This window comes from Panthera leo, chromosome A1 (genome assembly GCF_018350215.1).
Source record: "Panthera leo isolate Ple1 chromosome A1, P.leo_Ple1_pat1.1, whole genome shotgun sequence".
Classification (NCBI taxonomy): Eukaryota; Metazoa; Chordata; class Mammalia; order Carnivora; family Felidae; genus Panthera; species Panthera leo.
The window spans coordinates 19,807,288-19,917,827 of NC_056679.1; the positions used below are offsets into that span (position 1 = coordinate 19,807,288).

Consider the following 110,540-nt stretch of genomic DNA (forward strand, 5'->3'; position numbering starts at 1 on the left):
CTAAGAAGAAGAGAGGCAGATTTGGGTAAGCTTTGAATGCTAGATGAATTGGTTTGGCTTTATTAAATTATCAAATTATGAAATATATATAATAGTACCTGAGGCATAGGAGGCACTCAAATCATAATTTCCTTTATCTATAAAAAGATTTTGCAAGGAATCAGGCAAGGAGAAGGAATATGAGTTAGAAATCTATTGCCATGCATTAGGCATGAAGGAATAGATTCATCACTTACTATGTGTCAGGCACAAATATATGCATTAGATACATTATCTTATTCAATACTCATAACCACCCTACAAAGTAGGTGTGACTTGACCGATGAAGAACTGAGACATTCTCCCCTACCCCACCCCAAATGAACTTGCCCAAGACCTTATGACTAGGAAATGGTAGAGAGGGAATTCAAACCCAGGTCTTCTGATTCCAACCTATGCTGTCATCAGTGAAGGTGGTGGCAGCAGAAGAAGGAAGGTCACGGGGGTGCCTGGGTGGCTCAGTGGGTTAAGCCTCTGACTCTTGATTTCAGCTCAGGTTTGTGAGTTTGAGCCCTACGTCGGGCTCTGCACTGACAGCGTGGAGCCTGCTTGGGATTCTCTCTCTGCCTCTCCCCTGCTCACTCTCTCTGTTCCTCTCTCAGAATAAATAATAAACAAACTTTAAAAAATTTTTAAAAAGGAGGAGCAGAGAGTCCAATAGCATTGTGGAACTGAAAGAATTTAGCAATTCGTCAGATATCATAGTGACAGAGCTAAAGACAGTTGCAGAATTTTTAGTCTGGATGGATTTTTTTAACAGGAGAAAACAGGAAACTTCTAGAAAAAATAGGGTAGTCCTTATGAGAAGCTGGTTTTAGAAGAATCAGAGAGTTTTGGCTTCATTCAAGAAATATTCATTCGGGGTGCCTGGGTGGCTCAGTCGGTTACGCGTCCGACTTCAGCTCAGGTCACGATCTCGCGGTCCGTGAGTTCGAGCCCCGCATCGGGCTCTGTGCTGACAGCTCAGAGCCTGGAGCCTGTTTCAGATTCTGTGTCTCCCTCTCTCTCTGCCCCTCCCCCGTTCATGCTCTGTCTCTCTCTGTCTCAAAAATAAAAATAAAAACAAAACAAAACAAAAAAAACGAAAAAAAAAAAGAAATATTCATTCAATTATATTTGTGTGGTAGACCTTGTTCTAGACCCTGGGGATCCGCCAGTAAATAAAACAGACTGACATCTCTGTCCCCACACTTTCCAGTGTGGAGAGATTAAAACAAAACAAAACAAATAAGTAAACTGAAGTTGATGTCAATGATAAGTGTTGTGGAATGAAAAAATGGGGAAGGGGGATTCAAGGTGGTCAGAAAAGTACTCACGGAGAAGTCATTCATGGAAAGACCTCAAGGAGGGTACAAGGGTCATGCAGGTGACTGGAAGTAAGCATTCCAGCCAGAGGAAACAATAAGAAGAGTGAACAAGGAAAAGAAGAGGAAGAGACGAGGTCAGGGTATCATCGGGTGGGATCTTACAGATCATAAGAGATTTGGCTTTATTCTGCATGAAATGGGATGCCATTGAGGGGCTTTGTGTACGATTGTGTCAGGATGTGACTTCCATTTTAAAGGCACCACTATGGCTGCTGTGTTCAGAAGAGTGAGGTGGGGTAAGGGTGGGGGGGTTAGGCCAGGCTGGAGCAAAGAGAAGTCACCAGACTCTGAATATATTTTGAACGTAGACCAGATTTGTTGATTGTTTGGATGTGAGAAGGAAATGTGTGCATTTAAGGAAGTTTTTTTTTTTTTTAAGTTTATTTTCTTGGGTGGAGGGGGGTAGGGGCAGAAGGAGAGGGACAATCCCAAGTAGGCTCCACACTCAGCATGGAGACAAATGCGGGGCCCCATTGCATGATTCTTGGATCATGATCTGAGCCAAAATCAAGAGTGGACACTAAGTGGCTGAGTCACCCAGACTCCCCTTAAGTAGAATTTTTGTATTTAAGTGGCGATTCCTAAAATATTTTTTTAGGTTTATTTATTCATTTCAAGAGAGACAGGGAGAGAGAGAATCCTAAGCAGGCTTCGCACTGCCAGCATGGAGCCTCATGTGGGCTTGAACTCATGAAATTTGAGATCATGAGTCTGATGCTCAACTGAATGAGCCCCCCAGGTGCCCCTTAAGTGGCAGTTTCTAATAGTCCTTGGAAATATGATGACTGGAGGACAAGCAAGGGGACAATGCTGGAGACAGAGGTTTGAGAAACTTTCACTGTAGTGCCAGTAAGATGACTTTTAAGAACGTGTCCGGATAGAGGATGTATGTGCCTGATGCAAAGGTACAGCTAAAGAACATAATGGAGGATATTGAATCTTGAGCCATGTGAAGGTTCAGGGTGTGGAAGAGGCACCAAGAGAGACATATAGGGGAACAGAATTGATGAATTCCAATTCACTAGATCTTGTACTTTGTGATTCAGTCTTTGAAAGGGAATGAATCAACATAGTACTATTGCTGCTATTTTTAGATGTCTACTAATGGTGATAGTACTAAAATCTATTTGTGATTAAAGCATTTGATCATTTGAATCATCACATAAATCATCTGACAGTCACAGAACTTTGATTTAGCAAATTGGAAGGGTAACTGGTATCCTTTTGTCTTTTTAGTTCCTGCTGAATTTGTACTTATGAAAAACACGGTCCATCCACCTGTGATGAGCTATTCTATTCTTCTCACGGGCACTAACCTCGTTCTTGTTTGGATTCAGTTGTTGTTGTTGTTGTTGTTGTTGTTGTTGTTGTTGTTTTATGTATAAAACACTAAGATTAATTTAATATTCACTTTTGGGCTTTTCAAGTCTTAATAGAAGTAAAACTTGTTTTCATTGGCTTTTCCTTTACAGGTTCAAAAGACTGAATTACAGTTAAAAATGAGTGTTATACAAACAAGGTGCTCTGTGTGCAAACAACAAATCCAAGATTTCACTGCAGAGCAGGGAGCCTCCTCTTTTACAGAAAGAAGCATTTAACTGTTCAGAATGTTCCACGTCTCCACTGATAGGCTCAAGGCTCACCGACCCCACGGAAGTGCAGTGTTGCACAAATGTTTTTAAGTTAGTAATGATCTGTCCTCAGTTGTATCTCACCAGCTATGATCACCACGGTGCAAACCCACCGTTATAATTTGGTCAGACCTCCTCTGCATCCCTTCACCAAATAAAGTGTCCACCTTACGCTCTTCCTTTTTGACGGCGCACACAAATTGTCTGAAACCTGGGTATGCTTCCTGCTCCCACTCCATCTTCTCTTAACTGCTTCATCTGAATGCATTTAATGACTGCGAGCAGGCTTACAACATGGCCGTCGTCATCAAGAAACATCTTCAGACACATAATGGATATCAGACGGAATATTTTTAAATGTAGAAGCCTCAGGTATTTAAGAACATATTTGTACATCCTCTTACCCACTCCAATTAATACAAAATGAAGGGCTTGAGTGAATTTGTAATAGCAGCAGCCAACATTGAGAGCTTACCATATGCCAAGCACTTCATATATTTTAACTTGTTTAACCCTTACAACAAAATTCTGTGAGGCAGGTATTAGTATGCCCGTTTTACAGGTGGGGCAACTGAGTCTTAGGCCACTTAACTGACATGGCTGTGGTCATTCAGCCAGAAATTCGATTTGAGCTCCAGCTGTGTGGCTCCACAGCCCACACAGAACCCCTAGACTCCTCTGCCTCTGTACTTCTTCACAACACGTCATTTACTTGTAATTGATGGGTCCCTTGGGTTTCTCAAGGGTGAGCGTGCCGTTGGCATTTCATGGTTGTTCAGTGCCAAACTTAGCAGGATGTTTCATATTCCTAGCTCCTGGCATTGAATGTCAGTAGTTCCCTGCTGCACATCTCCCTTCTGTCCCTGAGAAACCAAAAGTGCCCTTGTACATTTCCAAAAACTTCCCAGTTAACAGTCTCCACTTGAGAATTATCAACTGAATTTACAATGAAAATAAATAAATACATACATTCTCTCTCTCTCTCTCCCCCATCTATCTCATCACCACTTTTCTAAAAGTTTCATAAGTTTTTATAAGTTTGTAACTTTTAAAAACTTTTATAGCTTTAGAGGCACCTGGGTGGCTCAGTCAGTTGAGTGACCGACTTTAGCTTGGGTCACGATCTCAACGGTTCGTGAGATCGAGCCCCACGTTGGGCTTGCTGCTGTCAGTGCAGAGCCCGCTTTGGATCCTCTGCTCCCCTCTCTCTGCCCATCCCCCTCATGTTCTCCCTCTCCCTCTCTTGCTCTCTCTCTCTCAAAAATAAATAAGCATTAAAAAAAAACTTTCGTAACTTTAAAAATACACCAACACAAAGGATCAGGTTATGAAAATTAGGTGATTTTTACAGGGGTTTGCAATGCTCTCGTTATTCATGAGTAAACAATTTTGAGCCTGAAGGATCTTGGATAGTTTGACATTCATCATTAAGTGAGATAAACTCTACCGTTTACCCATTTGCCTGGCAAACTTTTTTTTTACAGTGCAAAGGTAAACTTGAGTTCGGCCTGGGCCAAATCTCAAAGTCATGCGTCTGAAAGTCATGATCGCCCCCCCACCCACCCATGTTTATTTTTGGCTATCAAACTTCAGACCATGAGGCAAATGCCTGTTGCCCTTTTATCAGAGCCAACACTTCCTCAAGGAGACTGTAACAAGTAAAAATATTGAGTAGAGTAAAAAAGAATGTTGGGGTTTTGTTATTTTCTGAGCTGTGCTCGTCCGCATTATGAGACTTTGCACAACTGGAGCTAAGTCTCCAAGGTCACCACACGATGCAACCACATTACAAGGCTGAAATGTGGACTTTCAACTCCATTTTTAAATGACTGCTTTCTTTCCTAAGGATGTTGTAACAAGGCTCTGAGCTAGGTAGGAGGAGGCATACATTTACTTAAAAAGGAAAAAGGGTCAATTATAAGATGTAGCCTAAAATAGATACATTTAGGAGCTCCCCCACCCTTTCTTGGTTCACTTACTAAGACAGCCCACCAGTTTTAAACAAAATATTTTATCATCTTAGGTATTGTCAACAACGAGATAACAGTGTTCGGTTTTGTTCTGACCCTCTTTCGCCTATTCCTATCTGTTTTGCAACATGCTGGCAGAGCTGGATCAACATAGTAAATGAGATACTTTGATGTCCCCGAGGGCTTAAAATTTAGGCCTTTTATTATTAGAACTGTTTAATGATGATGTAGAGGTTTAAAATAAGAATTTCCCTTTGACAGCTATGAAATGACAGACAAACCTACATACTGTGGTATAGCCAAGTGTTGAAATACATACTAAAATTCAGATAAAATGAAAGCAACTCACAAAAAATGTTTTAGTAGTTTCTTGAAACCTGGTTTATTGACATCGCCTTGAAATATGTTTATACCTGAGAAAATAAGGCAGGGCATACTTTAAAACACAGTTTATTCATAATGTGAGTATACATTTTTACTTCATTAAAAAAAAAAAAATCTAACATGCCAGCCATTTTTACTTAACTTTGGCCATTTCCTTGAGAGAGGGTTGGAGGTGGTTAAGAGGAACAGGGCATTGCTAGCACTTTCCAGGCCCTTTTTGTGAAGGAATATGGCCATCTTCAGTAACTAGAGTTCCTGGTGGCTTTGCTGCAATGGGAGTTTGCTCAGCTTGACCTGCGGAAGGGAGCAAACTATCAGATCTGAGCAGCTAATAGGTTTGAGAATTCTTTATGAAAGTGAAAATGGTACTCCTTAAAAGGAGTAAAAGGATTTTGTTGGATGCATTAGTGAGAAAAATGAAGGGCACTTGAACTTCATTTTTTTTTTTTATCTGTAAAGATCCAATGGATTAAAGAGAGATGTGCTTTCGACTTGAGTTCTTTTCAGAAGAGATAGGAAATATCTTTCCAATGTTGATATTGTTATGCCTAAACAAATTCTCCTTCACAGCTGAGATTGGCTTCCAGCAGTGAGAATATTGCCAATGGAGCGATAATGTTGCAGCACGAGCCATAGGCCAGAGCGGGACATGTGCTACCTTGGAGTTGGGGTGAGGGTTCCAGCATGGAACTGGAAGAGGTGCAATTAGGCTAGATGAAATAATTTTTTAAAAAGTTTATTTATTTATTTTGAGAGAGAGAGAGAGAGCACGCGTGGGAGTGTGAGTGGGGCAGGGGCAGAGAGGGGGGAGAGAATCACAGCTCTGTGCCGTCCATCTCACAAGCTGTGAGATCATGACCTGAGCTGAGGTCAAGAGTCAGACGCTTAACCAACTGAGCCACGCAGGCGCCCTGGATGAAATAATTTAAAGAAGAGAAAGACTTGCATACTACAGGCTAAACTATATGTGATGGGATAGATTCAAGCAAAGGGAAAAGTAAGCAAGAAAAAGGCAAAAGAAAAAACCATGTACATGCTCCCTGGCAGAACTATGGTAGTTAAAAACTGCAATTTGCAGATATATGTACGTATACACACGGACATATACATATATAAAGTTAGGTGCATAACTGAGTTAAGTATTTTGGTAATTACAGACGAAAAAAAGGCAAACTTTGTAATCAAGGGGCAGTTTGGGTTCAGATTTTATAAATTCGGCTACATTCATTTAATTATTCATTTCTCTATACTACAATGCTTTTATTTTCTTGGGTTGTACTTTGAAGAGGAACCTTGAACCAAATACATCTATTTACATCCACAATACATGTATTAACGTCAAAAGTCACAACACTGCTACATGAAAGACAAAGAGGCTAAGTCATATTCACAGGACAATCACGTGTTTAGGGTACAGAGCAGAGGAATCTGATCCACCTTTGAATTGTAGCCCCTCAGTCCCTGTTTGCGACACTTAAGAATCTCTCTGATGTCTCCTTTCCATGTGATTTCCCCTTACTGGAGTATTAGCGTCTCAGAGTTGTTGTAAAGATTGTGAAATAGAAGTATTTGTAAAGCACTAAGCATAATGACTCCTAGATGGACTTTTAAAAAGGCTAGATTCCCTTCCTTTTATTACACACACACACACACACACACACACACACACCTCTAACATTTAGTTCATTTTAAAGAAAGTTTTTAGGCAATGGTTTATGTGAACTTTTTTTTTTCCTACTCATTTCAAAACAATTTACATAGTAATAGTCCAGTATAACACAGTAATGGATTGTGCTTGAGCTTTTTGTGTTATCATGGGATTGACCAGTACATACATGATATTTCCTGTAGATGAGGCAGATGTTAACTTTAGGTATTTTTATATCTATGAAATTCTACTAATACTTTTCATGTTAAAAATGGTTAATTTTCTTATAAAATACATATTTTTCTTTTTTTTTTTTCTTCTTGTTGCTTCACAAAATGAAGTACCTCACATAAAACTTCTGGTATTGCCAGTCTAACGGCAGTGCTTATTACAAACTAGAAATTCTTACAACTGAAGTCAGAAACCCAGTGATTCCCACAGATACATCTTTTGAACGTCAAGGTCTTTACTTAACAATGAACATATGAATAATATGAATGGATATTTGTGGTAGATTTAATGGTTCAATAGATATTTTCTCAACCTATCACTAATTTGAACATGATTTAGTTATGATAAAAACTACTTTCTCTCTCTCTCTCTCTCTAAGTAGGCTCCATGCCCAATGTGGGGCTTGAACTCACACCCTGAGTTCAAGAGTCGCATTCTCTGTCTACCAACAGAGCCAGACAGGCGCCCCATGATATAAAGTTCTTTTAATGATAATTAAATACAATAAATATTTTCCAACTCAGAGAGAAAGTGTCATTTGCATTTCAGATTTTTGAGACTATTGACCATTGTCCAGAATGATGATCTGGTTACTCAAATGAATTTTTAAAAGTTGCCATACCAATATTTTAGTGCCAAATGGAAGTTTAGTAAAAATTTGTTTTTCTACTAAAACTTATTTTATTACCACACTAGATTCTTTACACGTATAAAAACACTTCTTTGTAATTACTACGGAAGAAATCTGGAGGCGTCACCGCTGGTTTCATTTTTTTCAGAGTAAGAGCTACCAATTTTTCAGCGTCTACTGGGGGCCAAGTGCATGCCAAGCACCGCACTTACCTTCTTCTTAATCTTGGCAACAGTCCTGCAGTGATAAAGACTCCTGGTTGCCCTCCCAACACACAGTGCAGCCACTATGCAGGTAAGAGGGGCCAAGTAACACAGCTGGCCAATCAGATCGACGAGGAAATTATTAAGTGGGGTGCCAGAAAATCTCTTTTCAAAGCAAGTCCAGATCAGCTGACATGCTTTCTTTTCTTCTTCCATTTCTTCTGCCAATGCAAACCTACAATATTTGAGGTGAAATAGCTAACTGCCAGGTAACAAGAATGCATTAAGATGGGCTGGACAAGAAAACAGAGAATGCCTCACGTTCTTAATGACGTTCTAAAACTTAGAGGGGACAAATGAGGCCCGCCTGGACTGTCTTCCACTGGTATATGTGATAAAAATAACCCTTGTTTTTCAGGTTTCTTATTTATGGATGAATGCACTTCTCAACCAATTCACCTGCAAAGAAAACATTGACCTTTCCGTGTCTGAGAGGAGGCAACCAAGCTGGTAGAAAATAGGATAATAATTGGATGCTCAGGCATCAGAATCATTAATGATCTGATTCAAAAGTGCTTTGAGAACTTTGGATTAAAAGTGCTGTATAGCATAGGAGAGATACAAACATGTCCCTTCATTTTAATAAATTTTTTACCTTGGACAAGTGTCTTTGACCCTAGTCCTCAGTTTACTTATCTTTAATACAAGAAAATTGTGCCCGATTATGTCTAAGACCCCTTAAAGACAGAACTATTAAAATGCTGTACATATTGGCCTATAAAAAAACAACAGCAACAATCTGGCCCTCAAAAGCATGATTCCAGGCAGTCTTATGAATGCTAGTGAGCTATTAGTGTGCACAATGCAAAACTGAACACCTAAGAGTCATGCTATCCCTAAGATTTAGAGGAATAGCCTAATCGAACAGGTAGCATTATACTCTGTACGGAGGTTTCACAGAAAAGTGCCGAATGGAGTCACTAAAGGAACATGGACTCCCATCTTGAATTTTGCTTTTCTAGACAGATTGTGCTTTTTTAGAAAGAAGGAACGAAAGTGCTCTACAAGTACAATACAGATAGAGTAAAAGCATTCTCATCCAACACCGGTACTGTTGGTGAATTGAAAAAGTACAGAAAAGGGGCACCTGGGTGGCTCAGTCGGTTGAGCATCCGACTTCGGCTCAGGTCGTGATTTCTCAGTCTCTGAGTTCGAGCCCCGCGTCGGGCTCTGTGCTGACAGCTCAGAGCCCGGAGCCTGCTTCTGATTCTGGGTCTCCCTCTCACTCTGCCCCTCTCCCGCTCACACTCTGTCTCTCTCTCAAAAATAAATAAACATTAAAAAAAAATTTTTAAAGAAAAAGCACAGAAAAGAAAAACAATGCTACATACCTTCAACTTTTAATTTTAACCTGAACTACATTTCATTTGTCAGTCTTTTGAAGTGCAAAATATTTGTAGATTTTTACGTTTTCTGGGCTTTTGTAGTTTCCTTGCTTGCATCCCGTTTGATAGCAATTTCTTCAGTGACTTGTTTACATTCCATTGGTTTATACAATATTGAATTAATTAACAGGATTATAACGACAAGTTCAACTGGTATACAGGGACTTGAGGGAAGAAGCCTGGAGCTTGCAAGGAGAGTGGAAGTTCACAATTATATTAAAGGGAATTCTACTACTTTTGAGTATATACCATACTGTGGGCATGTTTTAAAGAGGGAACAAGGAGCATCATTTAATCTGGCAAATTAAGTGGATGTCATGAGAGTTCCTATGTGCCCATCAGCAATGATAGATACTGCATGATAACAGGTTAAGATATTTTACTCACCGTTTTAGAACATGGGTCTGTGGAGACTAGTGAACTAAATATTAAAATGACATTCTCACTAATATCCTAGAAGCTCTCACCCCTTTATCCTTTCCATCTTCTTCCTAGGAGCAAATTCTTCCCTTGTAAGAGATTTTGTTGATGGGTCTCCCTGTCGTTTTCCTTTGTGCCCGAGTCTCCACCTTGGTTTCACGCCAGGTGTCCCGGTTCTTCATCTTCGCAGGGGGTGGAGCTCCGTCCCCAAGCACCAATTCCCACCGAGGGGTCAACGATAACTCCTTCCAGACTTTCCCGGAATTATGCCTCTGAAATCAGATCCAGGTTCTCGTGCTCTTCTGCTTTGTGACTTTGAACTATGTTCATTAATATTACTTGGTCTCCTGATTCCTTTTCTGAAAAAGTAATAACACTTAGCTGGCAGGTTTGTTAGAAGATTAAATGATCATGGGGAGCTCTAGCAGAGTGCCTGGCACAAGCAGGCAATGAAATGTTTGTTTTCTTCCCATTTCCTCGACGCCAGTAACATTTGGTCTTTACCTATTCGCATCACTCTCCTGACTCTAAGCTCTGACCACTTACAGGAATGTTGGTTGAATTTTTCCGAGCTTGATCACCTGCCTGTCAGAATCTTTGCCCACTGAGAGTCCAGATGATCTGCTTGCTTGTCCATACTGTTCCCTATTTTTTAAGGGTATTTTTTTTTTAAGTTTATTTATTTTGAGAGAGAGTGCGTATGAGAGTGCATGCACTGGAGGGGCAGAGAGACAGGGAGAGAAGAGAGAATCCCAAGGAGAGCGGAGCCTGGTGCAGGGCTTGAACTCAGGAACACTGGGATCATGACCTGAGTCGAAATCAAGAGTCCAATGCTTAACCGACTAAGCCATCCAGGCGCCCCATTCTATACGGTCCCCTATTAGCACTAAAGGGATTTCCCTGGAGCATTCAGCTTAGCCCTGGGTGTCACTGGTCAGAGTGGGTGGCCATCCGTTTCCCACAATTCGCTCAGCAAACATCCTTTCCGCCTCTGAATTTCTCTGTAATTCTTCTTCTGTCATTTGACATACACACGTTAAACCTTTAGTACTAGGTACTGGCGTGTTAGGCAGGGTTCTCCAGAGAAACAGAACCAAGAGAAACAGGAGAGAAAGAGACACAGAGACAGAGAGAGAGAGAGCATAAAAAATTGGCTCACGTAATTATGGAGGTAGAGGAGTCCTGAGACCAGCAGCTGGCACACTGGAGACCCCGGGGAGCTGATGGCATACTTCCAGTCCTCCACTCAGCAAGCTCAGGACCCAAGAAGAGTCCGTGTTTCGGTGCTGAGTCTGACCGAAGGTAGGAAAGGACCAAAGTCCCAGCTGGATGCAGTCAGGCAGGAGGAGTGCCCTTTTACTCATGGGAGGGTAAGTCTCTGTTCAGTCAGGTCTTCCATTGGCTGAAGGCTACCTACTCTAAGGAGGGCCACCTGCTATACTTAATCTAGCCATTCAGATGTTAACATTACTCAAAACATCCTCACGGACACACCCAGAATAACATTTGACCAAATTTCTGGGCACCCCGTGACCCAGTCAAGTTGACACAAAAAATTAACCATGGTACAAGGCACTGTGCTGGGCATTGTTCGTATTCTTGTCATTATTTCTGGTCTCAGAGAAGTCAGTACCCCTTCTTTCACATCCCAATGTTCCCACCTATGCTCTTGACCCTGTCTTTCCTGACCCTGAGACCCACCACACCTCTTTCACACCTTCAGTTTTCCTCTGCTCTTTTTTGTCTTTTTTAAAATAATTTTTTAATGTTTACAATTGAGAGAGAGAGAGAGCACGAGTGGAGGATGGGCAAAGAGATGGAGACAGAATCTGAAGCAGGCTCCAGTTCTGAGCCTGATGCGGGGCTTGAACCACAAGCTGTGAGATCATGACTTGACCTGAAGCCGGACGCTTAACCCACTGAGCCACCCAGGCATCCCTTTTTTCTGTCTTTTTTAACAAATGTTTGGGTGCCTGGGTGACTCAGTCGGTTAAGCGTCTGACTCTTGATTTCAGCTCAGGTCATGATCTTGCAAGTTTCGTGGGTTTGAGCCCCACATCAGCTCTGTGCTAATGGCTGACAGCACAGAGCCTGCTTGGGATTCTCCCTTTCTCCCTCGCTCCTTGCCCCTTCCCCGCTCATGCTCTCTCTGTCTCTCTCAAGATAAATCAACCTAAGTAAATGTGTATTTATTTATTTTGAGAGAGTGTGGGGGAGGGGCAGAAACAGAGGGAGAGAGGGAGAATCCCAAGCACGTTCCTTGCTGTTAGCGCAGAGCCCAACGTGGCACTCAGGGCTCAATTTCACGAACTTTGAAATCATGACCTGAGCCAAAATCAAGAGATGCTCAACGGACTGAGCCATCCAGGCGCCCCTCCTCTGCTTTTTACCTAAAAACATGTTTGGGTTTTTCCTTTATCTTAAAATAAAGGTTCTCTTTGGTCCTTTGAGCTACCTACCACCCCATCTCCTTTTTTTAGTGCAAAAAGAGTTTATATTTTCTGCCTTCTATTGACTGAAATCCCTAGTGATCTAATTTACCCTATTTCTCCTGTGTCCATATTCCTCTAACAAGACCCTTATAAAAGTCAACAATGGCTTTCTCAAACCTGACAGTTTTTGTTCAGCCTCTACTTTATTTGATATTTCAGTAACTTTTGAAAATGCAGTCTCCTTTCTGAAATTCTCTTTCCTTTGGCCAAATTGGTACCTGGTCGTCCATCTTTTTTCCTGCTAAGCGTTTGCTTCTCTTTCTTGGCCTGTCCTCTTAGGTAAATGCTCCTCATAGCACTTTTTAACTTCTTTTTTTGGCATTTATCAAATTCCACTCCCTGTTTTAATTATTTCCATAGTACAGGTTTAAAAGGGAAACACCTAGGGGCGCCTGGATGGTTCAGGTGGTTAAGCAACCGATTCTTGGTTTCTGCTCAGGTCATGATCTCACGGTTCATGGTTTGTGGGTTCAAGCCCCACATCAGGTTTTGTACTGGCAGTGCAGGGCCTGCTTGGGATTCTGTCTCTCCCCTTCTCTCTCTGCCCCTCCCCTGCTCATGCATTGTCTCAAAATCAATAAACTTAAAAAATAAATAAAAGGGTAACATCTAGTCCTACCACTCCTTATTCCTCTTCCCTGCTTTTTCTGCAGAGCATTTATAAATATATGATGTAATCTATAATTTACGTATATATTGTTTCTCTTTCTCCTTCCCCACCACGAGGGCAGGGATTTGGGACTATTTGTTCACTAATGTATCTCAAAAATCCAGAGCAGTAGGTAGTGTTCAAATAATAGCTGTTGAAATATTACAAAGATTTAGGTATAGGGCTGTTTAATGCATCATTATTTATAAAAGTAAAACATCTGGACATAAACAAAATATCTACTAATAAGAGGAAAGTAAGTCATGATATAGCCATGGCATGGGATAGTCTACATTTATTAAAAGTCATATTTAAAAATGATTGCATGAAAAATGCTCACATTATATTAAGTAGAAAAAAAGCAAGACAGGAAGCATATTAAAAAGCATATTAAAGCATATTAAAAAGACCCCAATTTAATATATAAAGGAGATATATACTAAAATGTTATCAGTGGCTCTGTCCAGGTAGTGAGATTAAAGTGATTTTTATTTTTCTATTATTTTCGTATTTGGTACATTTTTGACACATTCTTTTAAATGAAATGTGAAGATAGAAAATTGTAAAGCTTTGAAGAAAAAAGTGCTTTTTCATTCAGTTGCTATATTCTATTCTTCTAACTGGTCTGAACTCACTTCAATTAGAGATACAATTTGCACTTATCTTTTGGCACTGATTGTATTTTGCCTACTATTATATATCTTTATGTCTTCTATTAGGCTCTATACTTTCTAAAGTCAGAGAGCATGTCTTATTTATAATTTTCAATGCCTACAACACCTGTCTACATTCAATAACTGAAAGAAAAGATATTTAAAATGTTTTAAAAGCTGGGAATAATACATAGTGTTAGTTGCTTAGGGAAACCATTAAATTATGTAATTTTTAAATATTGCTCTGATGTACTTCGTGACTGCCTTCAAAACACTAAGGTTTAAAGCTATAATAGGACAAGCATTTTAAGGGTTTGGCCTACCTCTCTGTTGCTTTTATTTACATACATATTTTTTAGTTGTTGGTACATTACATGAAAACTTTTGATTCTGGAGTAAATTTGGGCATGCCCATAGACTTCAGGGGCTGACACATTAAGTTAGTTAGGCTAGGTTGGTAAAACAAAGAAAGAATGTTACAAATGGATCCAAAACACATGGCTCAAACACAAGTTTATTTCTTGCTCTTAAGGGTGGGTGTTCTTCCTTGGCAGGCAGGTTTTCTCCACACATTTAGAGTCACAGTGCCTTCCATTTTATGCCTTCCCAGGTTGTACGTGGCCACTGGATGCCAGCTGTATTTACTAATCTCTGACTCTGGTACTTAGGTTGTAAGTTCAGTGAAGTCATAGAATTGCCAGATTCAGCAAAATAAAAATACAGGACACCAGTTAAATATGAATTTCAGATAGACAACACATAATTTTTTCCTATATGTTCCAGATAACATTTGTAATTACATGTTCCATGTAATTTGTAATAATATGTCAAATTACTAAATTTGTAATATCACTAAACAGTTATGCATTATCTGAAATTCTGAGTTAATTGTGAGTCCTGGATTTTATCTGGCAACTCTATGAGGGTAGGGATTAGGTCTATCTCATTTAGCACTGAATCCCCAGAATCTAAAACAGTACCTATTGACCTGAAGACAAGTGAGTGTCTCAATAATATTTCATGAATAATTGAACCTATGTCAGCAAAGAATACTTATCAGAATACTGCTATTAATAAGAATATAATTATCAGCAAATCATTATTAATTACACTTGTTATGAATAACAATACTTATTAAGCATCAGCAAAGAAAACTAACCAGCAGATAAGACTTTAATATGTATTAGCATTTCAAACCACAAATGTTTTCCTCAACTTCAGTAAAGTAAATGGATAAACTCTGGCTTCCCCTAGAGATCGGCTCAGCTCTCTCTCTCCTTTCTTTCAGGTCTCTGCTCAAATGTCATTTTCTTAATGAGGTCTTTTCTGCTCTCCATATCTAAAACCACAACACTCCTCCCTCTGCATCACTCTTTTCCTTTCCTGCTTTATTCCTCCTCCTTAGCACATGGAGTACACTTGGCATAGGGTTACTCATTGACCTTGTTTATTGCCTACCTCTCCCACTAGAATGTAAACTTCATAAGGACAGGCATTTTCCTGTGCTTTATTCACTGCTAAATTCCCAGCTCCTGCACACACTAGAGAGGTATTTGTTGAACAAATGACTGAGAAAACACCATTGGTTATTATTGGAATCTATAGTTATAGTTTGGTGATATTCACTTTACAGGACACAAGATGGATTGAATGTCAAAATAGATGATTCTGCCTGCATCCACTCAGTTCACCAAGTTCTGTCAATTCCAGCACCTCAATGTCTTTTGGACCCTCTCCTTTCTTTCCTGGTGCCACTTCCCCAGGAGTAGTGAGGCAGAAATTGCCTCACCGGTCTCCTTGCCATGGTCTTTCCGTTCTAATCATTCCTTTCCAACTGTTTACTGAAGTCATCTTTCTAAAATGAGAATGTGATTATATCACTCCCTTCCCCCCAAACTTGGTTTCCCTATCACCCAAAGATAAAATTCAAAAGTTCCTAGTTGGACATGAAACCCTCTCAGAGGGTTAATACGTATTAGCATTTCAAACCACAAATGTTTTCCTCAACTTCAGTAAAGTAAATGGATAAACTCTGGCTTCCCCTAGAGATCGCCTCAGCTCTGTCTCTCCTTTCTTTCAGGTCTGGCCTCAATTCCACCACACGTCCACACACATGTCCCATTCCCATATGATTTCTATCTGAGTGCATATCACTTCCTTTGTGAGATCAGCTGCTCTATCCCCAGTGCTCACAGAGCTCTTTGTGTATTCTAACGATGCTTATTTTAAGAGCTACCAGCACTAAATGGTATCTTCCCGATTCTAAAATGTACATTTCTTTCTACTTTAACATCTCTAAAATTGGAAGCCAACTTGCAATAATGGCATCTTACAATGCTGTCACCAGAAGGCAGTTGTGATGTAGCTGTACATGTGCAAAATTCATGGTTATTCCTGGTGGCAGGCCTAGGCAATTGCAAACCCTAGACATTTCAGTCAACCAACCATTTAGAGAGAGGATATAAATCCTGATTGTGGTCTGAAAACTTTTTCACTGACATCTTCTAGTTGGATCAAGAAAGCATGAGTATCAAAACTTGTAGAATAAAAGCCTATGGTTTGGAAGAAAATACTGAAGACAATAGTGGAGTATTCTTTTATAACATGTTCCATTGTTAAAGCTCCTGGTTGGTAGAATTCCAAATATTGTGGAAAAATTCTAATCGATAAAAAAGCCATTGTGTCATAGTTTAATTAGCACCTTTTTCTTTCAGTGTTCCAAAAATAATGGCATTTCTTAGAACCCATGGCGTCTCAGAATTGGTGAAATATGGTATGTAACCTTGCATTTTCAAACCAATCCTCTTAAGACAGGTCTTATTATCATGCTTGGTGTTTGCTGACTTATCATAATAGTGCAGTCTCATTATGCTGGTCTGTCTTCTGTCTTTCCATTAGATTACAAACTCTATGACCTACCATAGTGCCTGTCACATAGTAGGGATGCAATTAACATTAATTGAAAGAATTACAGCAATGGTCATGCTCTTTAGCTGGAGAAACTGCTCCACTGTGATTCTAATTCTCAATTTGGTTGTGTCTATTTCCAGGACTGATCTTGAATCCTCTGAGCCATCAACTGTTACTGTGAAATACTGCTTGTTGGAAAGGTTTAATTTCCTCTTCAGAAGTAGTCCCTTAGTAGCATTTTTTTCCCTTGAGGATTGATTAGGATGACCAAAATTAAATCTCTTTATATATGTAATATCCAAATACATTCTGCTGTCTAGTTTCACATCTCAATTTTTATGCTTATTACTTCTTGGTTTTGCGTGTGTGTGTGTGTGTGTGTGTGTGTGTTTTCTTTTCTTTTTTAATGTTCTCAACCTGTCAACATCATTGACTACTGTGATCTCAAAGAGTAAAGCAGAGAGCTGAGAAAATGGTAAGACAGCCAAAACAAACTTTGTTAGGTTACATATGAGGAACATTGGGTTCATCTGATTACTCTGTTCAGATGGCACATCCAGATACCGTAAGCCAAGTCCTTGGCACATAATTATTTTTAAACTGTGTTATCCTGCTTAATTGGTTTAAAATAATTTAGCAGGGTGCTGGTTGGCTCCTACAAATGAATCTAATTCATCAGTTCTTAATTGTTAAAATAGCCCTATTTCGACAATTTAGGCTATTGTTGAAGCCAGAGTCGCCACTCCTTCAGAGGCTTTCATATAATTTATTCATTCCCTTTTAAATTGGAGCCCTAGCATTAGGCAGCATTCCTTTAAAAAACAACAACAAAGGGCAAATTTTCTCCCACATACCTCTTCTGACCAATGTCCTCCCAGAGAAACCTTCCCTAATCCCCGAGACTGCAACAGCACAGGATTTAGCGCACATACTCCCAACTCATTCTCCCTCTAGCATTGCAAGAGCTCACCGTTTTTTCACTGGAGTCTGATGAAATAGTTGGCTTACATTTAGGGGCCATGTTTTAGATAAATAAGCCTGCATAAAACCAGAATTGTTCTAGAATCACAGAGATTGGAAATCTCTGGTACTATTTAGTTTTCTTTTTATTTTTTGTCAAACATGGTTGAATTCCTGCAATTTAAATAAGCATATGCTACGAATCCACGGTTATCTATACTAGTGTCACATTTATAGTTTTTTTCCCCCTTTACTTTGCAGATTTATTTAAGAACTTCTTTTAAGAAATGTAATAACTCTAAGGGTATGTGAATTTTTAAAGTTACTTAGTGTGTACTACTAGCTGTAGACATATACATTATTTTTATACTTGAAGCATATAGTTCTTAATCAGCATTATTTATAAGATTCACCTAAAGAGCTTTATAAAAAATGAGATGACCAGGGCCCATCCCAATTCTACTGAATCACCTGCCTCTGGGTATGGGGATTTGGTGCATTTTTAACTCTGTGGGCAATGCTGATGTGCATTTCCTGGCCCCAAACCGACTGCTTTAAGCCATCATCAACCAATAGCTTAATTGTCAACCAGAGTCACTAAGAATAAACTTGGCCTATTTCACAATTCTGTCTAGGGACCACTCGTCAATGCTTCCTGGTTTCTGATTGCCTCTTGATTTGCTGCCTATATATGTCCTGATTTCTTTCTTGTTCTGCCTCTGGCCTTGCCTTCCAGCACTTCTGGGCTTCTGAACTGGAAACCTGGTCTTTGATCTCAGAAGCCATCATACGCACAGGTTCTGGTTCTATGCTCTAGGTTGGCTCTTTGGACTTGGCTCTCCTGATCTTTGCATCTAACACTGTCTCTACCATACATCTCCATTTATGACAATCTGCCAACTCCACTGAGTCAGGGAAGAAAGAGCCATGATGTCTCCATAGGAAATGATTTCAAATAATTATAACAGGGAAAGTCATTATTAATGCATGCTCATGTACTTCAGTAGTTGAGTTTGATTTCCTTCAAACACTGCTTTGTCCTTAGTACCCCAACTAAGAATTGTAATTTATATGGAAAAAAAAAATCCTTAGTCTGGAATAAAGGCCCTCTACTGTCTAGATCTGACCTACCTTTCTGGATCTTAATACTATTCTTCACATACTAGTGCTCCAGCTCAGCTGAACTACACTGTTCCCCAGGAAGCCCCTGGCACTGCTGTTAGCTTCCTTTCTTCGCTACATTTTCAATGTCGAAAAGGACTTTTTCATCAGCAGCTGCCTCTTGCTTTACCCACATAGTCAAATCCTACCAATTCTTTGAAGCAGTGTTTCTCAAACCTGAGTAATGCAAAGGAAATTCCTGTCATTCTAGAGAATACATATTAGGATAGGCAGGAGTCCATGGACCAGCTTGAAAAGCACTGGTAAACAGAAGGCCAATTCTATGAAAATCTTTCATTTGCAAATTATCACTTTGAAAGAAAAATGTTGTCTTTACAACTGGTGTAACAATTTGTATATTGTCATTAAAATGAAAACACACATTTTAAAGTCTCAAAGAACTCTTGATTTTTTATCTCCAGATCTAGGATCTCAGAGAAACGTGGCTTTAAGGAACATCTTAAATATACTGGCCCTGGAAAATGTTCATCACCCAAGGGTAATACATTTTTCTCTTTTCTGAATTATTTAGCATCTAATCACTCTGCCTTGTAGTAGCTAATAATATGTATGTAGTATTTTTCTAAAAAAAACCATAAGCTCTTTGAAGGCAGGGTCCACATTTTAATCATTTTAAAACTCCACTGGTCCTCAGCAAATATTGGATGTAAGACCTGTATTCCATCTTATTTTGTAGTCCAAATCTCTTAAAAATCTCTCTTCTGTCGTACATACTCACAGAACAGCGTATGACTGAAACAGCCCTACTATAAATTCATAAGAAGTTCAGAGGTTGTCCTAAGTATTAGGAAAAAGTCCAAGTTATGAAACTCAAGATTTTAAAAAAGTGCTACAAAACCGGTCTCTTTTGTGTTGAGACTGATAGGAACAATTTCATTAAATGATCAGCAGGCAAATAAGAATTTCAGGATAAAAAATAAAATCGAAATGTAAGGCTGGCAGGAGAGGCCCTAAAGACATCTACATAGTCTTTATAAGGGTTGTGTGCCTCTAACACACAGGCACGGTCTTCAGTTTTTCAACTAGTATATTTGAGTGAACAGTGTTCCTCGGACATTTAAGAAAAGGATTCAGTACTTCGGGCAGGGTGAATAGGGGTTTCGTTTAACCAAGAACGACTTCCCGCATACATTATTCGGAACCAGTCTTAGACACAGCATGCAGTGAAAGGGAAGAGCACTGGCAGGATTATGAGGAACCCACTCTGTCACCTAGGCAAGCTGAAATCAGTTTTTCCATTTAAAAAGGAGTTCTTGGTCTACGGTTTTCTAAGGTCCCTTTTAACTCTGAAATTGACGTTCTTTGGTCCTAAGAAAACTCGGCTTGACAGGTTATTTGGTAGAATCGTCCCCCCCCCCCCCCCCCGAGAATAAAAAGCGCAACAAACTGTTTATCGATATTTGAGTCTTTCCCCATGTCCTTTAAAGGGCTGAGTTAGGAAAACAGAAGGTTAATCCTCTTTTTGTTGGGTCCTCCACCGAGGGCTCCTGGTGTGCTCCGGGTCCAGCCCTCACCCTAGGTCGCTCCCCAAGGCCGAGCGAGACTGCGGGCGAAGCTGGCCTCTCATCCCCACTCCCCGCCGGGAGCGGTGGGACTGGCGGAGATTAGTCCCAGGTCATAAACAACCTCTCACTTCCCCTCCCCCGCCCCGGGCCCGCCCGCGCAGGGGCCGGCCCTCCCAGGCCTAAGGAACCTCCTCCGGCGACCGCAGGCCCCGGAGCTCTCCTCGGAGGGAAGACCGCGCGGGCCGGCCCCCTTCTAAGCGGGTATTTGATTACTTTAGTCATCCCCTCCTCACTCGCCCTCGGGGGAAGGGGTTTGATACAGCGACCTCGCAAGGGGAGGTGAGGCCAGCCTCCATTTCCCTTCCTCCGACCCCTATCACCTCCAACAGCCAAGGAGAGGCCAGCGGCACTGACGCGCAGACTCACATCCGCGGCCGCCCCGCGCGCGCCGCCGCGGCCCCCTCCCCCACGCCACGGTCTTTCCGCGGTCGGTCCCCGCCCCTTCCCGGAGCCCGCCTCCGCGTCTGCTGGCCCGCCTGCTCGTCCCTTGCGCTCGCTCTCGCGCGCACCCGATGCCCCGCCTCCGCGCGTGCTCAGTAACTGTTCCCGGAGCCGGCCTACAAGCTTCCCCCGCCCCTGAGCTGTTTGAATATGCTAATGAGGAGCTTGGGATTAGCCAATAGGATAACGGGGCGGTGCGTCACGTGGCTCGAGGACGTGTCAAGGGGCGGAGCCTCTGCAGACCCTGCCCGAGTTAAAACCGGAGTGTGAGAGAGAAAAGCGCTTCAGTAGCGAGAGGGGCTGAGAAAGTGGTGACACCGCCGGGGTGCGGAGGGAGTCCCTGAAACTTCTCCCAACAGCCCCAGGGCCAATCTCCCCTCAGCCCACTCCCCTCTTCGCCAGCTCCCAGGTCCCCACTCCCTGCACCGGGGGTGGGGTGGGGAGCCAGGCCCGTCTCCCGCTGGGACACACACAGGGGCCGGGAGCGGGGACGGGACCCCCGAGGCGGGGGGGACGGACCGACCGACCGACAGACAGACGGCCGGGCGCCCGCCCCAGCGGGCAGGCAGGCAGGAGGAGGCGGAGGCGGGGGTACGACGGGGAGGACTGGGTCTGGGGAGTTTCCTCTCAACTATCGGGGGAGAAACTCCCCGCAGCCGGAGGAAAGACCCAGACGGTGTTTTCCTCCCGGGGGCCGCGCTCCCCCGCCCCGCGTAGCGGCGGTCGCCGCCGCCGCCACCGGCGCCTCCACCTCTACCATCTCCTCTTTCTCCACCTCGGGCCCCGGTGTCCCTGGCCAGCACTATGCCCATCTTACTGTTCCTGATAGACACGTCTGCCTCTATGAACCAGCGCAGCCATCTGGGCACCACCTACCTGGACACGGCCAAAGGCGCGGTAGAGACCTTCATGAAGGTACCGACTGACCGAGCCCGGGCGGCGACCCGGGCCCGGCGACCCACGGGCGGCAGGGGTGGGGGGGGAGGGTGGCCGGGGGCGGCGAGGCGGAGGTGTCGGGGACCTGACTGCGGGAGCTGCCGGGCTCGGGGACCCCCTCCCCCACCGCGCGGGCGGGCGGGCGGGCGGGCGCTGCGAGCCGGGCTCGGCCCAGGCCCGGGCTCCAGGCGGTGTGTGGGGGCCGATCTGTGTGTGGGGGGCGGCGTGGAGGGGTGGCCGCTGCGTGTGCGGTACTGTGGGGGGGGGGCGGCGGGGCCGCTCGGCGCCCCTTCGCATCGTAACCTCGCTTCTGTGCTTCCCTCTCGCCCGCCCTGTTCCTTCTCCTGTCCCCCACCCTCTCTCCCGCAGCTCCGTGCCCGGGACCCTGCCAGCAGAGGAGACAGGTATATGCTGGTCACTTTCGAAGAGCCGCCCTATGCTATCAAGGTAACAGCCCTCGCCCTCCCCCTTCCCTTCCCTGTTCCTTCCTCGCTCGCCCTCCCCGCCCCCCCATTCACCCTTCATTATGCTCCCCTCCCCCACCCGCTGTGCTCCAGGCGCTGAGGTCTTTTCCCCTGCGGGCTCCCACCCCCTCCCCCGCTCCGGAGCGTCCTGGCGCGGCGCGGAGTCGCTGGGCCACCGCCGTCCCCTCCCCAGCCCGGCCCGGCGGCGGCGGCGGCGGCGGCGGCGGCGGCGGCGCTGCGATCAACATGGCCGACATTTCCCCTCCGCGGCGTGAGCGGCAGCAATGAACTGTGGGGGATATTTATTCAAGTTAGCCCCAGTGACAGCCGGGCCCGGCCGCGCCGAGCCCGGGTTTGCATTAAAGGGGACTCGGCCCGGGGCTCGGCCGCGCTCGCCCTGGTTGGCGAGCGAGCCGGGTGGGGGGCTGCGGAGCTTGGTGTTCGGGTTCTTCCTCACAGGGCCGCGGGCCGGTGGGACAGCTGCAGGTTAACTTCCGAAGTCCTGCCCACTTCTGCTTTCCACCAGTACCTTTTGCATGCCCAAATCTTGGGTAGTAGGTTCGGGAGTAAATTCCCCAGGGAAGTTATAAAGTATTAAGGCTGTTAGCCACCAAAAGCTGTAGAGCAAGCAGGTTTATCCTTGGCCACCTTTGAAGAGAGTTTCCTTGGCGGTGATACGGTATTAACACGTTAATCTAACCATACTGTAAAGTGAAGCAAAGCAGCTCCTTGGCGAACGGCATATTGTAACGGCTGCCCATGTGTACATGGCTTTAAAGGATGAAAAAAAAAATTCTTACATTTTCTTTACAGGCCGGATGGAAGGAAAACCATGCAACGTTTATGAATGAACTGAAAAACCTTCAGGCTGAAGGACTTACGACTCTTGGCCAATCCCTAAGGACAGCTTTTGATTTATTAAATTTAAATAGATTAGTAACTGGCATAGACAACTATGGGCAGGTAGGTTGAATATTAAGGTGGAAAAACAGTTGATTTTTCTTTTTGTGGAGAAACACTGTCAAGTCCAAAACCTATATAACATGAAATACAAGTATGAAGCATTTCAGATTAAAGTACGATATGCACATAATACAAAAGTGAAACTGACCATATTTTACTGGCTTTAAAGCCCTCATTTTTTTTTTTTTTCTTAAAATATATTTGTATTCAGAATTAGAGTCTGAATTTTTGTGCTGTAGCATTGACATGAATTTGGTTTTAATCCCTTGAAGTTCACTCAGGTTATAAAAGGGGAAAACTTTCTGCCTCACCACGCTCAGTTTCTGTGATAGTGTACCCACAGGCAATTGTGCAACTCCTGCAGTGACTTCTGGACACTAGTTGACTAGTGGTTTTACTTTTTTTATTAGTAAAAACATCAGAGGAATTTTTGTTTTTGTCGGGGTTTAATTTAACCATATTTTATAGTTATTCTGAAAGGTAAGATTTTCATTGGAGTGCAGTAACTGAGTGCATTAACATTTTTCAGCTCTTGAAGCATCCACAGTAAGCATCTATGCAGGAAGAATTCTGAATTCGCTTCTGAATTAAATCATGGGTCCAGAGGCTGTTATTATTTTTGAACTCCATACTTTTGGAAAAGAGGCTTTTTGAATTTTCTTTATCTCTCCCCCCCCCCCCCCCCCCCCCAATATGATGGTTCACTATGAAATAAGGCAAAGTAGTCCATTGTAATTTTTGAGATTGCTGACCAGGAAAATTAAAGATACTGGTGAATGTGTAATGTTACACATAACAAAGGAATATTAGTTCCAAGTTTAATTTTTAAGTTGTAGTGCAGAAACATTATTGCCACAAATGATACATTTAGGAATACATTTTGTTCTTTTCTCAAGGTCTGTGAGCCACAATTTTCATGAGTTTGACAAATTTCAGGAAAATTTCCAGTGATTATAACTTTTGGTTGCTTTATATAGGAAGAAACAGAATTATTCCCTTGTTTTAGAAATGTTTATGCTTTGCTTAGTGGTACCTATTGGGCACCTAAACATTTTTGGAAAGGGCTGAATATAATCCTATAGCATTTAAGTATACATGATTCAGAGTCATTTTGTTCTAGTTCTACTGAATTGCACCTCCATTGTTTAATTCAGTAAATGCTTGTTTTCTTACCACATAAATCTTTAAGTTTTTCTACCCTGTTTTATTTTGCAATATTTGTAATTTAGGTAGGTTTGTCATGAACTTTTTCCGCCAAGAATCTGTAAAATAGATTTCTTACCCTTTTCTATTTCTTTGTTATATGTAGTGATATACAGGCCTATTGGTGAAGGTTTTGATCCAAGCTTCTTTGAGTTCAAAGACAAATTTGAAACTTGCCATTATTTGGTTACTCTTAATTTGGTTGTCCGGGTGTCAATGTATGGAAGAACTGTTTCCTATTTCTCTGCATCATATTTCATAAGGCATTTACACACATTTACCTCCTGCCACCTATTAAAAATATTTCTTAGGGTGCTTCTTTAGAGAAGCTGATTGTCTTGGAGAGGCTGAGGACATTTGCAATTTAAACTTGTATTTTCCTTTTCCCAGTTGCCATCTTCCACCAGAGAATGCTTAAGTTCTTATCTGTAAAGCGTTATGATGTTTGAGGTTGAAGGTGGTCCTGCTGGGCTGTTACCACTTTGACCAAGAGAAGAGCCTGGAGATTAGGATGCTTTTGCATGTTCGGATTTATTAATTCAAGAAGGGGGAGGGATAATGCTTCTCAGTTATTTTGATGAGTAAGCAAGGATGCATGGAGTAGTACTAGTGCTTATGTCCTGAATTGGCACATAAAAATGAGACTAGCATTAAAATAATTGAGGAAGCCATAATTTTCAAATGAAAATGAGTAAAGCACTTAATTAGAAGAAAACATCTTCCCAGAGATATTTCTCACCATAAGTCTTTATTTTGCTGATTTAAATATTACACATTTTCTGTTAAAGGATAGATTATCAAGAATTTTGGATGTCTCAAATACTTAACACTAAATATAGTTCATGTATTTTCTTTGTTAAGAGTACTTTGTGTTTGCCTGTTTTCTGTGGAATAGTTTTATTCTGTAACCTGTGTTTTTACATAAATACTTCCCCTTTCATACTCTACAAGCATCTGTAGGACCCACAGTACTAAATACTTGTATATAATTTTAGTACGTGAAAGGAAATGAGATAACATGAGCTAGATGAGAGGGACAGAGCATATTTTTAGAGAGCATCTAAAAACATTTATGTACATTTCTGAATGACTTTCTTAAATACCTAAATGTGGATGTGTATGTATATATATTAGATACCCCCATAGCTACTCCCCCCCCCCCCACATACATGTACATATGTGATTTTCAATAACTAATCCCAAGGATATTTTCAATGTCTGTATTGCTTTTGTTAAGTTAGTAAGTATATCTACAAATAAATCGTCTTTGAGATGTTAGTAATTAGGATACTAACAGACTTTGTAGGGTGTAAGTAAGGTTAAAGTAGCTGAGAAAAAAAAACACATCTTGGTGATTGTTTTCTTCAAGCACTTTGGATATCCCAGTAAAAACTTCCTTGCGTATAGAAGTCCGTATAAATATTTAATTTTGAAAATCTGTACCATTTGCTGATATTTCTGCAATCATGGAACAAAGTATAGCTTCTTTCTAGTCTTTTCCTTGGATATTATAGCAACACTTAAATTGCTTATCATTGCAGCTAACTGTGACACACGTGTTTTTTACATGTATTCACCAGAGTTTCAAATAATGCTGATCTTTTGAGAACCACCGAAAATCTGATGAAGAGAATCCTTGAGCAGTACCTAAAAGCAGATACAATATGTGTTTAATTTTTTAAAGGATTTTCAATGCCAAGTTTTACCTCATTTGAAAAATAGTAACTTTTTAGACAAGATCAAATTGAATGAATCTTAGGGAGAAGAATTTTAACCAGTTTTTTCTTCATCATAAATATTTGTGAACTTAGCAAATTCAGGTAGAGTTCTAATACTACTTTTTTCCTTTTACCCAGGCAGTATCTATTTAGTACTAAGGTAGTACAAAATACAGGCTTTTCTTGTAATGTAGGTGAAGTAATGAAAACTTGATTCCCATTTGGGTTTTTTGTTTCCCTTAGGCTGTCAAGAAATATATTACCAGTAGTTTTATATTTATTGACCTGTAGACATTTTTTTCAAAAGAAAGTAGATTTTTATACTGGAACGTGCTTCTGTGCTGAGTATGAACTGGAAAGAGTGGTGAATGGTATTTTGTAAAATTTTTAAGTCCATGAACTTTTTTCTTTTTTTCCTAATTTTTAAATTGTGGTAAAAAAAAAAAAAAAAAGAAAACCCACATAATATCAAATTTACCATCTTAACCGTTGTTTGTTTGCTTGTTCGTTTATTTAAGTAATCTCTATAACCGTGTGGGGCTTGAACTCAACCCAGAAATCAAGAGTCCCCTGGTCTTCCTGCTGAGCCAGCCAGGTGCCTGCTGTCTTAATCATTTTTAGGTGTACAATTTGGTAGTATTAAGTATATTCACACTGTTTTGCAACCAGTCTCCAGAACTTTTTCATCTTTCATAACTGAAACTTTATACCAGTTGAACATAACTTATTTTTTCCTCCCTCCAGTCCCTGACAACCACAATTCTAATTTCTATCTCTATTTGAATACTCTAGAGATGCCTTATATAAATGGAATCATACAGTGTTAGTCATTTTGTGACTGGCTTATTTCACTTAGCATAATGTCTTCACCATTCATCGCTGTGGTAGCTTATTTCAAGATTTTATACTCCTTCTTAGGACCGAATAATAATTCATTGTATGTATATATCACGTTTTGCATATCCATTCACCCATGATGGACTTTTGGGTTTCCACCTCTTGGCTATTTTGAATAATGCTGCTATGAACAAGGTGTGCAAATGTCTCTCTGAGATCCTGCTTTCAATTCTTTTGAATATATACCCTGAAGTGGAATTGCTGGATCCTGTAATTTTATTAAATTTTTGAAAAACTCCTCTATTTTCCATAGTGGTTGCAATTGTTTTATATTCCCACTAACAGGGCACAAGAATTGCAATTTCTCCACATGCTTGTCAACACTATTTTCTGTTTTTCTGATTTTGGCCATCATAATAGATACAAGTGATATCTTACTGGTTTATTTGCATTTGCCCAATTATTTATATTGAGCATCTGTTCATATGCTGGTTGGTCATTTGTATATTGGTTTTGGAGAAATGTCTGTTTAAGTTCTTTGCTTATTTTTTAATTAAGTTATTTGGTTTTTGTTGTTGTCGTTGAGTTGTGGGAGTTCTTTAAATATTTTGGATATTAACCCCTTACCAGATACATGATTTGCAAGTTTTTCTCCCATTTCATGGGTTTCCTTTTCACTCTTGATTGTGTCCTTTGATGACAGAAGTTTTAATTATTGATGGAGTCCAGTTTAATTTTTCTTTTGTTGCCTATGCTTTTGGTATCCTCTCCAAGAAATCATTGCCAAACCCAATGTCTCTGAAGCTTTCCCCCTATATTTTCTTTTAGGAGTTTTAGTTTTAGGTCTTGCATTCAAGTTTTTAATCCATTTTGACTTAATTTTTGTATATGGTGTATGGTAAGGGTCCAACTTCATTCTTCTGCCTGTGGACATCTGGTGTTCCTAGCACCGTTTGTTTGAAGAGACTCTCCTTTCCCCCATTGAAAGGCTTTTGGCCAGTCCTTGAATTTCTTATAAACCTCTTAAACTTATCTTCAATAATTTTTATTGGCTCATAGTTCTTACTGATGGATAGGGGACTCTACAGTCAAATTTGCTTAAAAGTTTTTTCTCTCCATCTTTTTTAACTGGATAAAAGAAGCACAATGGCCAGGAATGTGAAAATTGGAATCCCAGTCCTGACCTTGATATTGAATTACTGTGTAACATGCTTTACCACCCTGTGCCTCTGCTTCTTCATATTCCAGATTACTAATAATGAAGCCATTGTACTGTTATTATAGAAATGATTAGAGGTTTAAATGGGATGGTATATTAAAAATGTACTTTCAAACTTGTCAAGTGCCAAGGAGACACAAAGCTTTTTTTCCCTCAATAGGTTAGTTTGTTTACCTCTAGTTTTCTGTTATTTTTTGACCTTAAATTTGAAATTTTGGTTATAAAAATGTGGTGATTTTTAAAGCAGAATTTTATTACATGCTTTGAAATCTAACAGCCTATTAAATATGTATTTTTTTTTCCCCTTGGGCTTTGTATTGCTTCCTGAGAAAGCAGTGTGGAAAGTAAATACTATCACTTGGCCGAATTGTCTTAATGGCAGTGATAAATATGACGAAGCATAGGGATGGTTTGTAAGGTTCAGATAAGTCAGAAAGTCATTCTTTTTTGTAGGAATACAAGTTAGAGAAGAAGGGACCTTTACATAGAACAAAAGCACATGTTGTAGGATTCTCTCAAATGGGAGCTCCCCCTAGTGCGTTTAAGATGAGATTTACACAAGTTTGTTTTGCAAGGGACCTTTGAGGAACACCTCTGTCGTATATCAAGGGATATTTTAATAAGGTTTGAGCTTAAAGTAGCATGAAGTGGGTATGATTTATTTCCTATTGAGTATTAGTTTTAAAGGTGGTAATTTAAATGAAAAATTTTAAGACCTAGATTTTATTTTCTTTGAAAACACTTACTGTCACTTTTCTTCATAATATGCTCTAAATCTGTTTTCTGAAGGATCAAAAAATTGCTTTGTCATGATCTTTCAAAAGAAAATGAAAAAGGATATCCAAAGGACATTATTGCATTCTTAATTAGAAATTACTGTGTAATTCTTACTGTGTAAGAAATTATAAGTATAAAAAGCAAAAAATAATAGGTTTTACTTCTTCAAAGAGAATTTTATTTTCCCTTCATGCAAGGGAATGTCAATAATTACATATTAAATTATGTACAACTGAAAATTAAAAGGCTGGGAACAAATGTAATATTTGAATGAAAGAATTCTACTTTTCAAGTATTTTAAGTTGATTTAAGGTCATTTGTGGTCAGGAGTAAGGAAAGAACTGTTTAGACACGTTCATGTCATAGGTTTCTACAAAGAGATTGTGCAATATTTTATAACTTGAAATTTCTTTAAATATTTAAAATAACCCTTAGCCAATATAACCCTTCACTCAAGTTTCTAACGTATATGTAAAATCATCTTGGTGGTCTTTTTTCATTTGCTTCAGCAGTGCCCATATGTTACTAGCCCTGTGTTCTTTCATTTAAAAAAAAGTATTGCCCTTATGCAGACTTAATTTTTATTTAGCAGTGTTATTAATTTTCTTAATTTAAACATGGTCCCAGACCATAGACAAAATACTAAAGTTTTTTGTTTCTGTTTTAGTTTGTCAGAAGAAGCAGATTCTTTTTCCCCCAACTTTTTTATTGAGGTACAACTTAAATACACAAATCTTAAGTGTGAAGCTTAGTGAATTTTTATATACGTTCTTGAGAACAAGATTGAACTTTTGTATCTCCTGACAGAAATTTTCATTGGACTTTATGTATCATTATGACTTTTGTTTTATGGGACTTTAGAATTGCAAGTGCTGTTAGAAGTTTAGTCCATCTTCCTCATTCTATACATGAAGAAAGTAAAGCCCAGAAAAGTTTAGAAGGCTGATTTCTTTACACTTATGAAATATTTTAAAAGATTAAAAATGGTTATGGAACAGTTATACAGATTTTTTTATTAGCAACTTGTATGTTATTAAAGAACAAATTTTATTTACAAGTGTAACCAATAGATATAAGTCCCTTTTTAGGGGTATGTCTGTGGTTCTCTACTGGAATATGCTTTCTTTCAATTCCTCTGGTGAAAACCAGGCAATTCATTTTGCCAGTTTGTTACATTTAGCCTTTCTTGTAACACTATGAAAATACTGTTATCTGCAGTTGGAGTTCCTCCCCACTCCCTTGGAAAAAAGTTAATATGAACGTTGGGGGCCCTGGGGTGGCTCAGTTGATTAAGCGTCCTACTTTCTGGTCATGATCTTGCGATTCATGGGTTCGAGTCCCGTGTCGGGCTCTGTGCTGACAGCTCAGAACCTGGAGCCTGCTTCAGATTCTGTTTCCCTCTCTATCTGCCCCTTCCCTGCTCACACTGGGGAGGGGGCAGAGAGGGAGAGGGAGTGAGACAGAGACAGAGAGAGAGAGAGAGAGAGAGAGAGAGAATATGAATATGAGACAGAATCCCAAGCAGGCTCCTCACTGTCAGTGTGGATTCGCTATGGAGCTCTTTGTGGGGCTCAGATTCCCAAACTGTGAGATCACGACCTGAGTGAGCCAAAATCAAGAGTTGGATGCTTAGCCTACCAAGCCACCTAGGCGCCCAGATATAAGATAATTTTGAAAACCTCTTAGCATCGTCTTTTAAGATTTAGAAAACTCTGATTGGTTCTATCTGTTCCCACTCCATCCGTGAGTTCAGGCCAGTCATGTAACCTCTCAGCCTCAGTTTCCTCATTAGGAAGATGAGGTGAAAGGATCTATGCTGCAGGATTGTGGTGAAGATTAAGTGCTATGGAATGTAATTTATTGTAACACTTACTCTCATTTTTATGAATTTCCTTTTATTTGCATTTTAAAAACTGGAATTGTGGGCACATGGTATGTTATACAGCTTTTTTCAGTATAAGCAGTGTGGTACAGAAAGAACCGCTTCATTAGAACTGGTCGTGCCTGGCTCTGCCACTTACTAGCTTAGGCTGTATTGACAAGTCCCCTTAGCCTCACTGAACTTCAAATCACTTATCCACCAAATGGTGAAAATAGCATAATTCTGGGGAATTTTTGTAAGAACTAGAAATATTAATCATTTAGCAAAGTGCCTGTTTGGCACATGGTAGGAACTCAGATGACGATGATTAACTGTCGTGCCCAATGTTATGTTAAACACTTAACAGGGCAAAGCTTTGTAATCCGAAACCTTTGACAGAAGTTCCATAACCCAACATCTATCCATCATAAACATCCTAAGAAGCTGGAATTAGCTAGCCAGTATTTCCAGCTAATGTAAAATTTTGTGCCATAAGGAACAAACATGATGGTTTTGGCTTTAAATTGAAGCTCCAAAAATATTTTCCCCTTGGTGTTGAAAAGTTTTTTCTCCAAAATCTCTTTCTTGTTCAAAAACAGTTTGATAACTTGTTTAATTTAATAAAGCAAACATGTTTTCCGATTTTCAGAGAAAGAAGGTTTTAATTTTTTGAGGAAACTTAGATCTGAGTCCATTTCTAGGGCTTTGTAAATAGTATATTTTAGAATACGAGTTGGTGTTGGTTGGGATGGGGTGGAGGGAGGATGTTCTTGTACAGAAGAAAGGTCAAATGTGAAATGTTATGATCCCTTTTATTATTTGTAATGTAGATTTATGTGGGAAAAATAGGATAAGCCTAGGAAGGATTTTTTTCTATATGATAATAGTTCTTTTTTAGAGCATACGTGATCTAAAATCCGATGATTGGTATATTGAGGTATAGTTGCACATAAGAAAATATTTTAACATAAGAATCTTACAATTAAGAGGATTATTTGTAACCAAGGGAAAATTTATATCAGGCTAGTGATGTCTTATCAAGATTTATTCTTGTTCCTATGCACTCTTGCTTTTTTAATCTGTTGCTTAAAAGGATATGGCATTTTAACATTTTCCATTTTTTGCTTTTGCCTAGATAAGCTGAGGGACTCATAGTAAAGGTCCTCAGAAGGATTATATTGTCTGACAAACTGTTACAGTGATGAAAACAGTTCTGAGTATGTGAGAAAAAGTAATTGTAGCATTAGCTATTAGTAATGTACTTTGAAACTCCTCAATGGCAGTATTGATGCTGGCATGTTAAAGGAAACCTCGTTAGATATTAGGAAACATCAACAAAGTCTTCTGGTTATTTTCGAGTTTGAACACTGGAAGCATACCAACAATTATTCTGAAAGGATTAAAAACAATAGTTTTTTTTTGTTTTGTTTTGTTTTTTTTAATGTGTATTCATTTTTGAGAGAGAGAACAGAGCGTGAACTGGGGAGGAGGGGCAGACAGAGAGGGAGACAGAATTCAAAGCAGGCTCCAGGCTTTGAGCTGTCAGCACAGAGCCCAACGCAGGGCTTGAACTCCCTGACCTCGAGATCATGACCTGAGCTGAGGTCGCATGCTTCACCGATTGAGCCACCCAGGCGCCCCAACAATAGATTATTTTTAATCCCCGGAATTGAAGATGATTCTGTGTTCTGTGAAAGGTTAGGCTGCAAACCTCAGTAAGTGATGTTACAAAGGCTCCATCTACAAGATGATGACAGCATTCAGTCCTTTTGGATTATTGAGAGTAAGCAAAATGATGTCTTTGTGGCCTCTGATAATGCCTGAGTTGTGGTAATTCCTGGTCATTTATGTACTTTGGCAGGTAAAAGCTAATGTAAAATTTTGAATTTTTGTTGTACAGTTTTAGTTGTCAATCCATTTCTCAAAGCAGTAAGTTAGAAAAACCAAGAAATTGCATTCAGAAAATTGGGCCTAAATCAGATAATAGAGCAAAAAGTCTTTATATGTTGGAGTGCCTGGTGGCTCACTTGATTAAGTGTCAACTCAGGTCATGATCTTGTGGGTTCGTGGGTTCGAGCCCCGTGTTGGGCTTTGTGCTGACAGCTCAGAGCCTGGAGCCTGCTTCAGATTCTGTTGTCTCCTCTCTCTCCCCTTCGCCCACTAACGTGCACATGTGCTCTTTCTCTCTCCCTCTCAAAAAATGAATAAATATTAAAAAAAATTTTAAAAGGTCTTTATATGTAAATTTTATTGTTAATCCAGAAGGGACAATGTCTAATCTCAAACAACATTATATTGAATGTAACTCTTAATGTAATAAAAAAAAGAGTCATTCTTAGAGCTTCCATTTTAATGAGCTTAGAGCAACTATCAAAAACGTGTGACAACTATCCAGTCATTCATATGACCTCTGCTTTTTCATGAGGTTCATTTCTAAGGTAAAACCTTTGTGGATTTGTATGTATAGTTAGAAGGGCTTATATACTTTTCTTGGCGAAAGGCCCAAGTATTATGTGGTTAGTTTCTCACTTCCTAAACATGTCACCTATTTTGAAAATTTTAAATCTATAAACACTTGGGAAGGGACTTAGTACTAAGCATCAGTAAATGTTTGAGTCAGAGCCTAGGGAGTACAGAGTACAAATACCTTTTGTAATGGATTTGGAGAAATTTTAATAGTTCCTTCTAAAAAACCTTCTGAAATTGGGTTACCATCAATTCTTTCCTAAAAAGTGAAAATTCATGTTTTTTTTTTTTTTTTTTACAAAGCAGAGCCCCTTAAAACTAATCTCGAATTATGATTTATCCAATTAAATTATTTTCAGTTGGCCTTCAGCTATAGCACATGGGAAAAAATAGACTGTCAATTTTTCCAAGTGCTTATCATGAATTTTTTTTGCTTTATTAAATTTAATGCTTTATTGCTAACTTTACTGACATGAAACATTTATTAGGCAGTTCCTTCTCATTTTCAGTTGTAGTCATGAAGATACTTACATAGAATCCTGTGGTTGAATTCCATCTTCTGTGTAGGAGAGCTGATGTGTGTGTGAATGATTTTTTTGTGAACATATGTGTAGATGTTTAGGAAAAAATAGCTCTTAATAGTTAAAGACATGATTTAACCAGACTTTTGCAAAGGTAATATCTATACATTTGGTGGTAATCAACACCTCAAGGAGATGATTAGTCTGGATAGTATAGGTAGGTCTGTGTGATTTATTGATGTCAAACTAATTTTCAGCATTATTGCTATATATAACTTCATCTGTCTTTGAAAATAGGTTTTCATCCTGGCTTTTTTTTTTTTTTTTTTCTTTTTCTGCAATGTTTGCAACATGTTTACTATTACATTCTTTGCTGGAATTTTTTCCCAAATTAATATTACCTAGTCCATTTAATATAACGAGCATATTAGGTTTTTTTTTTATCTAGAATGTTAGTATTTTTTTTTAAGTTTATTTATTTTGAGAATGAGAACAAGCAGGGTGAGGGTCAGAGAGAGGGAGGGAGAGGGAATCCCAAGCAGCACATGAGCTCATCCATGCTCAGCACAGAGCCCGACGCAGGGCTTGCTCATGACTGTGAGATCATGACCTGACCCAATGTCAAGAGTTGGACACTTAACCTACTGAACCACACAGGTACCCCCCAATTTTTTTTTTTTTTTTTACTGCTATTACTGTTTAAATATTACCAAAACCAGTTATTTATTTGTAGAATAATCTTATTTAAATTTTAGATTCCAGTTCAAATGTAAAACTCAAATTCTGTGAAGTTATTAAGTATTTAATATTTTAGACCTATTGAATTTATATTCCTGGTTTTTGATGCAGTATTTCTTAGCCCTGTATGTTATGGAGTTTCCTTAACATTTTTGTCCTAAAGTCAAACTGTTCTTCAGTTCTTACAGTATTTCTTTTTTTCCCCCGTGTTTGTTTATTTTTGAGAAAAAGAGAGCATGATGGGGGAGAGGCAGAGAGAGAATCCCAAGCAGGCTCTGCTGTCAGTGCAGAGCCGACCTGGGGCTCAATCCCGTGAACCGTGAGATCACCGACTGAGCCACCTAGGCGCTCCTATAGTATTTCTTACATGATTGCTGTTTGGTTTATTAATTGAATCAGATTCTAGGATATTGCTCTTGGTCGTTATATTAAAATAAATATATGGGATTCCCCTGGCCTTTTCTTAAGTCTTATTCCATCTGTTTTTAATGATGCTAATATTTTTAACATAAGGAATTGTATGGTTAGGTAAAGGAACTGTATTTGTACACAACTGTATAATAGAATTACTTGAAACTAAAAGAATATATATTTTAATGTGGAATTTTAATTGTTTAATTTTGATGTTTTTCTGTAGTTATAGACCTTAATTTATTCTAAGATGCTAGGTTTTCATACACTAGCAGATTTTTAAAGGTTTATTTTTAGATACTAAGCACATTTTAATTTTGACTACTTGTTTTGAATGTGTAATAAATGCACATGGTTAAAAAGTTCAAGCATTATAGAAAGTTACACAGTTGCTCACTTCCATTGTTCAGAGGCAGCCAGGGTTAATCAGTTTGTAATGTATCTTTCAGAGATCTTTTATTTTTTTTTTAATCTTTTAAAAAATTTATAATTTTTAGAGAGAGTGGGGGAAGTGCAGGGGTGGGGAGAAGAGAGAGAGAGAGAGAGAGAGAGGGAGAGGGAGAGAATCTTAAGCAGGCTCCATGGTCAGCGTGGAACCTGATGTGGGGCTCTATTCCATGACCCTGGGATCATGACCTGAGCTGAAATCAAGAGTGGGACACTCAACCAACTGAGCCACCCAGGCTCCCCTTTCAGAGATCTTTTCTATATATTCAGAGGTGCTATTTTTTTTTTATAAGCACTAATTTCCTAAGATGAATATTTTAGAGTTTTTTTTTTTTTTTATCAAAAGACTCATTTTTGCCATACCACTTGAGATCATAACTATAAAAGTAATAATCTTAAATTCTAAAACAAACATAAAACTTGTAATTCTGGCCTTGGAATATTGATTTAAATATAAGGCTGTCAGGCCTTTATTGACTTAAATAATTAATATATTTTGTTTGGAATGTTTAATTAACCAGTTGTGATTCATTCCTGTAATACAACGAACCTCCCACCCTTTAAAAGAAGCAAAACTGTATTAACGACAGTGAATTATTGAATAGAAGATATAATTAGCACATCAAAACTGTGATTTCATAGATCTTATTGATATAGATTGAGGCAAAAATAAAATAACTGACTTCAAGGGAAATATTGAGTACATAAATATTAGTACAGGTAATAAGCAGATATTGACAAAATTCTGGTTGTGGTATGCAGTTGCCTGAAGTTGAGCAATACTGAACTAAATGTTATATATACTAGTTGACTTGTATTTGCAAAGTATGTATTAAAAGTTGCTTTTCTCATTTCTATGTAGTTGTAATTGTGTTTATTATCAGTATTATGACAAGTCTTTGGAAGTGAATTGCATCCTAAGATATTTTTCTTTTAGAAATAAGTTTAAAGGAGATGAATATTATGAAGTAGATGACATCTATATCTAACACAGAACAATAATATTAATATTTCTTGTTTTATATTTTCTCTATAGAATCTGAATTTTGACAGATTATATAGGGAGTGTCAGCATTTCTAAATGAGAATGAAGTAGTTGGTCATATTTTAGAGGAACATATATTGTTACCTCTTTTTTAGATATGGTAGTAGAGGAAAATAGGATTGATAATGCCAGCTTTATGTTCTTATGTAGATTTTACAAAGATGTAAATAGGGGACCTAAACATCTAGTTTAGCAACTTAACCGTTAAAAAATTTTTAATAGCTGTCCTACTGAGTACTTGTCCAGTGGCATATGCATGAGAACCATTACTGATGCAGTACTTACTTCTCACGGCGATTCTTTCCTCCTTTTGACATAGTTGCTGTTGTTGCTATTACTTAACTTGAAAAGGAAGTTTTAGGTTGAAAAAGCACAGTCTGTTTCTGGAAGTTTCTGATTTTCTTGCTAGGGAATACGCTTTTAGCCTATATGTGTAAGACATTATACATCCTAACATCTCTTTGGTTGATTTCTTTTGACTGTACCTTTCTGGGCATATGGCAAAATAACTAGACAATAGTAGGTGTAAGTAGCTGAAAATGCCATCACTGGAGAGCTGGTGGGCTGACATTTGGTGCACATTTTCTCTTCAGTAGCCCCTTTAATCCATGGGAAAAGTAGCTTTGCCATGGCTGTCCTTATGAGGTTGTTCCAAGGACTGATAACATGGAGCATGGTGCACAGGGAGAAAATGAGTCCTTTGGTACCATAGCAGAGATAGCCAATGAAAGTTTTACTGAATACTCAGGGGTGCCTTGCTTTTGCTTTGGAAGATAATAGTTAAGACTTACTTAAGAGTACAGTAAAATTCCTGTATCTCTTCCAGCCCCCCCCCCCACTACATTTTAAATTTATTGGGTAAAATTAAAAATTCTGATTCTGAGAACTGGGTTAGTTTGTATTTGAGGGAAATATAGCCTTTTATATTTTCAAAAAAAATTTTTTGGAAAATTTTCAAAAACTTTTTTGCAAAAATGGGTTCTAGTGGGTAAGATTACTTTTTTATTATTTTTTTCATTTATTTATTTCTGAGGGACAGAGTGAGACAGAGTGTGAGTGGAGGAGGGGCAGAGAGAGGAGACACAGAATCTGAAGTAGGCTCCGGGCTCTGAGCAAGCATTCAGCACAGAGCCCGATGCGGGGCTTGAACCCACGAACTGTGAGCTCATGACCCGAGCCGAAGTTGGACACTTTAACTGACTGAGCCACCCAGGTGCCCCAAGATTACTTAATTTAATTCTTTAAATTTTCTTATTGAGATTTTATGCCTTAATTTCATTGTTTTGGCTAACCCCATGGTAATATTAAATTATTGCAAGAACTTAACATTTGCATTTTATGTTATCTTTAGCAGAATTTTTACCTGAGGTTTTTGACCAGTAGTAAAATCAGTTGTTGTTTTTTTTTTTAAATAAATTTTCTAAATGAGAAGATTTCCATTAGTAAATAGGTAGAATATTATACCTTGCACTCTATCCTTTAGGGACATATTTAGATTTCTTTGCACCAAGAAGTACAGCTCTGAGAGAACCATCTGATTTTAATTCTGCTAATGGCAAGAGTCCCTCTACTGGTTGCCTTTGATGTAGCAGAGCCTAATATTACTATTTTTTTTTGGAGATCTTGTAACTAAGATAAAAGCTATTTATAACTTTATGACCAAGGTGAATTTTGTGGTCTATTCTAATATGGACTGTCCCCAAATTGAGTGACTTCATAAACATACAAGGAATAAAAACGTAAAGATTTGGGAATTACTGAACTGCATTGGCTTGGCAACAGATAGTTAATGACATTATAAGTCACAACTTTTGACCTTGAAATGTTAAATTATTTTTTGTAACACATGAAAATTGTCTCATGATACTGGTAGACAACCAGAAATGTGCTTTAATTTACTGGGTAAAAATGTGTGAGAAAGATGCCAGTTATTTCCCGTGCTTCTGCCAAGCATAAATGCACTTGCACAGGCGGGGGAGGAGCAGTGTAAACTGTAGAGAAGAAAACTGTCTTGGAGCAACATCATCTGATCATTTGTTGCAGGTGATTTAGAAATTTATGCTTAAATAAATTTATTCTAACATTTATATTTCTATATAGAGGTAGGGATAATTTGTTCCTGAAGAAATAAAAACTGTCCTCTTGTATGTATGTGCAGTAAGTCATTGTTATTCTAATTTTTATCATGACTAATCCTATTGTCTTTTTTCTTGTGATTCTTGAAGGGATCTTAGCCATGTTAGGGTTAAATAATTAAATAATTATTTTATTAAATTATTAAATAATTTATTTTATTAAATAAATAATTAGCCATGTTAGGGTTAAATAATTAAATAGGTGAAATGAAGATGGTCATATTTTTCTTTACTTTTTTCTACCTTTGATCTTTATCTCAATTTTCCAAAATTTAAAGTCATTAAAGATCTTAATATTGTTTTACCTTGCTTTTGTACCTATGCTCTCTGAAAGTTGGTTGACATTCGTTTTCAAAAGTAAACATTCCATTTTGTTTACATTGTATTTTGTTGCAGTGTGTTTTTGTTGGGGAGAGGTATATTGATTTATATATAGACAATTTAGGGGTACCAGGGTGGCTCAGTCGGTTGAGTGTCTGACTCTTGGTTTTGGCTCAGGTCATGATCCCAGGGTTGTGGGATCAGGCTCTGTGCTAAGTGTGGAGACTACTTGTGATTCTCTCTTTTCTCTCTTAATTACCCTCTGCTCCTGTCCCCGGATTATGGTCTCTTGTTGTCTCTCTCTCTCTAAAAAAAAAAAAAATTTTTTTTTTGTGGGTGAGAAATCACAAAGCAACAGGAAACCAAGTAAAGGAATAGCTCCACTGTAGTTAATTTTGCTGTAGATAGAATATATTAAATAAAACCAAACTGATTGTAACACTATTAATTATTCTGTGAACATGGCACAGTCTAGGTTCGTGTAGAACTGTATGCAAGAGGATTTAGTTGCTACCAACAGGACTTTTAGATGCTGTGGAAAGACCATGATATTTAGAACTGGAATAAGGTTCTGGCTTTGCTAGTTACCAGCTGGGTAACTTTGGATTATATTATTTAATCTTGTGAATATTTTACTGTACCATGTTTTTAGGGTTAAATGAGATCGTATGACTTTTATTGTTATTATCAAGTACCTGATTATTAGTAATTTCAGGTATAGTCACTATGGAGAGTACTATGTGTATGACTCCAGTAAAGTTTCAACTAAAAGTTGGTTATCAAGGAAAGAGTCACTTATATTTTGATGTTTTAATTTAGCTTACATTTTAACTCAAAGGCTTTGCTGAATTTTAATACATTTTAACTTGATTTTTAGATATGATGGTCCTTAAAGTATGTACTGGTTTTTGGATGCATATCACCATTCGTAAAGTTCAATACGTCATAGATCATTGTTCTTTAATTACAAGTGTAACCGACTGGCCTCTGAAGAATAATTCTCAGTGTGCTTATACAGGAATAAAAATTGATGTCAGACTTTCATTCAGAAAATATAGAAGAAAATTTGAGTTAGGTGTAGAGGTGCTACAGAAGCACTGTTCCAATTATTTGGTCCACGTAGTTGTAGCTTAAGGGTAGAAGCAAGATAAAATAATTCTGAAGCTATCAGGATATCTTGGCCTTCTTTATCTCCCTTTGCCAATTTTTGATCTATCGTGGTATTTGTAGAGACCAGGAGAAGAGAGTTCTATGTACATAGGTACATTTATTATTGGTGAGATTGGATTATCAGGCACCTGACACGATGCTTGTCGTATGGCAGCCACTCAGTAAACATTTGAGGGACAAACATGAGTAAATGGAGAGTGGATGGCTAGACTGACACAGGACAGAGGCAGTGTACCCTTGTATCCTAGCAAATTCATGAGTTGTTAATGTGTTAAGCTAGGGAAGCACTCATTTATATTGAGATATAGGTAAAGTATCTATATCTTCTTTCAAAGCTTGTTGAAGTTTGAAAAATTCTCAGTGGTTCCATGAACTTGGGCAGGTTTGTATTAAACCTCAGTCAGTGAATCAATGAGTATTTTAAGTGCCCAGTGCTTAAATATTTTGTGCTCAGTGCTGAGGAAGAAATAATGACATGCTCCTTGACTTCAGTTTACTCAGAATCAGGAAGCAATGATGAACAATACAAGACAGTGTATTTTTAAAAAACTATAGTAAATACACATAACAATTTACCATCTTAACCGTTTTTAAGTGTGGAATTTAGTAGTGTTAAGTATTTTCACATTGTTGTGCAAGGTGTTGTATATTTAAATTAAAAATAATTGAGAAGGAGAGAGGTTAAATGCTGCAGGGAAGCCGTATTCAAAATGTACTCCGTGGGGACGCCTGGGTGGCTCAGTTGGTTAAGCATTTGACTCTTGATCTCAGCTCAGGCCTTGATCTCAGGGTTGTGAGTTCAAACCCTGTGTTAGGCTCCACATTGGGCATGGAGTGTACTTAAAAAAAAGAGACAAAATGTACTCCGTAACACCACTCCAAATCCAGTTTTATTTGAAGAAACATTCTATGTATCTATATTTTATTAAGTTTGAAAACTGCCACTATTAGAAGTTGGAGAGGGAGAACGATAAATTATTTAAGGGCAGGCTAATCAGGGAAGGCTTCATGGAAGAAGAGGACTTAAACTGGGCCTTAAAGAAAAATTCGGAATTGAGTGGGTTGTGGGCAGGGAAAAGGGAAGACATTCTACGAGAGGGAACCAGGTGAAGTTCAGCAGTGACAATGAACATGGGGGCTGTTTATAGATCTATGAGAAGACTTACATTATTAGAATTTATTATTTATGTTGGGGGTGAATGGTGTGACAGGTAGTATAGTGTAATGTTTCTCCAAATGTATTCCACTTACCATGAATGTTGTGGAGAAGGAAGGGAAGGTAAATTCATGTTTGTTTGTTTTTTTAATCCCCTGCAAGTCTTCTGTAACAGTTGGATGCTTCTATGCACTCGAAATCTTCTAAAAGTTATAGCCAACATATTTTAATTTGACCAGAGGTTGCTTTCCCCATTTGGAATCATTATTTCCTGGACATCTGTTTGAAAAATGTATATGCCACCTGCAAGTTGTATGACTTGATCAAGAAATTTAAACTGCCAAATCTCCCCTTCCCACTTTATGAAGATCAGTTAAAATCACAGTGTATGTGAAGTGTTTGTAAATACATTTAACAAATAGAGTATATGCTGTAATATGCTAGTGACTGAGAGCTATATAAGTGTAAGGGAAGTTTATTGAACTATAGAATATTACATGTATATAACCCTTCTACATCCTTGCTATTCCAAATATGGTTTGTGGACATTAGCATCTCCTACATTGCAGTCTTGTTAGAAATGTGGAACCTTAGGGGTGCCTGGTGCCGGTTAAGCGTCTGACTTCGGCTCGGATCATGATGCCTCGGTTGGAGTGTTGGAGCCCTGTGTTGGGCTCTGTGCTGACAGAACAGATTCTGCTTCAGATTCTTGTCTCTCTCTGCCCCTCCCGTGCTCACGCTCTGTCTCTCAAATATAAACAAACATTAGAAAAAAAAATGTGGAACCTACTGAACCAGACCTACTGAATTAGAACATGCATTTTATCAAGATCAAAGTGATTCATATACACATTAAAATTTGTCATATGCTGTTCTGCATCATATCCAGCAAAACTTCATTCCATCCTTTCTTGAATGTGTTAATGGCAGAGAATTTGATAATTTTCAAACACAAGGTTTACGTCTTTGAAATTCTAGCCTTTGGTCATAATTTTGTCTTAAATGTGCCTTAATATCTTAAATGAGAGCCATTTATATGTAAAAGATAAGTTTATGTTTTTCTGATTCCCTCATAGAATGTGTCCCTTAAAATTGATCATCATACTGAGTAATTTGGCCAGAGATTTGAGTGGAAGTTACCGAAGTTCTTTCACTTTATATATGGAGCATTTGAGAGTTTTGTGTCACTTGTCTTCCATTGCCTCTGTCACTGTTGTTTTTGTACCTTCTCTTGCCAAGCAATTTAAGTAACATCCTTCTTAATTTTTCATATTGGGCTATCATTAAATTTCACTAACCTTAGAGTAGCCCTTGTGTTCCCATGGAACCAGATTTTAGAGCTCTTCCATGCATATATCCAGTCACTTGGTTAGATGTTTTGCTTACAGGCATAAATTACATTGCATTGTTATCTTCATGTACTATGTTGCCTTTCTCTTTAACAAGTTTTTCAGAAAAATACTGTCTTTTAATTTTGAATATCTAAATAAGATTATTAGAATTGAGCTATAGAGTTCCTTTTAAAAAATTAAGTACTTTTAGTTATTTAAGTATAAATGCTCACTGTAAAAAATTAAAATGATAGAAAAATGTAGAAAGAAGTGAAAAGTCTAACTTTTCCTCTACCTAATCCCATTTCTTTAAGGTTAACTTCTGTTTAGTGCATGTTTCTTTCTGAATCTTTTTTTAGTGTACAAAAGGTATATACAGTATATAAAACTTAATAACAAGAAAAGTGGATTTATACAGTGTTCTAAGAATTGGCTTTTTACTCAGAAAAATTAAGCTGATGTCTAGACCTTAATATAATTAATGTGTTTTTGACTTTAGGGACGAAACCCTTTTTTTTTGGAGCCAGCAATAATTATTACAATTACTGATGGGAGCAAGCTGACTACTACCAGTGGAGTCCAGGATGAGGTAAGTTATATTCCTGTCAGCATAGATTATGCAATTACAGTTGAAAAATTATTATTTGTATATGTACTGTAGGGTATTGAACACCTTAAACAGGTTTGATTATTTGATGCGGTCTAGAGTCACTTGTCTCCTAGGACTTATCTACCTTCTCTGTTCATAGCAGTGATCTCCAGATTTTCTTGAATAGGAATTTCTGTGAAAAACTTTGAGCCTCCCCCCATTCTCCAGCTCCACGTGTATTTTTGAGTTTATGTGAGGGTGACAGTTTCAGTTCATACAGTAAATTTAGTGAAAATGAAGTCTTATTTTCAGGTTGAAAAAAAATAGGCACAGCACGCTAATAATTTCTTCCATATCTCAGTGGATTGTCATGTGCACTCTACTGTGGAGACTTCTAGACTAGACTAGAGCAAAGCCAAGAGGAGTTTAAGACTAGGAAAACTGAAGGTTTTTAGACACTTTTATTCAAGTCATGACTTAAAGCTAGCCTCACCTATTCTCTGCTAGCATTCTTTATGCAGAATTGGTTGCGTGTGGTATGATAGAGTGGCTACAATAGACTTATTTTAACTTTAAGCTGTTTTTACTGTAGTATTTGATACAGTTGACCCTTGAACTGTGTGGGCGTTCGGATTGTCGACTCCCTTGTAGTTAAAAATTTGTGTATAGCTTTTGACTGCCCCAAAACTTAACTATTCATAGTCTGCTGTTCATGGGAAGCTTTACCAATAACATAAACAGTCGATTAATCCATATTTTATATGTTATATGTGTTATACACTGTATTCTTAATAATAAAGTAAGCTAGAGAAAAGAAATGTTATTAGGAAAATCATAAGGAAGACAAAATACATTTATAGTGCTGTACTGTGTTTATTGAGAAAAATCTGTATACAAGTGGATGTTTGCAGTTCACATTTGTGTTCAAGGAGCAACTGTATTTGTTTTTCAGAATATATTGATATAGATGGGAGGTGTTTTAGACTACTTTTTTTTTTTACTGTTTGCATTTGCTTTAGAATCTTAATTCTTGTATTTACAAAGGGTTTAATTAAGTAGGAAGAGTATAGTTTTTAAGTTTAGTAATTTTTAGAAATACTTTCATTCGTGTGATGTTGTGGAATGTCACTTGGACACGGAGTCAGGATGCGTGCGTTCTGGTCTTTGTTCGGTTACTTTCTAGCAGTGAACTTTGTACCAGTTACCTAACTTCTCCAATACTCTTTCCTTGTCCATGAAATAAGTTGGCAATTCTTGCCTTACATCATAGTTTTGTTGGAAGACTGAAATGAAATAATATAGGTCAAAGTGCTTGCTAGGCTGTAAAGCAATGAGCGTAGTAGTGTTCTATCATGAAACAATGGAACCAGTAGAGTTGTCATTGCCTGATCTTGAGTTGTGTGGAAGAGAACCAGAATTGTTTTGTTTGAGCAGTTAATGTTAAAGGGAATTTAGGATATAATTCATAGAGATAGAGCTGAAAATTTTAGGCAGATTAAAATTCATATGAAATAATTTATAGTCTACATAATTAGTAGCATTGGAATGCTACATAGCTGAACCTAGTGGGTTTTTGGATTTTCTTGAACTAGGTTGACATGCATAGCCAATTATGTCCTGCCACTGTCAGGACCCAGATGGATATTAATTATATATATGAACAAGGAGTAGAAATGTTGCTTAACTTTAAATTTGAAACTTTGAAGTTGATTTTTCCCACTTTACTCTCCTTTTGAAAAATTTGAGAGGAAGATTTAGGTATCAATAATCAAATCAGAGGTATTATTAATAGAACCCATGGTAATTTCTTCAACTTTATTTTATATCAATTAAGTCTTCTGGTGGTTTGTTTGTTTCCTTCCTTAATGATTTTGATTTATAGTTGTGATGGCTGACAAAATATTTCTATTTTTTGTAAAATATTCCTACATGTAAGATTATTCATTCAGGATGCTCTGTCTTGCTGCCTTTGTAGAAATGTCCTTTGGGGTACAGTATATTTTGTTCCTATATAACTGGATTCGTCATGTTTATAATATTTGTTTTGGAGGACCTCCTTTAACTTTTAAACATATTTTGAAGTATAAATGGATATTAGAATTGCTCATCTTTCTTCCCAGGTTTTTGGGAGGGATATTGGAGAAATGGGACTGTGTGCTTACAGTAATCTAAAACTACCTGGCAAGTAAGATTGGGAAGATTTTCTTGTGGGCAAGCATCTTCCATTTTAGTTCTCTTGTAGCTTCTATGATAGTTAGCCTGGTACTGTGAACAGAGCTTATATTAAAAAATATTGATTATAGATACTATGGTATGAGTTTGGTAGTCCTCAAGATGAAAATTACTATTATTTATCAGAGGCAGAAGATTCGTTTGTTTTAAGGCAAAGGTTTATTTTGCTAATGTAGTTGGAACATAGGTCTGTGAGTTGTTTTGGTTTTCAAGGTTAGGAATGTTTTTGATCCTTTGCACATTTGGTTCTTAATGTCTCAACAAGACTCCTCTTGTGGGGCAGAGAGAATGTACCCCAGATGTGCATATAGTTGAAACGTAATTTTTGCTAAAATATTGGGAAATGTTGGTCTGTTCTAGCCCAAGTAATTAAATTATGTGTTTCATTTTAAGGAGTCTTTCAATTAATAAAAAGTATAAAGATGCTTTTTGTTTGCTTGTGTGTGTGTGTGAGCGCGCATGCACGTGTGCACATGCGTGCTACATGTGATCTATGTTGTCATAATTTCTACTAGACAATGAGAAACAGAATTTTGTCTTTTGTCTCTTCCTCTTCAGATCTCTGAACCTTTGCTTTTGGCAAAACTTGATTCTTTTTTAGATTTATTGAATGAGTGAATATATCAGTGATTTCTATGCTTGTGTATATATAATTTTTGATTGCCTGTGGCTGCTATTGATGTGACCTGTTACTATTTATGGAGTTGTGCGTCCCACCTGACTGATATCCTCTGCTCAAAAGAGTTATACTGTCTCACATGGGGTATTATATTTGATCTGCTGATGTTATTTTTCAGGAATAATGTGTTTCTGCTGCTTTAAAATCATCCTTATGGCGTATAAGACGACTTAGAGCTCGTGTAGTCTTTTTATTTTACAAATGAGGATATTGAGATCCAGGGAGACAAAGTGATTTGCTCAAGGTTATAACATTTTTTATTGCCAAAATCTGGATTAGAATTGATGTATAAATTCCAAAGACATCCCAGCCCCTCCAGACCAGTGCTTTTTTTCTGTTATGTCTCCTGCTTCTATATTTGATTTGTTTTTTTGTTTTGTCCTAAAATTTATCTTCTGTTTACCTGATTTCCTGTTTGTCTACTTGACCTTTCTATACAATTGTGATGTAGACATTATGTTCTTGTTCACTCAGTGCTCATTGAATGACTCTTATGACCAGGGCATTCATTTCTAGGCAATGAGGATACAAAAGATGAACAGGGTAGATTTCTGGTTCTTTTTTTTTTTTTTTAATTTTTTTTTTTTTTTTAACGTTTATTTATTTTTGAGACAGAGAGAGACAGAGCATGAATGGGGGAGGGTCAGAGAGAGGGAGACACAGAACCCGAAACAGGCTCCAGGCTCTGAGCTGTCAGCCCAGAGCCTGACGCGGGGCTTGAACTCACGGACCGCGAGATCATGACCTGAGCCGATGTCGGCTGCTTAACCGACTGAGCCACCCAGGCGCCCCGATTTCTGGTTCTTAAGTTTACAGTCTTATGGGGGGAGATTACTCATTAAATAGTTTTATTAAATAGAGATATATACTAAGTGGGAGCACTAAAGAGGGAGGGGAGTGTTAATATGACCTGTTTTGTGTATGTGTTAAATCCTGTGTACTGTGAATTTTTATCATCATTTAAATTTTCATTGAATTCAAGGGTCTTGTGGATGATTTAGTATTAGGATGGACTCTTAGCTTGTATCTGAAATTATTATAAAGAAGCCTGGTATAAAGTTGTTTTGAGCCTAGAAAATAGTTAATAGAAAAACTTGGTGTCATATTGTCTCTTGACCTGGCTAAGTTTGTTGAGGACAGAATGACCCAATTTCTTATAACTTATTTGTCAAAATCATATAGGGATACCATTTCCTCTGTGATAGTTCATCACTTAGCAGTGTGTTAGGAGTTAGGAGACTAACGGTTTTGTATTGCAGGCAAAAATCTTGAGCTGTATATGATCGTTTTACCTTATTTCATGACTTTAATTGTCTTTTGGCTTCATTTAATGAAAGTCCAGGTTATTGTCTGACGTGTCATGAGTGTGTTTCTAGTGTAGTACTTCTGAATAACTCTCTAGGACTTGGTGACTGTTGAGTTGGACAAGTATGTGTGTATTTTTTGCCTCCTTTTTTTTTTTCTTTTTAAGTGTAGCTATTTGATAAAATTGGTTCACGATATTTTCACTTTTGAGGAGTGAGTTAGATAGGATTTTGAATTCTGATACACAAGAAAACTGTATTGCTTAGCCTCGTGGTAGTATTCTTTGATGTTGATAAGTGTACGCACTAATGGCCAATTACAGTACCATTCATTATGTTTAGTACTGATGTATCAGGTGTTTTGGTAGAATCACAAAATCAGAATTATTGAAAAAATTTCGTTCTGTTTTTAATTTCCTGCAAAGATCCTCCCTAGCACTGTTTTGCAATGGAAAACTATTCTTACTATGATTCCAGGAACACATGGCTAACTATATTGCTCAATAAAGTAGCCAGAAGAAATCCTGCCAGTACCTTCTTGGCGATGAATGGCATTCCAGGGTAGTGTAGTAGTTATTTTTCTCTTCCTTGAAAGTGCTAATAGTAGTATTATCTTTCAAATATTGAGATTTCTATATGCTGAAGAATGTTTCTGCATCTCTTTATCAATGTTGTGATTGCCCTGGAGGCTAACGTTTTAGAGAAGATACTTGCAGTAAAAAATAAAATGTTGGCTTTTGACATTAAAAGTTTTGCCTTCTTGGGGCTACTGGGTGGCCCAGTTGGTTAAGCGTCCAACTTCGGCTCAGGTTGTGATCTCACAGTTCGTGAGTTTGAGCCTCGCGTTGGGCTCTGTGCTGACAGCTCAGAGCCTGGAGCCTGCTTCAGATTCTGTGTCTCCCTCTCTCTCTGCCCCTCCCCCGCTCATGCTCTGTCTCTCTGTCTCTCCGTCTCTCTCTCTGTCTCTCTCTCTCTCTCTTTCAAAAATAAATAAACATTAAAAAAAAAGTTTTGCCTTCTTATGACTTTCCCAGCTTTTTAAGACAAACTAGGACAACTACTTTTATAACTTCTTGGCAAATGTTCAGAAAGGGCTTCTGTAGAAAGAGAATGTCTGAGTAATCTCAGCTCTGTGTTGAAGTGGCTACAGATTAGGTAGGGTTTTATCTTTCAACTTGTCAGTTCTCAAAAGCTGATGCAGAAGTCCCCTCAGCCTTTGAGAGGTGGATTAGTGTTAGTGATTTTTCTGGATCATTCTTTGTAATGTAAATGTTTTTACCTTTTATAAGGATAATCTTTAGGATCTATAATTATGGTTTATTTAACTCTTTGTGATCTGTACTGATCAAGACAATCCAGAATTTTTTGAGTTTTTTCTTGTACCTGAAGTAATTCTGAAATCTCATCTCTCCTGCCATAAATGTTTTTATTTTAGTAAAGTCCCTAAAAATGTGTTAAAACTATTTAAAAAATTTTTTTAATGTTTATTTATTTTTGAGAGAGAGAGTGTGAGTCGGGTAGATGCAAAGAGAGAGGGAGACACAGAATCTGAAGCAGGCTCCAGGCACTGAGCTGTCAACACAGAGCCTAAAGCGGGGCTCAAACTCACGAACCGTGAGATCATGACCTGAGCTGAAGTTGGATGCTTAACGGACTGAGCCACCCAGGTGCCCTGTGTCAAAACTATTTTAATTATATCAGTCAAGACTTTTAATACATATTTAAAATAGTTGTTTTTTTCCCCAGTACACTTAGAATTTTGGAGCAACTTTTTCGTTCTTTTTTCTTTTTAAAAAAACCTCTAAGGAATCTTGAGGAATGTCATTGTAGTATCATGGAATGTACCCAAAGGATCTGTGTGTAAATGCATTTTTTTGAGTTTTCATTCATCCCTTAGCAGTGATGCCTGTTACTGATTTCTAGGGACTCAGTAATTTGTGTCTTAGTAGTTTGTGTTTAAATGTTCTAAACATATGTATAACATTACTGTATATGTTAGTCTCTATCAATTCAGCTTTCTAAGAACATTTAATAAGAATTTGTTGGATACGGATCATTTGTATTTTCTTTTTATACCCATATTTTTGGCCCTATTCTCTCAACTCCTGGATTTATTATTCCTAGTGTGCTATAGAAATGTATATACATCTGTAATTGAAAACTGAAAATATGTAAATGGTAATATGTATATATGTATATAATATATAAAATATTATATATACATTTATATACATATATAAACAAAATATATGTATATTGAAAATACGTAAATTATAATACAAATTTATAATTAAGAGAAGTTGGTGAAATGTTTCAATTCGATAACCTATAGTGAATTTCAGCAACACATTTACAGTACTCTTATTGAATATATCTTTTTTCAAGGGCACGTGGAAAGAAAAACCCTTTAAGGATGGATTGCCCCTAGCCAAACATTTCAATAGAATAATTTTTTTAAAATACTGGCTTATCACTCTTTAATGAAGCTGTATGGCTACAATAAGTAATCTATTATCTAGAATTCTGTGGTAAGATATATCAAAATAATTTTTATTCAGCAGGTGAGGCAGTTTCACCCTGCATTTTATTAGCCTGTCAGAACCAATAAGCAATCAGAGATGCCATACATGTAAGGAAAAATTTACTTAGAGATGTTTCTATTACCCTTCTGATTGTAGCTCTTCCATATATAGACTATAATGTTTAGAACGTTAGTTTTCAAATGGCTGCATCAAAATCACCTAGGGTATTTTATAAAATATTTATGGCTCAGCTCTAATTCTGAAAATTTTAGTTCAGTTGATCGTGACAGGAACCTGGGAATCTGTATTTTTGAAAATGTCCCAGTTGATTCTGATACACATATTTGAAAACCATAGTTTTAGAATACAATATAATTACAAATATGTATTTTAAACTATAAAAAACACATTTGAAAGTGAACAACTTTAACAAAGCACCTTCACCATTTTTGACTTACAATGCTAGCAAAATATTTTAAGATAAAAATTAATTGTTGACCTTTGGAATTGTTAAACTTGGGAATGGGCTTCCTGGGAATATGGACTAGGTCTTCTGTGAATATTTTTTACTGTGTTTGATATGATTTAGAATCGATTATTGGATAGCCCTGAAATACTAACATGTGTGCTGACCACAGTCTATAATTACTGCATTTATGGTATGCCGAGTTTGAGGAGGGCTTTTAGACCCTGAATATGAGATGAGGTAGGAGAGGAGAGGATAAGAAAAAAAGAGTAATTTATTCATATTATCTGTCATGTGCTTGCTATCACTGGCTTAAGGAGTTTTTATCCAAAGGACTGCATAGTATTCTGTTATCCTTATTGTGCTTTAATTCCTGGTTTGGATATTCATAGCTAGCATTATTTTTATATATATATATATATATATATATATATATATATATATATATATATATGTAAATATATATTTATTTTAATATGGATGGATATATATATATATATCCATCCATACACACACACACACACACACACACACACACACTCAGATGAGGGCAATTTATAAAGAATTGGTGATAGTTACACTTAATTTTTGCTTTCTAGAGAGTTCCTGCTAAAATACCCTTCTCTAATGAATTGTTCTGATTTTCAATTCTTAAAGTATATTTTAGATTAGTTCATCAGTATTTGTGTGTGTGTGTGTGTGGGGGGGGGGTATAGTAACTTTGCTTGTGTACAAGAATAGTGGCACACCATACATTTATATTTAGTACTACTATTTTCTAGGTATTGGGGACACAAAGATGAAATTAAGCAAGGCTCTTGCCTCCAGAAGACATATTTGAAGATAGGCAAGGAAATAAGCATTTGTAACACACTGAGATAAATCTCATGGCAGAAATAAAAGCTTTTGAGAGAGCATAAACAGGGGAACTAGGTTATGAGAGATGAGTAAGGAATTGAGCCATGATACTTCAAGAGGAGGGAATAGTGTGTGAAAGTATGAAGGCATGAAAACAGTATATGGAGAGACTTGAAATTATATGAGTGGAGTATAGAAAGCATAGGCAAGCGAAGTGGTTCCTTGAAATGTAGGTAGAGGCCAGAAGAACCCCCTAAGGAGACTAGACATCATTCTGTTAACATTTGTAGAGGAAGTATTGGAGGTGTTGAGCAGCAGTGGAGTCTCATGATCAGATTTGCATTTTAGTAAGCTTACTCTGCCTGCAGGGGTGAAAGAAGATAGGTTGAAGGATGGTAAACTGGGAAGAATTAGCAAACGACATGAAATAATCCAGGAGAAACATGGGGTGTGCTAAAACTAAGCCAGTGCTGGATAGAAGGGCAGAAATGTGAGTGAGAGATTTGATGGGTATGCTAACTAGGCAGGTCTTCAGAGATGGTAAAGTAGGAGAAAAAAAATCAGCCTTTGAAAGGGATTCTGAACCAGGGTCCATGCTTGGGCTTTAGAGGGTTCTGTGAATTGCCTGAAAACATACTAGACATTGTCCATTTGTGCAATTATCCACATTTTTCTGGGGGACAGAGGTCTGTAGCTTTAACCATATTCTCAAACAAGTAAAAAAAAAAAAAAAAAAAGACGGCCTAGTTGTATTTCAGAGTTTCCAACTTGAGATCTGTGTGGATGTTGTTAGTGTTAACTGAAATGGGGATATTGGATATATAGTAGAAAGGAATATCAAATAATTGTTTGATAAAATATCTTGAGGGTACCAATATTTTAAAGGAGTTACAAGCCAACTTTTAAAACAATAGTTCAAAGACTTTTTCTTGCCTTTTAACATTATGTCCTAAGAAAAGTATTTTGTATTTAAAAACAAAGAAATAAGCAGAATTTATCTCTAAATTTTGATAGAGTTTGTATTTTGAAGCAGATTAAATAAGTAAATCTTAAGTCATTTTATTACTTATTTATCAGGTCCTTAAGTTTTTAAATTTAAGTCATAGTGATATGAACATTTAAAATTGCTTATTTCAAGTAAGTGTGAACATTGAACTTGAGAATGCTGGGAGAACAGCATTGTGTGTGTGAGGACACCTTGTACTAGTGTGAAGTCCACTGAAGAGGATGCAAACCCAGTTTCTTTTCTGTTTATCAGTATGTGATTTAAGAATAGTTGTAGATTGGCTTTAACTGCACTAGTAGTTTTCTGCCAGTTAAACTCCGTGAAAGTGAGCCTGTTAGATGTATTTTATGCCTCTCTAAGTCAGATTACAGTTTGAGAGCATGAAAAAGTTGAGTATTGGTCTCAATACTGGTGAGGCACAATCCCATAAGCCATAGGCTGTTAGTTGTTTATAAATACCTTCATTATACTTATTTAGCTGTGTTCCACAAATAGTTATTTTATATAAACCTCCATTTTCAATTGTTCTTTTCAGACGTAATAAAATAGATATAAAATTTTTTAGATTTGTGTATTAGGAATAAACTATGCAGTGACTGGAACTATGGTCTTTACGTCAAGGCAAGGCTGCATTTTGATCTAGACAAGGCTGTTTGGTTTATTTTTCCCCACGCTCTGTCTTTTCAGGTTGAATTACTGATTTTTCCCCCTTTGTTTTGTTTGTTGTGGTTTTGATGTTTTTTTTCCTTTCAGCTAAAGGAGCAGCCCAGTGGTTTTCAAGAAGTGCCAAAGTGCACTGACTGTCTCATGATGACTGGTGCCTCAGGGAGGGTCATGATTCCTGGATACAGGATCGACCTGATCCTGGATGTCACTTCAAGCAGTCAGATCGTGGGGAAAAGCCTTGTCTAATGGCTAGCCTTCCTCAAAACTCTGATGCTAGTCATCTCGGAAGGCCTCAGAAAAAGCCTTAAAGGTGAGCAGAGTAGAGTGTAGTTCTCTCTGGGGGCTGTGACTATTGGTTGGAGAATATGATTCAACATAGAATGACAACCCTAACTTGACAAATCCAGGTTCAACTGGTAAATTAACTTTAGTTTATACATTTGTTGGTGATGATGATCAGACCCCAACTTTTGAGTTGTTAGAAACTAATAACCTCTTAACCTTAAGATCTGTGAGGGGAGGAGTTTGAGATTTCCTGGGCCCTTCAGAACCTTAGGTTAGTATCTGTTGTCTTCAATGTAAGTAGCCTACTATCATAGCTAAGGAACATTTTGGTTATAAAATCAGAAAAGTACAGATGGATTAAAAAAATTAGCTAGTGAGGTAATCTCTGAGTTTATATATTTATCATGTGTTAATTTGTATATCATGTATTGATCATGTGTATCAGGCAGTTGGGCTTCAGGATTCTGATGGACAAATTTGCATTTGATTTGTCTGTTATAATTAAGAAAAATTAACTACCTTTGAAGTAGTTTATGTAGTTCGTATTCTATTGCATTCAACTTGAAGAATATTAGGACTGTTGCATTATGTGAATAACATTTTTAGACTCAATAAAAAGATCTTTTAGAGATGCATTGAGCATTTTGTTTTGGAAAAAGTTTCGTTCTAGACTTCTTTCTCTGTGCTTTGAAGCACTTACAAAACCTAGTTGTCATATAATAACCTTGGTTGCCAAATTTTCAAGTAAACTCTAAAAATTTGTCCTAAGACTCAATAGGGTTTTTATCTATTTATTTATTTTGTTCTTGTTGTTGAGTTGCCTGTATTAGTAAAAATGAAAAAATAATATGGGCATGCACTATCCCCAATGTTTGTACATTTTTATGTTTAGATATTATAAACGTATAAATGTGTGTATATATATATATATATATATACATGTATATATACACACACCTTATATTAATATTAGAAAATATCTACAAAAATAGAAATTTTTAAAGATGAGATGAAAAAACTTATACAAAGGAAATTCTGATATTTTCTTCCCTCACATCATAATGTATACCAGGAGTTTGCAAACTTAAAGGGCCAGGTAGTAAACATTGTAGGCTTTTCAGCCCATATGATCTGTTAAAACTACTCAGTTCTGTTGCTGTAGGGCAGAAACAGCCATAGACAATATGTTAAACCAGTGAGTGTGGCTGTAGTCAATAAAATTTTATTTACCAAAACAAACATGGGCTGAATTTGGCTGGTGAGCCATAGTTTGCTGACCTCTGGAGTCTGTCTTTTTTTGTAGACCACTGAATTGCGTTATACTACTTTAGGTCCTTTTCACCATGAGTTTTAGAGTGTAGTTGATCTTGCTTAATGAGGTGAGCAGAAAATACTAGTGGTCAGAATGTATTGTTTAGTTGAACAAATACTTCTTGAAACCAGTGATATTCAGACAAAAGGTTGGGTGCTGGGAGTATGAGTTTGGTGACAGAGAGGTCAACAGGTCATGGTGTAAGAAGTGAAATGATTACAGCACAAGCTGCTGAGAAAGTGAGGGTGGCGCTGGGAAATGATGTCTGAGGTTGGACTTTGAAAGATTAATTCTAGTTTGTGAAGCAGATGAGTGTAAAAGCATAAAAGGAAGTAGATGAGCATAAGGCATAAAGAGAGGAAGAGAACCTTATACACCTCAGCACTGATAGTTGACAGAATGTTCAGGAAAGAAGCAGCAGGAAATGAGAGTGGACAGATGGCATGGCCCATTGTGTATGCCCTGCCAAGGAATGTAGACTGTCTTAGAGGTTGATGGTAATAGCCATTGAAGAGATTTTGGTATAGGAGAAAGTGATCAGATTTGGATTTTAGAAAGATAGTAGCAGTAGTATAGAATAAACAAGTTGTAGGTAATTTTGGCACCTTTTTTTTTTTTTTTTTAAACCTCCTTATAAAAGACAAAATTGTCTGTGGGTCGTTTTATGCTAGAAATAAAATAAAGGAACTTGGAATAATATTGAGCAATAAAAAGAAATGGAGTACTGACATGCTATATAACATGGACAAACTTCCAAAACATTATGCTAGATGCAAAAGACCACAGATTGTATGATTCCATTTTTATGGATCATCTATAAAGTAGATTAGTGGTTGCCTGGGGTGGGCTGGGGACTGACTGCAAATGGGGATGAAGGATCTTTCTGAGGTCTGGAAATGTTCTAAAACTGGATAGTAGTGATGGCAAACGATGCAAATTTACTAAAAGTAATTGGACACTTTTAAAATGGGTGAATTTTATGGTGGGTAATTATTTTTCAATAAAGTTGTTAAAATGTTAGACCTCACCATTGAAATTTGTTGGAATAAAACTTTGTGAAAGAATTATTTTCATATCATTGATTGCCAGGTAATAAGTGCTCTTTCCTCTGAACAGATACTGTTCTTAAATTTACTAGATTAAAAAAAAGAATTTTTTTTTTTAACTTAAAGGATATGCATTGTAAGTAACTATGTGGAAACTACCAACTAAATGATTCAGATTATTAACTAAATTTTATAGAATTCCCTTTGACTAATAATTTCTTAATTTTCCTTTCCTTATTAAATATCATATGAGGAGAACTATCTTAAATGCTTGTATTGGATAATAACATAAAAAGCTAGAAATAGGGGGCGCCTGGGTGGCTCAGTCGGTTAAGCGTCCGACTTCAGCTCGGGTCATGATCTCACTGCTTGTGGGTTTGAGCCTCGCATCGGGCTCTGTCCTGACAGCTTGGAGCCTGGAGCCTGCTTCGGATTCTATGTTTTCCTTTCTCTCTGCCCCTCCTCCCACATGCGCTCTGACTCTCTCTCTCAAAAATAAACAAACATTAAAAAATAAATAAAAAGCAAAAATAGCCTAAGGGAAATGTACTTGATTTTTTTTTTTTCAAGGAAATAATTGCTAAAGGAAGAACCTGAAGTATGGTGATTTTAATTTGTCATTTGTTTTTCATAATTTTAATAGTCATTGAAAACGAATGAAAAGAATGCAAAGCAATTGGAAAATGGTTAATTAAAATAATTTATTGAGGGCTTACTATGTGCTAGGCACTGTTTCTTAGAAACAGATTCTTACTATGTTACCTTCTTTTATTCCTGGCTGCCAAAATAATTTATATTGAATGTAATCATTAAGAAAATAATGTGTAAGACTTAATTTCGTTACTTTTCATTGTTTCAAGGTAATTTCATATCTCAATTCCCAATTCTGTGACAGTGAGGAAAATGAATGTTAGTAGAGCTGATTCTCAATTGAGAGGCATAGCTAGGACTAGTCTGTTGGGTTTTTTCTTTTTACTTCAGGTTTATTGCTCCTTACACTCTAGTGTGGGATTTAAAAAGAAAAAAAGCATACAGTACTGTATAAGGATAGACGTCTAAATCAATGGATAAATTGAGAGTTCAGAAATAAAACCCATACATTTGTGGTCAGTTGATTTTCAACAAGGAAGCCAAGAGTTTAGTGGGGAAAGAAGAATCTTTTCAACAAGTGGTACTAGACAACTAGATAGATATCCTTATGCAAGAGAGTGAAGTTGGACCCCTGCCTGACACCATATACAAAAATGAAATCAAAATATGTGGGCAGTGTAAATGTGACAGCTGAAACTCTTAGAAGAAAACATATAGCCTAACTCCTCATGACTTTGGATTAGGCAGCGGTTTTTTAGATATGATAATAGAAGCACATTCAAAGAAAAGGTAGAAAAGTTTAACTTCATCAAAATTAAAAACATTTGTGCTTCAAAGGATATTATCAAGAAAAGACCGTATAACAGGAGAAAATATTTGCAAATCATATATCTTCATAAGGGCCTAGTATCCAGCATATAAAAAGAACTGCTATAACACAAAAATAAAGACAGCCCAATTGAGAAATAGGCAATGGATTTGAAATATTTCTCTAAAGACATACAAATTGCCAATAAGTGCATGAAAACAATGTTTAGCATGATGAGTCATTGGGGAAATGCAAATCAAAACCATAATGGAATACCACTCTATGCCTATTATCATGGTTATAATAAAAAAAATGTATAGTAACAAATGTTGGTAAGAATGTAGAGAAGCTAGAACCCTCATACATTACTGGTGAGAATGTAAAATGATGCAGCTGCTACCTAAGGAAAATTAGTTGGCAGTTCCTCAAGAAGTTGAACATAGAGTTACCTTTTACCCCCAAACTCCATTTCTTGGTATGTACCCAAGAGAAATGAAAGTAAGTCCACATAAAATGTCTCAGTATCATTTATAATAGCTAAAAAGTAGAAACAATCCAGTGTTCATTAACTGATGAACAGATGAACAAAGTGTGGTATATACATACAATGGAATGCTGTTTAGCCTTAAAAGGGAATGAAATTCTGACATACTACAACATGGCCGAACCTTGAAAACATGCTAAGTAAAAAGCCAGATACAAAAGCCTAGTTACTACATGATTCCATTCCTATGAAATCCTCAGAATAGGCAATTCCATTGAAACAGAAATATATAGGGGTTGCCGGGGTTGAGGCTAAGAGTTGGTGCTAATGCACATGAGGTTTCTCTTTTGGGTGATGGATGTGTTCTGAAATTACGTAGTGGTGATGGTTGTATAATTCTGCCTCCCTGGGTCAGCCATTCTAAAAAAATGAAACAAAACAAAGGGAAAAACTTGTGTCTTTACCCTCATGTACCCTATTTCCCTTTCTAATGATTTTCTTAAATCTTGTTTCCTTTTGTAGCAAATTTAGGAATTATTTCTGATATCCCCTTGACTTTTCTACCTTCTTTTTTATTCTTTAATCTGTTACATTCTGACTTCTTCCATTCTTAGTAAGGTCAATAATGCTTTCTCATTTTCCAAATTCATTCATAGGTTTTTGAGTTTTCTCTTCCATGAGGTTTTGCCTGCATTATTGAACACTCTTTCTTAAAAGTGGCTTCTGGGTTTATATTTTCCTGGCTTTTATTTGGCTTTTGGTTCCATTTAATCATTGATCTTGCTTTATGCCTATCTGTCCCCTTGTTACTTAGATTTTTTTTTTTTTTTGCCTTTACACTTGACCTGTTCATTTCAGGCAATTTCATTTATTCCCACAGCTTCATCCATCAGTATATACAGATTTCCATCTCTAAACAGATTACCAAGATGTGTTTTTCTAGCCATTATCTTTTAACTTTCTTACTTTTAATTTTTGAGATGGTGTCAGTTTATAGACGTAACCCACAAAAACAAAAGCTCTTTAGGGTCCTCATTAATTTTTAACAATGCAAATGGTGTTACACTATAAACTGTTAGAGCACTGCTGCTCTCGGGGAGGGTGTGTATTTTATTGAGATATAATTGACATAAACATTAGTTTTGGATATACAACATAATGATTGAAATTTCAAGATCTACTCTCTTAGCAACTATTAAATATGCAATACAGTATTAACAGTAGTCACCATGCTGTATATGACAGCTCTCTGACTTCTTTATTTTATAATTGGAAGTTTGTACCTATTGTCCCCTTTCTCCCATGTTGCCGCCCCCAGACACCTTTATCTTTCTCATTGAGTTTTGATGCTAAGCACTTGGGCATTCTCCCTTTTCCTTTTGTTTCCTACCTTGGGATATCTATACTCCCTTTACCAGGTATAAAAGGCCCTTTATGATTTGATCCCAACTTTCCCCATGCTTTATTTGGTTTACATTGCATCTGAGTGCTTCACCAACACCAAAATGTTGTTCATTGAGTCCATCACACGATTTACCAGTACCTGTTCCATGATTCTGGGGTGCTTCCTATCTCTTCCTACCTCTCTCTTCCCAAAATGTACTCAGTATTTGTTGAGACACTGGGCAAATGCTACCTTCTGTAAAGCTTTTAGGCATTTAGTCACATTTTTTTCTGTGTACTTCTGGGGCTTAATTCTTATCACTCTTACCCCAGTTTATATTCATTGTGTTACTTGTAAGCTTCTATTGCCACTAGATTTTGTGGTGGCCTATCACACGTCTTTCAGTTTGGAAACTCCTATCTTTTAACTTATTTCTTTGATATATTTTTTTCCCATCTGTGTCTCTCTTCTGACTTCTGAATTTATCCATTACTGTTATCCTCATTATTCTTATTTATCTTTTCTGTCCTTCTTCCATCTTTGTTCTTTCTTGGAGTTTTCCTTAACTGGATTGGTAAAGGGCTTGGCTTGTGCTAAAGTTTGTATATTGTTTTATTGAGATGAAATTTGCATAATTCAGTGGCATTTAGTAAACCTTTCCTCGTTAATAAAACTCTCATACTGGGAAGAAATCTAAAGATGCTGTAACAGAGTGCATTGGTTCTTTAATCCTAAGCAGCAAATCCTGGGATAGTAGATTTCTTGCATATACCTTTTTCTCAACCAGATAATTTCAGTTTTGGTATCTTTGGCTGTTCAACTGTTCATGGAAATAATCAGAAAAATAATTGAGGGTTATAACTGTTGAAGGGTAAAACCTTAGGGAGAAAAAGGAAGTTGAAGGACTAAGTTTTGAGTCTTAGAACTATTCCTACATTTACTGGAAAGGAGGAAACTGAAATGAAACTTAAGGGCCTAATTCTAGTTATGTGGGTTTGTTGTTGTTGTTACTATTTGTTCTGAGGAAGAACTAAGGCTGTGTTATATTTGCGGAACGAAATTTAAGAAATACTCAGATTCACCAAAAAAAAATGTTAACATTTTATTTGAAGCTTTTTTTCATCCATATTATCTGAGCAAATCTGAGTAATTGGGATTAGAGTGGGACTTGATCCTGGAGGTGCCAGCTTTCTATTTATTAAATCACAAAGGCATTTATCATTAATTTGGTTTAGAACATGTGCTTCTCTGCCTTTAATACACATTTTGTGCCTCTCTGCATGTTCTGCAACAAAGCAAACAAACTGACAGGCATCTAGTTGAACCTTCAAGAATTCTGAAAATCTTCTGGCAAGTTTATTTTTTAGGGTATTGGTTCAGCTCCTGTAATTGGACAAAAGTAACAGTGGCTTTAAAAAGATGGAAAATTTTTTCTCTCACATAAAGACAGAAGTGGTTAGTGGTGTGGGAGGTAGGGTGGTTTTGCTCCAAACTGTGTCTAAGTCCTAAGTTCCTTCTACTTTTTTGTTTTGCCTCTGCTTTTATGTGTAGAGTTGGTAACTGGTTTAACAATGTACTCTACCTAGTTCAGTGCTACAAATGAATTTCACCCTGTGGGAAGGAGTAAAGAATATGGAGGGCAGGCAGCCACCTAATGTGAGCGTGACGTAAAACTTGTATGTAGCAGCTCCAAGCAAAGTCCATCAACCAGAACTTGACCATACTTAGTGAGGCAGAACAAAGCATGTAATCTCTGCTTGGGTGGCTATGTGTCTAGCTAAAATTTGGGGGTTTTGATTAGAAGGAAGAGAGATTAGATCTTAAGCAGTTAGCAGTTTCTGAAATAAGATGTATGTTAAAGAAATTAATTTTATTTTAAAAGCTTTGGAAACTACTTTCTAGTGTGACAGTTTGTTCTAGGTTTATCTTGTGCATTTTTGCTCCAGACCTGGAATCCTACATTAAAGATGTAACCTAATTCTCTCTTGTTTGAAGCTTTAGTTTCCTCAGCTTTTAAAACGGGGACAATAATAACTATATCTCATGGTTGTTGTAATAATTAAATGAGATAATAAGAGCTTAAGAAATTTTACTGTTTTTATTATTTTCTATTACAGTACAAAAAGGAGAGCTTCTATTTCTCGTAGAGGCCAGAGAAGACAGGGAAGGCGACGCTGATGCTGTCAGGAAAGACAGGGTCTTAGGGGGATATAGAAATATTTAGAAACTTATCAAGACAAGAGACTAACCAGTGGGTGTGATCTCCATTAGTTAAGACTGGAGCCTAAGATTTTGTTTTGACCTTTAAAAAAACAAAAGCCCTTTTTCCTCATAGCCTTTAGCATAATCTCTAGTTACAGGTAATGTGTGTTCCTTTTGTTTACCACAGTAACCCCAGTGCCTGGCACAGAGTAGCTACTCAGTTGATATTCATACCATGAATGATTTTTACAGCACTTATAAATACCGCAAAATTTAGCATTTGATTACATATGTATATTATTTTTCTGCAGTTACTTCATAAGTGTTGCCTTATTCTTAGCTCTGCCATAGCTTGGGAACGACTACTAATTGATCCAGTTTCTTTGAAATCAGGAACTTTCAATTCTCTGCAGATTTTTGCCACTTGCCCTTTTTTTTTTTTTTTTGTGCCACTGGATATTGTACTCTGTTTGTATTGGTTTATGTTTACTTTGTTGTTGTTTTTATTGTCCTTTTTGTTTAGCCATAATTTATATGCAGTATTAGTACTTTCAAGTATAAAACATGAGTTTTGACAGAAGTAAATAAACATTGTGTCAACAACACAGTTATGATGTAAAATATGTCTTATAACTCCAAAAACATTTTGTTGCGCCATGCCCCTTTGCAGTTAATTTCTGTCGTCATTTCCTGGAAACAACTGATCTGCTTTCTGTCACTGTATCTGACTGTCTATCTGTCTGTCTCCGTCTATCTATCTAGTTTTACCTTTTCTAGAATGTCACGTAAGTGGACTCATGAGTACATATAGTCTGTTGGGTCTTGCTTTCTTTCACTTAGCATAATGCTGTTGATGCATCCACACAGCTTCATGTGTCAGTGGTTTGTTCCTTTTTATTGTCGGGTAATAGTCCAGTGTCTAGCTATACTGCAGTTTGGTCATTCAGTCACTAGATAGAACATTTAGGTTTTCCCATTTATTTTGATCGTTATGAATAAAGTCACTGCGTACTTGGCGTGTAGGTCCTTCTGTGGACATAAGTTTTCATTTCTCTTAGGCATATACATAGGAGTGTAGCTGGTGGGTGATATGCTAAGTGTATATGGAGCTTTATAAGAAACTGCCAAACTGTTCACTGGGGTGGCTGTACCAGTTTTGCGTTCCTGCCAGGAATATACGGGAGTTCTAGTTGCTCTACATCCTTCCAACGCTTGAATTTTTTCAGTCTTTTAAATTTTAGGCAACACAGCGGGTGTGTAGTGGAATTTCATTTTCGTTTTAGTTTGCATTGCCTCAGGGCTGATGGTGTTGAACATCCTTTCGTATATTTATATGTCATCTGTATGTCTTCTTTGGTGAAGTGAGTGTTCATAACCTTTGCCAATTTTTTATTGGATTGTGTTGTTAGTACTGAATTTTAAGAATCTTTTACATATTCTCGATACATGTCCTTTATTGGATACATGTTTTCAAATATTTCTTATTAATCTATGTCTTGCCTTTTACAGTGTCTTTTGAAGAGCAAATGTTTTAAATTAATTTTTTCTTTTATAGTTTGTGCTTTCTGTATCCTGTTACAGAAATTTTTGTCTAGCCCAGTGTTACTAAGATTTTTCCCTATATTTTCTTCAAGGAGTTTTATGGTGTAAGCTCTTACTTTCAGAGTCATGATTCATTTAGAATTTTTATGTCTCATGGGAGGAAAGTATTGAGATTTCTTTTTTGACACATCATTAGCTAATTGTGTCAGTGCCATTCGTTAAAAGGATAATCCTTTCCCCATTGCATTGTTGTGGCATCTTTGTTGAAAATCAGTTGGCCACTTGTGTCTGTTTCTGAGCTTTCTATTCTATTTTGATTTTTGTGTCTGTCTCTTGCCAGTACAACACTGTCTAGTCTGTTGGTTTTTTTTTTTTTTTTAAATTTTTTTTCAACGTTTTTTATTTATTTTTGGGACAGAGAGAGACAGAGCATGAACGGGGGAGGGGCAGAGAGAGAGGGAGACACAGAATCGGAAACAGGCTCCAGGCTCCGAGCCATCAGCCCAGAGCCCGACGCGGGGCTCGAACTCACGGACCGCGAGATTGTGACCTGGCTGAAGTCGGACGCTTAACCGACTGCGCCATCCAGGCGCCCCTAGTCTGTTGGTTTTATAAGTCTACAGGTCAGTTAAAGTCTCCAGCTTTTTTTTTTCCCCCAAAATTGTTCTGTCTATTCTAGGTGTTTTGAATTTCCATATCATTTTAGAAGTAGCTTGATAATTTTTACAAGAAAGCCTACCACAGCTGTTTTTCAAGTAAGCTGTATGCCCAACGGAGGGCTTTAACTTAATGACCCCCAAATCAAGAGTCCCATGCTTGACTTCTGACTGAGCCAGCCAGCTGCCCCACCTGCTGTAGTTTTGATTGGAATTACATTGAATCTGTAAAGTTACTTTGGAAAAAGTCGACACCTCACATTATTAGTTATTCCAATCCATGGAGATGGTATATCTCTCAGAATTTTTAAGGCTGATTTTTCTCGGCAGTGTTTGTACTTTTCATATATGTAGTTTACATATATGTAATTTTTATATATTTTGATGCTATTGTTAATTGGTCTTTCTGCTTTCAATTTCTGATTGTTGCTAGCACGTAGAAATGCAGTTGATTTTTGTATTTTGACCTTGTAATCTCTGACTTTCCTAAATTCACATACCATGTAGTAGCTTTTTCTAGATTTTTTAGCATACAGAATCATGTTGTTTGTGAATATGGACAGTTTTACTTCTACTTTTTCCATATCTGATTGCTTTTTATTTCCTTTTCTTGCCTAAATGTACTGGTAGAAGCAGTGAGGATGGACATCTTTGCCTTGTTCCTTATCTTGGGAGATGGGGTGGGGAGTGAAACCTTTTACCATGTAAGTGTGATGTTAACTGTAGGTTTTTTGTATGTTCCTTTTATCAGATTGTGGAAGGTCTCTTTTGTTCCCAGTTTGCTGAGTTATTATTATTTTTTAATCATGAATGGGTATTGAATTTTGTCTGTTTTTAATGCATATGTTCAGATCATCATATGACTTTAAATTTTATAGTGAGTTATTAAAAAATATATTTTTAAAATTTTTTAATGTTTATTTATTTTTGAGAGAGAGAGAGAGGGACAGAACACAAGTTGGAAGAGGGGCAGACAGAGAGGGACACAGAATCTGAAGCAGGCTACAAGCTCTGAGCTGCCAGCACAGAGCCCGACGCGGGGCTTGAACTCACGAGCCATGAGATCATGACCTGAGCCGAAGTTGAACGCTTAACCGACTGAGCCACCCAGGTGCCCCTAAAAAAAAATTTTTTTTTTTTTACATTTATTTATTTTTGAGAGACAGACAGAGCACAAGTCGGGGAGGGGCAGAGAGAGAATGAGACACAGAACCCGAAGCAGGCTCCAGGCTCTGAGCTGTCAGCCCCGATGCGGGGCTGGAACTCACAAACCATGAGATCATGAGCTGAGCCGAAGACGCCCAAGACTGAGCCACCCAGGGGCCCCGTGAGTTATTAATTTTGACTGAGCCACCCAGGGGCCCCATGAGTTATTAATTTTTGCTGTAAACCAACATTGTTTATGTGTATGTATATATGTGTCTGAGTGTAACCTTGTTATATATTGTAAAGATTAGAAAGCTGATACACAGAAGTTGTGATGTAAGTAAGCAAACACAGGAACCCAGAAAGCAGCATTCTGAATTATTTGCTATAAAGTCAGAAAAACAGATTTTAGTAAGGTGACAGTATATGGCACAGTGTAAACATTAGATGGGAATCCAATAAATAACAAAGATATAGCAAAATGGGAGATTGTGGGTTTAAATCTTGTATTTTCCTAAACCTGCAGTAACTTGGACACATGTATCCATCTCTTTGTATCAAGGTTTCCTTACCCTCCTCCCACCTCCAAATGATAATTCCTTATTTCTTTGATTCTAAGAAACATTGTCTACCCATTCCCTACCCTCTTCAGCTTCTCTGAAATCAGGAGAAATGTGTTGGCTTTTTCAGCAGGGAGGTAACAAGTGATGGACTCGTATCTGGTCATGCCTACGTCAGTGCATGTTTTAGGCATAGGTGTGGGTCATTTAGGTCTCATTCAGGCTGAACTGTTTGCTTATTTGCTTTGCTAGCACCTCATGTCACGTGGAATTAAAAAAAAAAATTTAATGTTTATTTTTGAGAGAGACAGAGTATGAGTGGGGGAGGGGCAGAGAGAGAAGAAGGTACAGAATCTGAAGCAGGCTCCAGGCTCTGAGCTGTCAGCACCTAGGTGAATTTTTTATATTCTACTTAAAAGAGTTAAAATGTTTCAGTTTAACATGAACATTTGGCTAATATATTTACAGAAGGGCTACTAAAGGAAGGTAAGATTTCCTTCCCATTCTCATTTTCTTTTCACAAAGTCTTAATTTGCATTAAAAAATTAAATTTTTAAATGTTTATTTATTTTTGAGAGAGAGAGAGTACGCAGAGGAGGGGCAGAGAGAGAGAGGCAGACAGAGGATCCAAAGCAGGTTCGCACTGACTGCAGAGAGCCCGATGTGGGGCTCAAACTCACAAACCGTGAGATATCATGTCCTGAGCTGAAGTCAAATGCTTAACTGACTGAGCCACCCAGGTGCTCCAATTACTTGCATTTTTAATTGTGTTTATTCACATAAGTCCAGTTTTTTAAAAACTTTTACTGTGGAGCTTTCAAACATATATACAAATAAGGAAAATAAAATAATAAACATGAAGAACCCTTACCCAGCTTCAATTGTTACACACATTTTGTTGGTCTTGTTTTTATCTGTTCTGCTCCTACCCGCCCCCCATACACATTTTTGGTGGGAATATTTTAAAGCAAAGTCCAAACACTATCATTTCATTCATAAAAACTTCTGTATGTCTCCTTTAACATCTAAGGACAGCAAAATGTATCTGTCTGTATACATCAGCAGTGTTCCTTACTCCAAATGAAACTTAAGTATATTTTGACATTTTGTTAAATTTAAATTTAATCTTTTTTTTTTTTTTTTTTTAAGTAAACTCTAGCCCAATGTGGGGCTTGAACTCCTGGCCCTAAGATCAAGAGTCACATGGCTCTACCCACTGAGCCATCCAGGGGCCCTTAAATTTAATTTTAAGTTTTAAATAATTAAGTTAAATTACTTTTAATTAATTTATAGCTTACCAAAAATTATAAGGGGTCCAACCAATAATAGAGTCTAATATCTAGTCTATATCCCAGTCTCACAAATGTTGACAGTTATTTGAATCAGAATCCAAACACAGTTCATATATTACATCTGATTGTTACGTATTTTTTTTTTTTTTTTTTTTTTTTTTTTAATGTTTATTTTTGAGACAGAGAGAGACAGAGCATGAATGGGGGAGGGGCAGAGAGAGAGGGAGACACAGAATCAGAAGCAGGCTCCAGGCTCTGAGCCACCAGCCCAGAGCCTGACGCGGGGCTCGAACTCACGAACCGTGAGATCGTGACCTGAGCTGAAGTCGGACGCTCAACCGACTGAGCCACCCAGGCGCCCCTGATTGTTACGTATTTTTAATGAGAAGTTTCACAGAAGTTTAACAGAAATTTGGCTTCCTAATTCTTGCTTAAAAATTTTTAGAGAACTTATTGCCGTATGGTGAATTAACACTGAAGTGAGAAAAAACATGATACATGGAATAGGCATGCAGTAAATAGGTGAGGCAAAGAAAGGCAGTTAGAATTGCAGACTTCTGAAAGTAAAACTTTCCCTGATTATGAAGAACTGGTACTGAGAAATCAAACATTTGGCCAAAGTCAACTTTTTAAATTTTTTTTTTTTTTTTTTTTTTTTTTTTTTTTTTTAATTTTATTTTTGGGACAGAGAGAGACAGAGCATGAATGGGGGAGGGGCAGAGAGAGAGGGAGACACAGAATCGGAAACAGGCTCCAGGCTCCGAGCCATCAGCCCAGAGCCTGACGCGGGGCTCGAACTCACGGACAGCCCAGAGCCTGACGCGGAGCTCGAACTCACGGACTGTGAGATCGTGACCTGGCCGAAGTCGGACGCCTAACCGACTGCGCCACCCAGGCGCCCCCAAAGTCAACTTTTTAAAGAGAGGCATTGTATCATCTCGTAACTTATAATTGAAATGGAGATAATAATCAAATGGAAATGCAGATGAAACACTGGTAGTCTTTGAATTATACTCTTCAACTAAAGGTTAAACTAAAGGTTAAACTGAAGGTGCTAAACAGGCTATAAAAAATTACTGATGTTCTGCTTAATTTCTAAAAGCCAAAAGGGATTCAGAAGAACCTCTAGACCCAGTATGGAGAAGACACAGACTCAAACTGTATGATCCTGAAACTCAAATTTAGTGGTATTGGAAGAAGAAGGGGTCATGGAGCTGTATAGATAATTGTGTGCTGTTGGGGGAAATTTTTATACACATTTAATGTTAACTTTTGCGGAACCAAAGAAATACGTTAAATTGATGATAGGCCTTAGGATCATAAGTTATAAGTAGTAGGTGTGTTGGAGGACTGAATGAGATGATTTAAGCAGGAGATTTAATTGAAAATCTGGTACAGAGTTTAGCAAGTGATGAATTGTCAGGCTGTTAACTTCCTGTGTGACTCGGGGCAGTATTTGGTATGAACAAGAGGTCTTTAATTTTTTCTGCTTCTTGAAAAGTTTATTATTTTTAGGGGTACAGTCTGTTTCCAGAAGATAAGGATATACATAACTTAGTGTAGAAAGTGTTTTGAAAAGTTTTCATACTTGAAGTATTAGGTGTTCTCAGCTATAATGACCCTCATAATGATTCAGAAAGCTTTTACTATTTTTTAAAGTTTCTTTACCAACATGCTTTTAAATTAAACTTCTGACCTAATACTTTATAATTGATTATAGTTTTAATGTTGAATTCTTTATAATTTGAGAAAGTATTTAACAATTTTGAGTAGTTTTATGTTATTGTACATCTTTTAAGAAAAATATTCTTTTCTGGTTGTGTGTGTATTTGAAACTTAGTTTTGTAGTTTGACAAAATTATGCTTTATATATTAAGTACTCTGGTCATTTTGAGCATGTTAAATCATCACTTTAATAGCAGAGGTAGAGAAAGTGTCATGGCCTTAGGACATAACATATTGTATATTTTTTCATCTATAATTGTTTTTTATATCAGTCTCTTGCTTTTTTTTTGCTTTCATTAACTTGTTTCTTCCTCTCGTTCCTATTCCTTTTGCCATCAGTCACCCTGGTGCTTTTCTTAAACTATTACATTAGCTTCCTAATTTTTTATTTTTTTCAATCTGTCATACCATGGCAGTAATTATTCTAAAGCACACCACTTGAGTGCATTATTCTATTGTTCAAAATGTTTTATTGCTTTCTATCGTCTACTAGATTAGGACCCTTCACAGTTTAGCCAGTCGCCTTACTTATCCATACATCATTTATTCATTCAGCCATATTTATTGAGTTTCTTCTATGAACCAGACACTGTGCTAGGTTCTGAGGATCACATGATGAGTAAAAAACAAGCAGGAGCTCTGCCCTCCCCCCTGACCCCCCATTGGTCTAGTTGAGAAGACAAACATTAATAAAAATATCGCACAGATAAAAGTAAAATTGCAAGAATATATCCTGCAAAAAAGAGAAAAATGTGCCATAAGAGCTTACAATAAGGGCACACTAGTTCTAGTCAAGGAGGTCATGGAAAGTTAAGATCTGAAGAGGTGAGTAAGATTTACTACACAAAAAGTGGGAAAGGTGATCATATCAGGTGGGGGGACTGTACAAAGACTCTTTTCCCAAAGGGAATATGTTTTGAGAACAAGGCTAGAAAAGACTAATGTGACTTAGAGCGTTAAAGAAAAGGGATCATTGTATAAAATGGAAAAGAAGCTTGGGCTTGACCACATAAGGGGCTTTGAAGCAATGGCAAGTAATGTTATTACAGTATAAAAGCAATAGGAGGCCATCCAAGGGTTTTATTTGGAGGTACTCGGTGGAGGAGAGGAAGACAAATGGATGTTGGAAGACCATTTAGGCTTTGTTGCATCAGTTCTGCCAATAGCTTGGCCAAGGAACTTGGTGATGGTGGAAGAGATAGAAAGAAGCAGTCATTTTCAGAGGTAGTTAGAAGGTTAAATCAACCAAATTTGCTTACACATAGTACATTTGAAGATGTAAGGAAGAGGGAATTGACTCCTTGCAATATTGGAGAGATTATGGTACCATTCATTGAGCTAGGAAATGTTGAAAGAGTATCATTTTGGGTGGAGGAAAATCACGAGTTCAGTTTTGAACATGTTGAGTTTAAGGTACCTTTGACCCATTCAAGGGGAAGGTGGTTAAGTAGACAGAAGAATATTTGGTGCTCAGAAGAAAGATCTAGGCTGGGCATCTGAAAATGTTTAATATTATCAGAGTATAGATAGTAAACGAAGCTGTGGGTAGGTGGGTTGAGGGTTTAGAGTATAAATTGGCCAAGGCTTAAAACTAAGCCTTGAGGATCTGTTGCATTTAATGGTATTGGAGGTTTGGTCTGGGTTGTGGGTGAGGGAGGAAGATGGAAGAACAGCCAGAGGAGGAAAACCAGGAGAATATTCTAGCGTGAAAGGGAAGGGAAGAGTGTCTTTCTAAAGAGTTGTAAATAGTTTTTTGAATGCTGGTGGGGGGAAGCTAAATGTGAAAACTCTCCACTAGATTTAATGGCACCATTATCTATTTCCGTGTAACAAATCATCATACATTTTAGAGGCTTGAAACAACAGTTTATTATTCTCAAGATTCTGTGGGTTGACTTCATTCAGCTGGGTGCGTAACTGGGGCTGGAACATTGAAGATGGTGTTTTCCTAAGTCTGGGGCCTTGGTTCTCACTGTTGCCTGGGCACTTTGCTGCTTGTCCCTGTGGCTTCTATCTCCACGTGATGTCTCATTAGTCAGTGGTCTAGTTCAAGCTTCTTCATGTGGTGGCTGGCTCCCGAGAGGGTGATAGCGAAACTGTGAGGCCTGTTAAGACTTAGGACTGGCACGCTTTCCACACTTGTCATTTACCACAATGACCAAAAAAAAAAAAGAAAGAAAAAGATCATGGGTGACTTAGTGTGAGGATTGTTTTAGTGGACTGAAGAGACTAGGGAATGACTAGCAGTTGAAGAAAACGTTCTTTTCATTCCTTTATATTTCCTCTAAACTTGACCCAAAATCAGCTCTAATTTCCTGAATGCTTCTGGTTTCTTCCCCCACGTGCTCACTTTCCCTGAATGTTGTTCCTGTCTCCCCCATATTAAAACCTTACTCATTCTTAAAGGCTTTCTTAAAATCTTCAGTTTCTCTCCCTTGTACTTTACTCTTGGAGTGTGAGATCAAAAAATTTTGCAAGAAATGATACATGGTCACGGTCTTTGTATTTCTGAATAAGGCAAGAATTTGGTGGTTATATTCTGTGTAGGCCTCAGTGAAGTATGTCCATATGTAAATTCTCATTATGAGTATTGTACACTAAGTTAGGTGGAGTACTTCTTATGTCTTCAACATATGGAATGGTTGTTTCTCCATCCCCTGCTGTAGGTGCCACACAGGTTTTGCAGCTTTCTGTGTCCTTTCTGTGTGAGCACATACAAGGGTCATAGAGATTAAGTACATACATGGCAAGAGAATCATCTTTCTAGCCTTGGAGGTGAGACTCCTTGGCTCTGTGACCCACCACAAACATTACCATAGAGTCTGTGTTGTGTGTCTTCATCTCCATCCATAAGTGCGTTGCGGTGGGGGGAGTACAGGTCTTCCTATTGGCAGGACTCGGAGGTGCTCGGGTTCTCATTGCTGCCCTCACTCTGCCCCCCTTATTCTTGTGCTTTTCCTTAGGCTGTAGGACCTCATTGATTTCATTGGACAAGTACTATGATGGGGGGGTGGGGGACACAGAAAAGAATAAGATCCCTGACCCTGCCCTCTCTCAAACTGGTGAGATTGGTAAATAGGTTATTAAAACGTAAGGTGGGAAGTATTATTAAAGGACATATTATTTGAATTACTTCAGTAATAGGACCAGGCGGCAGAATATCCAAGTAAGTGCGAGGGGAAACCACCTAAGTGTTGGTACAGATTCGTCAGTCTTGGCTCTCGTCGTCGGCTCTGGTGTGGTCATCACCCAGGAGCCAGTTAGGCTGCGTGCCGGGAAGATCTGCTTGATTCCTGAATTAAAGATGTTTTAAAAATAAATTTTTTATCTTCTTCTACTGTTTGTTAACTTTTATTTTTTACATTCTGCACGTTTAAAGAATAAGTAGTAATGTGTAAGAATTCTGGTTATCTGAGGTTTTATAGTAGTTTTTCTTAAGGTGAGCCAGCTAAAATGTCTCAAATATTATTTAGCTTTGGTATAGTTCTTATTAAATCTTGACACAGTGCCATGCTTTAGTAGGTGCTCAGTGCGAAGTTAAGCTTTCGTCCATTCTTAGCACAGTCACAAATAATTAGGGTCTGAACTGTGATCAAACACAAAACAATTGAATAAAGGAGAAATTGTACTTTTATAACAAAGTTTGAGCAGGACTAATGAACTATCACCTACCTGATCTGCCTTTTACTTTTATTTTTTTAACTTTTTTTTTTTGGTGAGTTTATTTATTTGAGGCGAAGGGGTGGAGAGAGAGGGAACCTCAAGCAGGCTCCTCACAGTCAGCACGGAGCCCGACATGGGACTTGAACTCATGAACTGTGAGATCATGACCTGAGCTGAAGTCAAGAATTGGATGCCTAGCCGACTGAGCCACCCAGGTGCCCCTGCCCTTGACTTTTTATATCTATGGAGAAATAAATTTTGTTCTTTATAAATACGAAGTTCAGGAAAGATTCAGAGGTGAAAAGGCAGGCAAGGCAGGAAGATAGATCTCCAAAGGAAAGAGGGAAAATAGAGCAGTCTTCCTAAATTTAAGTTGGAGTTCTGTTTTCTTTTCTGTCAGCTACCAAGATAATTACAAAAATGTCTGTAATGGTGGTATCAGTGAAATGAGTCATTTAAAATAATATAGAAAACCTCAATTGTATACAAGTAAAAATAAAACTTTGTTAGTGTAAACAATAATTTTCTTTGTTAGTCCATCAGACTGAAATTTGCCAAGTATAATTTTATGAAGACCCTAATAAAGACCAATATCATGATTATGGAAAAATTATTGTATTGTTAAATTGAGCATGATTTATCCAGTTCTTAAAACTTGCAGTCCTTAGATGCTCTCAACTTGATTTTACAGCAGGGATTATTTGAGTATGTATTCTCCAAGCCGATTTCTCTTGACATGGAATTTTATATTACAACTTACCTCTACAGCAGGGATAGTAATAGTACCTACCGTGTTGTTTTGTTATAAATATTATATGAAAAGCCCATAGAATGGTGTTTGGCACATAGTAAGTGCTCAATATGCTAGCTATTAATTATTGTGTATTTTTATTGTTACTCTCATGTATTTGAGAATTGGGAGAGAACAGCAAAAGGGAGAGAATATATTGCTGTCTCTCTCCATTGGATAAAAGAGTAACTAGGGGAAAAGCATAGGACGCTTTATAAAAACAATAGAAATTGTTTATAAGATATACTGATTAGTGGCTTAAAATCACTAGATTTTTAAATGGATGGTTCAAAATTGTTTTCTAAAAGTACTTATTTTCATAATTAAAGTTTTTTTTCCATTTAATAAATTAGTTTTTTTTTAATATGGATATTTCAACACTTGATTTTTATTTTTTCCTATTCTGTGATAATGGGACTTATTTACTTATTCAATTTTTAATTTAAATTCTAGTTAGTTAGCATACAGTGCAATATTGGTTTCAGGAGAATTCAGTGATTCATCACTTACAACACCCAGTGCTCATTACAAGTGCCTTCCTTAATACTTATCTCACCCATCCCCCAGCCACCCCCTCTATCAACCCTCAGTTTGTTTTCTATCATTGTGCGCTTCTTATGGTTTGTTTCTCTCTCTCTCACCCCTCTTCTATGTTCATCTGTTTTGTTTCTTAAACTCCACATATGAGTGAAATCATATGGTATTTGACTTTTTCTGACTGATTAATATTGTTTACCATCATACACTCTAGCTCCATCCACGTCATTGCAAATGGCAAGATTTCATTCTTTTTGATGGCTAATATTCCATTGTATAGATATATATCACTCGATGACATTTGGGCTCTTTCCATAGTTTGGCTATTGTTGATAATGTCAACACTTGATTTTTAAAAATGTAGATTATGGTTTCAATAATTATTATTGATTATGATTCAGTAATGATGTGTTCTCTCTCAAAATAAAATCTTAAAAAATTTTTAAAAATTTAGTGAATGAAAGAACATTGTACTCAGTGTTAACTTTCTTCCCTCTTCCTCATCCCCACCCCATCAAGAATTTTGTCTGTTGCTTTTTAGTTCATTTTTATTTCTTTTGCTACATGCACATGTTAAACATATGTAAAAAAGGTGAAGTACTTGTTTAACAGTGCGTACATATGCTTTTCTATGTATGCCATTTTGCATCTTGCTTTCTTTTCATCTGATACTGTTTTGATTCACAAATAGACTCACACTTGTAGTGTCACCCCATGTAAGAACAAGATGGTATTTTGGAACAGCAGAGAAAAGATGTTCTTTTCAATAGCATGTCATTTGGATATCCATTGGAGAAAAAAAAAATCCACCTTCATTTCTACCTTATATAACAAACTCAATTCCAGGTGTATTTCAGGTTTCAATGTAAGTGGTAAAATAATAAAGCTTTTAGGAAATAGAAGAACATTTTCATGATCTTTGAGGGCACAACAAGTGCTAACTATGGAAGAAAAATAAGATATTAAGATATAACTTGATAAAAATAAGATCTTACAATAAATTTATAAAAAGCTACCACTAGAATAGTAAAAGAGGTCACAAAGTGGGAGAAGGTCTTTACAATATGTATATCTAACAAGGGACTCATTCAGAATATATTAATAATTTTTCAAATCAATAAAAAAAAGACAGGTAACTCAATTTTTAGAAAGTAGACAGAAGACATTAACAGGCACTTCACAAAAGAGCACCTTTGCTCCTAGGTATATACCAACAGAAATGCATACTTAATGTTTTTCATAAATACATGCTTTAATTTCATAGTTGTACTGTTTAGAAACAACCTAAATGCTTATCAACAAAAAAGTAGATAAATTCCAGTACATATTCTCTCTCTATCCCTCTTTCCTTCTGTTTCTCTCTCGGACTCACACACTATATGGCAGTGGGAATGAATGATCTACACTTCTGTGCAGCAGTATGAATCTCACCCCCATAATATTGAATGGAAGGAGCTATAAACCAGAGAGACCATATTCTATAATTCCATTTATATAAAGTTCAAAATCAAGAAAAACTGATAAATTGGAGAGGGATAATGACTGGAGGGGGCATAAATTGTAAGGTTCTGTTTCTTGATATAAATGCTAATTACACAAGGACATTCAACTTGTGAAAATATATCAAGCTGTCCATACATGATTAATGTTATTTTATGTATGCATGCATGAATTGTATGTATTTTATATTAAAAAAATATTGTTTTGAGATCTATTCATATTGGATCTTAGAGGTCTCATTTATTCATTTCAACTCTGGTTTATAAACAGACCACAGTTTATTTATTGATTCCTTTACTGGACTTCTAGGTTGTTTCCTGTTTTCCTGTTTCAAATAATGTTGTAGACAGTATTCTTTTACATGGCTTCTTGTAAAAATATATGAGAGTTTCTCTAAGACATATACCTAGAAGTGGCATTAGTGGGTCCTAGTGTAAGCTCGACTTTAGCTTACCAGATATTATCAAATTATTTTCCAAAATGATTATATGTAGGAGTGATGGAAAGTTCCCATTGCTGTATATACTTGTCATCACTTTTGTCAACCTTTAAAATTTTGCTAATACAATGGGTGTGAAATGGTATCTCCTCAGTATTGTAATTTGTATTATGTGGCCATATGGATTTTCTCAGGGTTCCCCCCCCCCCCCCCCCCCATTTTTCACTGTTGGGAAATAACCTATTCATAATTTTGTACGTTTTTTATGGTTAATTTTAACATTTTTCTTGATTTATGTGCAATTTGCCTTGATTCTCAAAGTCCATATATTGAGAGAGACCTCCATTTGTGATTTTAACACATTGCTAGAATTTCAGCTGTAGACTTTAGCTTTGGAGTAATTCAACCTTCCTAAGAATATTTTTCCTTCAGGCCCTTTGTCCTGTCCCTGTTTGCCTGCCATCGCTCCTTCCAGTTTTACTAGCACATTTCAGCTATAGGGGCTTTTTTATCCCTCTTCTTTGTTGATGAGAAAGGGTAGTTGTGATATGGGGAAGGGGAAATGATAAATAGAAAAATGAATAAAAATTTGACAAGTTTATAAAATTAATATAACTGTATAAAATATGGTTGTGACCATTCTTAGTTGTTTGATTTATGTATTTGAAATAAATTCCAGATCTGGCATTCTACAAAGGCCAGTTATTTCGTTGTGTATTGTCTCCCTTGTAGATGCTTATCATTATCTGATGTGTGTGTGTGTGTGTGTGTGTGTGTGTGTGTGTGTGTGTGTGTGGAGAGAGAGAGAGAGAGAGAGAGAGAGAGAGGAGGGGGAGGAAGAGAGGGAGAGAGATTATTACCTGATGAGTTTCTTGTGTATGTGTGTATAGTTTGTGGTCTGTCAGTGTGCTGTCTGCTGCTTATATATGAGGTCTGTGCAGTGCTGTTATCCACTGGATTCTTGAGACAATTCCATGTATTCATGACATCCAGAGTAATTCTGTTAACAGTTCAAAACCCTCTTCCTCCAGTGCCACTTGTGGTTTGATGTTTTTGTGATCTTAGAGAGAAAATGACCAAGCACGAAATCGTTGTGCTTCCCAGGTACAGAGGTAACTGGTCTGGAGTAAAGGAGCTGATAGAAATAGGCTTTTCCTCTTTGTCTTCTTGGCAGTGTGGTAATATTAGCAAGGGCTTGGAGTTCCTGAACTGTTTTCCGAGAGTCACGGAGCTTTTGAGGTTAGGGAACCTTCATCACAGAACATCCTGGCCCAGATTTCTTCAACATTCCTTCCTTACTGCCACTGACTTCTGCTTTAAGTAGGATCAGTGCCAGAGGAAAAGCTCATGACTCCTGGCCATGGTCACAAAACCTTGGCTGATTTTGATCCTGCAGCATATTCTCTTGGCATGAACCTTTCGGAGAGAGGTGCCAGTTTAGCAGGGCTTCACTAGGAATTCTCTTCCTAGAATAGAATCTGATTTTTTTTTTTTTAATGGTTTAATGCAACTCATGAAGAAACTTGAGTCTTAAGTCAGTGTAGAATGACTTAAATTCCTAATTTATCAAGATTAGAAATCTTCTTTGTTAAGAAATAGAAAGGCTGTAAACAATACAGTTAAGTTCGCTGTATGACCAAAGCAGTATAAACTTTGGCAGTTAATTTAGAGGTGTTGATTTAAAGTGTTTTCTGGGGGCCCCTGGGTGGCTCAGTCGGTTAAACGTCCAACTTTGGCTCAGGTCATGATCTCGTGGTTTGGGAGTTTGAGTCCTGCTCAGGTTCTGTGCTGATGGGTCAGAGCCCGGAGCCTTCTTTGGATTTTGTGTCTCCCTCTGTCTCTGCCCCTCCCCTGCTGGTACTGTCTCTCTGTCAAAAATAAAACATTAAGAAAAAATTAAAAAATTAAGTGTTTTCTGTATTTTAGAGAAAACTCTAAATAAATCCTGAGTATGCTGATCCCAGGCTTTATTTTTCTATAAATTATATAAGTAATAAAGATTTTTTTTCCTAAGCACCACGTCATTTTCACACTTAAAAAATTAATAATTCCAGTAATATTATTCCAAATTTCCCCAATTGTCTCGAAAATCTTTGCTTTTGATTGCTTCATTTTATTCTATAATATTCCACCAGCTCTCCCCACTCCCCACACTTTGCGTTTTCAGGCCATTGATTTATTGGAGAAATCAGGTCCTCCTCTGCCCTGTAGGTTGTCCCACTTGCTGGCTTTGACTTCTTGCTTCTTGGGGTGGTATTTAACTTGATCCGCTCTCCCCAGTAGTCCCTGTAAACTGGTATTTAGAATGAAAGGCTTGATTAGGTTCAGCCTAGTTTTCCCTTTCCCCTTTTCTTTCCTTTCAGTGTTACACACTTGCTATTGGGTCACTTCTTGATACATATTCTGTCTGGTTGTCCCCATTTAGTTACTCTAAGATTAATGTGTGGATTCTCTTGGTACTCTATTACTCTTTTGGTGCAGAGGTGCCCATTAGAATTACTTCAAAGGTTTTGAAGATTCTGAAGAATCCTAGATTCTATTTTAGCAGGTCTGATGGGGTTGGGAAAACACATCTATTAAAAAACACATGGAGAAGTAAAAACCCTCTACCTTTACTCAGATGTGGGAAGAATCATTATCTTTAATACATTTAACATGTAATTAAAGTGACAAAATTCACTTTTATGCAGGTGCTTTGGGGAATGTGTGTTTTGTCGCAAGTAGAGCATAATTAAAATTATTAACTGGAGATGTTTGAGGCTGCTGTGGTGTAACAGAAAAAGCAGTGATTTGGACCCAGATGGCCAAATCACTTACTCTCTGCAAGACATTGTTTTAATCTAGAAAACAGGAATAATAAGATATTTGTGATAGGCCTGTTTTAATGATTAAATGAAATGATTTATTTGGAAGCAGTCCAGCACTTGGTGGTCAGTTGAATGGAAATCTGGAAAAGCATTTACAGTAACAGATTGTTTTCAACCGAGGTCTTTAGAGTAAAAACTTAGGAGAATGAAGTAACTATGTCTCATGTGCTTATTTTAGCTGTATCTGTATAAGCTTTTGTTCTTGAGCTTGTTTTTTGAGTGATAGGAGACTCGTGATACATAGTTTTAATATACGTGTAATTAATGTGGCCTTTTGAGAAAAACATCATGTGGAAATCTTACCTTTTTCCCCCCTTATTTTCAGCTTCATTTACCTCTTAATTCTCCTTTGCCTGGAAGTGAATTGACCAAGGAACCTTTTCGTTGGGATCAGAGACTCTTTGCACTAGTGTTGCGGTTGCCTGGCACCATGTCAGTAGAATCAGAACAGTTGACAGGTGTGCCTTTAGATGACTCTGCGATCACACCAATGTGTGAAGTGACAGGCGGTAAGTTTTTCTCCTGGCAGTAATCCAGTGAGTTAAGGCAGAGTTTGTCTGAATGTTTTAAAATGCACATTTCAAAACCTCCATGTTGTCGTTCAACACGCTAATGGTAGGAATTAGTAGACTTACATGGTTTTAAAAATCCATTGATGAATGTCTGCGATCTGATTTGAATGGGGTTTAAAACTATTGGATCTGAAATGAATGGTCTTTTTCTCTACCCATATAGAAAGTGCTGGTATTTGAAGTTGTTAAACTTTTTTTCTTCTCTATAAAGATTACCAGTATTTACAAATGTGGCAGAATTATTTTCTGTGAAAAATGCAGAGAATTTTGAGAATCATCTCATCAACCATATAATGATCAATGCCTGGTTAAGTGCTGTTTTCCCAAGAGGCAAAGAGAAAGCTGGATAGCAGGTTAGAGGACCAGGTAGAGAGGTCTTACCCATCTGGTCCCTGTGTTAAGTGAACAGTAATGATACTCTTGAAAGAAAATATGTAACAGACTCAGAACTTCTGTAATGTGGAATTGGTCAGCAGGTGGGTTAAATTCATACCGATAGGTATTGAGTGTCTACTGTGTATGAAACACTATCTTATGCTTTCAGACTTCAGTAGTGAGTATGACAGGCAACGGTATTCTTGCTTTCATGGAGCATTTTAGTTCTCACCTAAGGAATTTGATACTAAAATGTCCAGGTCTGGCATACCACTATTTCACCTGTGTCAGAGGCCTGTGACGTTATTAGTCTCCAGACACAGTCATAGCCAGCTGTATCAGTTTAAAGGAAAATATGAGATTTAATTAACATTTTAGGTACCTTTCTTCAATTCTGTGGGGAATTTGGAAATCTGCAAAATTCACAGACAAAACAGGTACCGTACCTACACAGATATGTAAAGTAGATAATTAGGAAGTTGTTTTCACATTATTAAATGTTCTTATTTATAGAAGTACTTTCTGGTGAACTCTTATAATTCTTTCAGTTTAATTTATATTAAAAAAAAAAGTTATATACATACATCTTAAAGGGAAAACCTGTCTATCGAAATGTGAAAATTCACTGCTAACAATTCCTTGTGCATGGATAATATTTTTCAGTGACAGTCCCAATTGTTCTATGGGTAGATTCACGTTTGTATTCAGAAAAGTTTAGTTTTTAGCCTTGAACTGACTTACTTGCTAAAATCCTGATACATCTATCTATCTATCTATATCTGTATCTATATCTATATCTATATCTATACATAGGTAGATAGATAATATAATTTTTTTTTTAGTTCTAGTTTTTAATTAACAGATTGAAGTCCTTAAAGCTGTAATTAACACTTTTGCATTGGAAAATTTTTTACTATATATTATTTACTCAGAATTAGGGTAAAGTTATGGGACTATATGTACTGTAACTTTGGTCTTCTAGAATCAAGAATATTCAGAGTGTGAAATGAAGTGAGTGGTATAAGCAGAGAGGGTCTGCAGTGAACCTGAGAGATCATGTAGTGGTTAATATCCTTGCCTTTGGCAGTAATGTACTAAAGCTATTCTGCTTATTCTTTGAAAGGAACATCTCCAGATGAAATCACCCTTGGTAATATCTTTCAATGACCCAGAAACCTTGGTCAGGAAAAGCTTCCCCAAATACATATCCTGAATGTCTCCTGATGTAGTGGTTTATTTGCCTCTTTTCATGCTCTTGCTATAGCAATAATGAGAAGCTGCTCAAATGCCACTCACCTTTTCATAGATCTGAATAATATGTATTCCTTTTTTATTATTTTAAAACGAAAGGTTTACTAACGAAAGTTTTGAGGATAAAGAACTAGAAAAGTAGAAAGAACAGAAAAGTTAAACCCACTAGTATTGCACTATCCAGATATATAATCACTACTAACAATTCCTGTGCATTTTTAAACTTAATGGTAAGAGTAGTGTATGTTCATTTATTTCGCCTTCATAGAATAATTCTTGTTTACTAAGGAAAAGTTGGAAAGAAATGTGCCTGTGTTGCCAAAATCATTAGTATTTTGTTATGTTTTCTATGTGTACTTTAAAAAAATTATATAATTGTCATTGTAAGCAATTTTCTTTTATTATCAGCTAATGAATGAGTATCCACTCTATATAACTGTTCTTGGTGCTGGAAATACAGCAGGAACAATAATAAGTAAAGGTTACTTTTTTGGACTGTGTGATAGATAAAATCGTAAAATGAATAAACACTATTGGAGAGTGCTACTTACTATGAAGAAAATGTAGGGTAAGGGTGTAGAGAATAACTTGAGGCAGAGAATGAGTGTTCTTAGAAGGTCTTTTGAGGAGGTGACTTTTTTTTTTTTTTTAAGCCATAAACCTAAAAGATACGCTTACCCCTCCTAGTTTGAATCAATTTAATATATTAGTTATCCTCGGAGATTATTATACTTGTTTAAAGAAATAAAACATTTATTTATTTTTTTAAGAGATTTTTTTTTTTTTTTTAACGTTTATTTATTATTGAGCGACAGAGAGACACGGAGCATGAGCAGGGGAGGGGCAGAGAGAGGGGGAGACACAGAATCCGAAGCAGGCTCCAGGCTCCGAACTGTCAGCACAGAGCCCGATGCGGGGCTCGAACTCACGACCTGTGAGATCATGACCTGAGCTGAAGTCAGTTGCCCAACCAACTGAGCCACCCAGGTGCCCCAACAACATTTATTTTATAAATTACGTTTGTATATCTCTAACCTTAAAGGTAAAGCCGCTTGTTTTAATAGAGATTAAATCAATCTTAGTTGTGTCTTAAAAATATTAATCTCTCTAAACTTATTGTTACAGCATGTTCACTGAATCTTTATTGAGGTAGAACTGACCTACAGCGTATTAGTTTCAGGTATATGGCATAATGATTTGATATTTTATATATCGTAAAATGATCCCTCACAGTAAGTCTACTTAACATTCGAGCAAAGATCTGAATAATGGAGTAAACCATACAGAGAGATGTAGTAAGGGAAGGAACACACTCTGTATTTTGGTGAGCGGCAGGAAGGCTGATGTGAAGTAGAGAGTAAACCGGTGGGTTTAGGGCAGTAGGCAAAGGACAAATATTGAATAACCTTTTAGGCTATAATAAATATTGTTTATTTCCAAATATGACGAGAAGCACCGGGGGCTTTTTATATAGGAGGTGACATCTGATTTCTTTATCTGAAAGATCACTTCAGCTGTTGGATGAGAATATAGCGTAAAGTGGCAAGAATAGAAACAGAGAGGCTGGTTAAGAGATGACAGTACTTTGGTGTAAAGTGCCGGGTTTGTGGGTGGTGAGAGGTGGTCTGATGCAAAGGGGAACTAAGGATGAGGGCAGTGAGGGAAGAAAGAATGAAGGATGACCTGAATATTGGAGGTAAATGGCTATGACATGGACTGAGATGGCACACCAGGGAGAAGCAGGTTTGGAGGAGGTACAGGGCTATCAAGTCAAAAAATGCTCAATGGAGATGATGGTAGAAGCATTTTACAAAAATTGTGTAAGATTGTAGAGTAAATCAGTTTAACTTTCTTAGCCTCTACAAGGACTGTTGCTCAACTTACTGGAAATATTCTTTTTATCTCTTTTCCATTTGACTAAAATGCTGGTATAGTAGGCTTCTGTAGGAGAATATTTTTTTTCACTTTTGCCTTTAGACTCACTTTATTTAGTTTGATGTTTTTGTGGACTCTACACAACAATAAGTGAGCCAGCTTCTTGACTGTGAGGTATGTGCTTGTCTCACAAACATAAGCAGTGATCCTAGAAACTTATTGCTTCAATACAAAGGGTCGTACAGTACAAGAGATGAGTTTTGATCTAGAGAATAAAAGAAATATTACATAGGATATAGGCTTACTTTGTAAAGATGCCAAAATTTCCTATTTCCTCTTTAACTTTCAAAGGAATTAATGGATCTTTATTACTTGCCAGGAAACTTAAGTTTATTAGATTTTTCTTTAATTTTAATAAAGTATCTTTGTAATTCTCTTTTATACTAAGATTATAACTCATTTACTCATATTTTTCTAATCACCAACCGATGATGACACAGGTTAGAAGAGCAGAGAGAATTGCTACAATTACACTTTAGAAACTTTTGTTTTTTTATGACTTCTTAGGAATATGCTTAAATTTAATGAAATAAGATATTCAGCCTTTATATGATCTTCTAAATACTTTGTATTAAGATGATCAGCCTTTCTGTATATTGCTTTATATATGTTTGACTCAAAAATATTTTAATCTGCCAATTCTTTCAAATAAGTGTGGTTCCATTTAGGCATTCTTTTTAAAATACTAATTTCAGGGGCGCCTGGGTGGCTCAGTCAGTTAAGCGGCCGACTTCGGCTCAGGTCATGATCTCACGGTCTGTGAGTTCGAGCCCCACGTCGGGCTCTGTGCTGCCAGCTCAGAGCCTGGAGCCTGTTTCAGATTCTGTGTCTCCCTCTCTCTGATCCTCCCCTGTTCATGCTCTGTCTCAAAAATAAATAAAGTGTTAAAATACTAATTTCAAATTAACATCATGATTTCCAGGGAAAAGAGTATACCCAGATTAAAGTTTCTAATAACCTGTAAGGGTTTGACTCTTGGCTGTACTGCTGTTATTAATTTGGATAAATTAACCTCTCTGTGCTTTAGTTTTCTCACTTATAAAATGAAGAAAGTAACCCATACAGTTGTGGTTAGGATTAAATAAATTAATATGATAAAGCAAGTAGAATAGTGCCAGGCATGTAGACACTCAGTAATTGGTAGGTATTTTTATGATTACGACTATTATTATCGCATACAGGTAAGTTGTTTGTTATATGATACTTGTTTTTCTAAGTAGAGCTGACTGAGGATTTGAATCCTACTACTGCCTAATGTTTTCTTTTCTGAGTAGCCTTTCGCAAATCACATGTTAAGTATAAACTGATATGAGTAATTTGATAGGTCAAATATAATCATATAACTGTATTTGGAAATAATTGATGGAATCAGAAAAAAGAGTAGGACTGTTTTCATAGTGAGGTTATTGCAGATAACATTGTAAGATGTTTGAAGGTTTTCAGCATTGGTTTGGATCAACACCTATGAGAGAAATATGATACAAGTTACATATGTAATCACAAATATTATAGTGGTCACTTGAAAGGTGAAATTAATTTTAATATCTTTTAAGTCAATAAATAAAAATATTTAAACATGAAAATGATATTTAAAAATTATTGAAAGAGTTTACATTTTTCCTATTAACTTTACAAAATCAGGTGTATGTTTTATGGTTAGTATACATCTAAATTTGGACTTGTTATATTTCAAGTTCTCAGTAGCCATATATGGCTGATGATTACAGTATGGGACAACACAGCTCTAGATATATTTATTGAAAATCCCTGTTTAAGAGATCTTTTCACTAGTATTTTGTCTTAACCACTAGCATTTTAAATGCTTTGTACTAAAAATCCTATAGGTTAAAATACACAAAAGGGAAATTCATTTAAGATAGGTCAATTCCCAACTATGCAAACCAGATGAAATTCAGAAAAGCCCATGCTACCATCTATTTGTTAAAGTGCAAATGTTTAAAATATGCAATAATTTCCATCAGACCAATTAAATAATTATTGATTATCTGCCATGTGCTTAGCATTTATCTTAGTGATAATATTTTTGTTGAGCAGGAGTAAGATTTTGAAGGTTAGTTATTAGATGTTGTATATGTGTATGAAAGATAAATTGGTAACAGTTGGGAGATAATTTTATAAATGCATTTTAAGTTATGTTTTATATAATATGCATATATACTACATATATAAGTATATAATGTGATTTTTTTCATTGTTGTTTGTTCAGACCAAATTTCTATTTTGTATATACCTATATTTAGAAGAAAAAGTTTACATACTCTCATAAAATGGAATTGTTGGTGGATTAAAAATAACTAGTTTTCTTCGTTTTTCCATAAGATCACGAAATAAAGTCAAACTTTACCATTGAACTTTTGTTGATAGTATCAGAAACCTCACTATGGTTCTGTCTTGCTGAAGGTAGAAATTTCTGCAACTAACTTTATTCTTTTTATCTCAGGCCGTTCATACTCTGTATGTTCTCCAAGAATGCTTAATCAATGTCTGGAGTCCTTGGTACAGAAAGTGCAAAGTGGGGTGGTAATAAACTTTGAAAAAGCAGGACCAGATCCTTCCCCTGTAGAAGGTATTATTATACTTTTCTTATAGACATTCTAAATTTCATCATTGAACTAGAACTGAAAAATTACCATGATTTGGCTTTAAGATGGACAAGGTCAAATTGTTGAGATGACAAAATGGCTATTGGTAAAGAGGGAAAATTAAACAGGAAAGTCAAGGTGAACCGATAGTGGTTCAGTAGCATCACTTTTTTATATTGATTGTTGATAGCCTGAAATTTTTATAGGAGTCGAAAACCTTATTAACCATTTGCAGATTAGCCACCTTATATTTCCTTTTTAGGAAAAAGTGTGCCACTTTGCTTCTCCCCAGCATATATGCTTCTCCTGTGTCCCATAACTCACAAGAGTGTTCAATCCTAGGTGTTTATTTCCTTAGCTGCATTTTGTAAGGATCAAACTGGTCAGAAACAAATAAACGGTTTGTGTGGTTACAAAAATGAGAAACTAGCCTTTGCCATTAAGCTGGACTCTATTAACTCTAGTTAAGCCCCACCTGACTTTATTTTAATATTCTGTTATCATGAACTGTTTCTATTAGCTAGAGGGCATAAGGGGTTACACTAGAACCAACGGACAGCTTATATCTGGGACCCTGTATGTAGTATGGCATTGCTTAGAACAAGAATTAGAAAGTCGTTAATGACACCTGGCAGAGGTTGTCCACTACAGTGGGTAACTGGGAGAAGAGAAAAGTCATAAAGATAAAAAAAATGGGTACTCTCAGAGGAGGATTATAGGGAAGGAGCAGAAGATGGTAAGATTATAGAAATTATGTCACTGTCTCTGGTTTAAATAAACAAGCTTTTTCTTTAATTGAATTCTTAGACATGGAATGTATTTTTGAATTATTTTAATATTTGGCTTAGCGTTAGGCACCAAGTAAATGTTTATTGAACTGTTGAAGACAGTTGCTATTTTGCTAGAATAATTTTAGATTAAAGGTAGGTGCTTTGTATCTGGATTTGCATATTAAATTTTTTTTAGTTAAATAGGCTTTGGTTAAAATGATTTGAAAGAAATATTCATTTAGCAGTATTTACCTAACATTTACTAAGCTAAGAATGATGATGAAGAGATTGGGTGTTTGCCCTTATCATCTGGTAGGGAAAACCTATCATTCATTAAACAAGTATTTACCATAAAGGAGGTTTTACATATTCTGACTCGGCAAGCAAAGGATACTGTGGGACCTCCTTTCAAATGTTGAACTCATAGTTGGAATTTGCAGAATTTACTCTCTCATGAATTTTAATATAAATGTTAAGTAGTCATGATAGTAGACCCATTCAAGAAAAATGAGAAAACTCAGACATTTTCATTAAGCAACGTAACAGTGGATATAATTTAACTTTTTTGCTTTTTTCCTTATTGACATATGCTTTCTTTGTCTGCATTTCTTTGCTACAGATGGGCAGCCAGATATATCAAGGCCTTTTGGATCACAGCCCTGGCATAGCTGTCACAAACTCATATATGTGAGACCAAATCCTAAAACTGGGGTTCCTATAGGTCATTGGCCCGTTCCAGAATCTTTTTGGCCAGATCAGAATTCTCCAACACTAGTAAGTACCTGAGAGACTGTGACTTTGTAATAGTAACCATTTAACTGCTCTTTTTTTTTTTTTTTTTTTTTTAAAGATTTTTCATTTTGAGAGAGAAAGAGAGAGAACACATGCGTGGCGGGGGGGAGGGGGGAGGGCTATGGCAGGCAGAGAGAGAAGGAGACTGAGAATCCCAAGCAGGCTCCGTGCTGTCAGCGCAGAACCAGATGTGGGGCTCGAACTCCTGAACTGTGAGATCATGACCTGAGCTGTAGTCAGATGCTTAACCCGCTGAGCCACCCAGGTGCCGCTTAACTGCTTTTCATACTAGTTTTAAGAACTGCTATCAAAGGGGTGGCTAATTTATTGGAATTAGACAATGTTCAAAGTGCTATGGTAGGCTGTTACTTGATTTCGTACACTGTATTGTTATGAAGTAGTAGGAAAAAAAGGTGTCTGTTTTCTTTAGAATCTAATACTATGCTTATGTTTTTATGATTGGCATCTGGATGCAAAATCATAGATGGAACAAGAGTTTCTCTTTGATCTCTAAATATAATATAATGTGAGGGCTTGTCTCTAGGACACAATTTAGAATTTAAATGAAAGTTTAGAAAATAGTTCCAGTTGTTTGTTTGTAATCTTTTAGGACGTAGTCTTAGAAATTCATGTAGACTTTCATGGTTTTAGGTTATGTTCAGTGTTCTCATTCAGAAGTTTAAGGTAGAAATGACTTTCTAGTCTTGTTTACATGAATTATTTTTAGAAACAGTGGGGCTTATTGAATGATCATTGTGAATTATCAGTATTCACTATATGGTTCTTATAGTGATAGGATAACCTTATGTAAATTAATATCTATTCGGTGTTGTTAATACACTGTTTTTTCAGATCAACATTTTTTTCTGGTATCTGAAGGTTTATAGGATACTGTGTGGGAGAACATGACAGTAGTTCTTTGCTATTACCCTTAGAAGATAGGAACTGTATTTCAAAGATCATGAAGCAGTTTTAACAATGTTTCATGCAGTTATCATACATGAATTAAACTGAACCCTTTCTGAAACCTTTATACTTCATTATTTTTATTTTAATTCTAGTTAACATACAGTGTTATATTAGTTTCAGGTGTGCAATATGGTGAGTCAGCACCTCCATACATCACCCTGTGCTCATCACAGTGCTCTGTTTAATCTCCATCACCTATTTGACCCATCCCCTGCCGACCTCCCCTTGTAACCATCAGTAATTGAGAGTGCTTCTTGATTTGTCTCTCTTATTTTTTTCCTTTTGCTTCTGTGTTTTGTTTCTTAAGTTACACATGAGTGAAATCATACGGTATTTTGTCTCCCTCTGATTTATTTTGCTTAGCATAATATTCTCTAATTCCATTCATGTTGTTGCAAATGGCTGAATAATATTCCATTGTATTTATATACCACATCTTCTTTATCCATTCATCTATCGATGGACACTTGGGCTGCTTCCATATTTTGGCTGTTGTTGATAATGATGTTGCACTGGGGTGCATGTCTCCCTTCGAATCCGTATTTTTGTGTCCTTAGGGTAAATACCTAGTAGTGCAATTGCTAGATTGTAGGGTAGTTCTAGTTTTCACTTTCTGAGGAACCTCCGTACTGTTTTCTACAGTGGCTGTACCAGTTTGCATTCCCACCAAGAGTGCACAAGTTGAAACCTTTATACTTTAAACCTATATCGATTCTTCAGGGTACTTTTTACTTTTACTCTATACAGGTCTATAAAGTGAGATTTCCTTTATTTAGTAGGGATTTAATGAAGTAATACATGAAATTAGGGCTTTATAAATTTTAGTGAAGTATCTTCTTTATTCCTTTCCTTGTTCTGATTGAATCATCATAGTTTTAAAATCTGGCCTTTATAGATAAACTCTTAATTTCTTTTGTCATTTTACTTTCCCTTTGGATGTCCATTCAACTTTCATAGAACAGATATTGTGTTTGTGTCAAATATTGCCTTGTTGGTTATTCATTCTATTGTGTATATGTGTAGTACTTGTTAAGTCCTAATAGAAGGAAATCCAAAACCAGTGTCACAAGCATAATCTGTTAATACTGCTCTAATGGCCTATTGCAAATTGTTAGAGGATTTTTAAGTGTGGGTAGGATTTCAGTTGGGGAGGAAACAATATGAGAAAAAGTATGGAAGTAAAAAAGAACAAGGTGTATTTAGAGGAATGAGAAATAGCAGAGTATAGGTGGGTCATACCATGTATGTGGGACATTGAGAATACTATTAAATAAACCAAAGTACTCACGACTTTAAATGCATGGTTAAGGAATTTGAGCTTTTCTCATTGGGGTTCACAGAATAAGTGAAGATGTTTTTAACAGAGTGATGCTGTAGGAAATTTAATCTGGTGGTTGTCACATGCAGCAATATTAGGAGATGAGTTGGAAAGAAAGCAGGTTATCTAGAGGGCTATTGCTATGATTCACGTAAGAGATGTTGAGAGTTTGAATTAAGATGATGGAAGAGAGAATCATAAAGAGACAATATTGGAAAGCACTGGCAAGATTTAGTACTGAAGGATATATTAGTGGGGAAATGAAATTTTTATTAATAATAGTATTCAAATAAGATGCAATGATACTGAAATTAAATGTGAGTTATTAGCAACTGGTTCTGAGTTTTTATTTTTTGTTTTGTTTAAATAGATTTTTTCATTTTTTTAATGTTTTGAAAGATACCTACTTTTTTTTTAGGTTCATTTATTTATTTTGAGAGAGAGGCAGTGGGGGCAGGAGAGGGCAGAAAGAGAAGGAGAGAGAGGGAGAGAGTCCCAAGCAGGCTCCGCATTGTCAGCACAGAGGCTAATTCGAGGCTCAAACCCACAAACTGTGAGATCATGCATGACATGAGCAGAAACCAAGAGTCTGACTGAGCTACCCAGGTGCCTCTAAGTAGATGTTTTTTAATGTTCATTTATTTATTTTGAGAGAGAGGGAGAGAATCCCAGGCAGACTCTGCACTGTCACTGCAGCCCAGAGTAGGACTGGAACTCACAAACGGTGAGATCACAACCAGAGCCAAAATCAAGGGTCTGTCACTTAACTGACCGAGCCACCCAGCTGCCCCTGGTTCTGAATTGAAATCACGGTTCCACGAGTTATTAGCTGTGAGTTTGGTCTGTTATCTTCTCTAAGCCTCAATTTCCTGTCTGTTAAATGGAGATAATAGCTCCTATCTCATGGGATTGTTTTGGGGATTAAATGAAGTAACAAATGCAAACTTTTCTTTGTCACGTTCTGGAAGACACCCTCTCTCACCAACACACATTGTTGCTCTTGGATCTCAATATTTTAATCCAAAAAGATAAGTGACTTTCATGGACTGATTCAGTAAGATATGTGTCAGTTACATGCAAGATACAGGAGCACAGTATGAGTAAAACGATGGTGCTTTACCTTCTAAAACGATGGCATCTTACCATTCCATAGGAAGGTCAGACTTGTAACTGTAAACACAGTACACTACAGTGTGCTAACTGTGCAAGAGGGATGGAGCAGAGCCAAGAGGAGGTGATGCCTAAATGCCTGGTATGTCCTGGGGGTGTAGGGCAAGAAAGGGTGTCAGGGAGAAAATCTCTGAGACATTTTACTTGCCAGTTCAGACTTCAAGACTTTGTTTGCCAATATGCAAGGAAGAAAATAATAAAGCTGCCAGGGATGACATGAAAGCAGGAGTATGAGAAGATGATCTACTTGCGTAACTTGCAAGTAGTTTGGCATGGCTGGAGCGTGGGATGTACACGGTGTGCGGTGGTTGAAGGCAGATGGGGACCGGATCATCAAGGCTCTTTGTATCTGATGTTTAGAGAAAAGAGTCTGGGTCCTATTTTTAGGTGATTAGCTTGCTACTTTTACCAAATAATTGCAGATAGGGAAATGACATGATCATATTTATATTTTGTGGCTATGGGATTGATTGGAGGGAGCTAATTAGGGCCATGAAAAATAAGTAGTTGTACTAGTCTGGTCTGAGAAATGATGATGGCATAAATTAGAATACTAAGAAATCAAAGATAAATTTCTAGAGAGTGAGAATTTAGTACTGACAGAGGGCAGTAACTAAATACTGAGCACCTGCCAAGTTGATGTGTTCTGCCTGGTGGTTTAGAATTTGCGGGATTTTATCTAGGCCTTTGTGATAGTTAAATATGGAGGATAAAGAGATGTTAAGGATAACCAACCCCTAGGTTTTTAGAACAGGTTTTGTAGCTTAGGGGAGAAGTAATGAATTGCATAATAATGTATTTGAGGGACTTTTGTCTGGTAGGCAGTTGGAACATAAGAGAGGTGAGAGAGATCCAGTCCCAACACGGTGGATTGGGACCCACCAGGGTGTAGGTAGTAATGGAGTAATAAGAGTCTTTCATACTGTGAAATTTCAGGTTATTTCTTCAGAGCTTACATTTCCTTCAATTGGTGAGATTTTTAGGAAGGAGACTATTTGGCGGGCAGGGATTCTAACATGTCTTTTTTTTCCTTTAAGGTATTTTGGTTTTTTGTACTTTTAGATCAGGTTCTCCAAAGTAGTGTGTATATACCACAGAGGTAACCAAATGGTCTACTGGAATAGGGAAGGAAAACATTAGAACTTCTTTTAATGTATATTTTTCTCCTAATTTTAATATTATTTTGGTATATATCTTATTACATACTTATACGTTAATTTACAGATAATTTATAAGTAAATGTGTATATGTCCTAATATATATTCAGCAATTTTTACTGACCACAAGGTCTATTATCAGTTTGGAAGCTACCACTCCATACAAGAAATTAAATTGCTATAATTGAGAACTTACTAAGGTTTCTGTACTTCAGTTGTTTCCTAGATGTGACAATTTATGAGTACTCACTCATTCCAAAATTTTGCACTTCTGACAAATTTGATTTTACCACCTAAAAAGATTTTTATGCTATATATAAATGGTTTGTCTTTTTTTTTGTGAGTATTATGTAAAATTTAAGCATTACATTTTAAAGTATTTTCTTTCAGCTTTAATAGTGTAGTCAGTAGTAAATTAAACTAACCAGCAAAATTGAGGACTTGAGTAAATTTTGATAGCGAGGGATATGGAAAATGAGTTTGTTCTGGTATTTTGTGTAAATAGTAATAATAAGACTTTCCTCTCTAGCCACCTCGTACATCTCATCCTGTAGTGAAGTTTTCCTGTACAGACTGTGAACCGATGGTTATTGACAAATTGCCTTTTGACAAATATGAGTTGGAACCTTCGCCACTGACTCAGTTTATCCTGGAAAGGAAATCTCCTCAAACATGTTGGCAGGTGAGCTGAGCAACTACAGTGACCTAAAAATTGAAGTTGGATGTGTGTTTTTTTTTTTTTTTTTTTTAAGTTAAAGTTAAATTGAATCAATGGTTTCAATTACATTCTGTAAAGGTTATTAAATGTGAAGTTTCAACCACTCCCTTTTAACAGGTATATGTGAGCAATAGTGCAAAATACAGCGAGCTCGGTCATCCCTTTGGTTACTTGAAAGCCAGTACAGCACTGAACTGTGTCAACTTATTTGTGATGCCTTACAATTACCCCGTCCTCTTGCCCCTTCTAGGTAAGTCACTCGTGTCCCATTCTCAGTGGCTCAGCATACATACTGATTTTCCTAAAAACAAAGATTGGGAACATGTCTTTGTAAGTTCTCATGTTTTGTGGAAATTAACGGAACTGTTGTTAATACTCTGAAATATCGAACCTATCTAAGGTTGTTTTATAGCAACCTGTGTATGTTTGTGGTAAATTAAAAGTCAGTGTCAAAACACCTTTGATTCTACAAACTATTGAAGATACTGTGTTTTAAATTTTTAAGTATTCCAAGTTTTCTACAAGTTAGCTTTCTTACATAGTGAGAATTGGTAATAGAGGCTTTGTATTTGGTAAATAAGGATTTTTGTAGAAGCATATATTTATAGATCTGAATGTATTTTCTTTCTAAGAATGTATCTATAATTTTCATTTGGCACATACTTGTCTATTTATTTTTTTTAGAGAGAGAGAGTGTGCATGTGAGTGGGGGAGAGTGACAGAGGGGGACAGAGAGAAAGGAAGAGAATCTTAAGTAGGCTCCATACTCAGCACAGAACCTGACATGGGACTTGATCCCAGGACCTTGGGATCATGACCTGAGCCAAAATTAAGAGTCGGACGCTCAACCGACTGAGCCATCCAGGCACATATTTTTTAAATGAATGAATGTGTTCCAATGATATAATAAAAGCCTAAAGTTAGTTTCTGGGGACCCTCTGGCTATAATTTTTGAGCAGTACTGTTGGAGAAGACTTCTATGCATGGAACCACTTCAGATTTAAATATTATCGTCAAAAGAAAATTTATAGTCAAAATATTAGTAGGTATATTTTATTGAAAACATTGTGTACACTTTGTTTCTGTCCTCAAATCTGTTTTATGTTGAGGTCTAGATAGTGTACAGATTTTCTTGTGTATTATCTGATTCTACCTTTATTTCATGAAATATTAGATCATGATTAGCATCTTTTTGTTTTTAAAATGGTATTACTGCTCAATGGCAGAACCAAAATTTTGCCACTATTAATTTTGTTAAAAATTGATGTCTGATATGTTACTCTCTTACAAATAAGAAAGCAGTGTTTAAAAATGAAACGTGCTTGACTTGATTTTCATGTCTGAAAAAAATGATGATAGTTTGTTCACATTCATTTATAGATGACTTGTTTAAAGTACATAAAGCAAAACCAACATTGAAGTGGAGACAGTCATTTGAAAGTTATTTGAAGACAATGCCTCCCTACTATCTTGGGGTAAGAATGTGATCGTTAAAAATAGAACTTGTTACAAAATTTTACATTATGCTTATAGTTTACTTGTATTTACTGCTGTTATAGAATGTATAGAATATATAAATGTCATGAAAATTGAGTGTACAAATGACCGATAAAGATGTAATGGGAAAGAAAGGTTTCAGTGATTTGTGGAATAATGATGATGGCAATGATAATGACGATGAGAACATGTATATAATGCTTACCTTAGGCCTGATATTATGCTAAGTATTTTACCTCATTTAGTTTATATGGTAATCCTTCAAGGTAGAGATCATCATTTCTATTTCATAGATGAGGAAACTAAGGTATTAAAAGATTAAGTAATTTGTCCAAGGCTACTTGTGTGGAAGACTGGAATTTACTCCCAGGCAGCCTGGCTTTTAGAATAGCTCCAATTGTTGTACTGCCTTGTTAGATTGCAGTTTTATAATTATTATTCCTTAAGGGTACAGAATAGTTTTGTTGCATTATTCCCTAAATCTCTAAAAACATGTTTTTAGGTAGATAAGTATATATTCTTATAGACTCCTATTTTTAGAACCACGAGATTGTGACTACAGTTGACCCTTGAACAACACAGGTTTGAAGAGGATAGGTCCACTTGTATGTGGATTATTTTCAATAAATATAATGGAAAAAATTTTTTAGACATGTGGCAATTTGAAAAACTCTCAGATGAATCGTATAGCCTGAAAATATAAAAAAAAAAATCAAGATAAACCTCAGTGTTACTGTAAGAATACAGTCTATAATACATATTGCACAGAAAATTTGTGTGAATTGATTATGTTATTAGTAAGGCTTCTGGTCAATAGCAGGCTATTAGTTAACTTTTTGGGGAGTCAAAGTCACCTGCAGATTTTTTATTGTGCAGGGGTTGGCACTCCTAACCCCGATGTTGTTCAGTGGCCACCTATACTTAACAACCTAGTGTATCACAGTAGGTAAGACCGTAGTGTATATATTAGTAAATATATTATTTACTTTTTGAAAAAGTAACCTCTTACTAAAAAGACCAATGCTAAAAGCACTTTTAAACATTACTTTTACTTTTAAAAATGGAGGAATAGTATAGCATTTGACTATAATCCTTCTAAATGGTCTCTACTAAGAGCATTAGTGTCTTGAGCTTTGAAAATCATATTTTAGAGTTGTAAGAGATGAGTTGTGTGTCTAGCACATGGCGCCTGCCATGTAAGAGAGTGAAAAGAAAGACGCACTGAATATGAACTGTTACGTCTGTTGACTTACTTCTGTTTTCCTAGCAACCTGGGGAATTCAGGCAAAGCTACATGGATTTGAGATGTCAGAGCTGGATTTGATTCCAGTTTGACACCAGTGCATATACACTGTCTGGTGTCAGTGAATGGCTGTCATCCTTTTTTGACTGTTTCCCACTCAAATATACTGGTGATTTTTTTCGTTGCACAAGTGGTTTCAACTGGGCTCTCCTTACAATTGAAAAGTATTACACTATACATAGCAAATATTAAACTGGCTTTTCCTTCTTATTTTTCCCTCTGAGCTTGTTTTGATTTTTCAGTTCAGCTAATAGTAACAGTAGTAATGATTAGCACTTACTGAATGCCTCCTGTGTACCAGATGCTTTTATATGTGCTTTACATGTATAGTTCATTTAATCCCATGGCAACCCTATGAAGTAGATACTATTATTGTTATACAAAAGAAAACTTCAGACACAGAGAGGTGATATAACTTGGTCCAGGGTCACAAAGCTAGTGAATGGTTGAGCCACAACCCACTCAGTTACCCAAAGTAGAAATCTTCCATTTTTCTTGACTTCTTTTCACTTACTACTTAATTTCTATCAAATTTACCTCTGTGATCTGTATCTTCCCCATTTCTTCCAAACTTAGTATCTCCAAGGATACTAAGGAGTCCAGGACTTTACCCTTTCTTGCCCGGCTGTTGGTAAAATATAGCCTCTAGTCCTTTTTAAGGCAAACATTTCACTGAAATACAAATATGATCATGTTACTCTCTTATTGAAGAAAAGAAGAAAGTCTTTCTTGGGAAATCTTCAAAACTGACAATACATGTAGCCATAAGTTTTTGACAAGTTTAGGATTGAGTGATATTTTCTTTTTTCCTATAGCCTTTGAAGAAAGCTGTTAGAATGATGGGAGCACCTAACCTAATAGCAGACAGTATGGAATATGGACTTAGTTACAGTGTCATTTCATACCTCAAAAAGTTGAGTCAACAGGTAATGTTAAGAAATAGAACCATTAAGTATTTTGAATGGTTTTCAATGCAAATGTTAGTTCTCCTGGTTCTGATGGAATTACGTTATATGAATACATTATATGTTTTAAAACCACATATATATTAACATAATTCAGTCTCAAGTATGTGGTTTGCTGTTTTGGAATGTTAATTTCAAATAATCCTAGTTTATGAAAGTAGCCTCATTAGTGTCCTAGAAATTCTGTGAACATTCGTTATGTTTTCTTTTGAGAAATGTATGTTAGAAAGTTGCTTTTCTTAAAAATCAGTTTCTTTTGCTTTATGTTTTAAAACCTGTAGTTTTTTTCTTTCAAAATGGGACTTTCTTTTGAAATATTTGTTGAAAACGCTGATTTTGTCATTTGGGGCATATCACAGTAATAGATTCTTTGGTAGTCAAGCAGTATGCAGTTAGACTGCCAAGATACTACTACTGTAGAGAATACATTATTTTTCCGGTACTTTTGCCATCACTACTTTAACTGCTAATTGAGATGTAGGTTGGAAAGAGTCAAAATATTGCTACTTGTTGTCAGTGAAAAACTACATCACTTTTTGTTATACCTGTGAAGATTTAATTATGTGCTAATAATAGTGTCTTTAAGTAAATATTGATGAGATTTTTTCCCCTAATTTTATATCACCTCTGATTTAGAAATACATATTTTCATTTAGGATGACTTAAACATTTCATGATTTAAGTGTAGTGGCTATTAGTAAATAAAATAAAATTGAAATTGTTTTTGTTTGCCCCGCTCCGGAAGGTTATTATAGTGATTTAAAAACTGTAAGACATTATTATTTAAGCTATATTTAGTTTACCAAGAACTTGACATAAACTGTGCTACTTGAGGTTTTAACTTCTTACATACTTTTAAAATATAAATATGTATTTAATTTATAGAAGACCAAAGCTATTAGTGTTTAATTTATTAATTTAGATTATGTCGAGACCAACTCTTATTTATTTTTACTTTAGGCCAAAATAGAATCTGATCGAGTCATCGGATCTGTAGGCAAAAAAGTAGTACAGGAAACTGGAATTAAAGTCCGAAGCCGATCACATGGTTTATCAATGGCTTATAGGAAAGATTTTCAACAGTTGCTCCAGGGAATTTCAGAGGATGTTCCTCACAGACTGCTAGACCTTAATATGAAAGAATACACTGGGTTCCAGGTTGCTTTGCTCAATAAGGTAATAGTTCTATGAATTTAATACTGCTCTGGATATATTCTGTTGTATTGTTGAATAAATCACATTTTCTATTAGCTGATATTTAGTTTGTCCAAACTTTAGGAATACTTCTATACCTCTGTAGACTAATGATCATTAATACTATCATTGAATGAGTGAATTTTAGAATTAAAAAATTATACATGCCAAATTGATGAATAGATCAGTAAGCCAACCCATTCACTTATTTGTTAAATTCTTTAATTTTTTTTTTTTTTTAATTTTAGGGAGAACAGGGGAGAGAGGCAGAGAGAGAGAGACAGAGAGACAGAGAGACACATCTTAAGTAGGCTTCATACTCAGCACAGAGTTGGATGCAGGGCTCAATCCCACCACCTTAGGATCGTGACCTGAGTTGAAATTAAGAGCTGGATGCTCAACTGACTGAGCCACCCAGGTGTCCCCATTTATTTTATAGATGAGAAAACAGATGGGGCATCTAGCTGGCTCAGACAGTAGAGCATTTGACTCTTGTCTTGGTCATGAGTTTGAGCCCCATGTTGGATGTAAAGATTACTTAAAAAAAAGAAGGAAAGAATACAGAGGCTTAAAGATTGCCTAAAGTTACATAGCTAGTGGGAGAGTTCACTGTAGTATGGTACTTAAACTGATGACCTTGGGTGCATAGCATGATTTTAAAATACTTTATGGATATTCATTATTATAAACATCCTCATCCCAGGGATGCCTGGGTGGCTCAGTAGTCAGTGAAGTGCCCAACTCTTGATCTCCGCTCAGGTCTTGATCTCAAGGTCATGAGTTGAAGCCCCACACTGGGCTCCATGCTGGGCGTGGGGCCTACTTTAAAAAAAAATTCTTCATCTCAGTAGCCTTTTTTTGTAGAAACAGACATGCCAATCTAAAATGTATATGGAAAGTTAAAGGTCCTAGAATAGGTAAAAAATTTTGGAAAAAAATAATAAAGTTAGAAGACTTACACTATCTATTTTGAAGCTTACTGTAAAGTTGTAATGATCATCAACATGTTCTGTTGTTGACATAAGGATAAACATATAGAGCAGTAGGACAGAAGAGAGTCTAGAAGTAGGCCCTCACACGTATAGTCCGTTCATTTCTTTTTTTTTTTTTTTTTTTAACGTTTTTATTTTTTTTTTGAGACAGAGAGAGACAGAGCATGAACGGGGGAGGGTCAGAGAGAGGGAGACACAGAATCCGAAACAGGCTCCAGGCTCTGAGCTGTCAGCACAGAGCCCGACGCGGGGCTCGAACTCACGGACCGTGAGATCATGACCTGAGCCGAAGTCGGCCGCTTAACCGACTGAGCCACCCAGGCGCCCCTAGTCCGTTCATTTCTAACAGAGGTGCCAGAATAATTCAGTGGGTAAGAAGACAATCTCTTCAGACATAGTGCTGGGCTCATGTGGAATTTAAGAAGCAAAACAGATGAACAGAGGGGAAGGGAAGGCAAATAAGATAAAAACAAGAGGGCAAACCACAAGAGACTCTTAAATACAGAGAATAAACTGAGGGTTGCTGGAGGGGAGGTGGGTGGGTGGACGCACTAAATGAGTGATGGGCGTTAAGGAGCGCACTTGTTGAGACGAGCACTTGGTGTTACATGTAAGTGATGAATCACTGAATTCTCGTCAGACCAATACTCCACTATATGTTAACTAACATGAGTCTGAATAAAATAAAGTAAAAACAAAATGAACAAAAAAAAAGAAATAGTGCTGGATCAATTGGATACCCATATTCAAAATAATAAACTTGACCCTTACATTACCAGTGCTCATGGTCTTAAATGTAAAAACTAAAACTATAAACTTCTGGAAGAAAACAGGAGAAAGTCTTCATGACATTGGGTTCAGGGGTCATTGATGATTTCTAAAATATAACACAAAAGGTACATACATAAAAAACTTCATAAATTGAACTTCATTAAAATTTAAACTTTTACACTTGAGATATCACCTCACGCCAGTCAGAGTGGCTGAAATGAACAAATCAGGAGACTAGATGCTGGAGAGGATGTGGAGAAATGGGAACCTTCTTGCACTGTTGGTAGGAATGCAAACTGGTGCAGCTACTCTGGAAAACAGTGTGGAGGTTCCTCAAAAAATTAAAAATAGATCTACCCCTATGATCCAGCAATAGCACTGCTAGGAATTTACCCAAGGGATACAGGAGTGCTGATGCATAGGGGCACTTGTACCCCAGTGTTTATAGCAGCACTTTCAACAATAGCCAAATTATGGAAAGAGCCTAAATGTCCATCAACTGATGAATGGATAAAGAAACTGTGGTTGATATATACAGTGGAATACTACTTGGCAGTGAGAAAGAATGAAATACGGCCCTATGTAGCAACGTGGATGGAACTGGAGAGTGTGATGCTAAGTGAAATAAGTCATACAGAGAAAGACAGATACCATATGTTTTCACTCTTATGTGGATCCTGAGAAACTTAACAGGATACCATGGGGGAGGAGAAGGGAAAAAAAAATTAGGGAGGAAGGCAAACCATAAGAGACTCTTAAAAACTGAGAATAAACTGAGGGTTGATGGGGGGTGGAAGGGAGGGGAAAGTGGGTGATGGGCATTGAGGATGGCACCTGTTGGGATGAGCACTGGGTGTTGTATGGAAACCAGTTTGACAATAAATTTCATATTAAAAAAAATCAGCCATAGACCATATGTAAATGAATGGGTGTGACTGGGTTCCAATAAAACTTTATTTACAAAAAATAATAATAATAAAAAAATCAAAAAAACAATTTAAACTTTTGTCTATAAAAGAAACTTGGTAAAATGAACAGGCAAACTACAGCCTGGGAGAAAAGTATGTACAGAATAAAGAATATGTATCAAAATACATGAAGAACTCCTACAACTCAATATAAAAAGACAAATATCTAATTAAAAATTGGCAAAATATCTGAGCAGTTACTCCACCAAATAAGATATACAGATTGAACATGCACGTAAAAAGATGCTGTACTTTAATGGTCATTAGGGAAATGTAAAATAAAACTACAATGAGATCCCACTTCCCATCCACTACACTGGCTATACTTGTTATATAATTAGCAGTTCTTCTTGTAGGTATCTACATGAGAGCAATGAAGATGTAGGTCCATATAAAGGCTTTATATGCAAATGTTCATAGTAGCATTATTCATAATAGCCAAAAACTGTAAAGAAAACTGTTCATCAAATGGAAAGTGGATAAAGATATGCTCTATCCATAGAATGGAATACTAGTCTGGAGTATAAAAGAACAGACTAGTGATACATGAACAATGTGAATGAATCTCAAAATATCATCCTTAGTGAAAAAAAGCTAGATACAAAAGATTTGATATAGCAAAATTCTGTTTATAAAATGGAATGTAGGGAGACAGAAAGCAGATCGGTGGTTGCCTGGGGATAGGAAAAGGGATGGACTACAATGGGCACAAAGAACTTTTGTGGGATGATGGAAGTATTGTTAAACCAGATTGTGGTGATGGTTTCACAACTGTAAATTTACTGACACTCATCAAACTGTATACCTAAAATGGGTGATTTTATGGTATGTAAATCAAAGCTCTTTTTCTTTAAATTTTCAAAGTCTTTAAAATTTAGAAATTTGTTTTATAAGATACTTACTTTTCTTAGGCAGAATATATAATAAAATCTTGAAGAGATGTGAATTTGAGTTATTTGGTAAGTTCACTACCAATTTTTATCCTCTGGTTCCCAAAACAGTATATTAAGATTGCATCATAATTCTTTATTCTATTTTTAAAGCTAATTAGACTTGTATATCTTATTTCCAAACCTTTACTGCAGGCTAGAGATTTTAGTCTCTCTTAATTCTATATTTGAAAATAAATTTGCCTTTGAATGTTTTTCAATAGGATTTGAAGCCACAGACATTTAGGAACGCGTATGACATACCAAGGCGGAATCTTTTGGATCACTTAACAAGAATGAGATCTAATCTTTTGAAGAGCACCCGCAGATTTCTTAAAGGACAGGATGAAGGTTGGATCATAGTTTCAATAATGGTGTTTCTTTTGTGAATTTCTTTATACTGAAAAAACATAGTATAGTAGTGTAGCTTTTAAAGCATTGTAGTATCTCATTTTCTTTGTAAATTCAAACAAATGATGTAAAAAGTGAGTCGTCACTCATTCTCAGAATTTCTTTCTACCATCACTGTTTCCCCCAAATTTTATTCCCCAGAGGCGACACCCTTTGTTAGCAGCTTAGTATCTTTTTTGGCTTTGTTCATGCATTCACACACACAGGTCCACACATGCACAATCATTTTCTTGTGATACACAATACTAGCATCTGGTGGTTTAACTTGGATGGTGAATACATGTCCTGTTCCTTCAGTTATACCCATGGCACTGACCACAGATCAAGTCAGATGAGAATTTAACTCTTTGCCATCTCTGACGTAAGCATTCCAGCTATACCTTTATTTACGTATTTGTTTAAATGTTTATTTATTTATTTTGAGACCGAGAGAGCGCGAGCGTACTTTGGGGAGGGGAGTGGGTGGGGAGAGAATCCCAAGCAAGCTCCACATTCAGCGCGGAGTCCAACACGGGGCTCCATCTCACGACTGTGAGATCATGACCTGCGCCGAAATCAAGAGTCGGACGCTTAACCAACTAAGCCATCTGGGGACCCCTCCCACCATAGCTTTATATAAAAAGGGTTATCTATATGTGATATGTCTTTTCTATAAATTCTGCTATAGTTAAATTCTGCTTATTTGGAATATAATAGAAGAGACATTCCTTTTCATGGTAATGTTAACACATATTTGCTTATTCTATACACTCAAATTAACTGCAATATTTTTGTTTTATTTAGAAGGTAAAATCAGTTATTTTAAATTTTACTTTAAAAATCTCAAAGACTTCATTTATGTCACAATATTTATGACGACAAACCAATTTTGCATATATGGGAAGGGAAGACTGCCTAGGATAACCCCAGATAGCATTCAAATATAAGAAGGTATTGTTTGATAATTAAACAGAGTATCATTTCAGTGAGGTTAACTTTTGTTATTGCTCTGTTCTGTTTGAAAAGATCAAGTGCACAGTGTTCCTATAGCACAAATGGGGAATTACCAGGAATACCTCAAGCAAGTACCTTCTCCACTAAGAGAACTTGATCCTGATCAGCCTCGAAGGTTGCATACATTTGGCAACCCATTTAAGCTAGATAAAAAGGTAAGCTTGAAACGTTCCATAGTATAATTTATTTGTGGATTTAACAGTTCTAATTTCACTAAAGTAAGCTGAGGCTGTTTTGTTGGTAGACTAATAAATGTTAACATAGTTATAATCTAGTTGCTTTAATGGGAACTGGAATTAGTTGTGCCATTTAAAAACTATATGTAAATCTAGGGAAATTATATTCTCTTTTGTTATAGGGTATGATGATAGATGAAGCAGATGAATTTGTGGCTGGACCTCAAAATAAACATAAACGACCTGGAGAACCAAATATGCAAGGGATCCCTAAAAGACGTCGCTGTATGTCTCCACTGCTGAGAGGCAGACAACAGAATCCAGTTGTGAACAATCATATTGGAGGAAAAGGACCACCTGTACCTATGACTCAAGCACAGCCAGATCTTATTAAACCCCTTCCTCTTCATAAAAGTAAGAGTTTTTTAAAAATAAACATTATTTGCTGCTATTTGTTTTTTGTGTGGGGAAGAGATTTTTGTAATAAAGTATAGAAAAAATTGATAAAGTCTAAGAGTGTCTAGAGAAGATAATTGTTTATTCTAAATTAGCGTGTAATCATTTTGTAGTCCTTTTAGTGAACATTTGGACATTTCATGTATTTATTATGCTTTATTATAGCTGTCATGATCTAAATATCATTTATAAGCCTTAAGTATTTCAAAATAACAGTTATAGGGATGTTCTCAATACCCATAGAAAGGTGGTTTTCAATTACAGGTAACTTCAACAACTAATTATTAAATACATATGCTATGGTAAACAGTGCTAGGCATTGAGGTATCGCAGTGAACGAGACAATAGTGATCTCTGTCCCCATTTAGAATGAGGAAAGACAGTCATTGAACATTTCATTAGAAGTGTGGTGAATGTTCACAAGGGAAGTCAAGTATGTTTTGGAAGCATGTGGCAAGAGGATTTTAGTCTGTGCGGTCAAGGCACTTTATTGAGGAAGTTACGTTTAAGCCAACATTGGAAGGATGAATGGGAGTTGTTTCACTAAAGCTGTGCATTCAGTAGTCTTGCTAAGCAGTCTGCTGCATACTGTGTGTATAGTAGTAGTATAAGAAGAGTCTGTGCAAACGTATACAGTAAAGAGAAGCAGTTAAGGGGCTGAAAGAACTCTAGTATAGCAAAGGTGTTGGGGGTGAGGTAAGATGAGAGGTGAAAGATAGGTTGAGGCCAGATCATGGAGCGCCTTGGAGGCCATTGTAAAGATTCCAGACTTTAAGGACAATGAGGATCTTTGAAAGGTTTGAGAAGCTAGTGACCTCATCTGGTTAGCATTTTATAAAGACCAGGCTGACTGTCCTGGGCAGAGTACTGTTAGGGAAGAACAAGAATGGATGTAGGGGAACTCTTAGTAAATTAATGGAATCATTAATTATAGGTAGTGATCATTTGTGGCTTATAACTGGAGAGAACCAAATATTATATAACTCCTGAAGGGTTTATACAATATCACTTCTGAAATACTCTTGCCAAAAAACAAAAAAGAAAGAAATCGAACCTTAACCTGATCAAGCCTCTAGATCTAACTACCAATTTATAGGAAATACAAGGATAGGAAAACATATTAAATGACAAAATAGGGAGACAATTAGCATAATCCAGATGGTGGGACACTGTAAGACAAAGAATATGGGATATGTGTATCTCCAGAAAAAATGCATAGAAAAAAAGAGAAGTACAGAAGGATTTTATAGATTAAAAGGTAGTTAAACGACCTATAAACCAATGACAGTGTGCAGGCCTGATTTGAACCCTGAATCAAACAAAATCAAACTTCCCTCCACAGACAGAAAATATATAAAGTAATTAGAGATTGTGAACACTGATAAGATCTTTGATGCCATTAAATAATTATTAGATGCACAGAAAGCAGTTAAGGAACCCAAGGAAGAGCTAATGACCTGCTAGTGGAGTTGTGAGAAGAACATGTATTTGAGAAATACTTGGACACATCAGTAAAGACTTGATGACGACTGGCTGGATGTTGGAGTCAGGGCAAGAGAGTTGAGAGATGCTTGGTAGGTGAGGGTAACGGGGTGGAGTAGAAGAGCAGATGATGAGTGATTTTAGAGGTGCCTATTAAGTTAGCCACATGGAGATCCTAAGGTAGAAGATGGATATTTTAGTTTAGAACTAAAGAAGAGACTGGGATAAAGAGGGAGGTGCAGGAGGCAGTCTTAGCCCCAATTGAAGTGAATTAAATCACACCAAAGAAAACAATGAGAAGAAAAAGCCTAGAACAGAACTTTGAAAGTGCTAAAGTTAAGGAGAGAAATGAGTTTCAGGAAAGATTGAGAAAGAAGAGTCCAAGAAATAGGAGATGAGAAGAATTTGGTGTGGTGAGAGCTAAAGGGAAAGAGAATCGAGTGGTTGGTGGTTTCAAATGCTTCTTAAACAGGTCAGTCAAGGGGCGCCTGGGTGGCGCAGTCGGTTAAGCGTCCGACTTCAGCCAGGTCACGATCTCGCGGTCCGTGAGTTCGAGCCCCGCGTCAGGCTCTGGGCTGATGGCTCGGAGCCTGGAGCCTGTTTCCGATTCTGTGTCTCCCTCTCTCTCTGTCCCTCCCCCGTTCATGCTCTGTCTCTCTCTGTCCCAAAAATAAATAAACGTTGAAAAAAAAAAAAATTAAACAGGTCAGTCAAAGGGATTAGAAAAGTTCTATTGGTCTTTGGCTCCCTTAGCAAGAGCAGTTTTGCTCCCACAAAATCACTGGGAAGGCAGACAGGAGTGGTCCAGAGCCCAGAAGAAAGAATGCTACTTCCAGTGAAGCAGAAAGGGTATGGGCACAAGTTGAACAGTGGCAGGTAGAGGAAGTTCCTGTTTCACAGCTCTGCTTTCCTTTCCTCTGTGAAGTGAGAGGTGATGTATGCTCCTGAGTGGGAGGCAGGGGTTGGGAAAGTCTGAGATGTTAAGAGAGCGGAGAAGGTTAGAATGATCTTTTGTGGGAGAGGGAGGAAATGTTGTAATAAGATTGCTGGGTCCTGTTTCTCCACTAGTGCTCATCATTCCAAATGCACATCTAGAGCAAGCAGATAGAGTCGGCAGATTTGGGGTTTTGCCTGGCAGGGAGGACAACAGAATGAGAGAATTTAGGACATTGGTAAAAAGTAATGCATATGGGATATAAGTTGGATAGACAAGAAAGAGGAATCTAGAAGGTAGGATCTGCTCACTGGGAGGGAGAAAGTGGAGGAGATGCTGAAGTAAGAGTCTGGCTGAGTTACAGAGCCGACAGCAGGAGTCCTGCAAAGATAAGGGTTATGCTCCTCTGCCCGTGAATTTGTGTTTGATTTGACAGCCAAACAAGGTGAGACATTAAAGAATTGAGGCCATGTTCTTGGCAGGTGATCTGCTTAGACACTGAAGTCCCATGCAACAGTAATTCTTAAACTTTAATGTGTCATTGCATCACCAGGGGATCTAGTTAAACTGCAGATTCTGAATTCATTGTTTAGGGCAGGGCTCAAGGTGAACATGTCTAGCCAGCTTTCTGATGGTGCTAACACTGCTTGTATTAGACCACATTTTGAGTAGTAATGATCTAGGATAATGCCCAAGGGACATCAGGGTGGGAGGAAGACTGTGAGCCAGGTATGACCAGAGAGGTGTGCCTTAGAGATCAGTAAAGACAGTGATAGGAGAGAGAGGATGAGTGTAGTGGCCTCTACTTCCTCCCTCCCATTTATCAGAGCAAGAGTGTTATACGAGTGCAGGGAGAAAGTAACTTGAAGTGGCCCTGGAAGGTGAAGGAATCGGTGACTGTACCTCCTTATTTTAAGTCCATGGAGAGTGTTTGAGAGAAAGCAGTCTCTAACTCCAAGTCTGAAAAGAAGAGCAGTTTCTTTGTCAGAGAGCTGCGTTTCAGTTAAAGCGGGAGTCGTTACAGAGAATATTTAGGAAAATTTGCAAATCATGGATGGGGATTTAGGAGGGAGTCAGAAGTTTGAGGGCTTTTGGTGGGCATGAGTTTACCTTTGGACGATAAATGAGGGAAGTAGAGATGACTTCAGCGGGTGTCCTGGAGGTTTGGTGAGCAGTCAGGGAACTTACAGTTCAGCTGCTTTCTGTGGGGGGCAAATGTTTGCAAGCTTTTTTAAGTCCAGTAATCTGATGAACTGCAGTGGGCACCAGGCTGTGGGCACTGTTCTGCATTGCTCAACTAAAGACTGGATGAGTGGTTATAAGAAAGAGTGTACTGTAAAGTGACCTGTCTGACAGTGGGTTCCCAGCAGAATATTGAACACTTTGGACTCCCTGTGTTTACTTTTGCCTCTAAATGATAGTAGACTGTATAAGGCAGAGGTAAGTTGGAATGAGTTAGGACTCTCTAAGGAAAGGGTAACCCTGATAATCTTGGTCATATATGTTCCCCTAAAGCATTCGAAATCTGCTTGTTCAATAAAATTGCCATAGAATAAAGCAGAGAACTAAAAGTTGTGTGAAATTGGCTTTTATTTTTTTTCCTAAGGGCAAAAATTTTACAGATTTTGTAAATACTGTAAATGTTTCACATTGAAACCCACCATCTCTTTGGCAAATCTTAAGAACCGTATCATATTATTTGTTAATTTGCATCCATCAAGGAGATTAGTTGTGATTTGCTGTAATATTATTTGTTGCTTTTTTCTTACTGTGTGCTTTGAAGTTGGCTCATGTCAATTTTTTCTTCTTATCTTTGTTTTTAGTTTCGGAAGCCACTAATGATTCGACAATAGATGATGTGGTTGAAAATCATATTGCAGACCAACTTTCATCAGATATTACACCAAATGCTATGGATACTGAATTTTCAACTTCTTCTCCAGCCAGTTTACTGGAACGACCAACCAATCATACAGAGGCGCTTGGTCATGACCATTTAGGAACTAATGACCTCACTGTTGGTGGATATTTAGAAAATCACGAGGAGCCAAGAGATAAAGAACAATGTCCTGAAGAGAATATACCAGCATCTTCACTCAACAAAGGAAAGAAATTGATGCATTGCAGAAGCCATGAAGAGGTCAACACTGAACTAAAAGCACAAATAATGAAAGAGATCCGAAAGCCAGGAAGAAGTATGTATAATTAGAGGCAAACCCCATATTTGATATCTGTGTGGGCTCAAAAAAAAAAAAAAAAAATTAATTAGAAGCATATACCTGATTCTAGATCAGTTTTGAACAGCATTTGAGCTATGTAAGATTTGATCTTTATTCAGCCTACAAACACTAAATGTCTGTTATATCCAAAGTAGTATGGTGTAGATATGGTAAGCAGGAGGGACTGAGAGCAGAGCTTGAAGAACACACAGACAAATTACACATAGTTCCTACTATGACAGGAACCCGTAGTCTTGAGTATTCTAAACAGCAACTGGAATTTAATGTAGCAGCAGACCCCCAAAAGTGTAGCGAATATTAAATAGTTTCATCTCTGTAGAGTTCCTGACATAGTGTCTACCACTGTGTTTAAGGGTTAAACTATGATGGTGAGCAGGGATGTGTTTAGGCCAAAACCCTAAAGTTATAAAAGCAATCTATGAAATGAATATAAAAGAACTTTGGCATAAAATTTCAGTATTATGACATCCATTCAAAGATGTTGACAGATTGACGGACCATGTGCTTTAATGGAACACCCATGGGTGGTTCAAAAGTGGGTAAGACATCCCTTGCCATTTAGGAGTTTATAGTCCTTGGCAGAATTTTAGGTGAAAACTTGAAACTGAACTAGCACTCTTAACCATTTTTTCTGTCTCCATATGCCCCTCCCCATCTTGTTAACTGTAGTTGAGAATTTAAATTATAAGTATGCAATTTTATAAAGGCTACTTGCTGCTGCTTTTTCAGTGGCCAGTACCAAAAGCTAGTCACGTACTTTCTAAGCTTTATGTTTGATATCTTAATGGGAACTTTTACCAAAACTTCTGTGTTTACCAAGTTATTTTATCTTGATTGATATATGATGAAATATGTGTATTAATGAGTGGTAGAATATTTTGGTTTGGTTTAGCATATCTTGATACCGTAAACTGCAGTAGAAAAATATTGAATAAGAGTGCATAGAAAAGCCACTAATTTTTTTCTTTGCTTCTCTTCTTTTAAGAATATGAAAGAATCTTCACTTTACTGAAGCATGTGCAAGGCAGTTTACAAACAAGACTAATATTTTTGCAAAATGTCATTAAAGAAGCATCAAGGTAAATAATCTGTTGTACATTATGAAATGATTATGAAATGAGTCCCCAGTTTACAGTCAGTGTTGTAACAGTTGTAACTGTTGTAACAGTATCTGTACTTGTGGTGTTATGCATGCATGTGACACAGCCATGTGTGTCCTCCTCCTCCTCCTCCTCTGTTTTAGTTTATTGAAAGAAATTCACTTAAAAAATAGCCACACACAAATTCTTCACCAATTATGGACCTTTTCTCCCTGTAGATTATAGATACTTGCATAATTCTCATTGATCCTACTCTGTGCCTTTTTGGGGTCTTTATATTTTATAGCCTTCAGCTTTTCTCCTTTGTATATTTGGACTACAGTTGATATTAATCAGTGATTAGAAATAACCTTGGAAGACAATATTTGAATGCTGTTCATTTGTATGTGGGAAAACATGTAATTAAGGGGAGCAGAGTTGGACAAATGGGCCTTATTCTGATTGCTTCAGTAGCCCAGGATTATGTACTTTAGTACAAGGAATGTGGATCAAGATTATAAATGGTAACTATGAAGTGCAGTTAACTGGAAAGCATGGTTGTATGAGTAGTGAGTACACAAGACTTTTTCTTTGAAGACTTCTTTAGTATTGTGAGAAAACTTAGGGTTATCTCCTCTGACCTTTCAAATATACACAGCCTTTAAAAGTCCCCCAGTTTCTTCCATGCTACTCATAAAGGCATTTTTAGATAGAGCAGTTACTTTTTGTTTGTTTGTTTGGGTTTTTTTTGGAGTAGCTAGAGCATACACCACTTTGAGGGTTCAAAATAAGGCAGTAACTTTTCATGTTACTCATTTTGAGTATTTAATCTATTCTTTATGTAACATTCTGTCAGCTGAAACTTCATCATGGATTTAGCTATATTCCTGATGGCCTGCACTCTCTACTTCTAACACCTTTTAGAGAGTTGTGTAATATTATGGTGGCTATTCATGTTAATTTACAAGTAGAGAGGAAGTGGATATAGATTGGACAGTGTTTTTGGATATTCTAAAAAGCATCAGCAGTATTAATAACTTACGTAGACGAATGCATTTTTAGTCTACTATATTAGTGAAGAAAATTTTAAATTGCCACTTGAACTTTCAATGTTTGCTATATTATCCTATACTGCAGATGTCTAATTATCCTTGATTTGTTCGCTTTCAAACTGTAATAGTAGAACACCAGGGTTTTTAAACGTTACTATCCAACTGTCATTTCTTCTTCCCTTTTGTGGGGATTATATTCATACTTTGTTCACATTCTTTCAACATACAACTTTTAAAGAGCATAGGAAGTAGGGGCACTTGGGTGGCTCAGTCAGTTAAGCGTCCGACTTCGGCTCAGGTCTTGATCTCGCGGTTCGTGAGTTTGAGCCCTGCGTCGGGCTCTGTGCTGACAGAGCCTGGAACCTGCTTCGGATTCTGTGTCTCTCCCTCTCTCTCTGCCCCTCCCCAGCTTGTTCTTGCTCTCTCTCTCTCTCTCTCTCTCAAAAATAAACAAACATTAAAAAAAAATTAAAGAGCATAAGAAGCTATTGGAATCATTGCTTTAGGAGTCCAAATTTTGTTGGAATATTTGTAACCCTTGTAAATGTTAGGGTTTTTTTTCTTTTTGGTTGTGGAACAAATATCTGACTTCCATTGTACCTGGGCCTGGATTATTTGTTTTAGGAACAAACTGCAATTCTGCACTGATAAAATAATTTACTTATTATCTTCCAGTGGATTTTATATATCATAAAGTTGTTGTTTTTCATTTTCATTTTACTTTGAAAAATCTTCCCAAGGCAGTTTCTGTCTTTAAAAAAAGCATTATACTGATCTATATCCATTAAAAAGAAATTGAGAGTGCTATCACTTATTTTTTTATACAGGTTTAAAAAGCGAATGCTAATAGAACAACTGGAGAACTTCTTGGATGAAATTCATCGACGAGCCAATCAGATCAACCATATTAATAGCAATTAAAAGAAAACAGAATGTGGCCACTTATTTCACTATCTTCTCCAAATACAAAGTAAATACAAGACTGTTGTGATCTTGAATTCATTTTTTGACATGCATTGTTGGCTATTTGAAATACTAAGAGCAAGTCTACAGATCCTTTTTCCATCATTTTACAGTGACCTTTTCTTCATTTTGGTTTATTTTTGTAATGTGAAAAATATCACTCTAAAACACATTTTTATTTAACAAACTAAAAATATTCCTCCAAATCTCTTGCTTGTCATTGACTCTTGCGTGTCAATTTCCCTCAGGTTCTATTTTCTTAAACCAACCTTTAAAATTGTCACCTCTGTTAAGGTTGAACTTTGCCAAAAAAAAAAAATAATAAAAAGTTACTTTGTAATTTTTGGGGAAAAAAGCACATACATTAAAACTAGGTAATGTTTTGTATATACAGTTATTTTGGATATATTATTGTAAGTTGTACAAATGTATTTTGAAGAATATTTAAGAAAAGCACTTTTGTTATTCCATCAATAAATGCTCTATTTTACTCTTGTGTGGTTTAGGAAATAATCACATTTAAAGTAATCATTTAAAACCATCTTAAGGATAATGGAATTTTAAAGGCCTTGCTTTTTAAGCATTGGACAAATACACCACTTGAAGCTCATATTTGTTAAAGCTAACTGTAATTATCTGTTACATAATCTGCATTGTCTTTTTACTCTATGTTCTTAGGTTTTGTTGGCTACACCAACATGCTCCCATTTCTGCCTAGATAGTAGAAAAGACGGTATCTGTGGCAAATAGGCAGACACTTTAAAAGCTGTTTAAAACGCAGACAGCTTCGGCATTAGTGGTTTCCTTACTCCCC

General features: G+C 37.1%; 1 protein-coding gene across 2 annotated transcripts; it reads left to right on the forward strand.

The window, feature by feature from the left end:
- The first annotated feature begins 20,467 nt into the window (after window positions 1-20,467).
- Window positions 20,468-110,336, forward strand: INTS6 (integrator complex subunit 6). Of its 2 annotated transcripts, none has more exons than XM_042909466.1 (19): window positions 20,468-20,581; window positions 21,622-21,736; window positions 22,127-22,204; window positions 23,035-23,184; window positions 43,040-43,129; window positions 78,017-78,200; window positions 84,286-84,411; window positions 85,817-85,971; window positions 91,133-91,285; window positions 91,439-91,571; window positions 92,702-92,796; window positions 94,937-95,047; window positions 96,047-96,262; window positions 100,165-100,291; window positions 101,357-101,499; window positions 101,703-101,934; window positions 106,216-106,587; window positions 107,618-107,711; window positions 109,591-110,336. In XM_042909466.1, the coding sequence occupies exons 2-19, from the start codon at window positions 21,626-21,628 to the stop codon at window positions 109,682-109,684; spliced, it is 2,664 nt and encodes an 887-aa protein (XP_042765400.1). In that variant the 5' UTR covers window positions 20,468-20,581; window positions 21,622-21,625; the 3' UTR covers window positions 109,685-110,336. The 2 variants fall into 2 exon arrangements, with proteins under 2 accessions (XP_042765400.1, XP_042765478.1); XM_042909544.1 differs by having other exon boundaries at window positions 20,469-20,581; window positions 21,651-21,736.
- Window positions 110,337-110,540: the final 204 nt, after the last annotated feature.

Excerpts from the sequence above, each read along its gene's own strand:
- INTS6 (XM_042909466.1), top strand. The coding sequence starts at position 21,626 with ATGCCCATCTTACTGTTCCTGATAGACACGTCTGCCTCTATGAACCAG. Across the intron at positions 22,205-23,034 it reads AGCCGCCCTATGCTATCAAG|GCCGGATGGAAGGAAAACCA; the intron begins GTAACAGCCCTC and ends TTTTCTTTACAG. Across the intron at positions 96,263-100,164 it reads AGGTTGCTTTGCTCAATAAG|GATTTGAAGCCACAGACATT; the intron begins GTAATAGTTCTA and ends GTTTTTCAATAG.